Raw genomic sequence first — 144,179 nt, 5'->3', positions numbered from 1 at the left:
AACAAAGTTAAAATTAAGTTTACAAATTAAATAACCATCTAATAATTCCTTCTTCAGATGAATCTGCCATTAGTTTTATTGCCAGGCCAAAATTTCAGTAGACACCTTGTTTATGATACCTTAGGCTGTACATAACTTCCATAAAACCAATTTTTTTTTCTTTTCCCTAAATAGAGTACTTTTCTTAAAAATCCCAACAAAATTTTTACAGACATCATTATAAATATTGGGTAGAATCTTCTTCTTTGGGAAGATCACATAAGACACAGGCTGTTCCTTCCAGACAAGCAGATGATATGAACTGAGTAAAACAGGGCTGTCAAATTCGAGGTGTCATGGCAGCATCATATGATGTATTAGAACTTTTTCCCCCTTCACTAAACCAGGCAGGGGCGGGACCAGCATGTGATATATCCAGCCCGGGGGCTGTGAGTTTGACACCCCTGGAGTAAAAGGATCTTAGTTTGTCTTCTTCAAAGAGACAAAGAATTCTTTAAAAGTGTCTTATAGTCTGAGAGGAGACTAAGCAATGGAATCAATCGAACGTTTATTGTCAATGCACAACATGTGTATAATGAAATTGAAAATTTAATGGGACTACAACACACACATATACACAAAATGTTGCCAGGACGTGTTTGTAACATGGTAGGTATAATCTCAAAATATCAATACAGGTTGATCTATAGAGAAAAGTGCTTCTCAATCTGTCCCAGTTAATCTCCTTCTTTATTTATATTTCCTATTACAGTAATGTCCTTTAGTCATTCTCTGGGCCTTTTCCTACTGCTGAGTTTAAATGCAACCATTCATGAATCAGCAAAAAACATTGGAGTGGCATTTGCTGTTACCACTGCTGATCCCCAGCCTGCTTTTCTTGCAATTTTGTAACGCACTGCTCTCTTGATCAGGTACCTGCAGGACGTGTTAAATAAAACAACTGGTTTAACATTCTTGCTCTGCTACCCTCCCCCCTCCAGATATTGCCAGCTAGTGGGAAAATATCCATAAGTTCCAATAGAAGAGAACGTCTACATTTTCAAAGAAAAATAAAGTCCGGTTGCCTTCTGAAAGAGCACCTTTGGGACAACCATGACCTGGATGACTGAGGATCTTCATAGATGTTTAGCTATGCACTTTGGGATGAACACCCCTCGAATGGTGCAGGAGTATGAACGGATTTCCAGGAAAAAAATGGAGATTTGGAACAGGAACCATTTGAACTTCCGTTTGAGGTGCAGACAACACAGACTCATCCCCAACAGCCTACACCTGTCTTCAACAGTGAAAGGACACAGGGCAGAAAACATCCTGTAGCTAAGAAGGCTCCACATAGATTTGCACTACTCAGGTGACCCTGAGGACACAGATAAACCTCCAATGGCTTCAATGACTCTTCAAAAGAAGGGTGTCAAACTTGCAGCATCATGTGATGTATCACATCATTTTGCCCTTCACTAAACCTGGTATGGGCATGGGCGACACATGAAGCGTCTAGCCATGAGTTTGACAGCCCTGCTCTAAAAGAATGCAAATGACCAGCTATCCGCAAAGAATATTAATCCTTCCATTCACCACCATTCAGTCAGAGCTGAAGACGCTTCTTGGATGAGAAGCGAAACGTCTTTAAAGAAAAACAAGAAAGTTCAATTGCCTCCTGAAAAAGCACCTTTGGGAATGGGACAACCGTGACCTGGATGACTGAGGATCTCCATAGACAATAGAAGAGAGCATTTGTAGCTCAGGGTTAACAATAACAGTAAGCTACAGCCTAATTGAGGATCCACTAAGATCATTCCCACCAACACCGACAGGGCAAGCCACTTGTATATAAACAGAGAGTAAACATCATTCCCTTCTACCATTGTTGATGTTACCTAGTGGAGTAATGAAATGTCTGCAAGAAAACAACCAAGCTCAGAGAGTACTAAGGACCCCACATATCCATAAACCACTACAATGAAATAAGAATGAGTCAGGCCTAACATCTCTAAACTTCTGTGATATATCTCCCAATCAATAAAGTTTATGCCCTGGGAAGTGACAACAAAAGGAAGTAAGTCTTATGCTCAAGCACAGAGTCCCATGAAAATGCTTACACATGTCAGCTCCCCCTATTTGTGTGTGGGGCGGGAGACAAGAACTGGATGGCCTTAATATCATTTTACTGTTGCTCATCTGATTTGTGAATGACATACTTTTCAGCTTCCTGCAAAACTTCCATTTTCCATCCACTGCTATTATAGTGGCCCAACGAAGGTTGGATGATATATATAATTATAAGTTCTTACATTGAAGAAAAGCCTCTTTCAGAAGAAAATAACTAATCTAGGGAGTTCATTTTTTGTTCTTCTTGGCTCTTTCATGTCTGGGTGGAGAAGAAGTGAAATGAAAGTGACTTGATTTTTCTTAGCTTCTTTTTAGTGCAGACAAGGGTGACGCGATAAACCTCAAAGATAATCCTTCCCTCTTTTTTAGATACCACCCCATACACAATTTTAGGCAACAAAGTACTTTCTCCCTTCAAGATACAGATGAAGGGCTGTGTTAACCTCTTTCCATGTAGAAGTTCCAAAAGGAAGAGGAGCAACAGAAAGAAGAAAAGACTTGGCCAATAGGTCTTGTTGAAAATATTCACTAATTGCAGACTCAAAAGAGCAGCAAAATGCTTTGCTGTGGTCAATGAGCTAGAATATTGCATATTCAAGGTAAACGTATGCAGTTTGGCCTGGCTAATTACTTTGACGCTGCTATAAGTAGTATTTTTAGTTTTGATTCCTATTCAGGAACTAGCTGTTCCCAACTTAGAAATTTTTTACTAAGGCTACACTGGTCAGAGGTGATATTCAGCAGGTTCTGACCAGTTCTGGAGAAACGGTAGCAGAAATTTGGAGAACTGGCAAATACCTCCTCTGACTGGCCTCGCCCCCATCTCTTCACTGCCTCCCAAGTCCCAGCTGATCGGTTGAGTCTTCTTTTGTTGCCCTGCACAGGAGAATGGAGCTGGAAAGCAGGTTAGTGGGGTGGGGAGGGAATGGGATTTTGCGGTATCCTTCCCCTGCCATGCCCACCAAGCCATGCCCACAGAACCCATAGTAAAAAAACAATTGCATCCCACCACTGACTCTGGTGCACTAAGACATAGCATGGATTTTATTTTACTAGAGGAGTCAAGGGAGAGGAAAGGGTGACGCTTCTTTGGAGAACATCCCTTTTTTTTTACTGACAGAGGTACATGTTAAGAAGTTAAAATACAGAATAATTGAAGGAGATTGTATTTGCTTCGTGCAGAACGATGTTCTTAACAGCAAATAGTAAATTTACAACTTAGGTGAGGGATAACTTTTATTTATTAAAAATGAAATGTAATAAAAAGAAGGGGTGGAAAAACACACAGTATTCATTTAGGATCCTGTCTTTCATGCTTTATGAAAAGATAAAGCTGACCAAGTATACCCAGCAGAAACAAAGGGCGTAGAATCAGAGGTCTTTTCTGAATAGGGAATAGTAGGATTCCAGAACAAAAATGAACTTCCTTGTTTAGTGATTTTCTTCTGAAAGAGGCCTTTCCTCAATGTAAGAACTTATAATTACTTATATTATCCAACCTTCATTGGGCCACTATAATAGCAGTGAGAACTTCATATCATCATGACAATAGATGTGGAACAATTAGAAAATGCTATCATTCTTTAGTAAGGGAATGACCTAATGCTGTTTCTGTTTGTTTTTTTCTGACAAAATCAGGATTCCATAGGTATAGGGAAATTGATTAACATTATCTTTTCTCATTTTTAAAATTTTAGTTTTCTTCTCATGGTAACAGGTGCTATTTCTCCTCTACGGCTGAGACCTGGAAACCCCTTCTCTCTAAGGCTGCTATGGCTTGGGCTTTCACACAGAAATGAAGGAAAGATCAGGAAGCAATCATTTAGTGCTATATATCAATATTAAGCAGGAGTATAATGAATCCACATGCCAGAAGGCCAAGGAGAATGAATCATCCACTTGTTCAGGAGATGGTACCTATGAGTTGGGTGAGGAGGGGTCATCTCCCATCAGAATATATGTTTTTGATTTTTAATTTTAATCAAAATACTCTACAACCTGGCTTTTCACAACAGCCTAATTAAAAGACAGGGAGGGCTAAAAATAATGCTTAAAAAAACTCAAAAGGGAAGTGGGGATGGAGAAATTACAAATCCATTTTGTCTTTATTTCAAGCTTTTTGGGGGGGATGCCTCTCCTAGCTGACTCCAAACCAAATAGTGTTAAATTTCTCTATGAAGTCTGGTTTGGAGATTCAGGAAATTTGATATGAATTAAAATCTTAATTTTGTTGTATACAAAATTATCTGGGTTGTGGTGCCTTTCTAGAGCAGTCACTGAAATGAATTCTCCAAATGTGAATGATTTCTTTTGTTTTCAGTTTGCTCTATGGCTTTCAGCTCTTATTATTTCCTTACCTTGATATCCATAATAAATATTTGCATTTCTTAGTGAATCAACTTCAGTCTACAAGGATTTTAACAGTAGTTCACACATTCCTAGTCAGTTCATGGGGGGGGGGGAATGGATAAAGTTAGGAATCTATGTAATAAAAATATATAGTGGCAGCATTAGTAAGCTATTCCCCAGAGATTAAAGGAAAGGTATATAAATGAGGAGAGGATCCAGAGTTGTTTTTTTTTAAAGATGGGCAGCCATCTACATCTTTTAAATTACTTACAAAATTGGTCATTATCCTCAGTATTTGGAACAGAATGGACAAGTGGCTTGTAATGTAGCAAGGAATAAAGGGATACAGCTACAGAAAGGAAGACACAATAAATGGGACACTGATGTGTATTTCAATTATACTTATGGAAGCTTAGTTGCAGAATGACTGAAGTTGAGGGACCTGCAGCCCTCCAGTATAGGAAATCCTCGAATTATGACAACTGAGCCCCAAATTTATGTTACTAAATGATTCATTTTGACAAGATTCCAGCAGTTACCCCAATTAAATCACAAGTCTTGAGCCACATTTGTTTAGCGAGTTTTGTCCCATTTTATGACTTTTCTTGCCACAGTTATTAAGTGACTCATTGCAGTTATTAAGTTAGTAACCCGGTTATTAAGTGAATCTGACTTCTCCATTGACTTTACTGGTCAGAATGTCGCAAAAGGGGATCTTGTTACCTTGGGATACTGCAACCATCATAAATACGAACCAGTTGCTAAGCATCCAAATTTTGATCATGTGACCATGGGGATGTTTAGTTTATTTTACTTTCTTGTCATTGAACCTTGTACAACAAAATTAAATTCCCTCTTCAGTGTACATCATACAAAAGAAAACTATAAAAAATAAAACAAAAACACATATCCTTCACATTCTATACAATTGAATTGAAAACCTCTGATATTGCATCAAGATTACACTATACAGTAGAATTCAGTATAGTTACTGCTCTGGGATAGAAGCTGTTTTTCAGCCTATTTGTCCTTGTTTTTATTGTCCTGTACCGTCTGTCAGATGATAATAGTTCAAAAATAGGGTGCCCAGGATGAGATGGATCTTTAAGAATGTTTTGAACTTTTTAAAGTTCAAATGTTGTTGTAACAGTTGTGTTACAACCGTTGTAATGTTGTAACAATGTTGTAACAGTCATGTGAAAAACAATTGTAAGTCACTTTTTTCAGAACCATTCTAACTTTGAATAGTCACTAGATGAACTGCTGTAAACTGAGGACTATCTGTACTATTGTAATATATTTGAAGAGCACCGGGTAAGAACTACTGAGTTGATGAACCCCAGAAGCAAGACTGCCTCTATGTTTTGAGGTCACCTTAGAAAAGGAAAGTTCTATATACTTTGGAATAATAAATGACCAGGCCATGGAAATTAACACAAAGAAACCTTTGGGTGAATAGTATTTACTGGAATAAGTATGAGACCTTTTGCATTTTCACGGTCCAATATGGCCTTTTTCACTTGTCATCTGGCATTAGGATCCAGCCCTAGAAACTAGCACGTGCCAGAAACATTTGCGTTAAGTGATAAACGTTTATGTAATTTCATGTAGATGTCCTGTCAAGCTTTCCAGTTGAGAAGAGAGTAAACTGAAGAATGCTACTGTCCAGAGAAGTCATTCCTTGGAAGACAAGGAATATTTATTTATATGCCACTTTATTACGTTTACAAATAACTGAAGGTGCTGAACACACACAACACTTTCTTCCTCCTTGTTTTCCTCATATCAACAACCCTGTGAGGTGGACTTGGCGAAGAGAGAAGTCACTCAACTGGTTCTCATGCTTGAGGATGGACTAAAACTAAAAGTAAAACCAACTCCTGGTTTCCAGCCTGGTACCTTGACCACTAGCCCAAATCAAGATGAATATACTTAGTAAAATGCTATTAAGGTGCTGTCAATAATATGTCATCCAGGCTGAAAAATTGAAAAGAAATCCATCTTTTTAGAAAAAGATGATCTCAGGACTGAACCTCCATCTCCTGTGTGTATCTTGCTCCCTTTCCTGCCGACTTTGTTAACTTTTTAAGGTGAATTCGAAAGTGAATATGTATTAATATTGTATTGTTTTATCCGTTTGCTTTTACTTAGTTGTAAGAGTCAGCGTTTTAGGTGAAAGAGCAGCATATAAATTTTAATAAAAAATATGTAGCCAAAAAGAAGAATCCTCTTCGGAAGCGTACGTACAAGGCAGGAGAGGACCGCAACAGTCTTTGGACCGTTTCCCCCCCGCCCTTTCGAAAAGCAGCCGGCCTCTCCGCCGTCACCTCCAGGATCTGATAAGCCCCGCCCCCCCAGAAAGAACCCACTTTGCCAAGAGGGCGGGGCGAGGAGGACTGGGGCGGAAACCGGAAGGAGCTTCCTCACCGACTGGGGCTCGGCTGCAAAAAGTGCTGCAAGTTAGTGAGGCCGTCTCTTGTCTTCTCTGGTGCGCCTAGACTGCTCTGCAGGGGTGTAGCGGAAGAGCCGCCTCCGTCGCTGCTCGGAGTCGGCTGGAAAAAGAGCTGAGGAGGGGCGAGACGAGAGAGATGGGAGCGGTGCTCAAAATATTAGTCGCCGCCTTTCTGCGTCTCGAGACTCTCCTCTCCTTTCTCCCTACCTTCGACGGGGAGAGGAACTAATCATTTCCAAAGGACTAAATAGAGCCAAGGATCTTCAAACTTGGCAAGTTTAAGATTTGTGGACTTCAACTCCCAGAATTCCTGAGCTAACATGACTTGGAGTAGGAATTCTGGGAGTTGAAGTCCACAAATCTTAGAGCTGTCAAGTTTGAAGACCCCAGAAAAAGACCCATAGCTTTCAGGGAGAAATTGAAGTCAGGATTTATCAAGCTGAAATAAAGGGTCTGTTTGGGAGGGGAGACTCTTGGAACATATGAACTCTTAATGCAGTTTGCTCCCCTTTTAGAATGGAATAGATGGGTCGCTGTCATATAATAAAATTATTCCCTAAAGCAGGGGTCTCCAACCTTGGCAACTTTAAGCCTGGTGGACTTCAACTCCCAGAATTCCCCAGGCAGCTTTGCAAAGTTGTCAAGGTTGGAGACCCCTGCCGTACCCTTCCAAAACAGAAAATGCAGTTGTTTAACTTAGGGTAATTTTGCTTGAAAAAAGCTGTTACTGCAATCCTCGGCTCAGAATGGCAACTTAAAACAGGAAAAGGCTATTTAAACTTGTAAAGAAAGACAGATGTTTTCTTGTCCTGGTAGAGTACTCCTTGGAGAGCTTGCTTGCATAAAATGACCATGAGCCTATCACTGCCGCCAGTTGGATGATTTTTATACACCCTGACCATAAATTAGCTGGAGACCTCATTTGTATTTTTCTAACCAGAACTGATAGAATGTGCTCAGAGGGAAAAAAGCAGCAATTAATTACTTGATACACTTGATAATAGTGCACTTAAATAAATATCTATTAATGGATGGAGGTTGATATCATAAATCCTGCAAAGCCAATGGGAAGCCTACCCCTCTCCCACCCTCTTATCACTTGAGCTTTGTACCTGTTTTCTGTATCTTTAACTTGCCTATTTTTTTGCTGAAACCTCTTTCTTTAATGATGGACATTAAATAACAGGGCATTTGGGGCAAATCATTAAAATGTGATATGCTTTTCTCAGAAAGGAACAGGCCAGCAATACCCGCCCCCCCCCAAGCAAAACAACCCTGAGCCTAAATTTGCTATCTTGCCATCTCACTATGAGGTTTGCTAATGGAGTTCTTTTTTAAACTAACAGTTGTTTAACTTTACCTGAATTTCAGTTAATCTTGCTATATTACATAAAGTTGTTACAATGAGAAAATGAGCTTTTGGAATAAGCTGTGACATTTACATATGTATTAATAATCAGCCTCACAAACTTTATAACTTGCAATCATGTATGCTATTGTAAAAGCCTTATTTTTAACACTTCTGTGACTGCCCATATATCATAATCCTGGGCAGTTCACAAAACAATGAAAACATCAAAAAATAATAAAAAGCTGTAAAAGAACTTTACAAAAAGGGAATAATACTGATGTAATAAATACATCTACTTGGATATGGCATTAATAGGAGTTACTTGGTGAAGTATGGAGAAACACTATATAAAATATAATTGTTATAATTAAATCTGCCTTTTTATTTTCCAAGACTTACAAACTTAAACTTTATTGTAAAATAACTTTCAAATGTAGGTTGCTGGGAAAACCAGGGTATAACAATCTGTTTATGTGAATTATTACTTGAAATTGTCTAAAGTTTAGTGCAGGGTTTTTTTTTTACTAATTCTTATCATCATCATGCAAAGGCCTATACTAGATTGGAATCAGCTCTGCAATCAAATAACATAGCTATTTTGGAAAGTTAAGTCATTTTTTAAAACTCAAGTTTATTTGAAACAGGAGTAAAGTTGGTCTTTTTTCAAAGTTGCTTGTGGAACTGGTTCTAGAGTCTTTCATAAGCATTGTTTAAAATACGGGTAGTCCTAAACTTACAACCACAATTGAGCCCCAAATTTATGTTGCTAAGTGAGAAATTTGTTAAGTGAGTTTTGCCCTGTTTTACAACTTTTCTCGCCACATTTCCTAAGTGAATCATTGCAGTTCTTAAATTAGTCAAATGGTTACTAAGTGAATCTGATTTCCTCATTGACTTTGCTTGTCAGGAGATCGCAAAAGGTGATCACATGACTCTGGGACATTGCAACCGTCATAAATGTGACTCAATTGTCAAGCACCCAAATGTAAATCACGTGACCATGGGGATGCTGCAGTGGTCATAAGTATGAACAATTGTCATAAGTCACTTTTTTTCAGTACCATTCAGTAACTTCAAATGGTCACCAAGTGAACTGTTGTAAGTCGAGGACCACCCATATCTGCTCTGCTCTAGACATTGCAGAAAAAGCTAAAATAGGAGGGAACATAACTTTGCAGCCAGAAGCTTCTATTGCTCAGGTTTTCTTTTTTGGAAATGGCTTCAAAATGCTTACAAAACAAATTAAAAATGTAAGGGGGAGGAGGTTTACAGTTATTTTGTTACTCTTGTGAGAAGTGGGATAAGAGAATCATATATTACTATGACCAAAGCCAAAAATGCTGATGTACCAGAAAATCCTTCCGTTTGTATGGAATAGAAGTAAACTTATTGCACCAACACATACATTCCATCTACATCCATCTTTTTTCCTTTAAAAGACATAAAACCCCTGATGGAAGCATATGGAGGATGGGACTCTGCACAAATTTACTGTGTTTCAAATGTATCACATCTAAGTCAAAATAAATTGATTCAACTCTCCCACCTCTGCAACAGGATCACAGAAATGGAATTGCTTTCACGCTGGTTCTGTCGTTCTGTGGAAGCACCTATTCTGATCTCAGCAAATGCTTAGTGGTTGCTGATCCGATGAGATGAACATCAGTTTCAAATAGTTTTGGAGGGACTGGGGAATGAAAACAGTGCTGAAATTATTTACATGCTGACAAATATTTTACTTCTTTTCACTTGTAGGTACTACATTCTCTACTAGTTGTGATTCAGAGGATTGATTTGAACCTTCAGAATATTGTCCACCTGCTTAAAACTGCTCATTTCGACTTGGAATCGTGCTTCCCATTCATTAGCATGGAAAAACCACAAAATTACTAACTTTTTAATCCTTCAACCACATGAAATAACATTTTCAGGAAAAGTTTTTTTTAAGTAAGGTTTTTTTTTTAATTATTTACTTTCTTACAATGAACTGAGGACCATAAAACTTCCAAATCTATAATTTGGATTTTAAAAATTATAATACAGTTAAAACCATAGCCACAAATGTTGAAAACCATAAATACTAAAATCAGATACTTTATTTTAAATTTAAAATTATCACTTGAGAGATAGAGAGAGTTGTAGCAACTTTGCCCCTATTGAAATAACCCAGTCTTCACAAACTTTCTAATTACGCGAGAGAGGAGCATTTGAATGTCTGGAGATGATATTCCAGAGGATATCTGGAGATGTCTGGAGATGATATTCCAGAGGAGGAAGGCAATAATTTAAAACAATCTCCAACAGAGGGAATGTGTACTCTGCTAAATATTGAAGGTAGGACAGATGTTCTCAGGAGAAACTACTATCATAGATAATCCAGGCCCTGATACATTAAGGTCTTTAAAATTGATAACCAGCATCTTGAATTCCACCTAAAAATCAATTGGCAACCAATGCACCTTTCATCATGAGTTCTGTGAACAAGTAAATTCCATTTTACTATGTCCTTTATACGTTATAGACAAAGGTCTCTTGTAAAGCACTATAACTAAAACACTCTTGATGAATATTGCATATAAGTGAGAAGATAAGGAAGTTATTGTTTGACTCCATATTTCTTCATATTCTTTCCATTCTAACATTTTAAAAAAAAACCAGAAGGTGTAGCAGTTTCTATAGGACATCAAGCAATCAAGTACTTCATTCAGTCTCCCAGTTCAATTTGAGTCATGTAGACAAACCATTTTGTGATTTGGGACCTGTCTGCCCCTTTCCAATTATACCAATAGAGGAGAATATTTATAGATCAGAGTTGAAATGAAGGATCCTTGGTGTTCTCTGAGCTTGGTTGTTTTCTTGCAGATGTCCCAAAGGTGCTTTTTCAAGAGGCAACTAGACTTGTTTATTTTTCTTTGAAGATGTCTCACTTCTCATCCAAGAAGCTTCTTCAGACCAACTAACAGTCAAAAGACATGATGAAAACTCTTTAATCTCACATGAAGAGACATGATCATAGTTTCAACTGAGAAATTGTGATCACTCTAGACCAAGCCAAATCCAAAAATGTTAAAGAATTCTTGAAAGCCTGGCACTCTGACAAAATGGCCATCAATAGGCCCACAGACATAAACAACATTTACATGCTGTGCAAAAGAGACAATCAACAACTCCAAAAGAAAACAAGGCCAAAACACCTTCCCTCCAGCAATCAACACCCAGATGAGCATAGTCTAACATTAACATCAGACCAACAATCAAGAAGTAAACAGTATACTAATCAAGGAACTGCTAAATATGCTAACAATAAACAGTCTAACCAAAGAACATCCAAGATCACTCCTGCCAACACTGACAGGGCAAGCCACTAAGAATATAAATTGAGAGCAAACCTCAATCCTTACCAGCACTGATGATCTTACACAGTTTGGGTAATGAAATATCTGCAAAAAAAAACAAGCTCAGAGAGCACCAAGGATTCCACATACCCCTTTTCCATTTATGTTTGGCTGAATCCAATATAAACTGTAGCCCTGGTTTTTTTGTTTTTTTTGTTTTTTTTGTTTTGAAACAGAAAGCTTCCAAAGCAGTATGTAAAATTTTATGTCAGAGACTAGAATATACTATCAATATTATGTATTTCTTTTTCTCATATGCCACTTTGGCAACTTAGACAAATCTTGAATCCAACATAGATCAGGAATTACTGATAATCTTGAAATTGTCTTCTTTCAAAAGCGTTTGGCTGGCATTTGGTAACCGCTTGTTTTTTGTTTGTACTTTTGAGTCAAGTGTTGACTCCTGGCAATTACCTGGACAAGTCCCTGCAGTTTTCTTGGCAAGATTTCAGAAGTGGTTTGTCATTGTCTGCTTCTTAGGGCTGAGAAAAAAGGACTGGCCCTAAGAGAAAAAGGATGACTCTGCTTTAGGCAAGTCTAGAACTCACAGGCTCTTGTTTTCTAACCACTATACCAAGATGACTCTCAACTGATTGAAGTCATAATTGTAAATAAATGCTTATTTTGTTTCCCTAATCAAAATGTTTGAAAATTAACTTGTACAGAGTCATTTAAGTTTAAGATACTAAATAAATGCAAATTGTATGCTTTAAAAGTACTAATGCCACATTTTAAACTCAATCTGATAACAAAAACAAACAATCCAAACAAGTTGGAGGTTCTGCAAGTATGTTGCAGCAGGGGGGGAACAGCTTCTGTTCAGAATTCTAGCCATTCTTTTCTTCTACTCTTCTGTCTCCATGTCCATTTTTAATAATTTTAACTGCAGATCTTGGAATTACCGGAGCATGCCAATACCTCTCTTTTGTGCATCAGTGGTGTAACTTCAGTTAAAATTGCAAGGGCACGAAAAAGACATTAGCAGAAATACAGAATTTTAGGACGGAACTTTCACAAAATAAGAACTCCAGGAGAGTATAAGAGCCAAGATAAATCCCAAGTCCTCTTTTTGGTGGGGGAGGAATGGAGAGGGTATAGAAGTAGGGTATAGGATCTTCTGATGCCTGAAGTGCCTTAATATGTAATATGCCATAGATATTATAAGCCCGGCAGCTTTAGGTCTCCATTGGGAGGCTATTAATTTTGCATTTTTCTAAGAATAGTCATTAAGTCTGTAGTTGGAACATGATTAATTATTTCTTTTCTCTCATCGTTGACATTTCTGCTTAAAAGTTGTTTTCACCTTCTAATCTGACCTGTCTCTTTTCTTCCTTTTCTCTCATCCAGCAATCTTCAGCCCACATCTTCTAGGCATCATGCTGGCGCTTAGCTAAGCTGGCTAGGTGTCACCACTTTTCCTCCTGGCCTGATCATCTGTCTCACCTTTCAAACCTGTTTTCATTGTAACTTCCAGAGGAGTTTTAGTTTTAAATATCCCTGACTTTAGCCCAGGCACACATTCACCTATTGTTGGATATACACTTTGGTGAAGTTATATTGAAAACTAGGGGAGGGTGATTAATAATCAACATTAGGAGGATTGTATTATGTGAAGATTTGCTCTGATCAATTGAAGACAATGGAAGCATGGACAGCAGTCAAAAGGATAGGATGACAAATGCAGTGAAAAACAGATACCAGATTTGTATTTTCAGCAATGCAGCTTGTGTGCCAAATGGGCTTGAGCTGTTACTGCAGTCACAGCTTGCTTGGAGAAAAGCCCACTAGAACTTTTAAAATGCAAAAATAAGCACAGCGGGAGTGGCTTGCAGCAGAAATTGGCCTAGCAGTTGGCTTGTCTTTACATTTGCTATTGTACTTTACAAATAAAGAATTCGTTTTTGACCTAATCTCATACCCAAATTCTGTGTTAAAAGAATGCTATTTATATAATCATTGAAATTGGGGGTTAGCAAATGTATTTTCAGAAATTGCCTTTTCATTTGAAGGTGTTTGACGAGCTAATTTATGGATGGCATGAGCTTCCTTGAAAATGTTGCCCTGACTGGGTGGAAAAACAAACACGAATTGTTTTAAAAGTTTGCTACTAGGGGTATTTAAGTCACAAAAATGGAAAATTCTTTTAATCTATCAGGCCTAACAGCATTATTTCACAGAAGATATAGTGAGTGGAATAAAGTTGTTACCCAGGCTGCCAGTGCTTTCATGACTCATGGGATTCTATTGGTTGCTATTGAAAAAAAACTCCACAAGGAAAGAGTGATTCAGAACGATTCTTGTATAGCTGCTATTGCCAGTTTGAGCATCATTGGATCCCATCTTCAAATTGCTCTACAATTTCGTTTCAGTGATTTGGATTTGGAAATGTTGGTGAGATCAATATTTGCCTAGCCAGTTGACCCAGCCATCTTAAGAAACGATACTTGGCTTGAACAAAATTCATTCATATTTGGTCCAGATGTAACCCTGATTGTGCTTAATGCTCATGGCCATTTTGTTTTCAATGCTGAACGATTTGATGCTTGGATGGGACAAGTTTTTGATGCCAACAATCCTGTGCGCTCCCAAAATAATTGTCCTCAGGGTGCACCTGCGGTGGCTAAACCTGCACTGGTAACTGGGAAATTCATCCTTGGTTGTTTGGAGGGCTTTTTAATATGAACCTTGCTGATGGAACTGACAAAACAGCTATTCTTCAAGACAATCCTCTGTGGTCTTTTGAACTAGTGGCTCGGGTTATGATAATGTCACCCCAGGGAAACCGGTTTAGAGAAAAAAATCTTAGCAAATTTGACCACAGCTTTATTAATAGTAACCAGTGGGGGAAGTATTACTCCAGCTAGACTGAACAAAACTCTTAGACAAATCCATCAAGAGACAGGATCTCAGGATATTGAAGAAGATCGAGATACTGTGATTGAGAGTTTCCATTGTCATCGTGCCATCTGGAATGAGCAGACCACTGGACAAAACTTTGAAGAGATGTTTACTAATCTTAAAGCAGAAGTTACTAAAATCTCACTGATACTTGGGATTATGGTTGAACAAACAAGAAACAAAATGTTGACTGGAATAGTAACTGTTAATCAAGCAATTAGAACATATGAAGATTTTCCCTGGACAGATTAAATGAACATATAAAGAGAGATACTGGAAAAGACAAGATGGCACTGGCAACTACATTTGGAGATACTATTAACAATTTCCACTTGATTGGATGGACTTGTGCCCAGCCAGGACATAATGCAAATGCACAATTTCCAAACATTCTTTAAACTACTATTCACCTTCAAATTTTGGCAGGAGAAGTTCAGTCTCTTAAACAATACCAGGGATTGAAAAATGTGACTATATCAGAAAGGCATATTGTTGATGCCTGGGTTACTCAATATGTTCAAAATTGCCAGACTGGTGTTAATAATTCTGTTCAACAAGGTGCAGCATCCAGTGTGGTTGATCATATGAGGCAACTTGACTTGAATTGAACATGACCTCATACGCAGTTCTGTTTACAGAGGGATAACCTGTTGCATGGAAATCCTGAAAAACTTTGTGCCTAAGGTGGAATTAGAATTCATTATCTCCTTGTTTTTAGCTTGCTGCTTTTAGCCACTAAACCAAACTGACTCTTGTTACAATTACTAGCATCTTGGATCCAAATGTCAGAGTAAAAATAGCCATTTTTCAGGAAAGCTGGACTCTTTGGGATTCCTATGGCATATCCATGAAAAGCCTACTTTTTATGGGCAGAGGATAGAAGTGATTTGCTATGGCCTTCTTGGATGATTCTCCAGTCACAGATGGTCCACCATTCAGCTGCTAATCCTGACTCTGTTTGGCTTTCTAGATGAGCCAAGACAAAAACATTGAACATATATTTAGAGATATGTTATCCAAAAGAGTTGTCAGAAATTAATTTATTTATGTATGCCACTCATCTCCCTTTCCATAGAGACTTTGAGTGGCTTACAATATCATAAATGCATAAAATAATAGGACATAGATAAGAACTATACACCAAGAGTACAACAGTATGATGATTGAATCGCCTCTATCACTCCAGCAGCCATCTCAAGCATGGAGTGCCTCCATTGGAGCCCCAAGCCAATTGGCAGAGGCAAGTTTTAAGGCTCTTGAGTAAGGCCAAAGAGTGGGAGCAGATCTCACCTCCAGAGGCAAAGTCCTCAAAGCATTGGGGCCACAGCAGAAAATGTTCTACTAGACCACACCAGCTGAAATTCCTTGACTGAGGGGATCTTCGGAATACTGAAATCTATGGTTTTAGAGAAATGTAATTGTTCAAACTTCTTTCACTATCTTGAAATGGGCTTACCTGATAGAACTACAAGCAATAGAAATATATAATGACGAATTATAATAATGCTTTGGAAAATCAAAATGGCTTCTTCCTCGAATAAGCCTCTGAAATTGCATCTGTTTAAAAGCAAATATGAAACTGGCTGATGTTGAAGTTGGACAATACCACTGAATTTTTAAATGTTCACCTCAAGACATTTAAAATTCCACAACCACAATTTATGTTATAGTAAACAGTTGTGCAATTTCAAGATGATATCCAAAAGCAGTAAAGAACAGTTGGAGTCAATTTGCAGTCTGAAGAATTGGAATCCGATCTGTTGCTGTTAAGATATGAAGAAGGAAGTGTTTGGTTTGAAAAATATAGATCTGCCAGAAAAGTTTGAAAATATGAATATAAAAAATTCTGAGACAATGGATATAATGAAGGATGGAGTAGACTCTTGACAAGAGGAATGTTGTGTTCTCAAAGAGAATTCTTCAACAATATATGTTGCAGAGATATTTAAAACAGAGTCTTATGAACTTTGGAAATGAGATGCAATTGTTGGGAAAGTTCCCAATTAAAAATCTAAGGAAAGGTTTCATTATTAAAAACCAAATGAGGGTATTTGACCCTGGACTCAGAGATAATGATCAGAGTGATTCATGGTAAATAAGAAAACGTGCAGATGTTCTACAAGTAAATTACAGTAACAGACTGTAAACAGAATGCTTTGAGCTTCAACTTCGCTGTTTTTTGACCTGTTAACTAGTTTTCCCTTCATATATGTAATGTTGACAGGTCATTTGGGTTGCAAATAGATTACAAGCTTATAAATTTTAGACCTGCTTTGCAATAGGGGGAAACTATTATTGTTATAATTTGATTTGTCAATGTTCAACTGGGGACATAATTATTGTTTTTGTCCTTTTTTATTCACATTTTTATGTTTTGTCTAGGTTTGTCTGTATTTAATTTTTTTTTCTTTTGGATTTTGTGTTTCAATTTCTTGACTAAAATAAAATTGGACAATAAAAAGAGAGGTCTTTGGCGTTCTGAACATAGTTGTTTTCTTGCAGATACCCAATCCTAGGTTACATTATTAGTGCTAGTATGAGTAATGAAACGCCTGCAGGACTGCTCATTTCAATCTGAGCTACAAATATTCTATTCTGTTGGTACAATAAAAAGACATTTAAAATTCCAGATCAAAATGTGTTTCTGGGATTCCACAGAAACTCGTAAGTTGTTGATCAATAACAATATTAATTAATACACAGATAACTTTAATTATAGTTTATATATTTATAATTCATTATTAAAAAGATTGATTTTAAAAAGAGCATGGTATTCCAAACACATTTTCCAAAGAACTATAAATGTGGTATTCCAATCCAACCACATTTATTATTCTTTGGGGGAAAAAAGCTTGACAAGGCATATACTGTAATATTTAATGGTGTTTTCTTTCTCTCCTCTTTATTGAGGCAATCGTAGCTAACATTAAATCAAGCTATTAAACTATTTCAATGTGTCCAGCTTTCTATTCAATAAAATTGATTTTTCACTTAAATTAATTTGATTCAACTCATGAAAAACTCTTCAATTCCTTCTTTTCATGCTTTGGCACCAGGAGAATTTTAATTCTGTAATTCCATATATGCATGCTTACAGAGGAGCGGATTGACTTAAGCACTGGGTAGGATTGCACAGTTCATCTATGAAGCAAACCCCGGTCATCTCCTTAGACTTAATGTTATTTTTCAGTGAAAAACAATATCAATTAAATAATGTACACAAATTTCAAACTTGCTGCAACATTATTAAAAGAGATATGTTGGGAGTTTATTGGCTTATATTTTTCATTAAGTCAGTGCTTTCTAAACATTTGAATAATCAGGATATTAAGAATTGGAAAAACATGCACCCTTGTTTCTCTACTGATAGAAACCTATATTTAAGAGCACCCCATTTGTCATAAAAGATTACCAGGAGTCAGGCTGTATCTAAGCTTTTCCTTTAAGTGTCTTGCAATCCACACAATTCTAGGCAAAAAAAAGTGAAAAGAAAGCTCTTAGATATTCTTGTCCAAATCCCAGTAATTTGGAACTTAAGACATAAAAACCTTATCATTATTCTAAAAACATTACAGGTTCTAAAAACATAAGGGGTTCAACACAAAAATTGTGGCAAATTCTCTTTTAAAGCAAAACAAGCAAGTATTGAGATACAAAGCATTTATTTAGAAGAAGAACAAAAAGAAAAGAACAAGGGCAAGCAACAATTATGCAAGCTAATTGTTACCTGCCTAAATAGATTTGGGGGCTTCAGACCATTTACAAAATAGTCTGTGCAGAGGATACCTGAGGGAATGTGTTGGCCTCTTTTGATTAGATGTTGTACAAAGGACCCCCAATTGAAAGTTCATGTCACATTTTTATGAAACTCTTTAAGATGAGTGAAAGATATCTTCTTAGCGGAAATTACAGTATATTGTATCTTACCTGTACAGCTTGTTTCTTGTGTGTAGGAACTAGGGTAGCAGGAAATTCGTAACTAATACCAGTTTCTTAACACTATACAAAAATGTCATTTACATAAAGGGATAACCGGATCTGAAATATAGAAATGGTTGTGCTGAAGAGTTGAAGTACTAAATACTTAAGGCGAGGCTTAAATTACTCTATGTTCTAGGCTTGATGTTAATGTAGTAATGGTATTCTTGTTTGTTTGTTTTTGGTAGTCCTCAATAATATATAGGTAGTGCTCGACTTAACAGTTTAGTGACTGTTTGAAGTTACAAACAGGCATTGAAAAAAGTGACTTACGACTGTTTTTCATACAATTGTTGCAGCATCCTGATAGTTAATATGATTAAAATTCAGGTGTTTGACAACTGATTCATTTATGGTTGTAGTAGGCCAGAGTCTTGTGATCACCTTTTGGATATTTCTAACAAGCAAAGTTAATGGGGAAGTCAGATTCACTTAATAACAATTGCAGTGATTCACTAAACAACTGTGCTAAGAAAAGTCATAAAATGGGACAACATTATCTTAACTGTCTTATTTAGCAAGAAAAATTTTGGGCTCAATTTGGGTCGTAAGTCAAGAACTACCTCCAATGTAGCCAGATGATGTCCACAGGATTCCATAAATAAAACTTGGTTTTATTTGATTCCAGAGTCCTATAAAACAATGGCTTTTGAGAATCTTGTTAAGGTCATTTTTAGGAAATACCTAAGTTTCATCAGAATATAAATATCCTGCAAAAAAGAGAAGCCAACATTGAACTTTGTTATGTTTTAATGTGAATTCAGTGTGGGATTATGTACTGTTATCCACTACTGTTTTATTATTACTATATTGGGATAAGAACCAAAAGACTTCACATAGGAATCTTATCACTGGCTTCAGAAATAGGCTAACATTGTATTTCTCAACTGCAAGAAAAAAAAAAGCTTTTATTGGTTTCTGTCATTGCTTTGCATGAAGATCTCTTAAAATGATAAGGGAGCACATCATTTTACCATCAGAGTGATCCAGAGTTAAAAGACAACAGTGGCCTGAAGTGATTTCGTAGCTTAGGTATATCCCAAACTGTGGATAAGAAAAAGTCATGCAGCTGAATGGTATAAGATTTTTTTAAAAATCCTTCCATAGAAGCGGACATTATCTGGCCCATCTTCAAGCAGTAAACAATTTAGGATTGGCATTTGCTGTACTTTATTTTCTTTTGAATAATTATTTCCAACAGCAATGTGAAATAATTATTAAATAGTTCTAGTGACAATACTAATACCATTCCTAATTGTGCTATGAAAATTCTTTCTCCAGGGCTATTTTTAACATTAGCATTATATTTGGCAGCTACCAGCATTCTAGCTTCCTCATAACGCACAGCTACAAATGGCCAGTCAAAGTTCTTCTTGTGCATTTTAGGGCTCTTAATAGCTGCTTGGTGGCTTCATATGGTTGCCTTTTCCATTTCCCTTAGTCTCCTAGCTTTAATAGTCAATGCTGCTCTTCTAACTTGCAGTCCTTCCCTTACCCAAAAGGTATGCTGCACGAACTCAAAGCTTAGCCATGTTAACAGTTGGATATATAATGTCTTCCCTCATCATCTGAGGCATATAAAATAGTGATATTTTGGGTGCCTTTTTATGATACACGCCCCCCGACAAATGTGTGATGAACACACACAATACTCCTTCCTCCTCCTGTTTCCTCACACCAGGCCTGTGAGGTGAGTTGAGTTTCGGAGAGATCAACTGGCCCAAAGTCACCCAGGTGGCTTTCATGGCTAAGGTGGAATAGTCTCATAGTCTCCTGGTTTCTAACCTGGTGCCTTAACCACTAGAAGATCAAACTGACTGACAATTGCCATTGTTAAAAATCTAAGCATTTCTTCAAAGCATTGCGTGGTTTACCTCAGTGTTGGGATTCAATTTTTTTTACTACCCGGTTCTGTGGACGTGGCTTGGTGGGCATGGTGTGGCTTGGTGGGCGTGGCAGGGGAAGGGTACTGCAAAATCTCCATTCCCTCCCACCCCACTAACCTGCTTTCCAGCTCCGTTCTTCTGTGCAGGGCAACAAAAGAAGACCCAGCCAATCAGCTGGGACTTGGGAGGCAGAGAATAGATGGGGGCGAGGCCAGTCAGAGGTGGTATTTGCCAGTTCTCCGAACTACTCAAAATTTCCACTACCAGTTCTCCAGAACTGGTCAGACCCTGCAGAATACTACCTCTGGTTTACCTGTTTGGGCTGATCTGTAAGCTTACAAATATATGATAAAGATTTATTGAAATGCTACTCTACTTTATTGAAAAACTGGGCAGTTCCTTAATGCATTTCATTAGACAGACAAAATGGTCTAAAAAGCTCAACAAATTAGCCACTAATCATTGGCCATGTCATCCCTCAACATCTTGTATACGCGCAATAAGAAATATCCAATATTCATAATTTATACATGCATTTCTGTTAATATTTACCCATAAACATAAGAAACATGACAGCTTAGGCAATAGTCTCCAGGCTGAAATCAGATGATATGCATAATTGCATTTAACCACCCCCCTGATGGGTTATTGTTTATTAAATGAAAAGCAGCCCTGGGAAGCTATAATCAGAAATAAGTCAGTAGCAAAAGGAAAAGGTTCTTAATTCTGTTTACCTCCAGCCACTCAAAATGATCTTTCCCAAGCTGTTTCGTTTCTAAGCAGAAAAGTGACAGTATTTTTTTTCCACTTGGAAAGAAAAGCAGTCGGTGAAAGGCAATTTCAAAGGCAAAAATAAATAAATAAATAAACAAACAAACAAACAGCCAGTAGGGAAAAGCTCCAGCACTACCTGAGCTCTCCTCTTCCTACTGCAGTCTCTGGAAACTGCTGCTTTTTAATAATACAAAGCATTAGCAGAATGGTACAAATAACCCTCCAGATAATGAAAACACAAGTGTTGATTTTCAGACATCAAAACGAGTGGAAACGGTATGTAGAATCCTGTCTTGTTTGTTGATCTCAGCATACACTATTGCAGCCATCATTTCATTTCTAGTAGGACTATTTTGTATCAGATAGCTCATTAATCTGTTGTGATTTCTCTAGTCATCTCCACGACCTCACAAAGACAATAGGTTGCCAGATCACTTCCCTTCAAACAGAACTGCACCATTTAGTTTGAAAATTATACAGGTAGTCAGTCCTTCCTTACTACCATTCATTTAGCGATCATTTGAAATTATGATGGCACTGAAAAAAGTGATTTATGACCGGTCCTCACATTTATGTCCATTCCCACAATCATGTGCTCAAACTGTGGAAATTTACTGCTGTTGAGCGTTGGAGGGGCAGTATGTGATCTCCATTTATGACCTTTCCACTGGCTTGCAACATGGGGGAACTGGATTTGTTTCAACAACCGTATGAGTCACTTAACAACTGCAGTAATTTGCTTCACAACTATGGCAAAAAAAGATTGTAAAATTAGACATGCATCACTTAACAACTGACTTGCTTAGCAACAGAAATTCTGGCCCCAATTGTGGTTATAAGTCAAGGACCACTTGTAGAAGTGAGGTTTAAATTCTCATAAAACCATAATAATTTGAATATGATCAACAGTTTACTTAACCACATAGACTTGCAGAAGACAGTGCCTAAAATATAGGACCATTACCTGACAACGGGAACCAGAAATGGTCCTGATTGAAAGAGTCCAGAGTCCAATGTAGAAGAATGAATCTTTGTGAAACTTGTTGCGCCTGTGCAGCCTCTTGGAGCAGGATGCCTTGCAGTGTCCCAAAGACTCATTTTTGGCAAAGTTTGGGGGAGAGAAAAAAAGACTTTTGCTGCTTTCCTTGCATGCAGCCAAAAGCAGAAGAAAGAAGCAGAAAGAAGCAGCCTGGCAGCCAGGCCAGGCGCATGGGGTGAGTGTGGCAAGTTCCCCCCCTCCGCCCTTCCCCCCCCTCGTGTTGTTTTCAATGTAAGCAATGCAAGTCTTGTTCCCACGGGCCATGTGGGCAGCGCAGCCTTGTGTTCCCGCACAGCCTGGATTAATTGCTTTGGGAGTGACAATCCTCTGCAGACCACCAAAATTTTCTTGCGGTCACCAATGGTCCCTCACCCACTGGTTGGTGACCACTGATATGCAGAATATAAACAAATGGGAATGACCTTCATTTTCTGTTTCTGTCATCTGAGAGATATATAACAGATCAAAATGTTGGACAAATCTGAATCTGTCATACCTCTTGACTATGCTACAATTAAAAGTCTCTATGGGACCTCAAGTGTGATCTATAACCAAGACTTCATATTGTATTCCAGGTCAGGATTCCAGCTTGCTAACTCCACCCTTTTCCAAATACTGAAATTACTTTATTGTATTATTTCCACTCAATAGACATTTGATGTTCCAAATTCAGTTCTCATTGGGCACTTTGGAGTGTTTTTCTTACTTAAAAAAAATTATTTCATTTAATGTTTCTGTTCTTGTGCTTCACTGCTGTGCATGATTGTATATTATAGTTAGATTTGGCACTTGTGAAATGAGTTCATTCATTATTGGTCTATATGATTCTTATCAGGGTTAAGATTCGGTGTCAATACAATTTGATTGATCTTTCATATTCATGTAACTTGTTTTTAACAATCTAAACATCTTGTTCAATTCCTTCACAAGGAATTGAATTCCTTCACAACACCAGCATTTTTCATGCTAATTTTTGGTAGTTGCAAGCATTTATGAAATAAGCATGAGGCAATCAGGCTGGAATGGAATTGCTGAGAAAATCAAGAGTGAATATAGATAATAACTTGCATTAACAACACATTATGTCACTAAAATTCAGAAACTATAAATTTGACTTAAAATTGAAAGTCTTCCATTAACATAATGGGTCAGAGATTGAAAATCCATGAAATGTATTAGATCATACATGTCTATACACAAGTTTCAGGTCAAATCTTTGGTTTTAAAAATTATCATCTCATGCAGAGGCTTATAGTTTATCCTTTTATTTAATCAAGAAATACATTTTGACATTGCATTATTTAAAACAAAAGGAGTATAAGGCCTGCTCGAATCTGTTTAATTTGCATACAGTATGTATCTGAGACTCCATTTGGCTTGGGGAAGTCTACATATGTGATACATACATACATACTTACATTGTATGTACAATTCCATTCTTTTTGCATTTCCTTTTAGTACTTAGCAAATGCATGGAGCAGGATTAGAGCTATGCTAATATTCTCTCTTTGCTGATTCTGAACTCTAAGTTTATTGGACGCTAAAAGATTCCCCCCATGGTGTCTAGCATAAGAAGAAAAAAAGCAGTTCAATGAATCTTCAGTAACTTTTGGCTCAACTTGTACAATTTAGTTCTAGGCAGCAGATGACTCTGTGAATTATTCCTTCTGCTATGAAAGTAAATGACTTTACTTTCTTCTTTATATACAAGGTAAGTAACAGAAATATTCTTTTTGCATTTTACATATTATATTTATGTCTTCATATAGTCTTTACCTAACGATGCTACAGAGCACTGCACACCAGAACAACTAGACACAAGAAGTTTTCCCCCCGAAAGCCATCACTCTGCTAAACAAATAATTCCCTCAACACTGTTCATCTATTACAAAGTCTGCACTATTACTATTAATCTTCTCAACACTCATTACCCATCGCCTCCCACTTGTGACTTTATGACTAACTTTGTCGCTTGTATCCTTACGATTTATACTGACTGTTTCCTCGTATGATTTGATTGCTTATTGTATCCTATGACTGTTGTACCTTATGATTCTTGACTCTTGATGAATGTATCTTTTCTTTTATGTATACTGAGAGTATTTGCACCAAGACAAATTCCTTGTGTGTCCAATCACACTTGGCCAATAAAGAATTCTATTCTATGCTATGCTATGCTATGCTATGCTCTGCTATGCTATGCTATGCTATGCTATGCTCTGCTCTACTCTACTCTACTCTACTCTACTCTATTTATGCTCATTTTGTGAACAAAACACTGATCACCTTTGTCCCATTCTGGTGCATTATTTTATTCAAGTGGATTGTTCCTCTACAGGGCTGTCAAACTCCTGGCCTGTGGGCTGGATGTGTCATGCACTGGTCACACCCATGCCTGGTTTAGTGAAGGGGAAAAAAGTCCTTAAACGTCATGTGATACCGCTGTGATGAAGTGACACCCCCGCTCTATCGATATGGAACTAGTCCCCTGACCAATGAAGAGATTGAAATACCATATACCACACTGTAATCCACCAATGAACTAAGAAAGCTACCTATGACGAATACATTTTCAGATCCCACTGGCCTAAAACCTAAAACAAAATCTGCTGGGTGATTTATAGTGAAGAAAGTTTAATTTGTGCATTGACTCTTGCATTGTTGTATTTTTTCCACAGAGATTAATATGTTTCCTATATCTTTCTGTTTGGAAAAAAAAGTGACATTTGGTTTATCTCTTGCATGGAAGTTTGCTTCTTAGCTATGTTCCCCTTATAGCAGGACTGTCAAACTCGCGGCCTGGATGTGTCACACACTGGCCACGCCCACCCCAGGTTTAGCAGCGGGGAAAGTCCCGATGTCATGTGATGCCGCCATGATGACACAAGTTTGACACCCCTGCCTTATAGCAAAGATAAAAGTCAAAAGGAGCATGAGTCACTTTCATACAAAAAAGGGTAATAGTATATTGATCTATATTGTTAAGCTCAGGTGGTGCTTGGTTAAAAAACAAAATGTCTCCTCTACTTACACTATGCACTATAATCAGAATTTTGACTCTAAGTTGTTACGATCATAAGTTGGGTCACCATGTGACTGGATCAAATTTTGACCATTTTTACACTGGTTGTTAAGCAAATTGTATAGTTATTTATCAAATCACATGTCTAAATTCCCCAATACAGAACATGCCAGCTTAAATGCCAGCCGGTTGCCAAGCATCTGAAATGTGATCATGTGATAGGCAGGGGAAGCAATTATAAATTTGAGGATGGGTTGTAAGATTTTTTGAAGATTGTCATAACTTTGAACAGTTATTAAATGACTGGTCATTAATAGAGAACTCCATTTGGCCCCTCTCCTCAGATGGTTTGTGTATTGAAGAATGCTTTATTTATTCTGTTTCCTCCACCATCGTTGTTCTCCTAATCAAATCCTGTCTGTCAGCCAAAGGAAAATTTCCCACCCTTGTTTTAAGTTATAGAAGCAGGCCTGTAATTTATTAGAGATTAAGAATCTTCCAAAGTAATCCACCTCCCAAGTTATATTGGCTGTTATCATTGCATGAAATAATACAATAAACAATAGACACTCTTTTTGGGGGGCCTGAAGGTTATTGAAGTCATGGGATTGTTTTCTGTTGCCTCATGTATACTTGGCATACGTCTTGCTATATGACAGGACCTTGCAATGATTGAACTCAAAAATCCAAGCAGAGTTGGATCCAGTAGTATAGATTTTACTTTGTATGTTTTAATTTATGCGTGTTTAGCAAAGAAAAAAGAGACTTATTTTTTAAAAAAATTACAACAGTAACCACCTATGCAGTGGAGTAGATTGAAATTATGAAAGGGTTGAAGAGGATCACATGCATGTTGTAAAAAAAAAAGGGGATTTGGGTTTTCTGTTTTCAATGCTAGCAATTCTTAGAATCATCAATTCTGCTGCCAGCAATTCTCTGAAAGTGTATGAGTTAATTCGCTGGGTCTCCTTCAGTCTTTTTCACCTTTTGCCCTTTTATAAGTGTTCTGCCATACTTGTATATGCCAATGATGGAGGCAATCATCAAGAAAATTTGCACTCTTGGCAAATAAAGCCTCCAATCCAGACTGTGTGTCAGACTTCATCTATTGGTGCATTAAGTCTAAACCCGCCTGCCCCACAACCCTAAAATTTTCTCTTCCCAAATTTAAGTGTTTGTTATCTAAATCCTTCGCCTGGCCATTGTCAAAAAGTCCTTGGGCAACATGAATTGAGAGACTATCAAAAGGGTTTAAGTCACAAATGTTCTAGCCAAAAGGGAATGACCATCTTTGACTTGAATGAGAGAGAAGTTGAATCACACAAGTGTCTCAGGATTTGTATAGATATGCCTGCTGATGTGGAGGATCTTCTATTAATGATCCTGAACTGAAGAGGATTCCCAGATAAGTATTGTTTAACCTTCAGAGAATTTGCTAACTTTTATCTTTGCTTTGAAGCTTGCATTACTTAGGGACATAGGTAGTCAGATGTAGCTCTCCTATTGTCCAGCTGCTTTGCTAAGCCAAGGAAACATTCAAATGTATTGGGAATAACAATGAGAGCAACACCAGAAGGAATTTACAAAATTGTACTCCTTACTTATGCTAGCCCTAAGCACTGGATGCCCCCACCACCACCAAAGAAATTCTGTTTACAGCTATCTAGCAACTATTTTGATTATGCCTTATATTTCTATGACAGCTTTACAATCTTCTACATCCTCCTTGCTGAGAGTATGTTTTTGAAGGTCTGCTTGGTAAAATGTTATACTCTCTGACTGAAGTTGAAAGATTTGGCAGACAAGGCTGGTAGACAAATTGACTTGAAATGTTGTCTGTACTTCACTCATTTTTAGCATAAGGGAAAATACCAGGTTTGCAGATAAAAGTTTTATTATTCATTACAATTATCTTTTTTTTTCCAATAAAAGAGAATACATGCAGCTCAGGGTTGAACTGTGGAGTCATTGGTGCAGAGCTAGGCTATTTGCTTATTTTTTCTTTATCTGACTAGGTAACTTCATCTTGGTAGCTGTGACTACAAATTGTGTTGCATCTACAACTCATCTACAACCGACAGGACAGGCAGATTATTACAGCACATCCATGAAATACCAACTAGCAGTCAGAAGACACCATGAAAACTTCTTAATCTCACAACAGATGGACAGACATAACCATATTTTAATGGGGAAACTGAACATCCTAGACCAAGCTGAATCCAGAAACACTGATTCCTGGAAGCTTGGCATTCGGACAAATCAGTCCTCAACAGACGCATGAGGATAAACCACATTTACAAACCATTCAAAAGAGGCAATAAAAAGAATCTAAGAAGGAAACAAAAAGAACAGAATACAACCTCTCCAACAACAAAATAATCAGGGATTAACTTTTATTATTTATTTGATTTGTATAGCCACCCATCTCAAGTTGTTAACTCTGAATGGCAAACAATCATAAAACCAGTTAAAACACAATACAGTACAGAAAAGAAATTAAAGACAACTAGCAGCCAAGAGATCCATTGGTGTTAACATAATTAATACCAGACAAGCAGAAAATATCCTAATCAAGAAATTACCAAGGAAAAAAACACTCCCACTAATACTGGCTGGGCATGCTACTACAGGTAGTCCTCAATTTACAACAGTTCAATTAATGACCATTCAAATTTACAACAGCACTGGAAAACATGAGTTATGACCTTTTTCCCACACTCAAATTATGGTCATAAATTGAGGACTACCTGCATGTATAAACAGGGAGCAAAATCCACATCACAATGTTGATGTTACCTACCGTGATAATGAAAAGCCAAGCTAAGCAGCAAGGATTCCACAGTTCAACCCTCAGCTGCCTATATTCTCTTTGTTTGGAAGAAAAGATAACTGTACTGAATACTAAAACTTCCTGCCCCCTCATTTTATTTGCAAACCTGGCATTTTCCCTTATGCCAAGAATGAATAAGTACAGACAACATTCAGGGACCCAACTCCACACTCACTAGCACTGATGAGGTTACCTTATCAGGTAATGTCTATGGACATTCTCAGTCATCCAGGTCACGGTTGTCCCCCAAAGTGCTTTTTTAAGAGGTAAATTCCTGGTTTTTCTTTGAAGACGTTTCGCTTCTCATCCAAGAAGCTTCTTCCGCTCTGACCAGATGGTGCAGTCCATTCACCACCCTCCAGTCAGAGCTGAAGAAGCCTCTTGGAGAAGCGAAACATCTTTAAAAGAAAAACAAAAACAAAAACCAGAAAGTCCAATTGCCTCTTGAAAAAGCTTCTCTGGAGCTTTTCAGGTAATGAAAAGTCTGCAAGCAAAAAGAAAAAAAAACAAGCTCAAGAGAGCACCAAGAACTCCACGATGACCTTCCTTATTAAACCTTGCCCCTGTCCCAAACCACAGGTTCATCTCTACAAAACCAGCCCTGGGTTGAAGTCAGCTTGTTTCTCCCAGTCGCCTTGGCCTCGCGCCTCCCGTCCCCTTCCTTCCTTCCTTCCTCCCCCGACAAGCTTGCACCTGTCCTGCAGGCACGGTTAAATTCCAGCACCTTCTTCACCCGACCCCTCCCTGAACTCCTGGGCTTCTGTTCTCTCTTTTTCCTCTCTCTCTCTTTCGAAGGGGGCCACCCCGTCCCAAAGATTCCCCTCTGGATCCAAACAGCTGAACCGAGAAAGGGTTTGTGGGGGGAATGAAACCCAGAAGCGTTCACACGCGCGCACGCGTCTACCCTGAGGCGAGAGAGGGGGGAATAAAAAGGGCAGCCGCGCTCGCGCGCTCCGACCAGGCTAGCTTGCCCTCTCCACAGTTTGGAGCAGCGCTAAGCTCCGCCTTCCCTCCCAGCTGCGGCTTGAGTGACAGCGCGCCGCAGCGAATCCGCCTTTCCGTTTCCTCTTCCGGACGGGAGCTCGAGAGTCGGGTCGCTCCAGTCAGGCGGAGCTTCTCGTACTCTCTAGTACGGAGCGTCGGAATGGGAGAAAGCGGCCGAGCCGAGAGACGGGGCGGGAGTTTAGGAAGAGGAGGGAATGGCTGTCATCAATGAAGTCATGTTCATAATCTAGTTCCCCCTGGCTGGCTGGCTCTGTACTCTTGAGTGACTCATAAGAGAGGGAGAGATCTAGCCCGCCACTCTTCCCCCAGCAAGGTAAAGATCGCTTGCAACTCCTCCCCTCCCTCCCTTTCCTAATCACCATCCGTCGTTTTGATGTAGTTGTTGGTTGGGGTGGGGAGGGTTAGGGAAGAGAGGGGAAGGGGAGAATTTAGCTCGTGCAGCCTCCCTCCACCCGTCCTCCCCCCCCAAAAAATATATATATAACATCCTAACAGACAACCCCCCCCCCCCTCTTTCATTTCATTTCCTCCGACCACAAACAAGTCTCGCCTCGATCTCCTTTGCGTCTCCTTTGCAGATCGAAAAAGCGAACGGAAGAAAGTTTTTCCTGATCCTTCTAATAATAATCTCATAATCCTCATTTGAAAAAGCGGCTGGGTGAAGAACATTTCCTTGGGGAGGGGGGAGGAAGGAGAAGGCGGTGGGGGGTGAGAGAGAGGATGCTTAGACGCTGAGTTTGTGAGTCAGCTGAACCTGGGGAGAAAGTCGGGCGAGGGAGGAGGGCTGGCTCTTTGCCCGTTGCAAGCCCGGGTTCCTGGCGACGGCAGGCGGCGGGAGAAGCCAGAAGCCTCCGGCGTGGAATCAGCTGCTGGCGGGCTTTGAGCTCCTTAAACAGGGAGGGGAGGAAGAGAGAGAGAGAGAGAGTGAAAGAGGGACAGAAGAGACGAGGAGAGAAAGACCAAGAGAAAAGCCAGAAACGGATCGCGAGCAGGTATATGCAGGTCCTGCGCGATGGAGCCGGTAGGTTAGCTTTGCCTCCTCTTAAATGCGCTGAGCCTTTGGGGAGTAGAAGCAAGGCTGGCGGGGGAAAAGTCCGTCTTTGGTCTCCCCACGACCACCACCACACACACACCGGTCTTCTCCAGAAACTGCATTAAGGCTGTGGCTGAGGGAAATGGAGGCATGTGGCCGGCTGGGGGAGGGAGTGCTGGAAGTTGGCGCCGCGTCCTGCCCCGGGGAAGCCGAAAAGGCGGAGGTGCTTTTTTTTTTTTTTGCCCGGATCGCCTCGCTGCAGAAGATCCCGACCGCCTAATCTTCTCCCAGCCAAGCTCCGCCGCAGAGTTTTCCCCACTGCGGTCGAGAGAGCAGGAGAAGAAGAGGTGGGAAAATGCGATGGGTTCACGAAAAGGAAGCGGGGTAGAAGCGTCAAAGCCGGGCAGGCCCAAGTCCGGACCGATCTCGCCTTGCCTTGCCTGGCCGCCGAGAGTGCAACGACGCGAGATCCGAGAGCCTCGGGGTGGGTGGGTGGGTGGGGAGGAGGAGGGGTGTTGTTGTTGAGAAACCGGGAGAAGTGGAGTGAAAACCAGAGAGATCGGTGCGCTTTTCGCCTCCCAGTTCGGGCCTCTTCAAAATAATCCGGCGCTTATTCGCGTCTGAAAAGTCCCCGTTTTGCTTTCTTCTGCACCGCAGCCGCCGTCGCGGTGTGTGTGTGTGTCCCATTCCCCGAAGATACCTCGCATTGCCCGTGTTTGCGCCCTTCTTTCGCTCTTGCCCGAAAGCGGCCTCTCTCCCTCTCAGTGGTGCAGATGCCTGACGCGGGTTTCCTCTCCCCCCGCCACACACACTTTTTTACACCCTTTATTTTCTCCGAGGGGTGGGAGAGAAACCCCCGAGCATGTATTGATTTCGAAAGTTGCTGAGGGGGTCAGTCTCAATCCTTTGGGGGCCTGAGGGGGAAGCAGGCGTCGTCCCGCACCCCGTGGTCGGCGCGAAGGAAGTCTTTTTAACCCTCGGGCGTGAATTGGGTGAAGATTCGGCCGAGAAAGAGGGGGGGAAAAGTTGTGGGGTCTAAAAGGGGGGAGGGGGGGTTGATGATTAAATGCCTGGAAGAGGAGGAGAGGAGGAAGAGGATTCTGCCCGACTGGTGCTGCTCGCTACTGGTGGCTGAGCAGGCGAGCCAGGCTGGAGAAGTAGGAGGGTAGCTGGAGCCAGCCTCTCTCGCTGCTGGGAGAGAGAGGAAGAGGCGAGGTTTCGCGCTGGTTGGGGTGGATTTTTTTTTTCTTTCTTTTTTTCTTTTCCTGTCTGTGCTCAGCAATGCAGAGAATCAGGAAGTCACCGCAGCCAAATAGGACTCACACAGACATGTTTGATCAGGGTGACATGATGACGGGGGAGAGATAGGCCCCGGTCTGCCATGAAAGCTCGCGATCGGCGCATTTGGCATCTCACCCACGGCGGGCGTGCCTAGAGCTTCTTCGGGTGTCACTCCAGAAAGGTAAAGGTCTCCGCAGCCGTTGCTGTGGGAACCGGGTGTGGGAGGAAAGGAGAGAGAGAGAGAAAAACGGCGTGGGTGTGGGTGGAAGGCTCTTTTCAACATGGACTCGGGATCGCCCACCGGGGAGGGTCGCAAACTTTCAAATCGGCTTGGCTAGATGGGCGCCCCCGCCACTCGTGACTCGGGTTGGAGGCGGCCGGGCGTGTTGGCAAACGGAAACTTGAGGCCTATAGAGTCTAATCAAACTCCAGCAAAATCGCTGGCCGCGATCGCGTTTTTGTATGGGGGGGAGGGGGGTGGAATCGGGGGCGACAGGCTTCTCGGTTCCGACTTTTAAATCCGAAGTTTCACAAAAACACATGGCGCCTTTTGCCTGCTCTCTTCCTCCTCCTCCGAGTACGGAGCGGGCCAGCCAGAAGGCCCGAATCCTGTATTGGTTCCAGGCGCGATTCAGAGCGTCGGTTGCAAACTGCTTCAACTCCGTCAGATTATCGGCAATTTGCAACAGACAAGAGGAACTGATTAACTCCGCTGGGTAGTTGGTTTTTTTTAAACCAAACTGATTTCCGTACTTGCATTTTAATGTGATTGGGACGATTATGTTTTCTTCTTAAAAAAAAAACCGACAACTATTTGAAAGTTGGGAAATGTTGCTGATTTGAAAGGTGGGCCATTTGCATCAGTAACTGCAGCCGCTGAAGTTTGTGAGCCGTTGCCCCCCCCCTCCCCAGGTTACTTTGTGTGTGTTGAGAAGGTGGAGACGGCACGAGGGCTCTGCAGCTAACATGGCATTTGACATCTGCAGTCTTGTTCTCTGGCCTTTTTTCTTTTGTGTACTGTGTGCTTTAATTCCTTCCCTTCAGTCTCCTTTAGTTCCAGCCACTAACTCCTGAGGTCTGCAAATGAATGGAGAAGCCAGCCTTTAGTTCTATAACAACTACATGTTTGGAGGTGGGGCAGCCTTTGCTTTAGGAGGCCACCTATTGTCATGCTAATTTAGGCACACTTTCTTTTGTGAATCTAATTGCCCTATTATTACCATTTGCCTATCCCCCTCTTTCCCCCTTCTTCTAGAATCCCTTTGTTACTGCAGAGAGAGAAAAATAATGTAACAGAAGGACTGAATTGGATACAGATTTTTATGTCCATCTGCAATTCATCAAATTCTGAAACCTAATAATATTAATAACTATCCAGTTCTATCAGTTATGGGCATTTTAAAGCAAATTTGTAGTTAAGTGTATCAGTTGGCAAAGAAAGGTAAGTATAACAGAGTTTAAGATAATGCTTCCTTAAATAATTTACGTTTTCTGAGTTTTGATTGAACTTCAGGGCTGGTTATTTTAATAGGCTTCATGGAAAGCTTGTACCACAGCAGCATTTTCAAAATGACCTCAAATTTTTTTCTTCTGTTAACTTCTAAAATGGTTGCTCAGCATTCCCTGTTAGTCAGTGCTTTGACCAACACTTGATGCTGGCAACTGAGAAGAAAAGAAATATTGTAGCTAACATTTTTAACATAGCTAGAGGGGTTGGAAATATATATGCTATTTTCTTTCCAAAAATGGAATGAAAATTAATACTCCCTTGACACAAAAATAGACTTCTATGGTTGATGTACTTCAGATAACACAATAAATAGGTGTGGGTGGATGTTTTGTCTGTACTTTTAATTTTTCTCTTGAACAATGTTTCTGAACATAGCTGCTGTAATCTCAGTGATTCAAGGACACTTTGCAGACTGGAATTTTTTTGTATACACTTGACATTCAATAAAGCAGCTTTTCCCAGCTTGATAATGACTCCCAATTGGGTTGCAATTCCTCAGATTCCCAGCCTATCTAGCCATTACAAACAAGAATTAGTGGAAGGAATCCAGACAGGAATAGATTGTACTGTCATATATCTATTATATTCCTGTGGGATTTTTTATTCTGTGTTAGGCAAACTTCAGGTTTATATTAGAAACAAAAAATAATATACTGTAAATAATGTAAGTTCTAATATCATGGGCCACATCTAATGTAATGTGAGCAGACTGTTCGTCCCCAAATCCCCCTGTACCTCCTAAGGGATTTGATAGGCCTGGCAACAGATGAGCTTATACGATAATAACTGGTTAAGTCTTTAAGGTGTCAAAACATGCTTTGTTGTTTTGCTGCAGGACACTGGAAACTATAGTATAAATATTGCTTATGTTCTGGAAACTGTAGATTGTAAATATAGCCTGTGTGTTTCTGAATAAAAGCAGAAGGGAGCAAAATTTTAATTCCTTAATGGGGTATTGAGCATTATTCAGATGCACTCATCTTTTAAAGTTATTTTGCCTTTCTCTGACCATCTTAACCAAAAATCTTTACTAACCATATTTACCAGATACCTGTGCTGTTTCTTATGCACCTGTCCACACTGTTTTGCACCTCTAGTTTTTGTGAGCCAGTTGTTTTGCTTCCTGTTCTTACAGATACACATGAGCCATAATATAGTGCTTAAGTAATTGGCCTTATAGTTGAGCGGAGAAGTATAATTCATTCCTTTTGGCAATTCCCAAGATAGATTATAGCCCACGTATGTTGGAAATTTGAATCTTGTCTACTGCCAATAACATGTGCAAAATGTTGTACCTTAGTTCGTGGGGTTTCAAGCTCCCCCTAGGGGCCTTGTCTACAATTCAGGAAAAAAAAATACATGGATTGCTTTCAGAAACAATGATTATTATATTCCTTTTGTGACTTAAAATTGGCAGTGTTCTCTTAGTGGATATTCCACCAGTTTGCTATTAAAGTTCAGATAGATACCTGGAATGCCTTTCAATTCAGAATTAAAGAAGTGTAGGAACAGTTAATATGATAGCTTCCCGTGTGTTTTTTCTTGGTTTTTCACATAACTTTACTAGAAAGCTTTGGGACTGGGTGCATAGTTTTGCAGCAAGATGTCCTTGCCTTGGTCAAGAGATTGCTTTGTTTCCTGAGATTGCTTGTACAACGGATCTTGCCAACTATTCACTTGGAAATATGTTTTCCTCTCCTCCAATGAGTGGTTAACTTCTTGTAGCATAAGTTTGCTCTTAGTGGCTGGTCTTTATGCAGCTAGGGAAATGAACAAACTCTTGAATATAATTTAACTGTATTTCTCTGGACTCTATTGAGAGCACCTTCACCCATGTTCTTCAGCAATATACTGTAACAACCTACATATTCAATGTTGACACAGGTCTTCAAAATCCTGTGTCAGGCTACACAAAAGTATACCTATTGATTAGGCTGCTTGATGTGTTCACTGAAGAATAAGAAGACAAAGACCATTAGAAGTCTGCTATTCAATTTGACTGCAAACAATTTGAAAGAGAACATTTCAAGTAAGAAAATGGAAAACTCTTTCTGATGTCAACCCCCTGTGTTTCAATATGTATTGATATCAGGATGTAGATGAGGGGACAGCAGAAAGGAAAATACTTGGAGAAACTTTGAATTATAGCTTCAAGTGATTGTTTTTAGAGCTCAGTTTTCAAAAGTGAATTAAAATCTGAAACATTATTGACAGAAATCAATGATACAAGTTGCTATCACATCATAATTGGCTGGAAGTACTTTTCGTTATCTAAAGGTTACAGAATTTAAGGCTAATTCTTGACTAGTGGAAATTTGTAGCAAACTACTAACTTTCCAGGTTTGGCAGAGAAATAATGTACAAGAATTGCAATTCTAGTGACATAATTGGAGTGGAATTCTACATGGAATGGAATCTATATTATAAATGACCTATCTTGTTATAAATATACATCTGCTTCAGGAGCATGCCTTAGATTTCTGTGTTGTCCCCTCTTTCATTCCTTCAAGCCAGCAGTAATTACAACATTAATCCCCCATCCCTTCTTCCATTCTCCATTTTTTAATTATAACCCAGTCCTTAATTACGTTTGAAACTTATAAACCAGTGTTCCCAATTGTGTCACTTTCCATATTATGTTGGGTTTTAACTCTCAGACCATAGAGTTTATCTGTCTGAATGTTGTAGATTTCCCCAAACTGGGAAATGTTCTCCTAGCCTGTAATCCCCAAGGCCGAGAGCCTGCTTCTCCCCCTTGTATTGCTGAACTGTAGAGAGTAGAGAGTCACAACATCCTGTCTCCTGCCTTAGAGCTAATTTCTGTTGAATCCTTTGCCAGTTACACTACTTATTTTTCCTCAATAGAGGATGCCACGAGGGCTTTATTTTGGAAAATGGCAAAGGGACTTTGTAGGACAAGAAGGAAAAAGGAAACTGCATCTGGACTCTTTTGCTATGTCCTAGCATTGAAACTGCTTCTCTTGACCATATCATGTAACAAAGGGTTATTTAAAGGAAGTGGGAAAATCCTGGTGGCTCATTGCCTACTTTTCTTGTATTAGAGGCTATTTTACATGCAATGGCTACAAAAGTACTTGACTAGGATTGTACGTAGGAGAAAGGGAGGGAATGGGATTGGGCTACCAAAAAGAAAAGCCAATACAGGTAGTCCTTGACCTATGACCATAATTAGGCCAAAATTTTCTGTTGCTAAGTGAGACAGTTATGAAGTGAGTTTTGCCCCATTTTATGACCTTGCTGTAGTTAAGTTAGTAACATGGTTGTATGGTGAATCGGGCTTCCCCAGTGACTTTGTGTGTCAGAAGGTCACAAAAGGTAAACACATGACCCCGGGATACTACAACCATCTTAAATACATGTCAGTTGCCAAGCATTTGAATTTTGATCATGTGACATGGGGATGTCGTAACAGTTGTAAAAGTGAAAAAAATAGTCAAAAGTCACTTTTTTCAGTGCCGTTGTAAGTTTGAACGGTCACTAAACAAATGGTTGATAAATCAAGGACTGATTGTATAGTAAGCTAATAAGTTATATGATGTCTTTGGCATTCTGGATTTGGTGTGTGTGTGAGAGAGAGGGGGGTGAGGGGGAGAGTTCAGTTTACCTTATTGTCATTGTACCTCGTCCAATGAAATTAAATACCATCTTTAGTGTACATTATGACTGAAAATAAACACAAACACACATCCTTCACATTCTATACGTTGAATTGAAACCCCTGATACTGCATTAATATTGCACTATACAGTAGAATTCAATAAAGGTATACTACCCTGGGATAGAAGCTGTTTTTCAGCCTGTTCGTCCTTGTTTTTATTATCCTGTACCGTCTGCCAGATGGTAATAGTTCAAAAAAAGGGTTCCCAGGATGAGATGGATCTTTGAGGATCTTTTGAACTTTCTTAAGGCAGCAGGAGCTATAAAGCTCTTCCAAAGAAGGGAGAGGGCAACCAATGATCTTCTGGACAATGATGTTAACCCTCTGGAGTGCTGTCCTATCTGCCACTGTGCAATTGGCAAACCATGCAGAGGTACAGTAAGTTAAGATACTCTCTATGGTGCAGCAGTAGAAGGTCATCAGCAGTTTTTCATTGAGTTGTTGTTTTCTGAGAAGTCTCAGGTAGTATAAGAGAGAGAGAAACCCTAACAAGAAAGCTGTTAAAAAGAAAACCATTTTATTACATTGCTATCTCCATTCTCGTTACAACTACTTACTACAGTATCTCTTGTTTTTCAAAATCTAGTGGGTGAGATTTTTGGAATAGGCTTAAGTGTACATAATAGGGTTAATAATGGGGAACAGTCCTTTCACAGAATGCTTTTTGGTCCTCCAAAAGGGCCAAATCTAATACATGTTTTTTTTCAATCTTCTCCTGTGATACAACTTCTATATACAATTTAAAAAGTCAGTCTGAAAGTTGTACTAATGTGGCATTGTTAAATGCCGATTTATGAATGTAGGATTCCATAAGTAATAACATAGTACAGGTGGTCTTCGGTTAACTATGGCAATTTCCATTGCTTAGCAATGTGGTTGTGAAGTGTGGTGATGTTGATCATGTTGCTTAGTGATAGCAGTTCCTGCACTCCTCAGTAGTAATTGTTAAACAAATTGCATGTTGTTAAACGAGGACTTCACATCATTGCCATTTGCAACTTCCTGTTGATTTCCCTGTTGACTTTGCTTGCAAGAAGCCAACAAAGAAGGTCACAGATGGTGACCATGTGACTACAGGGATGCTGCGATGGTTGGAACTTCAAGGACTGATGATAAATATCACTCGTTCAACACTGGTGCAAGCTCAGTGCTGAATGATTTGTCATTAAACAAGGACCACATTGTAATGCTTAATAGTGACGCTCTGGTTAGTATACCCAAACATCATGAATACAGGTAGCCATCGACTTAAAAACAATTTGTCAAAGTTACAATGGCAGTGAGACAAGTGACTTATGATCATTTTTCTCACTTATGGCCATTGCAGAATCCCCATGGTCACATGATCAAAATTTGGCCGTTTGGCAACTAGCATGTATTTATGACAGTTGCAGTGTCCCAGAGTCATGTGATCACCTTTTGGGACCTTCTGACGAGGGAAGTCAAGGAGGAAGCCAGATTCACTGTACCACTAATGTTACTAACATAACAACTGCAGAGAAGCACCTGTATAGGTATATGTCTGTTTTGTTTTAGGTAGCCCTTTTGGTCTTTTCTTGTTAAGTGGATCGGTTTTATTTTATAATTCTGGCAGCATATCAGTAATACAAATTATACTGGCATTTTGGCATTGATAGGCCTCCTCACGTGTACCAGAGCTTTCTCATGAATGGTTCATAGCTTGAAACATTCTATTTTGCATCTTCTATTTCAGAGGGAGACATGCCACTGTAGGCTAAATGTGTGCAAGAAAAAAAGTATCTTAATTTAAAATGTATTTAAAAGAAAAGCCACAAAGTGATTCTGGCCATTACATTTATCTCTTCATTTTCTTTTTTATCTGGTTTCTTTTTTTTTTTCTCATCTGCACTTGCAATAATAGCTTGTCTGATGAAACTTGGGAGATTTTCACAAGTGGGAGCAATTGCTATATTTGTATAGGTATTTTTTTACTAGTCCTCTAGGTCTGTATTAGGAGGGTTTCTGGAACATAATGAAAACCATCCAAATCTCACTGTCCCTGAGAGATGGGCCAATTTCCCCAGAATAATCTAACAGATGTGGTTATAACATGTGCTGGGAACACTAGAAAGAGCACATGGTGAGATATAAGTGCTGGGAGCAATGCCGGCTGGCACTGCATGAAAGTAATGTAACTTATATTGTAGGCATGGTTTGTGGGAAGAGACTGAAGCTCAGAATTCAGTCCCTCCATTAAAAGGATTACAGCAGTTCTGACTGCAGTGGTGCCATTTTATGTAAATGCAGGCAAATTTTGCACTTCCTGATACTGAATCAGTGTGTTGTGGATGCCCATTTGTGCGATGAATGCCACTTTTCACAAGAAAAATGCATTTCATGTAAGATATATGTGCAACTCAGACCTGTCCCCAAGCATGACACTGGATCAACGGATCCAATTTGGGAAGAAAAAAGAACAAAACTCTGTGTATAGAACACAGAGCAGTATTATGTCTCCAAGCTTGCAGTTGATGGTCCCCAATATCTTTTATGGATAATCTTGCATGTGGTGGAGCAGTGGTTAGATTGCAGTATTGCAGACTAATTCTGCCCACAGCCAAGAGTTCGATCCTAACCAGCTCAAGGTGGACTCATCCTTCCAAGGACCCAGATTGTTGGAGTCAATATGCTGACCTTGTAAACTGCTCTGAGAGTGTGGTAAAGCACTATGGAGTGATATATGAATCTAAGCGTTTCTGCTATTGCTGTAGTCTTAGAGGCATCTCCAGAATCCAGTGCGTTCATCCAAATGACAGAAACAGTGTTGTGCTTTCATTGTACAAACTTCTTTCCTGCCCTATATTGTGTGGGATGGCATCGTATCTGTATAAATACTGTGTTTCCCTGAAAATAAGACTCTGTCTTATAATTTTTTGCCACCAAAAAAAAGGCATCAGGTCTTATTTTTAGGGGGTGTCATCCACTGACTAACCTCTCTTTCATGCGTCGCCCCTGGCCTCCTTTTCACTGTCAGGCCTTCAAGAACTTCTTCTTCTGCGGCCAGCAAGGCTTTCCTGAAGGCCTTTGCAGCCAATAGTAGAGCTCCAGATCGTTCTGGGGCTCTGTTATCAGCTATAGAGGCCTTTAGGAAATCTTTGCTGGCTGCAGAAGAAATGGGCCAGCAAGGCAGGTGTCGGGATGCGCGAGGCTGGCTTCAACTGTCCAAAGGTAAGTAGTAGGGCAGCTCCACCACCCCATCCCCACCCTAGTTTAATTTTTACCCGTGCACCCTGGAGTGGGTGGGATCTTAATTAGGGCTTATTTGGGGGGGTAGGGCTTATATTGGGTGCCCATGTAAAAATCAAGCTAGGACTTACTTTCAGGGTAGGTCGTATTTTCGGGGAAACAGGGTAGGAAGGGACCTGTGCCGCAATAATATGACCCTGTATTGGTTATTTGCCCTCCCCTGCTCCCCTCTGGAATAGTTTTTTCAAATAAAGTAAGAGTAGGTTGTGTACCTCACAGAAACAATGTTATCCAGTGAGGATGAACAAAAAGAATATTGAAACAATTATACAAGGAATTCCAATCAAGGGGCTCATGTGACAGGACAGATTGAAGAGTTGCCTCCAGAATACAATTCTACCACAATTCTAACAGTTGGAAAGACGTTCACACTTTTTGGCAATCTAAGGTGGTAGTTTTAGCTGCTATGCTGAAGCAGTTTTCAACTGTGGTTAACATTTACCAAAACAATAGAGTAAGTTTGCAGCAGCATACTGTTTGCCAAGAATTCAAAGCCGATTGCTGCTTTAGTTCAAACATTGCATGCTGCTTCTCTGGACAGTACTATGAAGGGATTGTTTAAATTTAAACTGATAGCAGTGCCATTTTTTGCTTTACTTTTTTCCCCAGAATGTGGGCATTTTGATACACAGAAAAGGAAACCTGCTAGCTCTCCAGAAGTTACTGTACAATAATTTCCAGCAACCCTCACCCCACTGCCTAGGCTGGGTGGGTGGGATTGCTAGGAGGTGTTCTTTTGTGAGCCAAAGAACATGGTTGTTTTAGAGTGCCCCTCCCCACCAAAATTACATGGTAGGTACCATGTAAATGATCCAATAGCTACAGTTATATGCATATAAAGCAGATCCCTTTGTGACACTGGTTGGTATTGGGTAGCACAGATTAGTCCCTTGGGTGTTCTGTATCTTTGTTTAACACTTCAGAGGTATTTCCGTATCTTTCCCTGAAAGGAATGAGCTCCCAAGGCCATTTATTTCAAGTGAGTTTCTCTTGAATGTGAAGTGAATGATCACTGTCTTATCAGAGAAAAGCATAGTATTAAGGCATAAGAATATGAAGTTTTAGAACAATTTTATAAAACTGTTGAGTATTGTTGCATATTCAGGTGCTCTCTTAAGACATTAATCTCAATTTTAAAAATCAAATAGTGAGTCCGTATCTTGTTAGTTTGGGGGGAATTAGTTCCTAAATAGTGAAGACCCTTTTAACTAGGTCAGAGGTCACTTCTGAAAATAGCAATGGGGTGGCTTAGTCTGACAGGGTGCTTGAAAAGAACCTATTGCTAGATTAGACTTTATTAAGTAGCCTTCAACCTGAAACTTTGGGGCAAAAAAACCTCTTTGCACTTAGCAGTTGTAGGAACTTCCAGCTATTTCCCTTTCCATAACTTGTACGATATGTTATAAATTTGCTTGCTTCTCACTTCAGGGTTAGAGCAAAGGGGGCAACCTTTAGGCTGCATGCAGCTTCTGAAAATGTCATTTTCCATTTCCTCCCGTAAAGCCCTTGAAATATCATCACCTTTCAGTGATGCCACCTGCAAATAAATAAATAAACACACACACACACACACACGAAAAATGTAAAACAAAAAAAAATAGAAACATACATCCAACACTAACAACTGCAAAAAAAAGCGGGGAGGGAATGTGTACAAAAAAAAAATAACCCAAATATCAAATAAATTTAACATTAAATATATAGAATCCACCCAGGCTGGATGCTGAGAAAGGAAAAAAAACCCAACAAAACCAATAAATTCTCCTCCTCTTTACATAATGGGTTTACAAATAATTACAACAAAAATACTATATTAAATTAAAAAATGTTCCAAGTGAGGGGATCTCTGTCGGATAATCAAATCGACCCAACATCTGATCATAGTATATATGTTTTTTAAAAAAACTCAGTCAACAAGTTAACCCAAACATTACACTAATCTTCAAATCCCTTTGGTAACCATCTGTTATTGTATTTGACATGGCCATCAATGGCTTCCAGTCTCTTATAATATTATCTAGCCTGTTGTCTCTAATCAAAGCCTCTCTGCTAATTCAGTCATTAACTTGCATGACTTTTGAAAATCAACACATCAGGAGGGCTCCAAAATGGAGGATGCTAATTTTACACGATGGACATACAAGTAGCAGAATATTTGTAGGATGAGTTATTCTGAGCAAAAAAATGCCCCATGGAGAGAAGAGAGGGTCTGCTTAGCTTTTAGGAGAGTGGGCTCTCAGTTGAAATTCAGCTTAGTAGGAGAAGGAAGGAGTATTTGGTATGTTCACTGCCTTGAATTATTTTTAAAAATAATTAAGATGGGATGAAACTAACTAAATAAATAAATGGTATACAATTGCAGTCTGGGAATGTATAACACAAGGCATATAAAATATTCATTAAGTTTGTAGCATGCCTTTATATTGCTTGACGTAAAAAAGCAATAGCATGTGCTTTGGGATTAATTTGTTTTTGTCTAGACAATCACTTTTTCTGACAGACACAAATATACACTCTGAATGACACTGTTATTGTTTATTTATCCTTGTATTTATTATCCTGTATAGTTAATTGTTAATAGAGAGATGGGGAATTTGAGAATCATGGTATTTGTAATAGGTACCTTAAATAAAAAGGAATTTAGTGACTTACTTTTGAAAACCTGATAATTCTTATTTATTTGGATATATACTTTATATAATCTTCCTTTCAGTGCAAGACTCCCAAGGTAATACTCAATTTAAAAAGCAAACAAACCATGCATTATAATTTTCTTCCAAAAGACTCCAATTTATTTTAGCCATGTTTCATAGTGAACTCCTGATAAAGATGAGTAACTTCACTGACATGTATTTTATTTTGATATAGAAGCACTTGAAGTTCTTATCCTTCAAGATGAATCATGCACAAATTATTTCTTTAATGTCATATTCTTTCCTAATGGCAAACAACTTAAATTTAGATGTGTTGTTCTTTTTTCCCTTCACTACAGCTCAATCACTGATTCCAAGAGAGACAGAGTAGATGTCTACACCAACTGATCCTACTACAATGCCTCATCCAGGCCCTTCACCAGGGCCAGGGCCATCTCCAGGACCAATCCTAGGTCCAAGCCCAGGACCTGGGCCATCACCAAGCTCAGTACATAGCATGATGGGACCAAGTCCTGGACCTCCAAGTGTGCCACATCCAATGCCATCTATGGGACCGGGTGATTATTCACAGGAAGGCATGCATCAAATGCACAAAGTAAGTATTACTACCAAATGTTTTCTGCCAAATGTTTTCTATGTGCAAAACAGTGGTGATGGAAAACTAAAACGATCATTTTGTCAGCCTAAATATCGCTATCAGTTTTATATATGCAAGTCATTCATTAGGACTATGATATTGAGGTGTGAATTCCAGAGCATAAATTAAGATTTGCTTGTGGCAGTTGTGGTTAATGTTCCTCAGTGAGATAATTTAGCATACATTGGAGTACATACGTTTAAATTCAGTAGAGCATTCTTTGAAGTGAACATGTGTATGATTCACCATAATTTATTTTTGGAAGAAGGATAATATTTTAGAAGATAAAAGCAGAATATTTCATTTTTAAGACTTGCCTCATTCAAATAGGCACTAGCTTCTTAGTACCCTATGGGATTTTAGAGTAACAATATTTAAGATCCAGGAATTAGAACAGTACAGTATTCTGCTCATAATGTAGGTTTATGAATGCCGTACTGCCTTAGGAAAATAAGACTGCATCTAATAATGTAGAATGGTATCATAATTAAATTGGAGATTTTCTTTCTTTTTCTTTTTTATTTGATGTTCTCTCTTGTTCCAGTATAAATTTTTATTATAGTTATATCATATTTTATTTATTTATTTATTTAAAACATTTATATAGTCATCCATCTTTCAATCAACTCTGGGTGGTTCCCAGTCAAAAGTTAAAAGACATATCAACTTATATTAAAGCAGGGGTGTCAGAGGCATATCATCACAGTGACGTCACGTGACATATTGGGACTTTTTTCCCCTTCGCTAAACCAGGTGTGGGTGTGACCAGCATGTGACACATCAGGCCCATAGGCCACAAGTTTGACAGCCCTGTATTAAAGCTATACACCTCAAAAGTCCAGTTAGACTTAACATAACTAAATGTTCAGATGGTCAAGATCAAACAAAAATTAGCTTTCTGTGATACTAAATTGTCACTATAAGATTTTCATTCATATACCAGGCTTAACTGCCAATAGGTCAACTAAAAGTATACATTGGATTGTATATCGTATTTGAAAGCTAGAATGGTAGAGCCAGTCAGAATCAATGGAACAAAGACAATAATCGTTATATGTGGACAGCCTTGAAATCTATATGATACCTTCAGTTACCATCAAGGAAAATGAGACCATGATAGATATTATGGATCTTGATGAGGCTATAAACTTTGAGTTGGAATTGAACTGTCAGGGAAACTGTATCTGGAGCAAAGTCTGGAGCAGAAAAATGGCCTTGAGGAAGACTACAACGGCCTAGGAAGAAAATGGTCTTTAGTCTGATTTTTGTTCTCTAGTACAGATAGAAATCTTTTCATAAATATTCGCTTGTGACAAGCAAAGTTCATCCTTCTTGAGATGTAATGTAATAAAAAAATGTAATGAAACTATTGTTATAATGTAAAGAATAACTTATAATTCCAACACAGTAGTGGGCATTTTTTAAAAAAAAAATTACTATATTTTTTCTTCTTTCTTGCTGAGGTGGTGCACAAGTGTCATAGCTAGCGTCATGGTGGGCTGAACTGAAAATTTCAAATCCACTTTTTCCCATAGAGGAGCTTGAGGTGACAGTTAAAGTTTAAAATGTTGCCCTTCCAAAATAAAAGAATGCTTTATATGGAGTACAGTTGGAGTTTTAAATGGCATTGGTATTCATTTGCTTCTCAAAATCCTCATTCCTAAATTTAAAGTAAAGCCTGCAAGTTTGGCTTGTCAGCCTGGACTACAAATAGAGTATATCTGAAGGGGGTATCTGCTCTGTATGGACCACCCAGTGCATTTTTTTTCTTCAATAGCCAGAGAGCATGCTTACAAACTATAGTTAGCAGGCATCTTTTACTGTGGCTTCTCACTCATCTCTCTTGCCTGGAGAACCAATTTTTTTTTTGTTAAGAATCAACAAGACATTAATTAGCAAACTCAGTGGCTCATTATGGTAATGAGAAAAGCAACAGAAAATACTATATGGAAGTCATCCTGAAAAGACAGTAGCAATAAAAACAGTTTACCACAAGGCCTTACCAGTCACTTTCAGTCCATTTTCAGTTTCTTCCTTTTCTTGCCTCCAAATTTGTAGAATCTTTGATGGCTAGAGATCTACACACCCCTACTTTTCTTGCTATGGAGGCACTTAATAATAAGGTACTACCAGATGACAGGAGCATTGAATGAATAATTACTGTCTCAGCAACAGAAATACTCTAATGAAGGACATAATAAATGTTCTGGTCACTGGAACGTCCTATTAATTTGGTTATGGTCAGGATACTCCTTGTGTATCATTTCTTTTGCTGAGACAATAACAGTTGTTTCTCTTCCATTTTCTCTCCTGTGAAGGCTTTGGCAGGTCTGCATTTCGACAGACGGGTGCCTACTTCATCAACACTCAACAGCCTCAAGGGAAGTGTCTGCATTCAAGAACTGAACATATTGATCAGTGTGGAACCTTTTTCTTTTTTTTCCTTTGATAAGTTTGTAAAGATAAACAGGCAGCTCTCCTGAAAGACCAATAAAGCATAAGTGTTGCTCAGAAGTTTTGTTTCTAAACACAGCAGGATATGGAGGATTTAATAGTGTAGATGCCCTACTTTGTAGATTCATTGTCCCAAATGAATGCCAGCATAGTAGCATTGATGTCTTTCCTGCCTATTCAGTTTTTGCCAACCCATCCCTCTCTGGTTTGAGGGACTTTTAAATGGAGCCTCTTCTGACCATGATTGCTGAACCCTTGACAGCACAATTTCTTGCTAATTTAAATGGGGAAAAACACAAAAACTTTATTATAAAAGCTGAAACCAGCATTATAAAATTAGTAATTTTTAAATGGCTTTATTCTGGGTTGCAACTCTTTTGTTACTTCTCCCAAAAATATTAAATACAGCCTATATGTCTCTGGGAAAGATGAAGGACAAAAATAATCTTTCAAAATTCTTATAATCACCAAAATTGTTTCAGGATTTAGCTATCTCTTGGAAACTGTCTGTTTATCATTTGCATTTAGCAGACAGTTCATTTATAATTTTAAAGATCTATTCGCTGTGTCTCAAACTGCTTTTATAATCTCTGATTTGGTATTTTTTTCCTGCATTAGAAGGATGAGATGGGTAAAATATGACCTTGATTGGCGATAGAATTTTTCTTCCTTAATACTTCTATCAACTCTGCAGATAATTAATATGTGTTTTGCAGACACTATCCAATCAGAATGAAGTATCAAAAAAAAATCAATGAGATTTTAATTAAAAAAAACACCTCTTGTTGAAATCAATGGAACTTTTAATTTGCTTAATTTTAGATGGATTATCCCTAATACAATGTTCATGATCTTATGAACTTTCTGAAGCACTTTTTCATTTCCTTTATATCAATTGTTTTCCGGGATGACTTTTGAATTAAATTATTTTGAGATGTCTCATGCACAACAGGCATCGTTATAATTTAGAGAACAATAGTAAATATCGATAGAGGGGAACACTGATTATTGGTGACAGCTTTTCTTCATGGTTGTTGAAGTTGATTAAACCTGAAATCTTAAATAGGCAGGAATTATTGTTTTGTATTTCTGTGCTATGCGGTGCCACGTGCTCAAATATACTGCAGCTTTAATTCATTAATTTGGCACTAGGGTATTGGATTAAGTAACAGCCTGCTTGTCTCTTGATTTTTTGATATATTAATCCTGTTTTTGTAACTGCTGAAGACTATTAAGAGATGATTAATATGCATCAGTTTCTCTCCTGTAATTAATCTCTGAGGGCTTCCTCATCCCACCTTCTGGCTTACTTTCAGTTCTTAACTGATCTACTTAACTGTCACGGAACTTTCTGGATCTTTAAGAGCCCATATTAAACAAGGGAATAAAACTCCTTGCCTTAGAGAATAATATATGGTTGAGTGTACAGATACAGATAATTTTCTTTGTATTTCAGCTCAACTTTGAAACAGGAAATAGACATTTGGTAACTTTAGAATATCTTGTCCCAGATTCCCCTTTGATAGGTCTCCATTGTAACTAGCTAAGTGGACTTCCTGAAAGAGTCCCTCTGTTATTTTCTTGATAACTATGAGTACTTTCCTCAGTCTGTTTTAAAGATCAAAGCTTATCCAGTTTTTGTACATTACTAGCGCTGTAGCTTTAACTACATGTGGGGAGGGTTTTTTGAAAAAAAAAATACTCTGCCATTCTAAGTGAAAAAAAAGGTATTGAATAACCCACTGTTAGAGGAACAGATAAATTGAAAAACAGTGTGAAGAGTGTTTGTGGCAGAGCAAAAACGAGCAAATCCCGAGTTATACTCCAGAAATCTGGAAATGTTGTGTTTTTTTTCTCTTTACTAAGCTTTTAATTTTCCTCAATTTTTATTCCTTTAAATCTCTATCTTTTCCTACCCTTCCCTTTTCCACTCCTCAGTTTCTTCCCTAGCAGTCAAACTGTATGTGTGTGCCTGTGTGCACGCTTGTGCTCACGTGTATACACACACACACACACACCACACACTTTGGGATCTAAAACCTGCTAGTGATGTGGGCTTGCCTGAGAGTTGTTGTTGTGAGAAACCTGAGCCCTTCAGCTTTGCATGTGTGAAGAGGAGACAGTCTTTGGAGAGCTGCACATAATGTTTGTTTAGACACTCTCAGAGCAACTATTAAACGTTTCTTCCCCTGAAATAGCAATTCCCCTGGGCTCTCCCCTCACAAGTGAGGAAAATCTTTTTCATTTTACCCTCTGTTGATTATTCAATTCAGAAACCTTCATGTTTCTTTCCTGCCTCCCTCCTCCTCCTCTTTCTCTTTGAATGCAGGGTGGACTTCACCTTGTCCTCACATGGCAGCTTCGTCTGCCTCATGCAGGTGACCTTTCTTTCTTTTCCTCTGATGGCTCAACTTCTTCCTCATCTTTTTTCCTTCACTGATACCTGATTCTTGAATACAGCCTTGCTTTGCTGGTAAAGAATGAATTTTGCTGGAGTTAGGTGAAAAATGCCCTGGGAAGTTAACTACAGGTAGTCCTCGACTTACAACCACAATTGAGCCCAACACTTCCATTGCCAAGCAAGACAGTTGTCAAGTGAGCTTTCCCCCATTTTATGACCTCTCTTGTTGAGTGAATCACTGCAGTTCTTAGGTTAGTCACACAGTTGTTAAGTGAATCCAGCTTACCCATTGACTTTGCTTGTCAGAAGGTCGTGAAAGGCGATCACATGACCCTGGGATAATATAACTGGCATAAATACATGCCGGTTGCCAAGCATCTAAATTTTGATCATGTGACCATAGGGATGCTGCACTGGTTGTAAGTGTGAAAAATGATCATAGGTCACAGGTCACTTTTTTTCAGTGCTCCTGTTACTTTGAACTGTTACTAAAATTAAATGAATGGTCGTAAGTCGAGCATTATCTGTAATTTCTTTTGGTCCCTTGGGTATCTGAAAATAGATTGACTGTTGTAACGAGAGAAAATACATTTTTTCCAGCATGGTAGTAATTATTATATATAAGCATTAAGCCCAATTCCCAGATTCATCCAGACAAACACAACCATTGCTGTAAATTCTGGAAACGGGACATGGAGGATAGTAAAGTTGGGGAAGGGTAACATTTCTTTTTTAAAAATCTGTTTAGTAATGCTTGTCTCTAGATTCCTCTGCAGTTCAAAATGCAGATTATTGTTGATATTGCTGCCAAAATATAGCTCACTACAAGTGTCTACATATAATAAATGATTGGGGGAAGAGAAACAGAAGAATGTTAGGGCATGGATTTAAAATATCAATAACTCAGCCTTCGCTTGTCACTTCCAGAAGTGTGGGGGTTATAACTCTCATAGATCCCAGCTAGCATAAAAAAAACATAAAATTATGTAATTTCAGAAAATATTGCTGCTTTGACATATTAAGGTCACGTTTGAGGCTGACTGGGTTTTCTGTTTTCTTTGATGTTTTCATGCACATTTTGGTCTGATTTTAATACTATTTTGTGCTTGTTTATTTGTATGAATATGTTTTAAGTATTGTAATTTACTATAAAACTTCATGACGGTGCAAGCCAAAGCAGCACATTGCTTAAGCATTGTTAAAGGCAGGAATGAGACGGGAGGAAGGCAAGATCTAAATCTAAGAAACACAGTAAGAATTTTTAAAAAATTGTTTTGCTCTTACAGCCTATTGATGGTTTGCATGAAAAAGGGATAGTTGAAGACCTACACAACAGTTCCATGAAGGCTGCAAACATGCGACCACCTCTTCCTGGCATGGGACCACCTCAGAGTCCAATGGATCAACACAGTCAAGGTTTATAGTTTTGTCCCATTTTAAATTATTCTTAAAATTGTGACATTATATATCTTTTTTTGATATGAGAACTGATGGCTTTTAAGCCTTGTTGCAGTTGTGTTACAGATAAATCTTTAAGGGTATAAATAATACCTGGTAGAGAATGTTTGAAGTGAAAAGTTCAAAGTGATGCAGAAAATGAACAATTGAGACTTTTGTTTTTCTAAGATATTCATCAGTGTCAAGTACTTTAAGATCTAGAGAAAATAATACGTGGTTTGTTCATTGCTTTGAATAAGAAAAGCCATATGCTTATGTTGGAGTAGGGCTGGCTATGACTGTAGGCTTGACTGGAAAATTGAAAAACACTGTATATTAATAGCACTAGCATTTAGGCTTATGTACCGCCCCATAGTGCTTTATAGCAGTGATCCCAACCTTTGTGGCTTGGCAGCCCAGTGGAGGAAGAGAGGAACCAGCAGCTCAATTTGCACAAGTTGAGTTGTGTACACGTGCTGGCCCTCCACATGCACAAAGAGAGCTGCACGCTAGCCAGGTTCCAAATAGACCATTGCCCGGTAGTGGGCTGCAACCCAAGGGTTAGGGACCCCTGCTTTATAGCCCCCTCTAAGCAGTTTACAGTATCAACATATGGTCCCAACAATCTGAATCCTCATTTTATTGACCTCAGAAGGATGGAAGGCTGAGTCAACCTTGAGTTCCATCAGGCTCAAACTCCAGCATGTAGATGAATTTGCCTGCAATACTGCACTAACCACTGTGCCACCAGGGCTCCTTACAGCTGAGAAGAAAGTGGCTTTTGGTGGGTTTTTTTTTTTTCTTTCTAAAAACTGCACATGATTGAGTTTGATTTGAAGGAGACTTTATCTTTTATCGAAATACTACTATCCACAAGTACTTGTATCTAATAATACCATGTTTCTCCAACAATACGGCCTCCACCAATAGGAAGGCCTAGCATGATTTCTAGGCATGAGGTGAAATTAAGCCCCACCCCCAAAATTTAGGCCTATTTAAACCGTGCGTTTCCCTATTATTTCTCACATCGTTCATTAGAACTACACGAGATGAAGAGAAATGGGGGGAAGGGAAGGGGGGGAGAAAACTTTTCTTTAGGAGCGCCATGCAGGTAGCCCAGGCTATTCTGATCTACTACCGATAGAACATCGGCCGATAGAGGCTCCCCGAAGGCAGAGTCACTTGCCGCTTCTATTGGCTGGTAGAAGCGGCCTCAGGGTGAGCGCCCATGCGCACTTCCCTCGCCACGAGGCCATTTCTATCGGCCAATGGAAGCTCCCCAAAGGCAGAGTCACCAGCTGCTTCTATCGGCCGGTAGAAGCGGCTTCAGGGTAAGGGCTTGTGCGCACTCCCCTCGCCACGAGGCCATTTCTATCAGCCGATAGAAGGCTCCCCAAAGGCAGAGTCACCAGCTGCTTCTATCGGCCGGTAGAAGCGGCTGGTGACTCTGCCTTTGGGGAGCTTCCATCAGCCGATAGAAACTGCCTCAAGGAGTTTCTATCTACCTCAACCCAAAGTGGCTGGTGACTGCCTTTCGGGAGCTTCCATCGGCTGATAGAAACAGCTTCATGGCAAGGTGAGTGTGCGTGGGTGCTCACCCCAAGGTCACTTCTACCAGCTGATAGAAGCGGCTGGTGACTCTACCTTTGGGGAGCTTCCAGTGGCGGCCTCATGGAGAGGTGAGTACGCAGGGGGAAGAAATTAAGTCATCCCTGAAAAGATGTCCTAGCCATTTTTTCGGGCTCAAGGAAAAAAAAAAAAAAGACCCGGCCTTATTTTATGAGAAACACGGTAATTGTTCCGACGTAGGCTTCTCCAACGGCACGAAGCCGACTCCTCATCCTGATAAACCCCTTTTATTTAGTTTACAGTGAATTCCTCTCCAGCAAAGTCCCGGCCAACAGTCTTTCAAGATACTTCACAATTACAGACTTTTATCAGGCTTAGAGAGTTGCCAGGCCAATATCTTTCAGATGCCACACTGTAGCAGACAATACTTGGCAAGAATGCAGGAACAGATCTTCACCCAAATGAACTAATCATCTCCTGCAAACCCCCACTCCCCTTTTGCTCCTCTTTTATTCCTTATGGGAGGGGCCATTTACTGCCGACCTGTGGCTTTACTCCCAAGTCAACCCTTGTTTCTTAGTGTTTCCCTTCTTCTGGCAGCTCTGTGCATGTGCACACTGGGAACAGGCTCCAGCTGTTCTTCTGCCTCATTGATGTCCGACTCCAAAGGCAGCTGATAACTGTCCGACAGCCTGGTCCCATCTCTGCCTCCAACGCAGAGCACTTATCAGAGCCTTCCCCAGACTCCAGGACTGGCCCATGTTCCTTCCCAACCTCCTCACTCTCTGAATCTGCTGCCAGTTCTGCTGGTGAGCCACAACAATAATAAGGGGACGAAAGGCAAAGGTAGTACCAATAATAATGAGATGCCTTGGGTGGCATGCCAAATAATGTGGAGGATCACTTGAACACCAAGGGCATTGACAAATTCATCATCAGTCAATTGCAAAATGGCAGCTTTACTCAGCAGCTTACATTCTTCAAGCATACCTCATTACACCATGAAACATTAAACATTTGCCTATCCAAGGCTCTTTGGAAGGACTCAGTAGGTGGGTAAAAATGCCAGATCCAGTCAACATCTCACCGACTCTGTAGCCAACAATAATAAAACCAACCATTGTAGCTGAACGTGTACATTTTCCAGTTTGTCAGAGGTGAATGTGATACCAAAAATATTAAAAGAAAAATGAATTATATACAAACGAATTTTTAAAAAGGAAATTCAAAAGGCAGTTACACATGTAAGATGGAAAGATAATAATGTACAGCTTCCTTGAGGGGGGAGATATGAAGTAAACAATGGGTAAAACAGCTATGCAATGTAAGAATTAGAAATACGCTTTCAGTTATTACATGATCTAGGTCTGCCAGTGTATATATATTTTTCTTTTCTCCTCATTCATGTCCTTCAGGATAACTGTCTTCTTTGGCATCTCTCAGTCCCAGCAGCAAAAGCTTTTTGCTTTGAGATCAATCCTGCATTTCAGAGAAAAAATTACCTCCTTTCCACAGTCATAAAGAAGCTGAAATACACACACACAAACATCCACACAACACCTTCCCTGGGAGTTAAGGAACAGCTCTTCCTAGTCCTGAACTTCTCGCAAATTAGTTCTGAAAGGGATTGAAGCAAGGCCTGAGCTGTAGCTCCCTGGGCTCACCTTCTCAACTTACCAAGGGTGGCTTTGGAGTCGTATTTATAGTTAACAGCCTGAACTCTGCCAAAAGTGTATTATAAGACTGCCATGGGCTCTTTCCAGTTTGGATTTAATATCAATACTACATCATATCACATTGGTAATCCTTAGAGATGAAGCTTTGGAGACGGACTTTACTGTGAGATTCAGCTGGGTTAGAATGCATTTTTTATGGTGGGCGGGGAAATGAAACTTGGCCAATTTAAAAATGTTAGAAATTATCAGTAATGTTGAAATACTTTGAAAGTTGATTTCCAGATTAAAGGTTATTTGTCTCCCTACACCCCAGTCCCCATTTCTGGAGATTAAAAAAAGTAAAGAAGTTGCTTTGAAAATTTTCTTATTCCAGTATCAAAGTGAAAAATATAAAGGAAAAAACTTGGTTTTTATCCTGGCTGACTTTTTACAAACATAATACTGTTGGTGCTCTGGACCCCCATCTGAAGTTCAGACCTAAGCTTACAGTATATATTCATTACTCATTTACCTTGGGTTTTCAGGAGGATCATTTTCTCCCATCTATTTTCCACTTCAAGCATTTTTATTTTCGTAATTCTTTAAAATTTATTTAAATAAGTTATATGGCTGCTAATCTCACAAGACTGACCCTGGGTGGCGTACAATGCTTAAAACCCAACAACTGAAACTAAAATCCAATAACCTATAGCACTTGGAGTAAATAACACCTCCCAATCTTAAAACTGCATCAACAACAGAATTCCAGTGCTTCACTAGGGATCATGTATTTGGCTGATTTCAGTCATACAGATGGACTTTGCACAGATCTGGGCCACAAAATATTTTTTTTTTGTTAGCAGGGTAGAAGCTGATTCTGATTTACTTCATAATCTGCATTCCAGTGGGTAGTGGGAGGACATTTTACTTATGTCAGTGAATAACTCCCAAGCTCTGTTATTGCTTCTTTGTTCTAAATCAAATGGTCTAGTGTAACACTAAATATTCAGGGATGCTTAAGCTGGGTTGATGATATGGAAATAAAATTAAAACCAAGATGAATAGATTTTAGCAATTGACTGTCCTTAGATTCTTCAAGGATGTGGTTTATCATGTCTTGGTGGTGTATTGACGGTGCCAAGAGGAAGAGGATGAAAACAGTAAACATCTCTGCTCAAGGAACAGGGAAAATAAGAAGTGCAGTTCCTAAGGAAAATGTGATCTCCACAGCCAAATAATGATGGTGTAATTAAATACCATTACTGTTATTTGGTCCTGAATGCTAATTAAGTGTTGTTATTTCTGGCAAGTTGAAACTATGGTTGAGTCTGTCCATGTATTTTGAGATTAAGGAGGTTTCATCATGTCTTCATAAATACACTCCGCTACATAGTTTCAAAGTAGTACAAGATCAGAAGCTGTGAAGAAACCTGGCCCATCGAATTGCTTTGAGTTGGACATAACTGAATGCATGACATCATTGGCATCATCACCTATTTTCAACTTAGAAACTGAGCATCAAGATCATGCTAAATCCAAAAACTGCTAGGGAACTCCTAGAAACTTCAGATAAATCAGTCATCAATAGACACAGAGAGATAAACTATGCCATTCAAAAGAGACAATTAAAAAGCTAAGAAGGAAATTAAAAAGACTAGAACACATCCTCTCTACCAATCAGCACCCAGATAAGCAGGAATTATCACCAAACATACAAGCAGAAAGCAGTTCCTTTGCTTGTTCATTCATTCATTCATTCATTCATTATTTAATTCATTCATTTTCTATGCCCTAAACAAGAAGTACGAAGGAGAAAACCACACCCTTATCAATATAGGCAGGGCAGGTTACTGTATATGAACAGGAAGAAAATTCCACACTCATTAGCATTGATGATGTTATCTAGTTTGGTAAAGAAATGTCTGCAAGCAAACAACCAGGTTCAGAGAGTACCAAGGATTCCCCGGTTCAACCCTGAGCTACTTATGTTTTCTTCCATTGTAATTTTATTGCACCCATGTTTTTTTTCTGACTAAAATTTATTTTCCCAGCTCTATTTCAGAGTTGTTTTTGCAAATTAAGTAATTGTTGGCAATTATTAACATTTGATCAATATTTGGCATTATAATTTGTCACCTATTAAGGAAATGGTGAGTAATTTGGTTATTATTTAGTGGTGCTCTAATAACTGAAATACTTTCTCCAATTGGGTATGTGCAAATTATAGTTCACTAAATATAATATAAACATAAATAAATAATACAAATCATTTGTGGCTTATTCAAGTGTCCGATTTTGGGTTTGGCTCTTCAGAAACTTTAATGGGATTCTATCAAGCATCTGGCAGTTTGAAGGGCGTAGTTAGAGGCCTTTGTTTTCCTTTCTCAAAGCAACAATGCAGGTGTTAACTTCTCTAAAAGCGGTGTGGCTGTGGCAGACTTAAAAATGCATTTCAAGCTAGATATATGCAACCTTTTCCACAGTTCCTTTCTTTGGGCCATATGTTAATAATGCTGCCTGCCTTTTCCAAAGCTTTCTGTCGCAATCCCCTAGTCAGTGCCTCTGCAGATGTTTGTTTTCAGATGCTTATGGAAGACAAGGAAGGCCCCCGAAAGGTCAGATTTTCTTGTAGCGGCATATGCTGCCTGGTTAAGCTTTCAGAACAGAAGGTTAGTATAAAATAATCTCTGGCAATTAAAAAAAAAAAGAGCTCTTACAGGAGCACATCCTTCCTGGCCCTTTCCCCGAGGAATCCATAGTTGAAACCATGCATTTGCAATGCACTTTGGATATTTATATAATATTCACAAATGTTCCATGATTTAAACAGCTGTCTAGCATTCCAGAAGCTCCACAGAACAGGGTGACAGACATTTATTTTAAAATATGACAATCTTGCTGGGCTCCATAAGGAGATTTATTTGGATCTGTTGTAATGCTCCTTTTTGTTCTCAAAAAAACAACAACAACAAATGGGGGTGATTTTGAGAACTGGTAGATTAGTTGCAGTCACATACATAGTCAAAACAATGTGTTTTATGTGGCTAGCACCTAAAACACAAATCCCATAACCTTTGACCTATAGTTACCTCGAGTTGCACATTGATTATTCGGAGTTGTGCAAACTGGAATGGTGTAATAATTGTGCAGTACAATTGTTGTAGTACGAACAACACAAGACAGTTTGATCCAGAAGCAGAAAATCCAAATGACTCATTACTGTGGAATACAATTCATCTGGGATTTCTCTTCTTCTCAGCTCATTGTGATAAGTTATCTCGTTCTTCCCACATCTGAGAAAAGCTCAGCTTGTATTTAGAGTGATTCAAATTTATTTTACTTTCATCTCTCTTAATAGAGCTATTTTTGGCGGTGTGCTGGATGTGTGAAAGATAGGGGATAACAGACCAAATTTGACCTACTTGCCATCTGCATGCCCCCCCACCCCACCCAGTAGTTCCAAAAGTAAAAGGGTTTGAGAAATTAAGGCTGGTGATTGAAGAGAAGTTTTGGATTAATCGTCAGGAATTTAGAATAAAGTACTTCCCATACTGTTGAAATAGGCATCATGATCACTCACCTCCCCATCCAAAAACATGAGCTGAGCAATATCGCCAGTTGTTGTCAATGGGGATTATGTGAAAGCGAACTGGTTTTGCATTATTGATACCGTTTGTTTCAAAGGCTTGGGTGACAGACCTTTTCCAACAGATTCCAATGTCTGGAGCAGCGTTATCTAATTCTATTGCCTTTGATGAAACAGACACTGTGGTAGACTCTGGCATGAGCTGTGGTGGCGCAGTGGTTAGAATGGAGTATTGCAGACTAATGCTGCCAACTGCCAGCACTTCGATTCTCGCCAGCTCAAAGTTGACTCAGCCTTCCATCCTTTGGAGGTCGGTAAAATGAGGACCCAGATTGTTGTGGGCAATATGTGATTCTATAAACCGCTTAGAGAGGGCTGTAAAGTGGTATGTAAGTCTGAGTGCTATTGCTATTTGCCTTTCTTAAATGGAAGATAATTGTGCTATTTAGACAATTTAGAGTACTGCAGCATGTACAAGTGTTTCTTGCAGTTATCATGAAAACCTCTTTGTATCAAAACTTCTGTTGCCTTTAGTTATGTAATAGAGCATTTTAAGTACAGAGAGTATTGTGACGATTCTCTGAAGGGGTGACATTATTAGAGTAAGCGATGCAGGATAAAGATTCTGGGTTTTTTTTTTTGGTCAGCTGTTTTTCAGTCTTTCATCCTTCTGTTCTATCTGAATTAACTCTTTATTTCTTAAAATATTAAATACATATGGTATATATAGAGGGACCTGATTAAACTGATAGTGCTTCTTTTCAGAAGGCTTGAATAGTTAAAAATGTAAACTGAGTGCAGCTGAATGTATTTTTTTACTAATTAACCATTGTTATTTTATATATTTAATTTTACCTTTGCACTTAGCAGTAGTGTTTTTCATGCATTGCCGGTTTAATACTGTATTAATTCCAGCTTGTGCTCAGAAGATTGCTGTTTAGAAGCAATTAAGCTGTAAGGAATTTTGGCAACTTATTGTGTTTAGGAAGGAAAGGAATAACAGAGGGCTCTGAGTTAGTGTTGATCCTGAATGTAAATAAAATGTGGAAGAGAGTATATAAAAATGTCAGGCAATAACTGGTTTAATAACAGATCTTAAGATTCCAGGACAAAAGTGAACATTTAAGATCAGCATTTTCCAATTTGATGTCTTCTAGGTTGGCTAAGTATTTTTAGACTTGAAGTCTACTGCCCATAGAAGGCACTGGTTAAACGAAAGCTAATGGAGATTATTGCAGTTGTAGAAGTAGAACTTGTATCCATTTGTAGAATAGATGTATGGGTGGATTATTGTACTTTCTGGAAGTTCAAAACAGAGTATATACTGTTTGTGGATTAAATGTTAAAATATTGTATTTTGTTTCAGTTTCTATGTTGCTATATAACCCATAATTATTCTGCTCAGTAGAAAGAATTGCATTTATACAGTGTATGCCTATTATAGATAATTGCTTGCATGGCTGAAGAACTAAACAGTTCATCACAGTTGCCAGTGTTCGTACATCAATAACAACTTTGTGGCTCTGCATAACCCTGGTGCATGTAAATGTTCTGTTCATTTCAATGCAACATGTATGCCTGGTTATAGGATTGTGCTATGTATGGTCATAATTTCTGAGGCATGGAATGGCTCTTCATTTTGCAACAACCATAGGAGACAAACATAGCAATTGTCTTTCAACTTCTCATCCGGAAATCTAGAATAAAATGGTTTAAGTGGAAACTTTCTTGGGGAACGTTATGGACTGGCTGCTTGGAAAATTCTATAATATGGGAAGGTTGAGGTAGAATGGGAATTCTTGGAAACTGAGGCAGATACACATGGAAGAAGTGAGAACCTTTGCCCACATTGTTCTGTCATTGGATAGGCACAGCTGAGTACAGCCTGCCATTTTCTATAGTACACATTTTTTGTTCTTGCACCTGTTGGATCTAGTGGATAAGGCACAAGGCTAGGAGTTCTAATTTCACTTTTTAGACATGAAAACCAGTCTGCTAACTTTGGGCTAGTTGTTCTTTCCTCAACTCACCTCACCTCGCGGGGTTGTCGTTGTGGGAAAAATAGCAGGAGGAAGGAGCATTGAGAGTATGTTTGTTGAGTTATATATAAAAGTAATAAAGGTGGGATAAAAATACATTTTTAAAAATGCATCCTAGTAACATTTCAAGCAGTGACTAAAAGGTGAAGCTGGAATCTAGCAGAATAAAAAGATTGGTGGATTTATTTGTGGAAGCATGTATTGTACAAGGCAGGGTGGGAAATTATGGACCCTTTATGACCTTTGGACTTCAACTCCCAGAATTCCTGAGCTAGCATGGCTGGTTTAGGAATTCTGGGAGTTGAAGTCCATAGGTCACAAAAGGGCCATAATTGTCTGCTCTGGGGTAAGGCATGTTGTATCATTTCACTTATATTGTAAACACTCATTGTAGGAGCAGAGATAACCAGTTCTCCTCACAGGCTGTTTTGCACTGCTGGTTGAATGGCCAGGAACGGATGTCTTGAGTTTTATTTTATTAGCCCAGGGCAGCAGTCTGGCATTTTATCTGGGGGCCAGACTCACATATCTTTTGGCCAGATAATCATCTCAGATTGAATTAAGTTAGCAAAGGGCAAGCCTGTTTACAAAGGATCCCAACTGTATTGAGCGCCCTGTAGTCAGGTTTTGCTTAAATACATTCATGCAGATCCATCCACTTTCACTCAGAGACCCACTGAATCCTTGTCAAACTGATCAAGGAGTATCTGGTGGGTAAATATGTGTACATGGGTAGTTTTCTTTCAGTCAGCTTCCTGTGTGCTCCTGCTTTTTATAGCAGTGCATTACTTTTCCACCTCAGCTGTTTCTCATGAGTTGCTGCTGTTATTACTGAGATCCCTAAGTCTTGCATCATGTGCAGTTTCACCCAGTGGCCAGCTTCCAGATCTCTCTCGTTTCAAATTAGGTCATTCACTGCTCATCACACGTCCAAGGCTCCATTTCTTAGAGTGCTTTAGACAGTCTGTTTGTTGGGGGTTTTGTTCCCCTCCCTCAAGCCCAGATACATTCCATAATATTTACAACATGCATTTGTCAGTTTCCATACCTAGAGCATTTTTCACTCTCACTCACTGTCAAGAATCCCTTTATTTTAAGATTTATGTTCTGGTTGTTTCCCTTATTTTCTTGTTTTTAAGCTTTGGTTTTCTCAGAGACAAAATTCTCTAAATCACCTGCAGCTTCAATTTTTGTGCAATCAATCATTTCCAAACTTGGTGGTTCATGAATCTCACTTTGTCCATTCTGTTTGCGCCATATTTAAGCTCCTAGCTCACATACCATAGAGCTATGTTATGGAAAACATTGCTATCTTTGCTCTTCCGAAAGGGTCATTGATGCCCAGTCTGTACTTTGTGTAGTTCCAGCTTCTGTTCTTCCGTGGTAAATGCTTAGCATGTGTGAGAGAAAAGTGCGTGTGCGTGTGGTGCATTTAGTTTAAAATTTCAATTACGTACATTTAGAATTGGTAAGTTTCACAAGACATCAAAAGTTCTTCCTAATTTTATTATTCACTTGATGACTAGAAGAGTGATCACTACTAACTAACTACATGTTAACGTATGCGCATATGTATATGCTTGAATATGTTATGTCCCTTAGATGGGTAATAAGGCCTTATGCAAGCAGCATTAAAAGTGTTTTTATTTGATTTGGTAGGTTTTTCATTTGGTTTTATTTAGTAATTAGTCCTAAAAGGTCACTTATAAAAAAGACAGGATATAGACCCTGAAACAAAATCAAACTGGCTATATCTGTAAGGGTGACATTTCCAACTGAATCTCAGTGGGACGAAATCATGTGACATGGATTAACTCTTCATTCTTCTTTCTATTGTTTTTACCACTCTTTGGTTTAATAGGTGGGTTTTTTTTAACACAGAGAACAGTTATTTGTGATAAGAGCTCTATTTAAATGTGCCTAAAGGAAATGTGCCTAATAACTCCTTTTTTCCCTTGAGAATCAGGAATCTTTTGGAAGAATAGTTTTTCATACAAAAATATGATTATTGCAGATAATGGAAGCACTCATTTGTTAAGGTTTATTAACTGGAAACCAAACAATCATGAATTTTCTGGTTCTTTTGTTTTTGGCTACAGGCTATTTGTCTCCTCATCCATCTCCTCTGGGAGCTCCTGAGCACGTGTCTAGTCCAATGTCTGGAGGAGGTCCAACTCCACCCCAAATGCAACCGAGTCAGCCAGGGCCCATGATGCCTGGAGACCCACAAGTGATGAGCCAACCCAGTAGAGGCCCTTCACCTTTCAGTCCTGTTCAGTTGCACCAGCTCCGAGCTCAGATTTTAGCATACAAAATGCTGGCTAGAGGACAACCAATCCCTGATAACATTCAGCTTGCTGTACAAGGGAAAAGGTCTCTGCCTGGGATTCAGCAGCAGCAGGCTCTTTACAAATCATCCGGTAAAATGGCTACCTCCTGTATTGTAATACCTACTCAAGAAAGACTGAGGACAAAATTGTGGCTTTCCTTTGATTACGTGTAAATGGGAACTCAAAGAGTGATTTGTGAGGAAAGGAGTAAAAGGGAACCCTGTTCTTTTTCCCCCTTTTGCTTCAGTGCACAGATGCATGCAGAAGCAATGTGGCTGAGTAGCGCAGACAACAGAGGCATTATGGGGTCCCGAGTAATTTGGACACTAGAAAAACCAACTTCTATGTGGGGTGGTGGAATATGCATTTCCTGTAATGTCCTGGGGAGAGATTTTCTATAAGTTTACCTCAGAACAGAGAAAGAAGGGAACAGAGTTGAATTGAATTCCATAGGGATCCTTGAAGTGAAATAAAGAGTCTGCCCTCAAATAAAAATTTCTATTTTTATTTCCTTGTCTATTTCTTTCTACGTGTTTAATTTTAGTATGAACTAGGTAAATGGAGCAAAAAAAAAGGAGGGACATCACTACATTTTGATTTAAAAACCTCTACTGAAATGTAAATGTTTAATTAACAACACAGAGAGGGTGGGGAGAGGGAGAGTTCATATGAAGGAATTTCCTGAAACTCACCCCTAAGGCACAGAAGCTGTTTTGCAGAAACGTTCTTGCTACCTTCCAATAAGAGATCATGTGCATTCTTCCTTGCAGGAGTTGTTCCCATGCCTGGACACGGAGTTGCTTCAGGAATGCCAGGACATACAGCTGCCATGGCTCCAAAAACTTGGCCAGAAGGTAAAACTACAATACTATAACCCAAAACTACACATAGCTCATGTGCAATTAACCATGATAGTTATGGTGTGAGAAGAGGAAGGGAAAAAAAGAAGCAAAAAGAGTCTTTTCAAATCCTTTCTTTTCTATATTGTCTTAATGGCACATCTCCACAATAGCAGGTAATGAATGCTTTTTCCTCCCCAAATATAAGAGAACTGAGGTAACCATGATGGGGTTTAGTGCTCTTTTCCCCTTTTTTTCTCCTCCCAAAGCTCCTTTTGTAGAATATCTCCAACAGACCAAAATTTCTTCTTAGGAAGACCTGTTTAACACTGGCTGTCACAGAGAAGAAGGAGTTAACATATTCTCCAAAGCACCTGAGGGGAAATTAAGAAGTAAAGAGTGGGAGATGATTAAAGAGCGATCCAACCTAGAACTAAGCAGAAATGTTCTGAAGTGAGAATAATTCATCAACGGGATGATCTACCTCTGAAGGTTGTAGGTGCTCCATCACCGGAGATAATCAAGAAGAGACTGGAGAGCCATTTGTCCAGAATAGCATACGGTCTGCTGGTTGAGCAGAGACTTGGACTAGGAAACCTCCGAGGTCCTTTCCAATCCTGTTATTCAATGTTCTATGCTATGCCCACATGGGAAGCTGAACGATCGTTCTAGTGGAAAAAAACAAACTTTCATTTCAAGGAGACATCGCAATATTTTGCTTCTAGAGATACTGATCTAAGATTTTGACAAGACTTTAAAGGTGGCAATAATCTCTGAAAAATATTTTTCTTACATTGTTTTTCTTCCTAGCTTGGTTTTAATTAGCTTCCAGTTACCTACTCTACTGTTACCTTTCTTTTTGGAATATGAAAGAGTCTTCACTGCTTTCTTGCTGCATAACATTTAGAAAATCACACTTGCTCGGTTTCTAGAATGCCAGGCAAAAATATTTGTATTGTCTATCGGATGTGTGAATAACAGCTAGAAAGTTTCAAAGCCTATTCACCTTTTTCTGCTGCGTTTCCAGGTTCTTGACTGAAAAATAATTTAATTGTCTGCAATGGATAGAAGCTGTTCCCCCCACTTTTTTTGTTTTGCATCTGAAATCCCTTTAAAATTATTCCTTTGACACCCTCCCTTTCTCCCCCCTCCATAATGCAATTTTTTAACAAACATCATTACAAGGATAATTAAGAGACCAAAACCGTAACTTGAGAATCAGAGCAAATTGAAAATAATTAATGTGATCATAGATTAGGGCAGAGATGTTACTTTCACGTGGGATGTTTATTTTAGGCATAAAACTAAACATAAAACCCTCCCTAAACATCATGTTATTCATGTTTCTGTTAGTGTGAATGTCTGCAACTGTACTGTAGAAGTTTCAAACTTGATATCATTTCATCTAGATCAGGGATGTCAAACCCTACTGTAGAAGTTTCAAACTTGATATCATTTCATCTAGATCAGGGATGTCAAACCCAATTGCATCGCGGGCCATATTCATGACGTATCGGGATTGTTTTGGCCCTTGTGGAGCCAGGGTGGGCGTGACCTACGCAGGCTGTATCCAGCCGGTGGGCTGCGTGTTTGACACCCCTGATCTAGATGTTCAACAAAATTAATTCTATATTAAGATACTTAGATTTTAACCAGTATTTCTTCTATCCCACTTTTTATTTTCCAGGGCAAGGAGTGGATATGAATGTCTCAAGTACACCCCAAAAGCTGGCTGTTCCGCCTCCAAGTGGAAGACCATCACCTGCCCCTGCTGCTACCCAGCCTACAGCTGTAATGCCAGGTCCTTCTGTGCCACAGCCTGCAGCTGGTCAGCCTTCGCCTATTGTTCAGCTGCAGCAAAAACAGAACCGTATCAGCCCCATCCAAAAGCCTCAGGGGCTGGATCCTGTTGAAATTCTTCAGGAACGGGAATATAGGTAATAGCCAAACTGGGGGATTTCAGATTAGCTTGCTTTGTGACTTACGATTCTTATTGTCATTTCAAATTTTTTAAATTACTATAAACTTCATAGCAGTTATTATATTTTCTGGAAAAGGACTGAAAATCAGCTGGGAAGTAGGGCTGGGGAAATAAGGGCATGGGAAGGCTGAATCAAATTTTTAATTGCTAATCTTTGGCATCCTATTGTCAACGTTTCAGAACTAGAGAAAATTTTGTGGGCATAACCAAAAACGATTGCTACAGGAAATTCTTCCAGTCCTGGATGAAAATTGGTGGGATCCGACCGGTGTAACTACTGGTTCGGTGATTTACGATTTGCACGCATGTGTAAATCATCGTCAGCTTGCTGCCTGGACAGCTGAGCAGCACTGTGCGCGGGTGCGCAGTGGTTGAAATAGCACTTTTTTTCCTGCTTTTCAACCGCAGCTGTGCCACACAAAGCAGCTGCGGTTGAAAATACAGGAAATGAAGGTCAGGTTAGAGCCCAGGTAGGTGGGCGGGCAAAAACATCAGCAGACATAGAACCGGTTCTATGTCTGCTGCTCTTCAGGGCTACCAGTTCTACAGAGCCAGACAGAACCGTTAGAATCCCACCCCTGGTTGTGCGGGTTTGATTTACATGCATGTTGTATAAATATTTACATTTCCCTCTTTAATTTATTTCCTTAAATCTGAGTATATATATAGTATGTGTGTGTTTATGATTCAGTAGAGGGCCTTTTTTATTTGCCAAGCTTTATACTGAAAATAATTTTATTCTAAAGCAAAAACAAAACAAAACCCACCTCTAAAGGAAAAATAATAATTCTGAAACTTTGTATTTCAGTAACGGGAGAAAGCAACTCCATTTAAGTGAGATTAAAATTGGAATAAGTCCCAGTAAGAAGTGTCTCTAGTTAATACGTTTGACTTTGCTTGGGCCAGCTTTGATATTTTAAGAATATCTTAAAATCATATAGGCAAAAGGAGGCATTTGGCCTATTGAATCCAGTGGGGGAATCCAAACTTCAGTATCCCAGATACCTTCTACTTACAGCCATGCAATAAAGACAAGGCCATTACTTCTCTGGATACTGTATTTGGTTCCACTGTCAAAGTCAGAAAGTTTTTTTTCTAAGCCACCATTAGAATCCACTTTCCTGTAACTTTAAGTCCATTATTCCCTGTCCTGCATTTCTAAACAAGAGAAAACAGGTCTTGACCTTCTTCAAGTGTGACATTCTTTCAGGTATTTGAAGAATGCTATTATATCACCCCAACCCCAGATTTTCCCCCAGAGCTAAATATACCCAACTCCTTTAGTCTCTTTTCACAGAATTTAATTTCTAGTCCCTGATCATCCTTGCTGCCATTCTCTATGTCTAATTTGAATAATTCTATTCTAATTTCTATTCATCCTTTGTAAATCTGATGAAAACAGAAAAATGAAGAAAAGTAGATTCTCATATTCTAAAAGTAACACTGTGTATTTGATGTTGCTTAATATTCCACATGCTTTTTTTGCAGCCATTTCCCACAGGTCAAAGTGCAGTTTCATTGTGCTTAACATACACAGGTTTACAATGTCTTAAGTGTTATCCCTTTATGGGAACAGCAACAGATATTGTGAAAAAAAAATACCTATAAAGCCTTCACATATTTAACATGTTGATAACAAGTCGATTTATTTTGCTGTTTAAAGCTGGGCCAGTTTGATAAATGTATGCACAAGTTCTTAAACAGCCCTCCCAACACTTAACAAAACAAAGTACTTGTTCTTCTCTAATCTTAATGGATTCTTGTGAAATGAATAATGTACAGTGTAAATTAATGTCATTCCACTATAAGCAAAGCTTCTTTTCTTTGTACTACTCATTAAAAAAATTGCATATGTTATTGTGCTGAAATGATGAGCAGAGTGAATTATATCAAATGGATCTCTTTCATTGCCTTGCCTTGCTCCTTGGACTGTCATTCTGCAGTTGTGGCACCTACCCTAGAATCCAATAACATCTGTAGTTGCACTCAGTTGGTTCAAGGGGATGGTGCCCTTTTGCAAGAAGATCTTTATAATCCCTTTAAGAATTCTCATTCTGCTTAGAAAAAGACAAATAACTACACTGTGGAGATTAATTAAACAAATTTTGGACAGGGTTAGCTTAAATCCCCAAAGCCCGGCGGCTTCAGAAAACTGCTTTCCTCTTTGTCTTCATTTTAGGACTTAATGGTTTTTAATATTTCCCCCAGAAGATAAAAATAGCCTTTCCCCCCATCTGTTTTAAAGATTAGGCAGTGAAGATGATTTAAGTATTTGATAGCTACATTTTAGGACAAAATAAAGTATTCCAAGATGCCACATAATTATAATTCTGTGTCTGATACAATGGCATAGTAATTAAATAAAAGCAACTCCGAGCATCTTCCTTTTAAATGTCATAATGAAGACCATTTCACTTCTATTTATTTTTTATTTTGGAAATGCTAAATAAGGACTACAGATTTTAAAGTTGGTTTCAAATTAATGACAATGGTGATAATTTGGTATTGTTGGTAGCTTCTTCCAATGCACATGCTTCAGCTAGTTTAAAAACATATCCTTTATATTGATATCACTTATTAAAACAAATGAGACATTGTAGCTGTAACACCATTTTAGCAGCCTAGAAATTACACTGAAAGATGTGTACTTCCTCACTATAGCTACTTGTCAATTTTGCCTCTTCGCTGCTAACACAGTTAAAGAATCTTTTAGCAAGGATCTTAACCACAGTTGAGGGTTAGTTGCTTCCCATTTAATTAGAATCTCAATACACCATTTAAAACAGCTTTCAGATTGTAGGCTGAACAGTACATTTAGCCAAGAATGATGGTCTTGAACTGCTGTCAAGGATAGCTGGGGGAAAAAAAGGACTCTGTGAATAGGGAAAACTTTTTCTGGAGGCTGTATGCTTGGTTTATCAATGCTAGATAACAGGTGAACACTTCATCTGCACTAGCCTGTTGTTAGATGTGTGTGTCATCTCTGAAACGAACCTGGCTAAAGCCATCTTGTGCTGCCTCATAGTTGCCACGAAGCCTGAGAGGGGGAAGGGAGGGAGGAAGCAGATAGCCTGGCTACAGTCAAAACAAAGTTTTCCTGTGGGAACCAAGGTCATTGAAACAGGTGGCTGTTGAAGGAAGAGAGGAGCCTGCCATCCATCTTCATTGGATAATGTGACTGGTGACACCTGGGAGGGGGATTTTTACTCTTTTAATTAAGTAAAAGCCATGGGAACTGTTAGAGTTGGTTTTTACCGGCTGTGCCAATAAACTGTTCTTTGAGGAATCTACCTGCCTCAGAGTCCTGCTTTCAATGGGTGCATTATTCAGAACTCTGACATTAAACCAACTCTCCTAACTCTGCTCCGGGGGGAACCTCTTTCCGGGGTCCTGAGCCCCGGACGCTCACCTGATCTTTTGAGGGGAGCAGAGAAGACTCAGGGAAGACCTCAGAGATGGAGAAGCAGGGGGAAGAAGCTGCCGGCACTGGCATAATCCCCACAGAGAGCCTGCAGACCCCTATGGAGGTCCTGCAGACTGCGGCAACACTGATAGAGGTTGCCCTTCTGGAGGTGACTCGGCCCAAGGTCCGAGCGGAGGCGACGATCACCGGGGACTTGTACTGGGCCGAGGAAGACCTCAGACACCAGGGCTCCATTTAGAGGCTTGGGATGTAACCGGTCACACTTGAGAGGACACGCTTTTAATTAGGTGAAAACAGCCGGAAGCGTTACAAGTTTTCACCAGCTGTGCTGATATGATGTATCCAATAAACCTGTTCTTTGAGGAATCTACCTGCCTCAGAGTTCTGCTTTCAATGGGTGCATTACTCAGAACACTGACAGTGTGATCATATAGACCAGCTGTTCTAACATTTCTTAATATAAGGTCTTTGTGAAGCAACAAAGGCCCGGAGACCCAGTTTTGAATTTCTTCATGTTTACATCAAATCCATTTTCATTCTTTGATTATATATATATTATATATATTGATATTAGGCGCTGCATGGTCCAGTAGCCTTAAAATAGTCATTATGGTAGTTCAAGTTGTTCTTGCATTTCACACAGACGTTAAAAAGAGAACTTTTGCAACTGCTCCAGCCACCACTGATCTAGACATGATATCCTTTTCCCGGGAATTCTGGCCATTGGTAATGGGCTAGGCTGCCTGCCTTGATACTGAAGGAGGAGAGAGAGATTCAAGGGTATTAGGGTAGGGGCATGGGAAGGGAGTGTTTGAAAGAGATTCCACCCTTTTTCTTTATAAAAGATTTTTATTTTAAACAAACATAGACAAACAAAACATAAAACCATCTTCCAGTTATATACAGCGTATCGGTTGGTTACAAATCTTTTGCGCTTCGTCTCCATAGTCCTCACTTATAGTTTGTATAAATTCTCATATTATCCATCTAGTGTGTGTGTGTATGTATGTATGTGTGTATGTATGTATGTATGTATGTATTATTATTATTGTTGTTGTTAATCATAGATTGAGACTCCACCTTAAGTGGTTTGTTATAAGTCTACCTGAGACCATTCACAGTTTTTAACCAGCCAAGGAAGTTTTTTTTTAAAAAAAAAACAAAATCTGAATGGTTCTCTGCTCTTTAATTGACCAGCTTTGTGGAGCTTGGCAACAGCAGCATTTTAAAACTCCAGATTCCTTTGCACAAAATTTTTGAACACCTGTGTGTGGGGTTGGGGGTTATTCAGTAGTAAAAACAACTATGGCTCATTTCACTTTATTTACTTTAAAACACAGAGTCTGCTGAGCTCAAAAAGATAATCCATGCATAAAGCAAACTAAAGAGGCCAAGAAATAGTGAAAGAGACTTGGAACTGACAAGTTCATTTATTTTTTGTTTTAATTCTCTGTCTTGTGTTCTTACCTACATAGGCTTCAGGCTCGAATTGCACACAGAATTCAGGAATTAGAAAATTTGCCTGGTTCTTTACCTCCAGATCTGAGGACTAAAGCCACAGTGGAGCTGAAAGCGCTTAGGCTACTGAATTTTCAGCGCCAGGTAATGCATTATACTGGGGGTGGGGGGGGAGTATATTTATTTGTGATTAGATACTTAGGGCCTTTATATGTCAGTCATTCTATTTTAAAGCTAAAGAGTAACTGATGTACCAATGAATTTCATGTGCCTCGTGTGAGCTCAACCTATAGAAAAGAAGCACAGCAGCTGCAGTTGAGCCAATGTGGTGCAATGGTTAGAATGCCCTATTGCAAGTAACTCTGCCCACAGCCAGGAGTTTGATCCTGACTACCTCAAGGTTGACTCAGCCTTCTGTCCTTCAGAGGTCGGTAAAATGAGGACCCAAATTGTTGGGGGCAATATACTGACACTGTAAATCAGAGAGTGCTGTAAAGCGCTAGGGAGCAAATATAAATCTTAAGTGCTAAGCTTAAGTGTTTATTGCAGTTCCTATTTTGTCTCTTACATAATTCCCTGTCCTGCAAGGGTATAGAAACAAATGAGTTTTCATTTCCGTGGAAGAAAAACATTGTCCTGAACATTCCTGACGATCTTGGGGTGGTTTTCCCATGCAGTTTGCATGGAACAGAATATGATACCAAACTATGTTAGCGTACAGAAAGCATTACTATATGTAAAAGGATGCAAAAATAAATTCATTAGGCTAAAAGGGAATATACAATCATATATTAAGAAATGTACATTAATGTTTGTTAAGGTGTGTGTGTGTGTGTTTGTGTGTGTGTGTGTATCAAACAAAACTTATATTTTATAAAAAAGTTGCAAACTGATAATGAAACAAGAAAAAATTTGTGGATTAGAAACCAAGTGATAGTTTTATCATTACAGAAGTTACAGAATCTCCCTAGGTCAGAAGTTTTATTTTTTTCTTTGTATATATTTCTGTGCATGCTTGTCTTAACACCAACAGCACTTTCTCTAATATTTGGCACAATTTATTTTACTGTCTAAAACCTTTCATAAAACAGGTTAAGCTTAAGGAGAATTCCCAAGTTTGCTACAGTATTTTTATTTTTTAATTATTATATTTTAATGACTTTGCATTCCACCTGCTATGCAATATGGGCCTCGGGCTGAGAATCATTTTATTAACTTTTCTTTTTTTTAACAAAGCAACCCGATCATCTCAACAAACAACACTGCAGCTAAAACTAAAACAGAAAAAAAACAAAAAACAGAACAATAAATACAGACCTAATATATGAAACTAAAATCGGGAAAGAAATTAATTTGACACTGCAGCACCACTTTTCATATAAATGCCAGGACTGAATTGATAAAATCTGTTTTCTTTTAAAACTAAGCACTGCCTGGTAGATTTCTCAATTTCAAACTGACTTGCTTTATTTGATCAGCAAACTTGTTTTAGAATCTTGAAGTCCCATCGCATTTATATTAGACATCCAGAACAAAATGGAAAGAACCCTTTGAAATGCTCTTTCTTTCTTTCTTTCTTTCTTTCTTTCTTTCTTTCTTTCTTTCTTTCTTTCTTTCTTTCTTTCTTTCTTTCTTTCTTTCTTTCTTTCTGTTTTTTATCAGTGCAATTTCTCTGCTGAGACCCAATTTCCTTTTAAAATGCCGTCTCTTCTGGTTCACAGCTGCGACAAGAAGTAGTGGCGTGCATGCGCCGGGACACAACTTTGGAGACTGCTCTGAACTCTAAGGCATACAAACGCAGCAAGCGGCAGACCCTGAGGGAAGCCCGAATGACCGAGAAACTTGAGAAACAACAGAAAATAGAGCAGGAGAGAAAACGTAGACAGAAGCACCAGGTATTATATTCTTCAACGACTTTGGGACCGTTCAGTTTGTATGTTTCCCCACCACCACCACCAATGGATAGAATAATCTATCCAGGGCCCTCTCATTGCTTTTGCATCCTGCTAGATATGCTGGCTTGGCTTTCATTACTCTGCAGTCCATTTGTCAGCGAAATGCCCATGCAGAGCTTGGAGGAAGATCCAGCTGCTTCTTTTGTGTTTCATGTATTAACATAATGAGAAGGAGCCACAATGAATTGACAGCTCACTACATAAGTTGAAAAAATCTGAAAGAGTTGGAATTTGCTGATACAGAGGCGTCCACAGGATCCAGTGCTTTCATCCAAATGAAACTGTTGTGCCATTGTGAGGCGAGCTTGGTCCCATTCACCCTTGTGTGTAAAAACACAATGCACGTACCAAAGGGGTGGAGCTTGCGTAGCATTGGCACAACACTGTTTTTGTCATTTTGCCAGAGTGCCCCCCCCAATATGCTGCTGCGCAGAAACCGATTCCTGGTTGTTGAAAAATCTGTCAGCTTTTTTTGTGAAAATTCACGTTTGTTCCTACCATCACACTTCACTGATATAAATCGTGTTAAAGTATATTCTTCCTTGGATGCAAATGGCAGAGTGGGTCATTCTGTGTTTTTTTGGTTATTGATATGTAATAAACTGATAGATGCAGAAGCTCAGTACTTCTGAACTGGCAGGAAGTGAATGTCTAAGACAGGGGTGTCAAACTCGATTTCATTGAGGGCTGCATCAGGGTTGTTTTTGACCTTGGGGGGCCTAGGGTGGGTGTGGCTAGGATGGGAGTGGCCAGGTTGACATCACTTGTATTGGGGTGCCTGTGGTAGCCCAAGCACTTTGCCAGTGAAATTGAGCTCCTGAGCTCCATTTTTGGCTGCCACGGCATCCTGCAACCCCTCTGCCAGCTCCATTTTCACTGGCAGAGGGTTGCAGGAGGCTATGGCAGCCAAAAACAGAGCTCGGGAGCCAGTGTTCACTGCAGAGGCACTGCGGTCTTTTGCTTTTTCCAAGGCAGCCCTATGGGCCAGGTCTAAGTACCCCGCAGGCGAGATCCAGCCCCCGGGCCTTGAGTTTGACACCCCTGCTCTAGGATTTTAGTCACTCCTGAATCTACTAGGAAGTATCAGAGATTGGATTGGAAATATTCTTCAGGTAAAGCAGGTATTCTGCTGCCAAGTTGAAGCTTGTCCTGATATATATATTTCAAGAAATGAGGCTGTTTTATACCTCTGGTTCTTTTTGGTGGATTCTATATTTGGCAGTCTTTGTAATGAGAAATTATGATGTAGAAATATGTCTAATGCAATTAATTCTATTTCTATTGATTGGCATGTTAGCAGACATTACTTGCTGCATGACTTTTAAAAAAATGGAAATATCAGGAACTGAACTTTGGATATTTTACACAAGCTGAGTCCTCTTTCTGAAATAATCTATAGTCGATCTCACAAATGCTAAATAGCTTGTGTCCATTAGAAGATTTTAACTCTTCTGCATTTTAGATATATCTGAATTTAACGTTGAGATCTTCATTGGGAATTATAATTTCAGAAACAATGACTAAAAATAGTTCGTAACAATGTTTTTTTTAGCTGGAGTAGAAACCATTTCCTTGGATGCAGCCCTTAGAGAATGGAGGTTCAGATACTCACCAGGCTGGATAAGCTTTGAGCCAAACAGGTGCAGGAGGTGCTGAATGGTAGATATGAGCCACATAAGCAGATGTATTTAGATCCACCTAGAGCCATGATGGCGAACCTATGGCACGTGTGACACAGGTGGCACACAGAGCCATTTGTGCCGGCACGTGAGCTGTAGGCAAACTTACCTCACTGTGCATGTGCGCACCTCACAGCTGATTTTTTGGCTGGTTTGAGGCCTTTTTCGGCCTCCCAAAGGCTTGAGGAAGGCTTCTGCAAGCTTTATAAGCCGAAATCTAGCCCGGTTTCATCACTTCCAGTTTCTTCGGAAAATCAGAAAGTGACGAAACGGGGTTAGATTTCAGCCTACAAAGCTTGTAGAAGTCTGCAGAAGTCTTCCTCAAGCCTTTGGGAGGCCGAAAAAGGCCTCAAACCGGCCAAAAATCAGCTGTGAAGTGCGCACACGCACAGTGAGGTAAGTTTGCCTAGAGCTCGCGGGCTGTGAGGCGCAGTGCAGTTAAGAGGGTGGGTGGGTGGGGATTGCGTGCACATGCGTAGGGGACATGGGGGGCGCACATTGCCTTTTGGGTGCTGGCACGCAAGTGCGCGCAGGCAAACACATGCACAATTTTTGGCACAGGAGCCCAAAAAAGGTTAGCCACCACTGACCTAGAGCCTAAAGAACATCTCTCCTCATGGTTACAGCCTATTAACTACTATCTGGGAAACACTGAATCCAATTGCAGAATATCATAGCTTGTAACTTTTGTATTGAAAAGATTCAAAAGCCACTGGCACTTGAAGAAAGATACTATTTTTTAAAGTCCTGTTTGTCTCAAGAAATTGTTACCACAGATTCCTGTTGGTACAGAAGCCAGAGGGTCAGATACTTTAGCTTCTATAGTAAGAAAAATCTGTAGTATCTCTACTTTCAAGAAATTGCTTTTCAAGAAATTGGCAGCTACTGAAATAACTATATATCAAGAGAGGCAGGAAAATAGGGAGGAAAGGTTGCATTCAGGATGCCATAATTGGGCTACATAAATCCCAATGACTACTAAATGCCAGCAAAGAATTAGAGTTTGCTGCATCTCTTTGCTGGCATGTGATGATTATCTGGATTTTTGCAAACTTAATATGGCAATCCTAAAAGACTGCATCAAAAACCCAAAGAGTGCCATGAGCCAGGTTTCACCTCCCAATATGAATGTACATATATGCCTATATATTCATCAAGTCTTTCAAGTTAGTCTTGACTTCTGGCAACTGATTGGATGAGTTGCTGGAGTTTAAAATCTTCTTGGCAAGACTTTTGGAAGTGATTTGGCATGTCTGCATCCTAGGGGCTAAGAGAGAGAGAGATTGGTTCAGAAATAACCTAGCAGGCTTTGCACCTAAGACAGGAATAGAACTCAGTTTTCCAGTTTTTAGTTCACTGCTTTTAGCCACTAAACCAAACTGGTTTTCGAACGAATCAAATAGCAGACTTTTGTCTTCGACAGTCCTGTTAAAATATAAACTACAGCGAGCTTTTAATAGGCAATTATAAGCAATTCAGCAGTTACTGTAGATTTACTTAAACTGCAAAAAGAGGACTTTTTTGAATAGATGTGTAATTTAGCCTTCATATCTTTGAGTATCCACCCTAACTTCATCCATCCATCTACCTAAACGTGCCTTTTCTTTTTTTTTTGCAACAGGCATCTTCAAGATTATATGTGCAACCCCCTATCTTCAAATCCATTCCAAATTATGTTACTAAAAGGGAAAGGAGAATATTACTAAATACATGAGTTGTAATCCTATTAATAGAGCTTGATTAAAATAAATTTAGTTTTATTCCCCCTACTTTTTATTAGTTCTATGTTCAGTAATGTTTGGGGTACAACCAGTCGTGTACCTCTGAAAAACCATACATAGCCATTTGTCTTTCAGTTCTCAAGATAGAAACAACATAGTACTTCAGATCCCATGAGAAATAACTAGTATAGCTGATATTGAAGACTAAGTTTCAGTTCATCCTCATATAGAATACTGCTTGCTATTTACTGCTGTTCTGCATTAAATAAAAATATACTGTTTTCATGTACTTGAGTCAAGTGCTTTTGCTAAGTTTGTTGATTCCCTGCTCTTGACTGACAGTTATTACTATTATTTTAACAGGAATATCTCAATAGCATTTTACAGCATGCTAAAGACTTTAAAGAATACCACCGGTCAGTGGCTGGAAAAATTCAGAAGCTTTCCAAAGCTGTGGCTACTTGGCATGCCAACACAGAACGGGAACAGAAGAAAGAAACAGAGAGGATTGAGAAAGAACGAATGAGAAGGCTGATGGTAAGGTGTGATGTAACCAATCATGGAGACTGGCAAAATTCGTTCTTGTTTTAGGGATCAGAGGAGAATTTTAAAGGAAAAAATTATATTAAGTCTGTTACTTCAGAATTCCTTAAAATATTCAATCAAAATTACAGCGGTTAAACGGGTCATATACCTGGATTTAGAGCAGGGGGTCAAACTGGTGGGCCACAGGCTGGATGCGTCACGCACAGGCTGTGCCCACTCCAGCTCTGCAAAGGGGAAAAACGTTACATGACGGCAATGTGACACCACGATTTTGACACCCGTGATTTAGAGGCAAGTTAATTTTTGAAGAAGATGCCCTCAAAAAAATAAAATGAACATTGGTGCAGTAATTCATGACAGTTCCAATATGCTTTATGTTTTAAAAATCCTGGCAGTAAAAATATGTATTCTGGTGCCTTCCGGTTATCAAAGAAAGATTCAAGGGAGTGTACCCCCAGGACAGCTTTGTCAGTGGGATCCTATGCCTCCTTAACACATTTCCATCTTGATGTTGGATTACGTGAAGAAAATAAATGCGGAAAAGTTTATTATACAGTTATCTGAACCTGGTTCCCAAATATACGAAGATGATAATCTGATATTTTATATATTTCATTTTTAGAGATTGATTGTTGCTCAGTAGAAATTTTTGTCATACCATAGCCTTTCAAATTCTTCAAACTATATTATTTTCCTCCCTTTTCAGATATATTTGAATCATACTAAAAATTAAATGTTTCAGCTATTTGCTATTCTCAGGCGTGTTTAAAAATGAGTAGAATACCAAAACAGTAGTTTGATCATGATAAACATTGGAATGTCATTGTTATCAGTGATGTGTATTTAATTGAATTTTCAACCCAAATCAAGATTTTCCAAGAGCATTTACTGTAAACTCCACATGGTGAAGGGAAAGTATATTGATAGTTTCACCTGGTATGCTTATTCTCTCCAAATATTATTGAACTTCAAATCCCAAATCAAAGCTTGGTTTGGCTACTGCTAGGAATTATGGAAGATGAAGTTCATAAACATTTGGACGCCCTCATATTACCCATCTCTTCTCTAAAAAGCAGTAGAAAAGAAATGTCTCACTAGACTCTCCCCTGGTGCTTCGATAATCATCGCCATGTTGTATGTCTTAAATAACAATAAAGTGATCGGTTGATATATCACCCCTAGATTAGGAATTACAGTCTAATTTGTAGACCTGATTTGTAACTAGATTTCCCACCACCGTTGAAACCATTGGGGTCCAATCTTCTGGCTTGCCTGGGCCACTTCGAGTGAAGATCAATTATCTTGGACCACATATAAAATATATGCGCCTCGGTGGCACAGTGGTTAGAGGGCAGTACTGCAGGCTACTTCTGCTGCAGCCAGCTGCCTGTAATTTAGCGGATCGAATCCCACCAGGCTGAAGGTTGACTTTCCGAGGTGGGTAAAATGAGGACCCAGATTGTTGGGAGCAATAGGCTGATTCTGTAAACCGCTTGGAGAGGGCTCTAAAGCACTATAAAGCAGTATATAAGTCTAAGTGGTATTGCTATTGCTGTATAATTAATGTGTATAAATAACAAACTGACTTTTAAAAAATATTTTTATACAACCTTGTTGGGCTGCAACATTAGCTATCCAGGACCACATGCAGCCCATAGGCCACAGGTTGGACCTGCCTGATTGCAACTAAAACATACAAATTGCTCCTCTCCCTTTGAGCTGTTTTATGGTGGTCAGGCAGTAAGCTTTGACGTTACGTGAATTTTCATTTGCTCATGCCACTAGGCTGAAGATGAAGAAGGCTACCGCAAACTCATTGATCAGAAGAAAGACAGACGTCTAGCCTATCTGCTGCAGCAAACCGATGAATATGTGGCCAATCTGACAAATTTGGTGTGGGAACACAAGCAAGCACAAGCCGCCAAAGAAAAAAAGAAGAGGAGAAGAAGGAAGAAGGCAAGTATAGAGTTCAGTTGTTGCCGAAAAGACTTTCAAAGAAATCTCTCTTTATGCACTTGCTTTCTTCCAAGCCATTTTTATAGAAGGTTTTCTCAGGTTTTTTTTTAAAAGAGACATTTGGCAGAGAATAATAAGTATAAAAAGCATCTGATCTGTTCCACCAAATCCCTCTCTACAGCTCATTCCAAAACATATGGGACATGTTACAAACAGCATTTAAGTAGTGAATTAGAAAAGTGGGCCTACTTTTTTCCCCCTCCAAACCTTGCCACCTGGTGGAACAAGTTTGGGGACCGGAAAGGATCAGACTATAAAGTTAATTCATTATACATATTTAAATTCTATCTGACCCTGCATCTCTATAGATTAGTTATTGCTAACTTCATTTTGTTTCTTTCTCAAGCAGGACGATGACAGAATTGTTTTAACATCTTTTAAGATGTAATCTCCAAAGTTTCTAATTATAAGCTGAATTTTGCTCAGGCCATAACAAGATACTTTGCCTCCAATAGTTCATGTGCAGAGCCCAGTGTTTCTCAACCTCAGCAGGTTTGAGGTGTGTCAACCTAAGTACAGGATAGTCCTCAACTTAGGGCCCACAATTGAGACCAACATTTATGTTGCTAAGAAGTTTGTTAAGTGAATTTTGCCCCATTTTATGACTTTTCCTGCCATGGTTGTTAAGTGAATCATTGCAGTTGTTAAATTAGTAATGCGGTTGTTAAGTGAATCTGCTTTCCCCATTGACTTCTGCTTGCTTGTCAGAAGATCACAAAAGGGGATTATATGACTCCTGGACACTGCAACTGTCATAAATGTGAGTCAATTGTCAAGCATCCAAATGGAAATCATGTGACCATGGGGATGCTGCAATGGTCATAAGTATGAAAAATGGTCATAAATCACTTTTTTCAGTGCCGTTGTAACTTTGAATGGTCACTAAGTTAACTGTTGTAAGTAGAGGATTGCCTGTATACGGGCCTGAGAATTCTGGGAGTTGAAATCTGCACATCTTAAAGTTGCTGTGGTTGAAAAACATTGACAAGAAAGAAAGAAAAGGACACTCAAGGGAGGTATGTACTCTATACTTTCCAAACAGTCTTCTGAAAATAGTAGTAAAATAGTCAGAACCTGTTAATAAATGTTTGTTATTGAATCCAAATTAGAGGCTTTTGCTTTTATCTTCTTGGTAGATAGATTTTTGGAGTCTCCTACTTCTGAATGCTGCTTGTTATATCCCTGTACCTTGGGGAAAGGACCTTAATAAGCTGGGCAATTCTAATGGCAGGGGAAAAATCGAAATGAAATGACCTACATTTCGGTATATTGTACACGCTCATGTTTCATTGAAATCTGACCCTGGCTCATTTTATAAATTACATATTTTTAAATGGACTCGTGAAAGAAGCATTTTACTAGGTTTTCAATATTTAAAATGGATTAATATGTAAAAATGACTCCTTTTTAAATTAGCCCTTATCCTTTCATACCATAAATGTTGATTTTTCTTCAGTAAAAGGACATGTAAGGTATACTTACAATTGTTTTTACATTCTTTAGGGTAACATAATTGATTGAACTCAGGATCATTAAACGTTAACACTTACTACTGTCTAATAACTAATGAAATGTTTTTATCAGGACAAATCACTCTTGCTAAGTAGAAATATATTTAGGAATATCTCTGATAAGGAACTTGATAATATCAAGTGTTCTAACCCATTGATATGCAAGTATAACACAATGCCTAAAACATAATCCTTACTATGTGTGGGTAATCGACCAATCTACCCAGTTAGATTCACAGTCTAACTCTGATAGAAACTTCATAATTCCGGTCCTAACCAAGGTAAGGTAGCATCTTAAGAATTGTAAGTATTTCAGAGCAGGGTGTTTCTTTTTCTTTTTGTAAAATTACAGTGTTCTGGTCTCGTAAACCTTTGAAGAATTGTAAATATGTTGTCTAGCCCTTCTGTTACAAATATTTCCTCATCTAGTTTGTTTTCACTTTTTCTGTGCTATTTCTGCATCAAAGGCTTAATGGTCTTCTGTTGCAATTTTATAGGCTTGGACATTATTCATATGCAGGATAACATGTGGCTGCTTTGCGCATAACATCAGTACTCTCTGCATGTGAAGTCCTGTTTAAACTCTCCGTTCTGAGAAGCTCTTTAACAGAGCTAATTAAGAAGAGGAGGTGTGACAGGCCCTTTTTAATATATAGAAGGCCACCTCTTAGTTGCTGAGGCTGCTTGCTGTTAAAATAAGCTTTTAGGGCAATGCAAGAGCTATCTGCTGTCTGCACCTGCCTGCCACCAGGATTTGCTTAGTGTTGGCTTTCTGCCAGGATTTGTGTAAATAGTTTCCTATATTCTGTACTACTACCAGGAAAAGAAGAAAACAAGGTAAATAAAAGCCAGAACAGGGTTTTAGCCGTTAGGCTAGAGACACACACCTGCCATCTTTCAGATGTCTACAGTTCTCTAAGGTCTTTGATGCAGCACAAATGCCCACAAATCTCCTTCCTATTTGCCTGTCACTGCCCAGCTAACTAGTATTGTGGCCATTGCTACCCCTACCAACTTCTTGATGGGGTCTGCTTCAGTGAGGTCCAGCAAACCATTAGACTTCTCTCTGTGCCAGAGTGGGTTCCTGAGCAGGATCTTTGGTTAGAATTTCCGCAAGAAGAAGGAAAATGCTTATTCAGGTGTTTGCCTGAATGCAGGAAGAGCTCAGTGGGAGGGGAAACAGTGGGATGGGAAGACACTTTCATCTTGTTTCAAACCTCCATACCTTTAGGAGGTATGAATTGGAGCTTCTACTCTCATTCACCAAGATAGTATCAGCAATTGGCATCCTCCTCCAAAGAAGCTTAAGAGCCATAGTTGTGATAGGCAGCACTGCATTCCCAAAAAAGGGGGTAGAGCCAGCTGAAAATTAATTCAGTGTTGTTACGATGATTATTTGAGGATTGCTTACAAATTTAAATCATTGGCCCCACCTCTTTTTTTAAAAATCAATTGTTTTTCATTCCACAGGAAATATTTCGTCTCCATCCACTGCTAAAAGCAACTCATTTGCAGAGTATGCGTCAACATGTGCCCACCTCTCAATCTTTAAAATCCAATGATAATCTTTTTCCAACTCAGCAGAAAGATTTCCTGACACTTATCATCCCTTTTTCTGTACATTTTATTAGGAATTAAGTCCCGCTCACCGATGAGTAGAGAGGTAGGGAGCATTAGGAACATTCTTCCTCCCATCCTGGCTTCTTCACTTCCCAACATGGGCACATCTAGAAATGAAATTGAGTAGAAGGGAAACACATCCCACAGCAGGGATGACAGCAGGAATTGCTGCATAAAGCTTTCAGAGCTAGAAGCCCGGGCTGATAATGTTTGCATTACTGGAGTGCTCTCTCTACTTGGAGACATCTCAGAAGCTTCCATTGGTACAGAGTGTGTTACTCTGAAGGTGGGGGGGATCCATTTTAGCAATGAGACATCTAGATTATGGCTGCTGCACAGGTTGGCATTTTATTTTCAGCTATAATTCAGAGTGTGTTTAAATCTGTATGGCTTGGGTCCTTGTGTCATAAAATGGAGCCATATTCTTCAAATGGAGGTCGGCATATTTTGTGTGATTGGCTTGCAAGTGCAGTTTCCTTTCAGAAAGTAGCTTGAAAGCAGGCCTTTTTCGTGTTGGCCCTAACTTTCTGGAATTGCCTATCCCTGAGATGTTGTCAGGGTCCTGCTGTCTTGGTGTTCGGAAAGGGAACGGTCCATTTGGAACTTAAAGAGGTTTTTTTTAAGCCTTTTTAAAACTACTCCTAAATATATTTGTTTAAAACATACAGGCAGTCCTCAACTTAACAACAGTTTGTTTAGTGACCATTGAAAGTTACAGTGGCATTTTAAAAAGTGATTTATGACCATTTTTCACATGTACAACTGTTGGCAGCAGCTCCATGGCCATGCGATCAAAATTTGGATGCTTGGCAACTGACTCACATTTATGACGGTTGCAGTGCCCCAGGGTCACGTGACCATCTTTTTTCGGATAAACAAAGTCAATGGGGAAGCCAGATTCACTTAACAACCGTGTTATTAATTTAACAACTGCAGTGATCCACTCAACAAATGGGGCAAGAAAAGTTGTAAAGTGGGACAAAACTCACTTAACAAATTTCTCACTTAGCAACATAAATTCTGGGCTCAGTTGTGGTTGTAAATCGAGGACTTCCTGTATATTGTGTGTGACTATCCAGGGTCTGTTGAATTAGAAGTGGGATGTAAGTGATGAAATAAATGATAAACTGGATCCATTTCTGGACATAATTAAATTATGAACAAGTTCCAGGTTCTACGGCAGGATGTAATTATAGCATTTCATTTGCTGCTTTAAATAAGGGGACTAGTCTAGAGACAGTATGAAGTTGGAAAACGTATCATTTTGTTTATACTTGAATATGAAATCAGTGTGACTCTGAAAGGACCTGTGTAATTGCACAAAATTCAATGAAGTGTTGAGTGTGAATAACCAGATCCACATACGTAGAGTTCAAACTAGCTACTTTATTTTTCCGTGATCATTTCACAGGAATCTACTCAGACTGGCATCTTTCAGCTGGAAAGACTAGATAAGGGTCAATATTTTGGGGTAGGAGTGGGGGAAGAGTTAGACTTTGCCCTCTTCAATTTGTGTAGCAAAAGTCAAAGCTAATCGCCCGCTTGAGCCATCTTCTTAACTTGCTTTCCACCATCATCTAAGAAAATCACAATTTAAACATTTTTAAACAGAACTTCTGCTGAAATATTAACTAGCCATGTGTTTTTATTTCAGAAGGTAGAAGACAACACGGAAGGAATAGGATCTGGACTTGGTCCTGATGGAGAAGTAAGAATTCTATTTTCTTCTGAGGAAGCATTTAAAATGTATCTATTACTATAATGGTAAAAAAATGTCACATTTTATATTTCAATAAATTTGGGAGCAGTGGGGCAACAAGGTTAACACAAAGAGCTATTTTCCACAGCATGAATTATAGATATTTTTAAAAAGCAATAATACTATTTATAAATAATGTTACAGATAATGAAGCCTCTTTGTATAACATATTTTGTCAATACTAGTAAAATCAATTATACAAAATAAGATCCTAAATTTTAAAAATTCTTCAACAAAGGAACTTTAATCCCTTAGCCCTGGAATCACTTTGTCATCTAACATGTTCTATATTGGATTTGCAAGGGGAGGTAAGAACTGAGAGCACTAACTTTCCTTTAATTTCTCATCAGTAGAAACATCTTGTATGTTCAGTTTTACTTACTAGGTCTAGGCTTGTATATTTTTGCTGTATTTATTTTAAAATTGCATGTGTTTTTGGTATCATTATTTCTTCCCCTCATCATATTGAAAGGAGGTTGTAAATACAAGGTTAGAATGTAGAAAAAGATGGATGTAAATTAGCATTAGCTTAATTGCATAGATGTTGCCTCCTATTGATTGTAAATGATAGATTGAAGTGTGAGGTTACCATTTATGTAGATGCAGCATAAATAAGAAAAACTTAAAGGAATATCCTAATGATCATGATTTCTTAATATATAATTTGGAGGTTACAGTTGTATAGGCTAGAAAATAGTATATTTCATATTAACATCCATAGAGTTGGCATCATTTAAAATTATATTTTGGAATCAGCTACAAAATATTTTGTTTTTGCAACATGAAAAAATAGTTTTAGCTTTTCCCTTCATCAGTAAATTGGATTATTACAGTCTATCTAATCAGGCACATTTACATTAGTAGATTTACCATATGCTTTCTTTTGTCATATGCAATAAGATGTCTAGTAAATTGGTTTAATGCAAGACACTTTGTCCAACACATCTAATTGAAGTTTTTAATGAGTACACTTCTACTTAATGAGCTATCTCACTAATGAGCATGCTAGAATGCACTATAATAACCATAATGTTTCTATGCTGATGTCTTATGCTAGAAATATGACACACATTATTATTTGAAACTTTGCTCCAAGATTACTTAAGATGACTGAGATGTTTTTATAAGCCATTGAGATAATCTGGTATACAGTTATATCTGAAAGTAATGCCACTGCAGTCAAAGAGGCTTATTCCATAATATGTGTCTCTGCATGTTTCCTTAGAAAGGAAGTCTCACTGAAATCAGTGAGACTAACTTAAAGGTCAGTACGTAAGCGCATAGTGTTGAATTGATGAAGTGCCATCAAGTTAAGATAGACTCTTAGCAACTGCATAGATAAACTTTCTTCAACATGATCTGCCTTTTATATCTCTCAATGTCGCATTCATATTGCTGTTGTAATTCAATCCATCCACCATGCTGCTGATTATCTTCTTTTTCCTTCCACTTTCCTAGCGTTATTAACATTATTAATGTTCCTAAGGAAGCTTATTCTTTGCATGTTTCCAAAACGTGACAGTTTGAGCCTGTCATATTTTGAAAACATTATTTCCAAAACAATATTCTCCCAGGTGAGAATTTTGGATAGATTTATTCTACGATCCATTTGTTTGTTTTCCTGATATGCTCAAGAGTCTTCTCCAACCACCAACATTCAAAAATGTCTTGCTTTCAGAATCCAATTTGTACTTCCATAGAATGTGCACAGGGAAAGCCTTACCAAATCCTAGCATATGGCATATTTTTGTTTGTTTGTTAATGTTAATAGTTGATCCTAAAAGGCAGAAGCAGTCCACTAGTTTACTGTCTTGTCATTTCTCAGGTTGATTATTCTATTAGTGTAGTCTTCCTTATTTTAAGGAAGACAACATGTAGAGTCATGTTTTTTCCTTGATTTTGTAGATCACTTGCATTTTCAGTTATCAAAGTAGTGTCATCAATGTAGGGCAGGTTATTGATGTTATCTGATTTCCCTGATTATATATTTAGCATATAGATTGAATAAAGAATAAAAGGAGAAGGGAAGGAAAGAAGGAAGGAAGGAAGGAAGGAAGGAAGGAAGGAAGGAAGGAGCAAGCTAGCTGAATACCTTCTCACTCTCTTGCCAACCTGGAGCCACTCTTCTGTTTGGCTGATGTGTCCCTATCCCTTGTTTCATATGAAGACAATAATATATTCTAAGAATCTGAGTTTCTTGAAGACATTCCACAATTTGGATCGATTCATTCAAGGCCTTTCTAGAGTAGATGAATTACATGCTGGTTTCTTTTGCGCATTCCTTGGTGTTCTCAGTTATCCAGGGTGCATCAGCAATAGTGATTCTTGTCCTCTGCCTTTTCTAAAACCAGGTTGAACATCTGACATTCCCTTTCTGAGCAATACTGCATTAGATGATACTAAACAGTACTTTGCTAACATGTGAAATAGAGAATTTTATGCAACTGCATAAATCTCCTTTCTTTGCTACTGGTACCTCTTCTAATTTATTGGCCAATGTTGTCCAGATTTGTTGGCATAGTTTGGTTACAACCATTATTGATTCTTCTGTTGCTTGCAGTTTTTCTGTAGATATTCCACCAGTTCCTGTAGCTTTCCAGCTTGGTGATTGCTGTAGTGCTAATGTCATCTTCTGCCATTAGAAGTTTTTATAAATTCAGAATATCTTCCAAAGTATCTTAGATGTTGACATCTGGTTACACTCACTTTCATTGTACTGCTTCCATCTGTTTGTTCCTCTTTGGATTAGTCACTATCTATCCATTGGTGTCCAATTTAAGGTTGGAAGTTCCTAAGTTCCTTCAGAGATCTTTCAAAGGACTTCCCTTGTTTTAGGTCTATCTCCACTAAAGGATTTCTCTACCAAAATTGTAATACAGCTCCTTGTCTCTTTTAACAATTCTCTGAAATTCTTTGTTAAGTTCCTTCCTGAGATCTTTGTCTTTCTTGGCTTCTCTTCTCTTCCTGGCAGTGTTCACCATCTGTTCTGATATCCAGGTTGATGTCTTCTGTTTCTTGGTATTTGGCAGTCTCTTTTCACATTCATTCTTGACATCTTAGATTTCATTCCTTGGCTCCCTATAAATGTCTTCATTGCAGTTCCTGATGTTGTTCTTGAAAATGATGCATCTGCGGTCAAGCTCATGTCTTGGAAACTGGCTGGCCTTGTTCTTTGGCTTTACTTTGATTTGGAACTTGCACATAAGCAGTTCGTCTGATCTATTCCACAGCCTTTGACGCTGTCTTTGCAGTTATAACTGAGCTCTTTTATTTCCTTTTACCTTGATTTCTGTGTGCCCCTTCTAGCGATAACCATGTGCATAAGTGTTGTTTTGTTGTCTGAAGAATTTGTTAAAAATAAAAGCATAATTAAATTGGCAAAAATTGATAATTCACTTCCCTTCTTTATTTCTGTTTCCTAGGCTGAACAGGCCAACTATGTTTTCCTCCTTACTGTTTTAACTTTGGCATTACAATCTCCAAACTGCAGACTGTTTCCAGATCTTGCTTGCATATTCTGTCCTTTTCAGATTGAACTTGATCATAAAACGTCTACACTTTTTTTCTTTGTCTGCATCATTGTGACTTAAACCTGAATAACTGTAATATTAAAGGATTGACTGAAAACTTACAGATGTTACATGGTCTATCCAAGCACTATTTTTGCTATATCCTTCGTGGCTATGAAACTGCTTTTTATTGGAGTTTTTTTGTCTTGAGTAGTAAACAGTATGATCTTCTGATTTAAAGTGTCAATTCCTATTCATGTCAATTTGCAGATGTCCAAGATGTCAATGTGTAGTTTGTTCATTTCATTTTTTACCGGATTGAGCTTTCCCATCTTCATGCTTTCTACATTCCAAGTTTAAACTATAATTCCATTTGCAGTTTCAGGTTTTTTTTTTTAACTTTTATAGTATTAGCAGCAACTAGACAGTGCAAAAGCTTTAATGTAGCCATACCCTATGAACATTATTACAGGTAGTCCTGGCAATTACGATCAAAACCCATGATGCTCGCTCATAAAACAGGTCACCACGCAACTGGGCCTCTATTTTTCTGTAGTGGTTGTTAAGTAAACTCAGTATTCACTGTGTGCCTGTGTTTTGCCAGAAACTGTAAATCATGCGTCAGGGCTCCGACAAACCACTCCCATTCAAATCATAAGTCTCTAGCCACATCTCTCAGAGAAAAAAAAAATGATTTATTAGGAGTGACCATGTCAGCGTTACCTGGGTGCAGCCGACTCTAAGACACATCATTCATTTCACCCTTGACTCTGGTCTTCCCCCCACCCTCTGGATGTATATTCTCCAATGGGACACATCCATAGCCAAGAGTCATCAATCATGCTCTCCAGTAATAATCTTGCACGCCAACAGCTTCGGCTGCCTAGCAATTATCTGAAACATTTAAGGAATACACTACTTTCCCCACTCCCTTTCTGCTGGAAACTAAAAAGATCAAATAAGTATTTTTTTTTATTTCCTTTTACCTTAGTTGACATCATGGTCATGTGAGTGCAGGCACTGCAAATGGTGATCACTCGCCAAGCACCCAACATGCGGTCACATGAGTACAGGAGAGGTCTGATGTCAGAATTTGGAAACCAGGTTTTACGTCCCTTTTTAGGAGGTTTCTTATAACTTTAAACTTTTACTAAACAGTCGTAAGTCAAGGACGATCTGTAATATTCTAAAAGGCCTTTAGTGACATCCAGTCTGAGGGCCCATAATCTGCTGTTTATCAGCACCATTGTCTTCTTCCAAGCAGTCCTTGATATAGGTGCCTGCTTCCTTTATCTGAACAGCTGGGATGAGTTCACACTTTGAGTTCATACTACTGGGAGTATAACTCCTGGCATCCAGTCCTAATGTTCTTCACTCACCTCTTCCAGGAACACTCCTTTCCACAACAAGGCAGCAAAGAAGATCTTAGGATCATAACCTTTAAACTTATCTCCTTTATCATTATAGCAAAGACGTTTAAAGTTACGACAGTATTTTCACCAAAATATAAACTGTTTAATTTCTTTATCTAACTATGTTAGTATATGACCTGGCATACTTTCTCCCTCATCAACCTACCTACATTATGAAGATTCAGGATTGCACCCTGGGTACTTCCAATCAGGTTGCATCAAGTGATAACATAACTTAATACGGGGTTTGGTTTGAAAGGGATTAAGTCCCAAGTCTTCTTTGAGTAAGCACATTTTATTTTATTTTATTTAGTTTAGTTTGTCAAGTACGTATGAGAAAACAAGTATAAGTATGAACATAACATATAAACTTATAAGTATACATGGTACAAATATATACATAATAAATGAGTACGAATAAATGGGAACAGTAGGGGAGGTGCGCTTATGCATGCCCCCTTACAGACCTCTTAGGAATGGAGTGAGGTCCACAGTAGACAGTTTAAGGTTAAAGTTTTTGAGGTTTGAGTATGTAACAGTAGAGTCAGGTAGTGAGTTCCAGGCGTTGACCACTTTGTTGCTGAAGTCGTATTTTCTGCAATCAAGTTTGGAGCGGTTTACTTTGAAGGGAGCAAGTTTTTTTGAGTAAGCACATTTTTGTGCTCTTAAATCCTTTCTAATTCTGGGTTCTCAGTGTTAGGGCTTTAGATAAATCAATTGTGTGATATTAAGAACTTTGGATGTATTAGAACCTGCTTTCATACTTCCTCTCACAGAATCCTATTCTCTACACAAATTCCAATATATGCTTCTCCTTAATATTTAGCCCATAGATGAAAGCAGTCAGATGAGTGATCTCCCGGTTAAGGTAACTCATACAGAAACGGGCAAAGTTCTCCTTGGACCAGAAGCTCCTAAAGCGAGTCAGTTGGATGCTTGGTTAGAAATGAACCCTGGGTAAGTAATCAGTTTATCTCCTAACCTATAACCCAATACTTTTGCACTAATCATGCAGCCTAAATATTTGCAGATTTTTTTTTAGTTTACGCATAAGTAAATGGTTCTAAACCCCATCCATATTAGTATTGGTTTTTTTTTATGTATTGTGTTTGGTCACTGTTTGCTCAAAAATTTGCAGTTTTTGTTATCTGCACCATTCTTTAATATGCAGCTTTACTACTATATGTTTATTAAAATCTAGTTATTTCTAAATGTCCAAGCTTCTATAGATCTTTCTTAAATGTTTAATTATGTAGGGGTGCATTTTTTTGAGAAGGTCAACTCAGAGCACATTTTTGAGCAGAACATGATGGATGTAAGGAAACTCTGCTCATTGTGCCTAGTTGTTGTGGAGCAATAATTTTAGCACTCTAAGACAATTTCTTTCCTCTGGAAGTCAATGAATGATTTCCCCCATAATTGATTTCTTTGATATCTTTAATGTTATACTTGTACTTCTCTGAAATACTTTTTTCTTATAAATATTTTTAAAAGCTTGCTATTTTGAAGGAGTTCCCTTATTCATACTGTTTCACCTGTTCCTTCCTGACCAGCTATGAAGTGGCTCCCAGGTCAGACAGTGAAGATGAAAGTGGCTCAGAATATGAAGAAGATGTAAGTGAACACTCTCTCTTGATGTAGCTCTTTATCTAGAAGAATATTTTTGAGAGTAAGAATAAGTATGTGAAAAATAAATCTTAACTATTGCAGTTATACGAACTACTCCGTAATACTGCAAGATAAATACCTGAATAGACTACCACAGTATATTGTGCATGAGATTACCTTTGCAAACCACTAAAAAGCTACAATTGGTTGAATAGTCAGCTGCCTGCATGTTGAGGGATGAAAGCATGTTCATCCAGTTTCATCGATAGTGGCCGCTCTCTTGGTTGCCAGAGGGCTTCAGGGTACCATTCAGATTGCTAACTTTTACATCTCTTCATTGGCCTGGATCCAAGGTATCTTCAAGACTACCTTTTCCAGGTAGAGCCATCCTGTGTGGTGTGGTGTGGTAGCTGTGTTTTGTATCAGTGGTAACTACGAAATAATATTCAAAAGTAGCCTTAGGTAGTACACATTGCATTAGTTTATCCTGGTTACCTATCCCCAATATCAGCAAGGTTGAGGCTGCATGGTCCAAGGGTAATATTTCTTAGTCATGAACTCCAGCTTACACAATCAGCCTACCGAGGCTAAACAGCGCAAACGTAATTGAGGGTGGAGGTTCGTTCTCTGAGCTTGTTGGTTGGTTTCTGAATGTTTCGTTACCAGGCTAGGTAACATCTTCAATGGAATTTAGGGGATATTAGTGTCAGTGTTCTGCTTATATGTGGTCAGTAGGTGTTATAAGCAGAAAAACACGGACACTGACATTCCCTCAATTTTGCTGATGATGTTAGCTGGCTTAGTAACGAAATGTTCAGAAACTAGCCTACAAGCTCAGAAAACGAATTTTCATCCTCATCTTACCCTCAAGCTACAGATATTCGCCACTATCACAAAGAAACACAATTCTTCTTGAAAGCAGCTGTTCCATAGGGAATTTACTAGTTGTAGTTACCCAAGTTGATAGTGTCCATGGTTAGTTTATTTAGGCACCATATTGTTTCTTTGGCTTTATGAATGGTCAGGGTTATTTATTTTACTATTGTGTTACATATTATTTTAATTTACTGTTTTAATTTGCCACGAGGTTGTGTAATTTAGAGCAGGAATAGAAATTCCAATAAATAAAGAAGCAAAGAACCTAATTAAAATAGAATCCACTGTGTATCATTCCAGTCTCTTAGTTTCCTTGTACCATAACAATAATAAGCCATAATAATACTAATTTGTGTGACTTTTCTTGTCAAAATAAAATGTTTCAATCGGGTCATAAATTACAATGCTATAACCTAATTAACTAACTGGAAAAATAGCTAGTTATAAATCTTTAAGCAATGAAGGATGCCAGATTTCTTTTTGATTACTGATGGTTGTTAATCACAGTAAGTAATGGGGGTTTAGTTTTAAAGATATTGCAGTTCATCAAAATGGGAATAGATTGTTAATTTTTAATATAATTGGTAATAATTCTTTTTGGATATTTTTTCCTGTACAGCTTGTCTGAAAACTATTATTTTTTAATCAGTTTCTCATTAAATGGTTCAGAAGAGGAAAGGTAGTGTGTGAGGGGTTTTTTCGGGGGGTTCGGGGAGGGGTCTGTTAGCAGCCAAGGATGTATTCAGTAAGTTTTAAAACTACTGTGAAAACTACTGCCAGTAATAGCTAGGGAAGGAGATATGCATTGCTATAGAGCAATGCAAGGAAAAGTGCTCTGAGTTTTTATATCTATGAGATTTATTTACTGTACCCTTTTTCTGTTTTTTTGCCTTTGCTTTGGGATCTCAAGGTCCCAGTCTTATATTTGCTAACCCTTCCTTTCTATTACAGAGGTTTATGGTTCTAACCCAGCAGAATAATGTTTTTAGGGACTAAGGAGACTGGAAGAGCAATAGATGATCTCTATCCCACCCACAAAGCTCTGAATTCATCCCAATTATGGTTAAAAGTAGAAAATGTTTAAATCACCTGATATGGTAAAAAAAAAAAACTAGGTGAGAAATACCACATATGTCAGATATTCTTATGAGGCAAAATATTCCCTATACTGTATCACTCTTCTCAGGTGTTCAGAAGTTGAGTAATATGAAAGTGCTTACTAATAGGATTGCATTTTTTTGCATTTAACAAAAATAGTTTGGAATCCTAAAACTTCTGCTGGTGTCATGCACAGTGATTTGGACTAGTTTTAAGTTCTAGTCCTGCCTTTAGCATGAAAAAGTGGCTAGGTGACTTAGGGCCAGACACTCTCTCTCAGGCCAGTCTACTTCACACAGTTATTGTTTCCCAGTAGGAGGAGGAAAGATTGTTAGATATATTTGCCACCTTACATTATTTATAAAATTAATAAAGTCAGGATTTAAAAAATCTTAAAAAAAACACCTAAAACAGAATATTTGCATCCACTGGTTATTTTAAAAGCATCAAAGATTATATGTTGCAAACTTATTTATTCCTATTGCAAAATTATAAAACCAATTTCCTACAATCAGGCTAAGTTTCTGTTTTTTCTTTTTTCTTTAACTATAACAAAAGCTACTTCTCTATAAATCTCAATGGGGCAGTTTCTTGTTTTACGAGAGAGGAAATTGGGGAGGGAAGCAAAACACAATGGAAAATTGTGGCCAGCCTTTGGAGTTCTTGCTGATCAGCTTTTCATGTGGGATTGACTTCAAGGGTTGTTGTTATTTTTTTCCCCTGCAGGAAGATGAAGATGAATCAAGTAGACAAGAAATAGATGAAAAGATACATCTGGATCCCAACACGGAAGATGTTTCAGAAAAAGACGCTAAACAAATCATTGAGTGAGTAATTTGGGAGAGCGGAGACAGCAAAGTATTTTCCACACTACCCTTTCTATATCAGATTTCTGCACATTTTAAGAAATAAAATGGCAAACGAGTCATCAATGTGAAATTAAAAATGCTTTATAGGACAGCCAAACAAGATGTCGATGACGAATACAGCATGCAGTACAGTGCCAGAGGATCACAGTCTTACTACACAGTGGCTCACGCAATTGCTGAGAGAGTGGATAAGCAGTCCTCTCTTCTTATCAACGGCACCCTGAAACATTACCAGGCAAGCATACTAGTTGGAAATTGCTCTTACGTATTTGGGGTTTTTTAAATGTTATTTCATTATCTGGTGTTCAGACTTGATGTGGCATTTTTATCTACCAAATGAGTCCTACCCTATGACCTGGGATAGCATCATCTATCTATCTATCTATCTATCTATCTATCTATCTATCTATCTACCTACCTACCTACCTACCTACCTACCTATCTACCTATCTACCTGATTGTCCCCTTTTGGAGTGCAGCTTCTACCACACTATTCAAATAGCAAGTGCAGCTCCTGTTTTGAAAATTGCTTAGCTCTTCTGGGAAACATGAATGGAAAATCAAACTAGGGAAGGGAAGTATGAGAGTCCAACTTTATATTGGACTAATTGTTATTTTTTAAATTCCACTTCATTTAGCTGCAGTGTTTTTCTGACTACTTCTACCAGTTAAAATGTTAAATTAACTGTTTTATTGCAACACAGCAATATTGAATAAATTTATCATTCATAATTTATTTTCAACCAATATTCAGGACAGTTTCATTGTAATGTTCAAGTTGGTGATTAGGAACTGTACTTTATTGCTCTAAATGCTATGAAATAAATCTATAACACCATGAAAATAGAAATTTGAAGCCTGTACTGATTAGTAAAAACTTGAACTACGTCACAACATCAGCAGTATTAATATTTAATACTGTCTAAAACAGATTGGTTTTCAGAGCAAAAGAATGCTACTATTACTATACTTGCAGTTTTTCTTGTTTGGGACATTTTTGATGTTTTCTTTATCATTATGCTACTTATGGTCAGCACCAAGGCAAAGCAGAGATGTTAAAATAAGAAAAATATAACTGTTATGAATAATTGAGGGGGTTTTATTGTATTTCAGGTCCAGGGTCTGGAATGGATGGTTTCCTTGTATAATAACAATTTGAATGGAATTTTAGCTGATGAAATGGGGCTAGGAAAGACCATACAGACGATAGCACTCATCACTTACCTGATGGATCACAAAAGGCTTAATGGACCCTATCTCATCATTGTTCCCCTCTCGTAAGTAGGCAGATTCTTCCTAATGATATTTTCCTGTGATTGGTTCATTAACAATATGTACTGTTTTTCTTTCTCTTTAATGACTGGATAAAGCACACCCCAGGAGTATGCTGCCTGCATGTTAACGATTTAATCTTAAAATTCCTTACGTATGGATTCTGTGAGGTTGGAAACCAGATGACTTAGAGGTCTAAAAGGATGCAAATGACTAGCTGTCTACAAGGAATATAAATCCTTCCATTTCCCACTGTCCTGTCAAAGCTGAAGAAGCTTATTGGATGAGAAGCGAAATGTCTTGAAAGAAAAAACAAGAAAGTCCAGTTGCCTCCTTAAAAAAAGCACCTTTGGGACAGATGGCTTAGAGAAGTTGAAATTTAGTACATCTTTTAGTCACCCTAGCTAGCGCCTAATTGTGATTCACAAGAAGGAAAATGTATTTCTTACCTGAGATTGGCTGCATAGGATGCCCTTTTAGATTCCATTATTCCTTTTAGATCCTTCTTTGAGGATCCTCACATTCTTCTGGAGAGTCCACCAGCCACAATTTTTGGATCTGCTGGAATCCAACTCTACAAATTCCCAGCTAATTTAGGTTGAATGAGAATTGTGGAATTGCAGTGCTGCTCATTTGGTGATTGTGAAGATTATTGTTTTTCTTCCTTAACTAATCCATCTTTGTGGTTAATCCAGTGTTAGTATAAAATTGGTTTTGGAAGAAATGCTGTAAACCCCGTTTTGCTTGGTTATCTTTGCCTGCAGTTAACTTAGACAAGATTCTTGTTAAGGCTGGTGATTTTAATTAAAATCAGTTACGCCACTTTAAAGTCAGATATCTGTTTATACATGTGCTGCGATATTTCTGCAGGTTTTGTGTTATAGTCTTCCCTGCCTCCCAAATCAAACGTATCACTTCAGATTCTGCATCAGAGTAAATAACTGTCAGTGAACCATAATATGGTTTATTGAGGCTGCAGCAATTATATTATTGAACAGTTAGGCATATGTTTGTTGTATCCATTGGTGGAGAGAAAGTAGAATAGCAGATTATGTGTTTTTGAAATAAAGAAATGGGAATATCAAGAAAGGTTAAAAAAAATGTCTTCCCTGGGACTGACTCTGTTGGGTATTTTTTAACCTACACAGTATGTCCTAATACATTTTCAAATTTCTTCATTTGTCAAAATACTTTTGATCTTTGCATTAAATATGTACTGATCTATTCCATGCACTTAGGAATACTACTGGTAGTGTTAGTATATGTATTTAGACACCCAACTCATCCACTTTGCTTTATTCATATGCTGACTATATAGGACGAATGTGCACATTTTCTGTATGCGTGAGTTGGGGTTTCTGCCTTTTAAAGAAAACTGGGAAGCAAGGATCTCAGTGTAAAAATACAATAGGAATATATGTTGTCATTGCTTCTTTCAGTTTTGTAAACAGGTCCTTAAAATGAAGTTGAAATTCATAAAATCCACTAAAAATCAGTTTGCTGAATACAGATTGGACAAGTTTATGTAAGCATATAATAATTTTTCAGAAACCTCGTCTGAAACCCAGGCAGCACTTTTGACATGATGAGAGAGCTATCTACTGTTACAGTGAGGTGGTGCAACATGGTTTACAGGTTACACTTTGTTAAACATCTTGCATCTTAGCGAGTAAAAAACAGGTTGCAGAATTTTACGTTTGATGCAGTTTTAATATACATTGCATTCTTAATTTTTTATATAGGACTTTATCCAACTGGACATACGAATTTGACAAGTGGGCCCCATCTGTGGTGAAAATTTCTTACAAGGTTTGGATATTTTATATATGAATGTATTGACGTAACTTTAGATTCACTGAGCAGTTTTATTCGATCGTAAAGTGTCCCCTGATTTGTAACATCTCACAAGTACTTTCAGGAATTGAAATGCATAAGAAAATTGCGAATACTAATTCCAATATGCTCTGTTCCAAGTAATCACAATCATAATTACAATACATTAGTATATTCTTTTTTAAATATAAATAATGTAGATATCAGATTGTAGCATGGCAATTTACCTATAATGAATTAGTCTACACCGAAGTACTTTAGTTACAGTTGCTGTTATAAAGCAGGCTGGAGAGACAGACCTGAGGTTGACTGCAGCATAAGATCGTTATCTGAGCAATGCTTTTCCAGTTGCTGCTTAACAGGGTATCACTTGCTGATGAAAAGATTCATCAAGATTTCGTTGATTCACTGTCAACGAAAGACAGGAGGAAGTTAGTTTTTCCTCCTCACAGCAGACCTATTGAATACATTTGTAAAGATTCAGTCCACGTTTCTTTTTGTCTTTAGCTTCCTCTTGAATTGACTGGAAATATTAATAATATATTAGGCACGCTCTGCTGCCCTTTTTTATCCACCTCACAACTATCTTTTTAGTGAATAACATCTTGATGCATTTTTTTTTCTTTTCCTTTTTTTCAGGGTACACCTGCTATGCGCCGATCGCTTGTACCTCAGCTACGTAGTGGGAAATTTAACGTTCTTTTGACTACATATGAATACATCATAAAGGACAAACACATTCTTGCTAAGGTACTATTATATTTGGGAATTTTCTTGATGGCTATCTCCTCCCGCCCCCTTTTTTTTTGGCTTCCTCCACTCTCAATTAGCAAAAATTATACCAAACCTGAAGGGTCCAGGTACAATATCCATAATCGCTGTTGTCTTTAAAAGTGCGTTTTTTTGAATTGCTTTTGCCTTTTCTCATCCCATTCACTGTCTCTGTTCCTGCTGAGTCCTTTCAGGATTGCTGGTGAGGGGAAAGGTTTTGCTACCTGTGGATCCCATAAATTCCACACCGTTGCTCTTTGTCAAGCAGAATAGCCACCTCCTCATCCCTCTGCTGAATCCCATTTACCTGGGAACCCTGCTATTCCATTTTTATCTGCAGCTCTTCTTTGTTTCTGAGCAGAGATTAATAGAGTGAAAGGGGGAAAAAGAGAATCAGGCTTTGTTAACATTTTCCAGATGTGGAAAGATAACAGAGACCAGACTGAAATTTGTACCATTCATTTCGTTTATGCATTAAGATACAGTATCTGAAAATCTTATGTCAGTACTTCCCAGAATTATTTTGTTAAATTAAAGGTAATTAAACAATGGAGTCCACCGTAATTTGTCATATCTCTCTTCAATCGCTTTGCTACATTTCGGAATATGTACATTTTTTTAACAAGAGGTGTTTGCTTTAGTAAGCTTCCAAAAATTTCAAGATATTTTTCCCCTCCCTTTCTGGAACCCAGTATTGGCACTTTGCAAATAAACTGTCAATGCATCCCACAAAATACAGACACTCCTCAACTTACAAAAGTTTATTTAGTGAAAAGCTACGGCATCACTGAAAAAAGTGACATGACCGTTTTTCACAAACCTCATGGTCACATGATCAAAATTTGAATGCTTGGGAAGTGGTTCATATTTATGATGGTTACAGTGTCCCAGGATCATGTGATCGCCTTTTGTGACCTTCTGACAAGCAGAGTCAGTGGAGAAGCCAGATTCATTTAATAACCATGTCACTAACCTAACAACTGCGGTGATTCACTTAACAAGTCTGGCAAGAAAAGTTGTAAATGGAGCAAAATTCGCTTAACAACTGTCTCACTTAGTAACAGAAATATCGAGAGCTACCTGTAATCCTCTTTTTGCACTTCTTCTCTTCATACATTTGCATTGGGAGAAAAGTGGGAGGCTCCCAATCTCCTCAAATCAGTTTTAAGAAATATTTTTCCTGCCAGTTCAATCGATTGAATTTACTGTGGAGGGTGTTAGTGCTGATGAAGGGAGGGCTAAAAAGGTTGTCCTGAATTAAATATGTATGTCACTGGATGCTTAAAGCCCCTGATAATGATTTTCAAGATTCCTCAATAAAATATTAAGGAGTATTGGTCATCCATTCATTGACTCTGTTTCTCACTTCCTTACGTTGTTCCTTCTCCCTTGCAAAGTGACAGTAAGAATAAATGGGCCAAGTTTCAAACCACTGTTCTATGAGGCTATACTGGGAACTAAAGTTTACTGGGTTGATACTTATTATATAGTTTAATGCATTAAATTGTATCAATTCACCTTCTGGAATTTTCTTTGAGTCATGAACCTACTCTGCATTTTGTGTTTATATAAAAATGTTTAATTAAAGGATGCAAAGCCAGTATTTTTATTTTCTTTCATTATGCGTTTCTCTTACTGCACATATCCCTGTGGAATAGCATTTCCCTCCTACAAATTTGTATTGGAGCATTCTTTTAAATCCTGTTTTTTCTCTTAGCCTTTAGTTAAAGGATTTAACCCTTAAGGGTTAACCTGGTTTAGGATGGATGGATAGGCTCCTATGAGCTGTAACCAAGATTCTTGTTCTCCTGATTTGTCATTTTATGCATGTTGTTCATTTTTATTGAACTTTTGTTCTTTTAACTTTGTGAAGCTACTCAAAGTTGGAGTTGGAAAGCCTAGAAATTTACAAATAAATGAATAAAATAAAATCACACAATTCAGTCTAGGTTTTATTGACTATTGTCTATTATATATGATTATATTAATCCAATATGCCCTTTGAAGATGAACGTTATGATGTACGTTATGAGATACACTTGATGAAGTCCAATTTTGGTGGCTGTTCATTCATATTGTACAAAATATGTACTAATTATTGCATACTTTGAAATGAAGTATGAGTTTTGAAAGCTTCAGTTGTGTTTAATCCTAATTACTTCATAGGTTAGAATCTCAATATAGTTTCCTACCAATTATTTCTGTATTTCCATAGATTCGGTGGAAATATATGATTGTAGATGAAGGTCATCGAATGAAGAATCATCACTGTAAGCTGACTCAGGTGCTAAATACTCATTATGTGGCACCAAGAAGGATTCTCTTGACTGGAACGCCATTGCAGAACAAATTACCTGAACTTTGGGCTCTCCTTAATTTTCTTCTCCCAACAATTTTCAAGAGTTGCAGTACTTTTGAACAATGGTTCAATGCTCCTTTTGCCATGACTGGAGAAAGGGTACTGGGCAATTTATTTTAAAGTGCTATAGTAACATGTTATATTAAATGGGCAGTCTGTTTTACAGCAACTGGTATAGTATATTGATAATAGTGAACATTCTAATGAATGCACTCTTAATCTATTAAGTTGTATTAGCATTTAAGGAAAGAGTTAAAGAGTTTGTTAGCATTGAAAAATAATGAAATATGAGGGTAGGGGCGAAGGTTTATTCTCTGAGCTAGTGGGTTGGTTTCCGAATGTTGCATTACCAGGCTAGGTAACATCTTCAGCAGAGTTTAGGAGATGTCAGCGTTCTTATTTATAAGAGCTTCAAGTATGGGTGTATCAAGTATGGGTCTTGTGATGGGTCAGCTGTGAGTAATCAGTGAGAATCTTGTGATGGGGAAGTTATATCATATGAGGATCATTGGGAGATGAAGTGCTGTTTGTGTGGGGGCTTGCGTGGGTTGGTTGAGGGTTGATGCTGTGCAATTGATTTGGATTCTGAGGGCTTCATGGGCTGGTTGTAGGTCAGCGTGTCTGTTGATGGAATTGCTTGTAGAGTGCCAGGCTTCAATGAACTCATGAGAATGATGGGTGGTAGCGTGACTGATTATTTTTGTGTTGCTCCAATCGAACTGGTGTTGTTTGGTGCTGGTGTGGGTAGAGATTAAGGATTTGGGATCATGGCGTTTGGCTGCCAGCCAGCATTCGTGGATCCTGGTTTTTAATTGACATGATGCTTATCCCACATTGAATTGGTTGCAATGATTACAGTTGATTTTGTAGTACTATTGCAAATAATGAAAAATGTAAGTGTTGTTTTTAAAGTACTTTTTTCCTCTTTTTAATCTTTTCATTTAGGTGGATTTAAATGAGGAGGAAACTATTCTGATTATTCGGCGTCTCCATAAAGTGCTAAGACCTTTCTTGTTAAGAAGGTTGAAGAAAGAGGTTGAATCTCAGTTACCAGAAAAGGTTTGTGAAGAGGAAGCTCTCCGTTGAATTACCTCTAGTAATAAATCCAGACACCATATGATCCCAAATATACCTCTGTCAGAACTTAATCAATTCTGCCGGAAACTTCAGAAGGTTGAGCTTGGTTGTGAATCTTGCTTTACCTAACTATCAGTAATATCAGTAATGTAAAATAGGAAATAATTTAGAGCTAGATCTATCCATCCATTTAAAAACAATATAGGTAGTTCCTCCATTAACAACCACTTGTTCAGTCACCCTTTGAATTTATGAGGCTGCTGAATGAGGAGACTTACAGCTGGTCTTCAGAGGCGGAGCAAAATCAATATGATGTCACTCCTAAGGGTCACATGGGAATTATTTTACAGCTGTGCCATTGGTGATGGTATTCCTGGTCCCAATTTTTGTCATTTTTCAGTTCTTTGCTGGTTCAATTTACCACGTCATAATGTGTGTATATCTGTGCGTGCATGTGCATGTGTGTCTCTTTAGTGTATTACGCATTTTCTAGCAAACTTTACTGCTGCCCTTTTAGCGGAGATCCAGTATATGTGAATATAGAATAGTATTATTGATTATAATCATCTCAAGGATTAATAATCTTCCAAATATCATCAATCACTATTCCATTGACCATATAGAAAGTAATACACATTTTAAATTAAATATAAACATTAACCTTTGGAATAAGTATTGGTAAAACAGATAGGATAGATCAGGTGATATGTTTGTGATGTAACAAAAGAATTAACCTTTTCAGTATTATTCCCCCCCTCCCCCCCCAAGTCAGTTGTTGAGAACCAGCGTAATTTGTTAGCATTCTTTATAACTTTGGGTAGGTTGTTCTGTAAATCCTTACCTAAATATAATTTTTTTATATTGAATAGCGCAGACATTTTAATACAGGGCTATCAATCTCGCAGCCCATGGATTGGATGTGTCATGCGTTGGCCATGCCCACGCCCGGTTTGGGTGAAGGGGAAAAAGTCACGATATGTCACTTGACGTTGTGATGATGCAAGTTTGACACCCCAGTTTTAATACTTTTTAAATTTTATTTAAAAGTTTTGAAAAAGCTGCATTATTTAATATTTATTGTCTGGTTTTTTTTTAACAAGGTTGAATATGTGATAAAGTGTGATATGTCAGCCCTGCAGAAGATTCTGTATCGCCACATGCAAGCCAAGGGAATCCTTCTTACTGATGGCTCGGAGAAGGACAAGAAGGTGAGAAGACTCCTGGGATCTTGTTTTTTGTAGCACAAAACTCCCCTATGCAAAAAAGTAATTCTAACAAATAAATGATTTGAGCCTTCTTGAGTATAACTAGGAGAAAAAACAAATATTACTAAAGAAAAAGTAGAATTCATTATATATGAGACTTAGATTGTTGCAAACAGATGGTGGATTAAAACAGAAAAAGGAGGGAATCTGTAGTGCTTTAAACCAGTAGACGCAAACCAATGGGCTGGGGACCACTGGTGGTCCACGAGAAAATTTTGGTGGTCCGCAGAGAAAGCACACACCCCCCCTCAGCAATTAATCCAGTCTGCGCCGGAACACAAGGCTCCGCCACCCATATGGCCCACAGGCACACAAGGCTTGCGTTGCTTGCATTGCGAACAACACGAGGTAGTGAGGGGAGGGGGGAAAGGGCAGAGGGGGGGAACTTGCCCCATTCGCACCTCGCCTGGCCACCGGGCTGCTTCTCTCCGCTTCTTTCTTCTTATGCTTTTGGCTGCATGCAAGGAAAGCAGAAAAAGTATTTCTTTCTCTCCCCCAAACTCTGCCAGAAATGGGTCTTTGGGACCCTGCAAGGCCTCCTGCTCCAAGAGGCTGCGCCAGCATGACAAGTCTCACAAAGACTCATTTCTGGCAGAGTTTAGGGGAGAGAAAGAAAGATTTCTGCTGCTTCCATAGCTTTCCTTGCCAAAAGAGAGAGAGAGAGCCAAAAGTCTCTCTCTCTCTTTCTTTCTCTTTCCCCCTGAGAACGAGCAGGAGATGGTGTCCTGCAATCCCAAATAAAGAATGATCGATCAGTGGGAAAATAGGGTGGGGAATTTTCCTGCAGACTTTTGGGGGATTTTCCGAGTGTGTCTGGTCCGCGAGATTTAAAATTAAGAGTTTAGTGGTCCCTGAGATCCAAAAGGTTGGCGACCCCTGCTTTAAACTGAGGGCAACCACCACTGTGAATTAACAGGAACAGATGGCTAGTTACAAAAGGTACTTTAGAATTTGGATAAAAAATATCAAGCCTAAGTAATTGTCTGAGAAACATGTTTTAGAATGTATTCCAAAACAACCATCAGATTTTGGAAGAAGACACAGCTGCTTTAAAAGATTCACAAAAAGGTCCCTACTACTGGCTGCTGCTATCACAAATACAGCATCTGTAAAATTCCCCAATTTGGGAATATCACAGAGTTATGTTTATATATTTATATATTTATGAGTTTGTGTGTGTGTATTACTACATTTTTGTGGCAAAGCAGCTTTCAAAGAACTGCACAGCTCTAGATAATATATTAGAATAAGCATATATACTATGCTGTGAATATGGTAATATGGTAAATATGCCATATATTAAGTGAACAATGTTTCTTCAGATTATATTAATTCATAACTACCTTTGTGTCACTTCCTCAGGGAAAAGGTGGAGCCAAAACACTCATGAATACCATCATGCAGCTGAGGAAAATATGCAATCACCCATATATGTTCCAACATATTGAGGTAAATTAATTTTATCATTTCATTCTAGAGGGATTCACGCAGCTGTTATTCTCTCTTAAAGTATCATTTTTCTATTCTTTAAGTGTGATCTTTTGAAAACAGTTTCATTATAGATCAACTAAACGTTGACATTTCTGAAAAGTTACTTGACATCAGAAAGTTTGTTTTTGATGATGACTAATTAAGTTCCCTGCCTGACTTTTTCATATAATCAAGAGACTTTTATTGTCCTGACTGACATGAAATATTTTACACCTTTTTTAATCACATGAATATGAAAATACCTTCATTGTGCTTTCAAATTCCACTGAGCAAGAATTGCTGCTTATCCTAATTTACCATTGGTGAGCTGCTGGTTGGATTTGCACAGAGGTATACAATGAACTAGTAATTGCACATGGGACTTCTGGTTTTCTTCTTGCTTTCCTGAAAGCTAGGATGTGGTAATTCAATATGTTTTGATTTATTCCAGTTTTGAACCATGGCTCATTGGGGAGTAAGGAATTGGAAATCAAGGTTCAGTTATCGTACACAACTTGACACCTAACCAAAAAAAGAGCAGAAGTGAACAAGCTGCATGTCCACACGCATTCACTTGCAGCAATATGAGACAACCCAACAATTGTAGCTTAAAGTTGTGTTAGTACAATCGTTATAGTAGTTGGCAGCCATGGAAATAGAAGTTATAAATAAATAATTGTAAATACACGAATAATCAAGCAAATACATGTTCAGTTATAAATCATTATTTTCTATGAATCATACACATAGTGCATATGTTGTAAAATTGTTCATAGATTACCAAGGAAATTATTAGTTGCAATCATTTAATCAATTACAGAACTGAAAAAGCTTCTTGGATGAGAAAGGAAAAACAAAGGAAGTCCAGTTGCGTCTTGAAAAAAGCACCTTTGGGATTTAATCAATTAGTTGTCCATTATTTATTTAACCCACCACTTTAATAATTGCATGTAGCTTGCCAGCTAATTTATGCATCTTAAGTATGCCTTTATACTTTTAAGAAAAATATAATTTCTGAAATCCATTGTTTTTAAATAACATTGAAAATAGAAAGCTGAACTTATGCTTTTTAAGTGATTTACTTCTAGAGCTATGCAAAGCATTCAAGTGGTATTTCTCAAAGTGAAAAATAAGCACAAGTAGGTTCATTTCAAAAGCTTGGGTTTTTTTGCAGCTGATGTTGCTGCTTTGTAAGCTGATTCCCATTGTCCCTGTGTGTTTATATACTTCACTTTGATTTACTGTCCATGTTTTTCATCAGGTATCAAAGTGGAGGCCCAGAACGTGGCTGTTTGTGGCTGTTTCAGTTATTGGAAGAGAGATGTTTTATACATGGTCCTATACGTTGTAAAGCATTTCTTCTGATGAATTTTAGGCAACCTTTAATATGAAAAAGTAAATAATCCATTGTTATCATTTTGCAGGAATCCTTTGCTGAACATTTGGGTTATTCCAGTGGTGTTATCAATGGGTAATTTTTTTCATTTATTTATGGCCAATGTATTAATAGATGGGGTTATATCAAATTAAAACAAAAAACATTCAGAAAATACATTGACATAAAAATTAGAATAAGATATGATCTAGGCACAATAAAGCACTTATAAAGCACCAAGTTAATATTATATTGATAAAAGGAATTGAACCGCCCTGAGTTGTTTAAGATGGGAGCCATATAAATCTTTAAATAAATAAATGAATAAAGTAAATAAAATTAATAAACAGTGTACTGTTAAGTGCCAAATAAATCCCAGGGTTATTGGCATTATTTATTGATGTTATAATTGGAGACCAAAATACCAAAAGAAGCATATATATATTAGAGAAAGTTATGTTATAAAACAAAAGTAAAGTGCAAATCAGCTTAAGGGAAAACAAGTTATTAGAACTCTTAGCCAATTAAATATTTAGAAGGAATAGTAATAGCAGCAAAGTATCTTTTTTGGAGATACTGGGTGATCTACCAGTTAGGTGGAGGCAAATCCCAATTTTGCATGGCTGCACATTAGACCCCTTAGTTTCTAGTGGAGACATATGTTTTCCTTACTTTCCCTGAAAGTAAGGAAAACTTTAAGGCACTAATTAACTGTTTCTGACTTTAAACATTCAAAACTGTTTACAGCAATTATATTGATAAAATTAAACTGTTTACAGCAATTAACAATAACAATTAAAAAACATAAAAATAGAATAAATAATATAATTAAAATCAAGAGAAGCTTAAAATCGGCCTCATTAAAATAAAAATACTATTCAATTCATATTTCAAAGCTGGATGAAAGAGATGGATTTTCACTCATTTCCTAAATTGTGAGACATGCAGGGAGACAAAACTACACCCTGGGGAGTACATTCCATAGTCTAGGGGTCACATAGGAGAAGCCTTCTCCCACATGCTAGAGCTTGTAGCTATGCAATATTTTCAGAAGGGTTTCTATTGCTGACCTATGCAGATTCACACAGCAGGAGAGAGATGGTCCTTCAGTTAATTATGGATATGTTTACTTAGAAATATATCACTTTGGTAACGTGAGATTAACTGCAGAGAATAAACTTAAATTAGTTTGTCATGTCACGCTCAAATTACACAAAGAAAATGGCCTTTTTTATATCTACAAATTTTAGAAAAATAAGCAATAACACAATGTGTGTAAAGCCTGAAAATAGAGGATGAAATATGTCCTCAGAAAAATCCAAACTACCAAAAAGTAATAGTTGAAGAGGTTGAAGAAGCAATCTTCTGAACACTTCAAAAGTCTGTGGATAACAAGTATAATAGAAATGTCCATTCCTTCTATTTGTACTGAATACTGAATATTTAAATATTAGAATTCTGAAGTTTTCCTCTCTTAGAAGCTCTAGACCAACTAGGTGAAAAAGACTTTCTGACAAACATGTGATTTATGGATTCGAAAATTGGAAAGTGTAGCTTAGGGAAAGAATGAAATTTTCATGCAACCTGAGAAGAGAGAGAGGATAAAATATAAATGTATTTATAATGGCTGTGAAGGAAATTATAATCTTTATCATCTTTACTTTATGTTACTTTAATATTTTCTTGTCATTATTTTTCTTTATTATATTTATTTTCTTTTATGGCTTTTATTTTGTTAAAAACTTTTTTAATAAAAATTATATATTAAAAAGATTATTTCCAGACATAAGGTATTTTTCCTTCTAAAACTAGTCCTTCGTCCCTCCTTTCCCTCCCAGACAGTATTTAGTCTGTTCGCTTTTGCTTTTTCTGGAGTTTGGATTTAATTTTGGAAAATAGATTAGGGAGAGTTAATAAGCAGCTATACAAATAAAAATAATTCTTGTGTCTTTTTTTATTATTATTTTATTACAGAGCTGAGCTTTATCGGGCTTCTGGGAAGTTTGAGCTACTTGATCGAATTCTACCAAAGTTGCGAGCCACTAATCATCGTGTGCTTCTTTTCTGTCAAATGACATCCCTTATGACTATTATGGAAGATTATTTTGCCTTTCGAAACTTTGCTTATTTGCGGCTTGATGGTAATGTCCGTGATGAATCTAGAGTTCATTTAAAGATTACAATAGGAATACCTCTAGTTAATTAATACGCTGTTAAAAAACTAAGAGGTCTATTTTGTATTATTGTAACAAAGGCTCTAAATTTTGGCTGGGAAAGCCATGTCTAACATTCTTGGCTTTTATTACTTGTTGCCATTGTCATTCAGTGATTGTGAACATTGTTTGCTGATACCTATTATTACAGTGAAACAGGCTGTCAGCTTCTGAAATGGTGTTTCAGCTTGTTAGCTTCCTATAAATGATATCGAGATACTGTACAGGGATCTTACAATCAAGACTAGGGTCACAAATGCTTCAAACATCATGTTCCTTTCATCTTTTCATTATTTTAAGGCTGTCTTTCAAAATAATAATGTGGTAGAATCTAGAAATTCCACTGAAGTTTTTACCTTCATTTCTCCAGTTCTCTATAAGACTGTATTGTCAAGTTAAAATGTCCTTGGTATTTCTGATCCAGTTTGGATTCTTCTTAGTCATTAACGTTGATTAACATTTACTTCCATCATAGGAAGTGATATTCTTAACTAAATAAAGGATTGAGGGGAGAGGTTTATTAAAAGGTTTGAAGTTAATTGCACAAACCACAGTATGTCTCTACAGATCTTCCATGTCAGAAGAGATTTTGGGGAGGTTATGTTTATATGAATATGTATAAAGATAAAATACTGTTCAATTAAATACTCTCCCTCTATTTGGTCGTTGGCCGAAAGTGAAGTTTTTTTCAAGGAAAAAAAATCATATCTGAGAAGCATGTTTAGCAAAACAAAACTATTAGAGAAATAAAAATTAACTCTTCCCTAAAAGGGAGTTATACAAACTGCCACTGACATGGAGGTAATGAGATTATTGTACAGGAGGATTCTATCAAGTCATCTCTTTGAGAAAAGATCTTAACTGCCAAAACAACCATGTCCTCCAACCTAGACCAACGTTATCTGATCCATCTGAGTCACTCCTGATTATAGACACTTGCAGGGAAGGGAAATAGCTGCTCCTACAGTGTGGTTATTCTTCAGGACAATCAGAACTTGTGTAAATAGTAAGATTTACTTGAAATCACTTGGGATTTGCTTCAAATAGATGTTCCACTTTCTTATGAGCAGAACATCTATATGAGTAACTTGTCTCTGCTGCTTACTATGCAAACATCCATAAAACTATTGTGATCCACTTTAATGTTATTTCCCAAACTATAAGCAGAGGTGACGTACAAATGGCTGAAAGTGAGTATGTAAATAAACAAGCCACTTTTGAGAACTTGTTCTTGGGAGGTGTTATCAATAATCAACACATAAATATTACATAGAGCAATCAACCAACAGAATAGTTTGCCTTCAGAAGTCATGGGAGCTTCATCACTGGAAGCTTTCAAGAAAAGACTGACTGCCATCTGTCAGAAATGGTGTAGGGTCTCCGGCTTGGGTGGGAGGTTGGACTAGGTGACCTACAAGGTCCCTTCCAACTCTGTTAATCTGTTAAAATAATCCCAAAATCAGCAATATCAAATGCTTTTAAAGTCCAGTCTTTCATTCATGAACTTGAAGCACCATCTATACTGCACCATCTATACTGCTCTCTTCTCTGTCTTTTTCTCTAAAGAACACTGTAAAATAGGTTAGAGTGAGAAAGTGATTGGTCCAAAGTCATCGAAGTTTTTAAGGCTGAAAGTAGACAGGACTCTGGTACTCCTCACCCCCAGACCAACATTTTAACCACTACTTCAGACTAGCTTTCAAATATGATGGCTTAGAAATAAACTTCGCTGATTTTATCTTCATGTAATTGGTTAACAAATTCATTAGAGTCAGCTTCTTCACCAAGAACAATTGTAATTCTTCAGTTAAGATGCCAACAGTCTTAAAAATAGTTGTTCCTGAAACAAAGCATAAGAAAAGAACTTTAGTTAGTTAGTACATTCAAAAAACATATTCTTGCTTCCAAATTCATTCTGTATTGCAAATAAAGGGGTGAGTCCCCAGTATAACTAAATCTGTGGTCAATATTGTAGATGATTGAAAGTCTGGATAATGAGCAGATATTTGCAGGCTAGGAATTCTTGAATTCTTTTTTTTTATTGATACTGGGATTTTTTTTTAGGAACAACGAAGTCAGAAGATCGAGCAACTCTGTTGAAGAAATTCAATGAGCCCAATTCCCAATACTTTATTTTTCTGCTGAGCACAAGAGCAGGAGGTCTGGGTTTGAACCTTCAGGCAGCTGATACTGTTATAATTTTTGACAGTGATTGGAATCCTCACCAGGTAATTTACAATTCATTGTTCTGTGTTGTTTTTGTAATAAAACAAAGCTTTCTGTGAACAGTTATGTATTAGAGTACATTAGAGATGCTGTGTCATTTCCTACCAAACTTATTCTGGATTCATCCGCTTTGTTTTCTTTTTCCAACCACTATCAAGTTTGCAGCGGGTTGTGAAAGAAAAGTTGCTATGATTCCCACCATTTAGGATACAGCATTTGTAGGGGCTCCATGCTAAAAGCCTTCTCAGTGATGGCTTTTCTCCTCTGGAACAGCCTATACTCAAATAGATGGACCACTCCCACCATATTACATTTTTGAAAAGCTGCAGAAGACTGAATATTGGTTATTTAAACTATAGGTAGTGCCCAATTTAAGACAATTTTGTAGTTATGACTGAATTCGGACCGTCCCAGTCCATCTACAGTCACATGATCGCAATCTGGGTGCTTGGCAACCAGCTCACATGATTGGTTGCAATGCCCTGTGATCTTGTGTCCGTCATTTCCCTGCCAGCTTCTCCAAAAGTCAACTCTTGCTGTGGCTCCCTCACATCCTTGCCTCTCACGCAGCTTCCTGTAAGCTGCCTTACTTGATTATGGGAATCTGGAAAGAAGCTGTCTCAGCAAACTCTGGGATTTGCTTAGTGGCTGCCACCCATGATAAATAGATTTAATAAATAAATAACTGGGATTGCAGGCATTGATGTTCACTAAGCAATGCAGGCATGTTTTACTATTGCATCGCTTAGTGAGGGAAAATCCTATCCTAATCACCATCATAAGTCAAAGACTATCACTAATGCCATTTGTTAGACATAAATATAATCGTTTTTATTGAAATACCTAAAAGTGCTATGCAAATCACAATATTAATATAAACTGTTGTGCAAAGTTTAAACAAGCATATATATAATGGATTTAAATTAGTGAGAAAGAATGAGCTAAATACTTACATTTTTATTAATGATATATTCAACATCAAATTTTCTCAAACGTGGGAAAGCAGAACATTTTGATGGCAAGGAAATGGAAGTTACAAAGAAGAGGTCAAGAAGAGGCAACTGGACTTTCTGTTTTTTTCTTTGAAGATGTTTTGCTTCTCATCCAAGAAGCTTCTTTGGCTGAAGAGATGAAAAAGCTTCTTGGGTGAGAAGCAAAACATCTTTAAAAAAAAAAAAACAGAAAGTCCAATTGCCTCTTGAAAAAGCACTTTTGCGACAACCATGACCTGGATGACTGAGAATCTCCACAGACATTTATGAAGGATCTGATAAATTCAGGATCTGAATTAACATTACATTTTAAGTTCTTACAGTGACCATGGATTAGGATGCTCCATTGGCAAACTATATTATGTTGCTGATAGTTGAGTATTAAAGCCAAACTCCAGAGAAAGCTTGTTTTTATATATATATATATATATTTATACGCTTATTTATATATATAAATATATATATATTTAAATTTAAATACCATAAACAATAGTTGAGGTATCTTTTTTTTGAGGTGAATAATACAACATAGGTGAGCTCTAAAATACATCAGTCATCAATCTGATATATTAACCATAAATTAATTCTAATTAAAATTGAAGAACAAGTGGAAACCAGTTATGATAGAAGAACATTCAAGTAACTGTATCACAATATGTGTGTGATTTATGCTGGCAGTTGGGAGATGTTGGTATAACAAGGCACTCATCTTCCTTTATATCATTGTATTATGGATCCAGGAATTCATTAATTGGAACTTTGAAGAGCTTAATGTATAAGAAGGTCTAAATTTAGGAATATTGATTATAATCTATAGTGCTTTTCTGAAGGTAAAATGTTGATGATGATGTTTTGCTTTGTCAGTTACTCCAATATTATAAGTGTACCAAACATATGTTCTACAGGACTTGCAGGCGCAAGACAGAGCTCATCGAATTGGGCAACAGAATGAAGTTCGAGTCTTACGATTGTGCACAGTGAACAGTGTTGAGGAGAAAATCTTGGCAGCTGCAAAATATAAACTGAATGTGGATCAGAAGGTCATTCAGGCTGGCATGTTTGATCAAAAATCTTCAAGTCATGAACGAAGAGCTTTTCTCCAAGCCATATTGGAGCATGAAGAAGAAAATGAGGTATTCTACAAAAATCTCTGTTAAAAATAGATGTGCATTGCATTCTTACTCCTCTCAATTCCAGTATCCCTACACTTATTCATTTAGTTCCTGATTCATGCTCTAGTGCAGGGGTGTCAAACTCATGGCCTGCGGGCCGAATGTGTCACACACTGGCCATGCCCGGTTTAGCGAAGGAGAAAAAAAATGCTGCACGTCACATGACAATGCCGTGACGGCGTGAGTTTGACACCCCGCTCTAGTTCATAAGAGAACACTGAATCATGCCCTGACCATCAATCTTAGCCAGAGCTGAAGAAGCACCAGAAGTGGAAAAGTGAGGCTTTACCAACAGAAACAGAAGGGGTAGACTCTGAACTGGCAGAACCCCCAGACCCCTATAAACCCAGAAGTGGCTGTTGCTCTGCTAGCTACTGTCAGGAGTGGAAGGAAATCTGAGGTTTGTTAAGTGATGCAGCAGCTCTTAAGCCATATGACTAATCCAAGCTTGTAGAAAGAGTTGTGTCCCAGGTCCTCCCCCATAGCCCTGCAACATCCCCATGCTCCTTAGGTGGTTCTCTGGCCACTTCCCACATACTGGCCCGTGTATTTTGGAGTTACCCCAGCAGTCCCATGGCATTGCCCTTTATGACAACAGGTAGTCCTCAACTTACGACAGTTCATTTAGTGACTGAAGTTACAGCAGCACTGAAAAAAGTGACTTATGACCATTTTTCATACTTACGACCAGGGATGGGATTCTACCAGTTCACACCTATTCTCTAGAACCGGTTGTTAACATTCTAAGCAGTTTGGAGAACCGGTTGTTAGAAGAAATTACTGGCCTAATCCTGTAAGGAAGGCAGGAAGGAAACATTCTGGTGTTGCTTACAGAAACTGCCTCTCCGTTAACCCTTATTACATTCTTGGCAGGACTAGACTTCCAGTCTCAGGAACTTCTCTGGAGTTTTTTTCCCCTCCTTTGCTGGTACTTTGCTTGTGTGGAGTGACCATTCAAAGTTACAATGGCACTGAAAAAAGGGACTTACGACCATTTTTCACACTTACGACTGTTGCAGCATCCCCACAGTCATGAGAGGCCAGGCGAGGAGATATGTGCCTTGATGTGGGTGATATTGAGTTGGCCACACCCAGCCAATAACAGGACCACCAAGCCATGTCCACCCAGTCACATGACCACCAAGCCACACCTACCACCTAAGCCACACCCACATAACCTGTTGTTAAAAAATTTGAATCCCATCCCTGCTTATGACCATGGCAGCATCCCCACAGTCACTTGATCAAAATTCAGATGCTTGACAACTGACTTTGCAACCTCCTGACAAGCAACATCAGTGGGGAAGCCAGTGATTCACCTTACAACTGTGGCAGGAAAGGTCATACAATGGGGCAAAATTCCCTTAAGAACTCTTTCACTTAGCAACGAACGTGTTGAGTTCCATTGTGGTCGTAAGTCGAGGACTACCTGTACATCACTGAGCGAGAGTTGTCCCAGTCCCAATTGCCATTGTAACTTGAGGGCTATCCGTATATGCACATACTTATATTTTCTAATATAATTGACTCTTATGTCTAATGTTTTTTTCTAATAGAGGGTCAATTTGGTGTAATGGTTAAGGCATAGGACTAGAAAGTGGGAGACTGTGAGTTCTAATCCCTTCTTAGGCACAAAACCAGCTTGATGACCTTGGGCCAGTCACTTTCTCTCAAACATAGGAAGGAGACAATGGCAAACCACTTTTGCAAACCCTGCCAAGAAAACTGCACAGGCTTGTCCAGTCAGCCTCTTTGAGAATCAGACATGATTGAACGAAAGAGAACAAAATTGTAAACATTTTTGTTTCCATCTTTAGGAAGAAGATGAAGTTCCTGATGATGAGACTCTGAATCAGATGATTGCACGGCGTGAAGAGGAATTTGACCTTTTCATGGTAGTGATGCATGTTTCTAATTGTGAATAGAAATTGTTGCCTTGTTAACCTTTATAGCTCACTTTTTAGCCTAGGGATGAAGTCATTAAGGTAGAAAATTGTGAAATCCCTAACACACAGGAATGTATGAAACAGAAGGACACTCTTAACAAATGGCATCTTTATCTCCTTTTGAAGATGTCCATTTCCATAATTAAACGTTATAACTGCTTCTCTATGTTAAATAATAAGCGTGGACGCCATTTCTAGCGTTTCAACATAGAATAGATTGGAACACCGTTTTAACTAGCAAAATTATTATTCATCCTTCTGTGAATTTTGGACCTATATATATTAACCAAGTTGAAAAGAAACAAATGAATAGATCATGCTATTTTTCAATATACAGTATATCAGTCAGGCTAAACTAAATTAATTATTTTTATGTATTTCTACAAAACCTGAGTGAAATACAACACTTATCTATTTATTGGATTAAAAAACACTAATCTCTCTATTAGATTAATAACTAGTCTTGCATTTCTCTATGTGTGCCACAAGAGGCTGCTATGATCCTTGCTGCTAATCCAACTGGTCCCTCTTCTTCACCTGTTCTGTTTGTTGGCTGCCTTTGAGTCTTTCTCATAGATCTTAGTGACAGATCTTGATCAGAATAAATGAAAGCAAGAGGGAGCAACAGTAGAGAAGCAATGAGACTTCTTTGAAGAATGTTTGTTTTCTATGTACTTTTTTCTTTACCAAATTTATACAGCACTATTAAAAACATGCAGATTAAAAGAACGTTCCAACATAACATTAGACCATAGAGAATAATAAAAAAAATATTTTTAAAAATGAAGGCTCTATCATGATTAGAGATCTAATGTTTATGGATTTTTTTTATTAGTTGTAAATACAGGAAATACTTTAAGACTGATAGATTAGTCAGAAGTCAAGAACATATTCAGTTTCTCTAAAGCCAATAAATTTTTAGGGTTAATTAAAGATAGGCGTGGGATCAGAGGTGGTATTCAGCAGATTCTGACTAGTTCTGGAGAACTGGTAGTGGAAATTTTGAGTAGTTCAGAGAACCGGCAAATGCCACCTCTGACTGGAGATTTTACAGTATCCTTCCCCTGCCACGCCCACCAAGCCACACCCACAGAACCGGTAGTAAAAAAAAATTGAATCCCACCATTGCGTGGGATGTATGTAGAATTCTGAATAGACTAATCATATCACAGACTGTAGCCGTACTGGGAGTTTTGGCCCATTTTCACATTAAGCTAGAGTCTTCTTTTTCTCAAAAATTATTGGAGATGTCCTCCTCTTTCATGTCCTACTGTGAACTCTTGTAATCAGACAACCCCTGACAACCCCTGCTCCCAAAGTCCCCTCTGTTTCCTTTTAAGAAGCCAATATTTTTATTTATTTGTTTGTTTGTTTATTAGATTTGTATTGCCGCCTATTCGCCATGGCAACTCAAGGCAGCTTACAACATATAAAACCACAATTTAAAACAATAAAACTCATAAAATCAAATAAATTAATATAGTAAAATCACCCCCCACCTTCCCCCTCCCCCAAGTGACAGCAGATTACGTGAGCCATTTAATGGGCTCCATCCCGCTCTGGGTTCCCCAGGCCTGCTGCCAGAACCAGGTCTTCAATGCCTTCCGGAAGAGAATCAGAGTGGGGGCTAGTCTAATCTCTGGGGGAATGTTCCAGAGCAGGGGTCGCCAACCTTTTGGACCTTAGGGACCACCAAACTCATAATTTTAAATCCCGTGGACCTGGGAAAATCCCCCAAAAAGTGTGCAAGAAAATTCCCCACCCAGTTTTCCTACTGATCAATCATTCTTTATTTGGGATCACAGGATGTCTCCAGCTCCGTTCTCAGGAGGAGGGGGGAGAGAGAGAGGGAGGGAGGGAGACTGACTGACTTTTGGCTTCATGCAAGGAAAGCAGCAAAAGTAGCAGAAGCTGCAGAAGTCTTTTTTCTCTCCCCCAAAGTCTGCCAGAAATGAGTCTTTGCTGGCGCAGCCTCTTGGAGCAGGATGCCTTGCAGGGTCCCAAAGACTCATTTCTGGCAAAGTTTGGGAGAGAGAAAGAAAGAATTTTGCTGCTTTCCTTGCGTGCACCCAAAAGCAGAAAAAGAAAAAAGCGGAAAGAAGCAGCCCAGTGGCCTGGCAAGTTCCTCTCCTCCGCCCTTTCCCCCTTCCCCTCACTACCCCATGTTCGCAATGCAAGAGACACAAGCCTTGTGTTTCCACGGGCCATGTGGGCAGCGCAGCCTTGTGTTCCCACGCAGCCTGGATTAATTGTTCCAGAGGGAGGGAGCCACCACAGAGAAGGGTCTCACCAGGTATACCCCACTGGTGTATCTACACCAGGAGTATTATGGTAGTAGGAACTGGATAAAATTTTAGAATAGTAATATTATCCCAGTGAGTTAGGAGTATATTGACCCATGCACATACATGGAACATGCATTTTAACATACATGGGTTAAAAAGTCTTATCTTTAATAGAAAAGATTAGTATGTGTAATATTATCATAGAGTGCTTTGGGTAAATATTTTTCATTAAAACAAAAGAGTCTCTCACCTTCATTATTAATGAAAATGTCAAGATTTAATTGACCAATATCTTAGGCTGGGTGATTGATATTGTAAACATTTCTTCAGGAATGGATGTGATTAAAACGTTTAAAACTAAGCTCATCATTTGTGGTATTGCTATAGAAATGTCAATAGAAGAATAACACTCTGTAGTTTTACTTATGTGTATCTCTTATGACAATGACGCTCATTAGGAGTTTGTGTGCAGTGTGGCCTCTGTACTGATTAAAAGGAATTGAAATCAAAATTCTTTGTAAAATCTGCTGTAGGAAATACACAAAGTCTTGAAAGTATAATTCCATTATCTGGGCTGAAATTCTGTGGCTATAGTTATTTCACAGTGGTTAGAATGGAATATATCTATATGGTTTTTCATATGGTGTTGGGGTAGTTACTATGTAACACTAATTTGTACATAGGCAGAAATGTGTGCACCCAAAACCCCTCTGCCTTGCACCTAACTTCAAGAACAGAATTTACTGTAGTTAAACTTTAATTTACTATTGTACGGAAACAGAAATTGTAGGAAATAAATCAGATTAAATAATTGTTGCTCTGAGATTTTGTGGTTAATAAGCTTATATTTCTTTTTTAAATGGTAATTCGCAATGTTCATTTATTGCCAAATTGAGCATCAGCTAAATTGATGAATCAGGAAAAGGAAGGCTGAGGAGTACAATTGGTGTCCTACTAAATTGTAGCCTAATTTACTTGGAAATCAAGTAATAGAACAGATTGCTGAAAAGCTCAGTGTTGTGACACCTGCATGATAGCAAAAGCTGTAGTAGTTCTTAGTTTTGATATTACTTTAAAAGAAGATTATTGTGGAAGAACTAATGCTTAAAACTTAATATATGCAAATAAGTGAAATTTGTTGTTGAAGGGTATTTGTACTTCTGCAAACTATTTCTCAGTCATCCTGATAATTCCCTCTTGTTTCTTGGTACTTGCAATTTGGCTAAGTTCCAATATTAGAACAGCTGATGTATATAGCTTACTATATTTAAGATATGCTTCTTAGAGTGGATGTTTAATTGCATTTCCTGTTCAACAGATATTTCTAGTTCGTGGTGGTGTTGCAGAATCCAGGTTGGCAGATAATTTTTATTGAGAAAATAGAAAGCCAGCGTTTATTTTGCCATCACCTTCCTTAAATATTACATTTATCACTTCTCTAGCGAATGGACCTGGATAGGCGCAGGGAGGATGCTCGAAACCCAAAACGCAAACCACGCTTGATGGAGGAAGACGATTTGCCATCTTGGATCATCAAAGATGATGCTGAAGTGGAAAGACTTACATGTGAAGAGGAGGAGGAAAAAATATTTGGGAGAGGGTCCCGTCAGCGTCGGGATGTGGACTACAGTGATGCTTTGACAGAGAAACAGTGGTTAAGGGTATGTAAAACTTATTCTTTTCAGTATTAATTATAAGATACAAAAATACAAGAATAAGAGCCTTGGTGGCACAGAACTGCAAACTACTACTGCCGACAGCCAGCTGCCTGCAATTTGGCAGATTGAATCCCACCAGACTCAAGGTTGACTCAGCCTTCCATCCTTCTGTGGTGGGTAAAATGAGGACCCAGATTGTTGGGGACCATATGCGCTTAGAGAGGGCTGTAAAGCTCTATAAAGTGATATATAAGTCTAAGTGCTATTGCTGTGCAACCTGGAGAATAAAGTGAAATTCCCCCTCTGAGGTGAACGAGTAATTTGGAGTACCTCCCTATCAGATACTACTAAAATTGTTGACCTTTGAGGTTTTGGATTTGGAATAGTAGACACTTGCTCGTCTGACTTTAAATTGAATGGAAGAACTTAAAATTGAGTGGTGTTGAAGAATTGTACAGGATGATTGAGAAGGAAACATTTGAGCCGGTGGAGTACGAGTTTACCTTTACTTCAACATACTCATTCTGTGAGGGACTTGGCCCCTTCAGTAATCTAAATGATGAATGGTGATTTAGGATTGGAAGAATGTTTTCCCATTTCTTTTGTTCAGCACTAGAATGTGGAGCACGAGAGTGACCAGAGGATGTAAATGTGCCTCACATCTTCTTTAGGCAGGGAGCGTCAGGCAGGTGTGTTTCCAAATGCAAATATTTTCATATTATTTCCCTTCCTTTATCTGTGTTTGTTTGTGTGCGTGTGTGTGTGTGTGTGTGGATGCAGATATAAAGAAACCTTTTGCTTGCCTTTGGATATGATCCATTTGCTGAGTATTGCTGATGGGAAGACAATTTAGTTAGCTGTAATACTTAGTCACGATTATGCTGATGAATAAATAGCTTGATTCAGGAAGAAGTTTCCTTACTAGAGTTCAGTAGTCTTGAAATAGTTCACATAGTTTCTCAGATGTGAACAAAAAGCTTTTAGGCAAAGATACAGAACAATATTTGTATTGTCTGCATTGCAAATGTTTCTGCTTCGATTATGTACCATATGTGTAATAAGTTACATTTCTTAAGTGGATGCAATTTCTTGTGATATAAAAAACATTATTACAATATCACTTATTGGAGAAATGAATAAATACAGATAGTCCTCAATTTATAACAGTTTAGTGACTGTTTGAAGTTAAAATGATGCTGAAAAAGTGTCATTTTTCACACTTATGACCACTGCAGGATTACTGTAGTCACATGATCAAAATTCAGATGCTTGGCAACTGACTCATATTTATGACAGTTGTAGTGTTCTGAGGTCAGGTTACCTTTTGTGACCTTTTGACAAGCAAACTCAATGGGGAAGCCAGACTCACTTAACAACCGTGTTAATAACTTGACAACTGCAGTGACTCATTTAACAACTGTGATGAGAAAAGTCATAAAATGTAGCAAAATTTCACAATGGCTGTCTCATGTAGCCACACAACCCCTTGGGCTTAATTTTGATCATAAATCAAGGACTATCTGTACATGCCTAGAAGTTGGAAAATGCATTCTTTCCGTATTTCCATTTTCTTAGCCCTACTAAGCAATCCTGAAATCCAAAAATATGACCATTTGCAATGAGCCATGAAGGTTTATGTCCTTGTCTCACCAGATGTTTTAATTTTTCTGAGAATCTTTGTTGTTTGGAATATGCCTAAATGCTCTTGCCTGTCAGTTGCATTTTGTAATGGAACATCTGGGACTTGCTTGCTTGGGGTCGATCAGGTACTTGATGTGGATTGTATGATTGATTTGGGCAGAATTTCAAACAAATTACAACCTTGTCTTAAAAAGTTGGTTTTATCAGAAGCTCAGTAAAAGATAAAGAAATGCTAGCTATTAAAATAAAATAGAACTTGGGATATATGTTTAGAAGCACAAAAAGCACTGCTTTTGTTTGCCTTATAAACAGAACTGACCTACATGGCAGCATTCCAGAAGTGGTGAATCCAAAATGATTTGAAAAATAGCTGCTTGCAAGCTCAGCTAATACTTCTGATTTCTCTCATCCCTTAGGCACATAGGAAGCTGCCTTTAAAACAAAATTGTGGTCTTTCTACTTCAGGGTTATCCCTCCCTTCTTTGCTGGACTATATATCACCATCCACTAAGATTTCTTGCAGTTTGTTTTGAAGAACTCAGTCTTTCTTGCCCTTACTCTGGAGAAATGAGGGATTGTACTTGAGAGATTTATGTGAAAAGTGTGTGCTTCGCCTCAGAACAACACAGTAAAACTCTTTTTAATGCTGTACATCACCCAGAGTCCTTCTGGAATTGGGCTGTTTTAGAAATTTGATATACAAGTAAACAGATGCAAAATTTCTTCACCTGATGATACCTGTATATGCTTGTGGAATCAAAACAACTTGAATATGTCTTATGATACATTAACTATGAGAAAGATAGCATGCTGCTGGTGCTAATAATAAATACTACAGGTGGATAAAAATGCCCAGTCCAATCTAAACATCTGGCTGACTGTGCGACCAACAATGCAAGAATCTGGATTATTATTATTGTTGTTGTTGTTGTTGTTGTTGTTGTTGTTGTTGTTGTTAGACAGTGTACACAGCAAATGAGATAACTATGCTGGGTTTCGTATCACTAATGACTAGTCGAACACTTCCCAAGCATTTAGGACTGTGTGATGTATCGGCGGATTATGTGAGCAGATCCCAGTAAGGTGGCCTTCTGCAGCTGACCAATGGTGATTTTGTCAGCCCCAATTGTTTTTAAGTGCTTGCCTAGATCTTTAGCCACAGCACCCAGTGTGCTGAGTACCACTGGAACCACCTGTACTGGTTTGGCATAACTGAGTCTCTGCAGTTCTATTTCCAAGTCTTGATATATGTGATTTTTTCAAGTTGTTTCTCGTTAATTCTGCTGTCACCAGGTATGGCAATGTCAACGATCCACATGATATCTTGGGTATTGTGTGTTCCAAAACTTTTGTCAGTCTGTATTCGGAAATCCCACAGTAATTTTGCATGCTCATTTTCGACCACTTTTTCAGGCTTACGATCCCACCAGTTCTTTGCTACAGGCAGATGGTAGTTGCCACACAAGTTCCAATGGACCATCTGAGCGACTGTGTTGTGACGTTGTCTCTAGTCAGTCTGAGCAATTGTCTTGCAACAGCTCAGTATGTGATTGATGGTTTTGTCTGCTTCTTTGCAGAGTCTGCATTTGGCGTCATCAGCAGATTTTTCTATTCTGGCTTTGATTGCATTCATTCTAATGGCTTGTTCTTGGGCTGAAAGAGTCAGGCCTTCTGTCTCTTTCTTCAGTGTTCCGTTGGTCAGCCATAACTAGGTCTTTTCCTTATCTACATTATTATTATTATTATTATTATTATTATTATTATTATTATTATTATTATTATTATCATCAACAACAACAACAACAAAAAGAACAACAACATCATAATCTAATCACAAATCATGTATACTTTCAGGAAAATGTTTTGCAGTTTTACTAACTAGACTATCAATTGACTATACTCTCCTACAGGAGTACTACCATCTAATAAATATTTTTAGAAGGTGACAAAATGATTAAAATGCATACTCTACATAGATATATCATCATCCTTATCATTTTAGTCATTGTCTGTCCACTGCAAGATGAAGGCTTCTGCACATGTTTCCAACCTATATGATTCTGAGCTTTCTTTTACCAGTTGGGTCCACAATCCAATTTTGTGGACACTTTTTATCAAGTGGGATCCATTCTGTGACTGCCTTGGTCTACCTGCCATCAATTCTTTTTGCTATGTGACCAGCCCATTTCCATTTCAATTTACTATCTTGATGATATCAAGTGTATAAAATACACATAGACTACTACCATGTTGCAAAATTAGGTTAAAACACATAGATTGGGAACTATATTCAGATTACAAGGGAACATATTCCATATTTTTGGAAGTGTCTTTTGCATATCTAACATAAGTAAGTTGTGATATTGTAGAGTAAGCAAGATGGGGAGTGATTTAATCACTTGAAAGGTTATAGAAGGTTTAAGAAAAAAGAAACTCAAGATTTATCCTGATTTTTTTTTTGCTAAATAGTTGGGGAAAGAAAGAGAGAGAAAAACTTTACCGGGCATCCAAGGCTCTCTTATTGTACTCGGCAGCAATACAGTAGAGTTTGGGTAGTCTTTGGGGAATTTGTTTTTGACCTGGTCTACCTGAAAGAGCTGATAGGCTCCTAGCAGTTCATAAATGTGAAAGATTGTGGATTTTTGACTTTTGATTACTTTGGGGTTTTTTTTTTTAAACGAGTTAATCTAATTATATTAAAAACCAATGTAGAATTAGGCAAAGGAGACTCGGATTCAAGTTTCAACATAGTGCTATATGGTTTGGATTCCCTTAACTTTCTGTGAATTAACCAACCAACTTCGTGAGATTGGTGTTGGGGGAATAAAGTTAGGTAAACGGAGAGATGAATTTAGCAATATGTGTTTGTGCTATGAAGCAACCAAGGTATCATTTTTGCCTCCCCCATTTTAACAAAAATATTGCTGATACAAAAGAAAAGGGGTATAGGGAAGGGTTAGTGCTTGCAAACAATTGCTTTTTATAACTAGAGATATTTTTGAGTTCAAGTGAAAAAAAATCAAATGGCAGTTTCCATCTCTTTCCAATCAAAAGTAAATAAGTGATTATTTGCTGCCTTTTACTGTTTTGTGTGAGATATATTATCTCAGCCTGGTAGGATTCTGTCATACTTAAATTGCTTTGTGTTACATTGAAACAGTAGAACTGGGAAGTGTGTTGCAACTGTGTTGTTACTGATGGTGGTTACATATCATTGTATTAGATATAAGTAGTTCTAGGACTGGTTTCATTAATATTAGTGAAGTCCAGCATTGTCAGTCTTATATATCATTAGAGTCTGCTTTGGAGAACTATTAAATGATCTGGGAAAGATTTTGAGAAAAAAGTGTTACTGTAGTATAGACACATGCTCATAGTGTGCTGGATGGAAAGCTAATGTTATTAAAATTTGTAATTGAGTACTATAGTATCTATTTCATAGAAATTTGTAATCAGGTACAATGGCATCTATTTCAGAAAAATAGTGTAGATTCTGCTGAGGTTCATAAAATATAGGGTTTGCAGGCTATGAAATATATGAAATGGTGTCACATATGTAGAAGACTACATATGCTCATTTACATTTTGTCAGTTTCAAAAGGTTTAAATTGACTGTTCACATAATTAATACAAATCACAAATTAAAATTGGGTGCCACCTCATCTGATTAAAATTCTACACTTGGTATATCAGCATTTTAATTTGATGAACACTAATATATAAATTTTCACAAATCTTTTACAAAATACAGAGAATATATTTTATTCAAATTGTTGGATTTTTAAAAGAAAACATGTTTCATAATTTAGCAGCATTTGTCTGCTATTCACAAAATTATAAAATACACAAAAATTGATATATTTATGAAAATCTGTAATTTTCATTGCAATATCATTTTTTCAAAAATATATATTAAAAGACGCAAATTAAACCAGGTGCGGCATGTGCAAATTAATAGACCAATGGTGTGCTTATCTGTGAGCAGAGAGAGAAAAAAAATAGATCATTTGATTTGTTTAATTTTAAAAAAAATCATTCCTAAAAGCATGTTAAACTAGAAAGATTAGAAAAATTAGTGTGGGGGGGAAGGGAATTGGTATTTAAAGCAATCCAAGTAAATTAACATTATCTTTGAATAATGAACTAGCTTTGGGTGCTGCACAGTCTTAAAATACAGACTTCACTGTTTTTGCTTTTTGAAAATATATATACATTTATATATCTGGGTTTTTAAAATATTGATACTATAATTAAAATGCTTCCAGAAATCAGTAACTAGTCTGCTGAGCAATAATTTTTATTTGTATTCTTGGAATAATAATGGGAAAATATGATAAGTAGTTGTCAATATTAAAGAGGCTTGAAGGGAGAAGGCTTTGGGCCTTGTGGTAGGTAGTAGAATGAAACGGCAGATTTGAGAATCTACATTCCTTTCAGTGTTGCCTTTTCAGTAAAATAAAATTACTTGTATATGAAAACATAGCCTTTCCCCAGCTCTCTTTTTTTTCCTGATCAGCTGATGAAGAGACTAGCAGCTCGCTGCTTTGCTGGCTTGTTAATTTTATCCCCACTAACTGTGATTTCCGATAGCCGGCCTGCTGATAGTGGTAAGGTAAATATCCTTTTTCATTGCCGTCTTGAAGATTCAGTAGAACTACATCGCAGGCATGTGTAGGTGTGTAACACATCAAAAGCTGATGTTCTCTGTGTTTTTCTGTGTACAAATGAGTGCTTAAGGAGAAGCGATAACATTAACTGTTGACAGCCCTGCATGCTGTATTTATTATTAGAATTTCTAGCTTCCAAGATTTGCAGAACAGTTTCTTTTGCATAATCTTCGGGAGCTGCTGTGATGTGTAGTGAGTGTCCTGCTTTAGCCAAATGAATATTAATGAATGTGTGTGCAGATATATACATACATGTATATATGTGTATAGATATATTCATATTCTCTTTTCTCCCACCTAACTCATCAGGTCTTAAGCTTCTTCCTAGTGGTTTGCTGAATGCTGTGGAAGCATGGTAGAAATTGTCTTTTGATTATTAAGGCCTGGGTTAGCGTCTCTCCCTCAGGATTCTGTGTTCATGTTTGTTCGTTGGATTTGCACATCGAAGGATGAATAAGAAACAGACTGAAATCTCCCTGGCATTTTTAACATGCCAGCCTGTTTTGTCTGATGTACCAGGTTTATTCACAAAATGTTTTGCAAGCAACATAACCCAGAGAAAGGAATTGTGTCTGGGATGTAATCACTCTTTGTATATTGATCGTTACACTCACATGATCATAAATATTAGCCATGTTTGGTGCTGTGGAAAAATGAAGGTAATTGCCTTACGATTAGAGCTGTTTCAGAAAAAGATTGATTCACATTTGCATGTATTTTAGGTATTAAAGGGGAGCAGAGAGGACAGTGTCAACATTTATGATTTGAGAAAGCATCACAAAGGTTGATGTAATTTATTTTTAAAAAGCAGGATTGTATTTTTCTTTTCTTTTTCTCCAACACATTGTTAATTTTAAGCTGCTTGTAAAACAGAACTACTTACATCTCTGGCTTTTTTTCTTCTATTTATTTTTTTTTAAGTTCAGGTTCTCTGATTGTCAAATATATTTCTCAGAGTGTGAACAATTTCTTTTAAATCAGATCTGGTTTTGCAGCATTTTTCATTCTGTCATTGTATAGTGTTGTTGGCTGTGATTTAAGGTTCATATTTGCAGGTAAATTTTAAACTAGTATATGTTGCCTGAATGTGTTTGAATTGTGTTGTTTCTTCCTTATCCCATAACACTACTATTCTTTAGATATCAAACAATGCATTGTTTGCTACTTCTGCATTGTGAGTAGGCATTGTCTTAAGGAAAATCACATTGTTTTAGATGTATAATACTGAGACATTTTTTGAAATTCTGTTTATAAATTTGTTTGCAAAAAGAGGTATATGTGTGAATATATTTGAAGGAATTTTTGTTTTGCTTTGTTAAAATTGTTCTGTGTATAAAGATACCTTAAAAATGATATCTGAGTGTAATTGTTTTAAAGAATACAATGGATCATTACTTAATTGAGTGTATATGGTTGCATCAACAAACGCCTTTTGAGGTTGACCTTCCTTTCTACAATCAGACTACTTATGAACAATGGTATTGCTGTGTTTCTAAAAATGATTGATGGTCCCTAAATTTCTTTTGTTCAACTTGAACGTATAAACTGTTCAGTTCATAAACGTTACAAAGTTTGTTTAGACTTCATTTAATATATATTTACGCTTCTTTACATATCTATATATATTTTCCTGTTTTCCTAATTAATAGGCAATTGAAGACGGCAACTTGGAAGAAATGGAAGAGGAGGTTCGGCTTAAAAAACGTAAAAGGAGAAGAAATGTGGACAAGGATTCAGGCAAAGAAGATGGCGACAAGGCAAAAAAGAGGAGAGGAAGGCCTCCAGCTGAAAAATTGTCACCCAATCCTCCTAAACTTACAAAACAAATGAATGCCATAATTGATACTGTGATCAACTATAAGGATAGGTAAGGTACTGTTTTTCCTAATCAGCACTTTAGTTTCTTCGGAACAAATTGCATTTTTCATCCTGCCATAGTTTGACGTTAATGTGCCCTTGCATAGAATTCTAGAAATTTGTTTCATATAAAACTTTCATCAAATTTGAAATCTATGTGTATACACAGAGAGAAAGAGACAAAAAACCCACATGCATAAACTGACACACACACAAACATCTTTGGAAAGACAAACGTTTGTGTATATTCTTGTATTTCTGCTTATGAATTCAAGATAAATATTTGTAGTATTATCCTAAAATGAGAATATAAATAGGTGCATGTGTGCAGGTGTGTGCAGGTGTGTGCAGGTGTGCATATATACTTGTGGATGGATAGATAGAGAAGAAAGTTTGTTTGTTTCAATCAAAGTAAGCAGTCTGCCATCTATATAAAGTTATAGAGAAAAGGTGTACTACTTAAGTAATAGTTTCATATTTCATCCACATAAAAACTTTTCATAAAAGAATAAGATTTTCTCTGTCTCATAATAGTGTTTCAGAAAGTGAACAGTGAAGCTTCTTCTAGGGACTTCATAAAGAAAAACTTGGAATTTTTGCATAGCTAGCAGTAGATTTAGTAGGTTTCTTGAAACACCAGTGGGATGATTATTCTGTATTGGAAACTGCAAGTAAGCAGAGTTCAAATAAATAAATAAACTAAAAACTGCAACCAAGAACACAGTGAAAGGATTGCCCTTTGGGGTTATATTACTGTATCTTGAACACAGTAGTCAGTTTCTCAATTTATTTACACTAGCAAGATATCAAGACTTCCGTGGGCTCTGGGTTTGCTCACACAAAAGGATGTAATTTAAAAGTGCAAAACAGGTAGCCCAAATGTCACCATCAGACTCACACAAAAGGATGATGCTTTTCTTTTTCCTTTATTTTTGCAAGGCAGGCAGTCAGGTCAACCATTTCACCCTTAACTCCTCCTCATAGACTTTTTGGATGTGGCCTTCAATAAACCTTCCACCAAGTTTGAGTCAACAGTTGTGTACTCTTGGTCCAAATAGTGAATTATAAAACTTATTTCTATCCCCACTCAAGAAAAGTAGACTAGCCCAACATGTTTTACAGTGATTTGGGGATCGCCTAACAAAGTTTGTTTGTTTACTTTTAAAAACAAATTATCTCAGAATTATTTAGAGACATATTTTTAGTCTTTTAATTGTGGGTCTAGTTCAGAAGATTCTGAAACATTGTCACTTGGCTGGGAAAAGAATTGGCCCTTCTCCCATTCTTCAAGAGCTGGTACATTTTGGTAATCATTGCATATCTGCAAATAGTTCCTCAGTACTGAAGAATGATACTTTGCATAGAATTGCATTATTTTCCTCTGAGCATTGACTTAGGAATTCTCTCATAACTGAAGAAACTGCTGCAATACTTTAGCCAACTGAATGGTATCTTGGAGTAGCATGGAATGGACACCAAATAGTTATTTAGAGGGGGCATCGTCCAGAGCTGTTTTACATACATACATTACAGTTGTTCTGACCCTGCTTCAAAACATGACAAACCCTCTGTAGTTACCAATTGTTCCCTTTATTAGGAGCGCCAGCATCCCCAGTCAGTCTCTGTCTGGCTGTCCCTCCCTCCCTCCCCCCCCGCCTCTTATTTTGTTCAAGTTTACTTCTGTAAGAACCCTTTCTAACTAATGCAGAAATAATGGCATGGTTCAGTGTTTTAAATGACATATTTGCTAAACCTTCTGTTTACCTACAGGACTCTTGCCTGTAGGTTTATGCAGTGGATTTTGAACCTTTCACATTATTTTTTTCAGAAAATCAAAAATAAAGTCTATTCTGGTGGCAAAGCAAGTTGCAGGCATTTCTGGGTTATGTTTAAGGCTATACAAACTATACTGAAGACTGTGCAGATCTGTTGGACATCACAACCTAATTTAAACCCAAGGAAACATACTGTACGTTTTTATGTGTGTGTGATGTCACAAAACACAAAAATTGTAAAAGTTTATTTTATGCAAAGCATTATCATGCCATGTATTTAAAACATTCTTATTAGTATAGGTATTTTCCAGAGTGAACCAGCTGCATTTATTTAACTTGGCTTTTATTTGAGATTCTCCAAAAATCTCCCTTTGAGACAATATTATAAAGGTTATATATATATGAAATGAATATTCTTGGATTTAGCAGTTTGTTGTGTTGAATTAGTACGCTATCTCCAGGGGATTTCTGCTAGTTTTTGTGAGAACAAAACTTTACTAACTGGGCTAATTCTTGCAAATGTATCGTAGAGCAGAGTAAAGTTTCTAAATGAAAGCTTTTGGCAAAACTTTTCAATAATTCTGGATGAGAAATGAAACTAGTGAAATGACTTGAATAAATGTTTAAAGGTGCCTGATATTATAATCAATACTTTCCATAATATAAAATAATAAATCAGTACATTGAACTCTTAGTTTTCACAAGTTGAAGAATGACTCAGTGTGAAATCATTAAACCAATTTTAGCTGCAATCCTAAAGAAAATCAACAGGGATGGAAAATCAGCATATTTTTGGCATGTGACCATTTCATATTTATTTAGTTACAAATTTGCTTTGTCTGATTTCCATCTGTGTCAGTCTGCATGTGGCAATAAATAACAAAATAATATATGTATTTTGTATCTATTTTATGCATAGTTTAATAATTTATGTAAATTACACACACACATACACATATATATATTTGCTAGAATTATAACACAAGTTGTTTGCCTAAGAACTGCATTGCAGAATTCAGAACATGCAGTCTCTCAGTGATGTTCCAGTCTGTCTTTGAAAAATTAAAAGGGAGCAATATAATATATATGAATAAAAGTAATATGAACCAATGAAGAGGAATAGATGAATTCATTGAGAGAAATATAACTGGAGTTTTAGTTATGAATAGAGGACCTAAAATGCAAATCAGAAAGTTCGAATTGTTGTAATATAGGTTGTTGTGCCTATATACAAAACTAGTAATTTGTAGGTTAATGATAGTTGCATGTTAAGCTCCAGTAGAAAAATCAAATATGAATTTAGGGAAAATTGTTCAACGTTTGAACAAGTGTAAAAATCCAAAGGAAAAATTCTCTGGATTAACTTAAATGAAATGGATGGGTAGGAACAAGATAAGATATTACAGAAAAAGTTACGACCATTCAGAAGTCCAAGTGTGAATGAGAATGATTAGTGAATATCTGGTTAAGAAACACTCTTGTTTGAAATACATGATTTAAAAGAATGAAAATAAATAAGGAAGCATGATGGATTTGATTATGCTGTAAAATTTAGAAAGTGAGTGAAATCTCTTAACTCTTATGAGAGGTTTAAAATGTGAAAAACGAAGAGTCCTTGGTGTTCTCAGAGCTTGCTTGTTTTCTTGCAGATGTTTCATCACCCAAACTAGGTAACATCATCAGTGTTAGTAAGGAATGGAGTTTGCTGTCAGTTTATATTCTGGTGGCTTGCCCTGTCAGTGTTGGTGGTTTGGTCTAGCTGTTTACTGTTTGCTTCTTTGCCAGTTTCTTGATTGAGGTTTGGTTTATTTGATTGTTGGTCTGATGTTAACCTTGGAGTTAATCTATGTTGATCTAGGTGCTGATTGCTGGTAGAGAGGTGCTTGAGTCTTTTTGTTCCTTTTTGGGTAATAGTCTCTTTTGCAGAGTATATAGATGTTGTTATGTGTCTATTGATGGTTGATTTGTTATATTGCCAAGTTAGAAATTCCCTGACATTTTTGCGCTTGGCTTGGTCTAGGATGATCAATTTTTCCCAATTGAAACTATGGTTAAATCTGTCTATATGTTGTGAAATTAAAGAGTTTTCATCATGTCTGACTGCTAGTTGGTATTCGTGGATGCATTCTGCCATTCTTCTGCCTATCTGTCCTACATAGTGGTTGTTGTAGTCCTTACATTGTATGTTGTAGATGACTCCTGTTTTTTTCTTCTTGGATTGTTGGGTCTTTTGGTCTGCTTAGGGTGTTTTGAAGGGCTTTAGTTGGCTTGTGTGCTATGCTGATTCCATGTGATTGTAGCGCTGTTGGTAGTTTCTGAGATATTCTTGATGTGTATAGTAGTGTAATTCTTTTTAGGGCTTGTGTTAGTTGTGCTGTATTGGGTCGAGTGGTCAGTGACTTTTTGATAAAGTTATGGAGCCAAGAAAAACAGGTTGTGAAATCTGCTTGCCACACAGTGAAAAGAATTCTATTACAAAAGCCACAGAATAATCTTCTAGAATTATACTAATGGAAAATATAAAATATATGTTTTGTGCTGAAGAGAACGAAAATAGGCTGCGGATGAAGAAAAAAGTACACAAAAAAGACTCTGCTGTGAAAAATGTAAGAATATGGTTGAAAAGAGCAAGGAACAGTTAAGAGAAACTAAAAAAAGAAATAAAACTATTGTTTTGGAACTGAGTGAAGAGAGTTAAACAAGGAGCTTTCAGAAGAGTGAATGGAATTAAAAATAAAAATGATGAAACACAATTGAGGGAAAGCTGGGTAGACTGTTTTAGAGATTTATAATATGAAAGATAAAGATTTCAAGTGTAGAAATGAAGCAGATGCTTTAAATATTAGTGCTCAAGAAAAAAATTCTAAAAAGACAATTATAAATATGTGATTATCATAAATGGTGATGCTGCCGGTGTAGCTAGTATAACTGAAGAAACATTAAATGTGGAAATAGTTTTCTTATGGAGTGATTTACAACTTGTTAATGTGTGCATGACGATTTCACCTATGCCTGATGAATGAAATAATGCTTGTTCCTCTATACAAAGGGAATGTCAGGAAGAGTAAATGGAAATACTGTTTGTTAAGTGCCCTAGGAAAGTACTTGGACAGAATTTTGTTTAAAATTCTGTTGGATGTGATAAGTAATCTATGGTTGAAATAAAGTATGCTTTAAAAAATGGATGAAATTTCTAGCACAGGGGTGTCACACGCAGATGCCCACCCCAAGTCCGTGAAGGGGAGAAACATCACGAAACGTCATGTGACGGCAACATGACGCTGTAAGTTTGTCACCTGTGGTCTGCAAATGGGAACATATAGTAAGACAATCTCCTTGGTTGTCTAATGTATTTATGTATAAATTTATAAGGAGCAGCTGTCTTAATCGTATGTTAGTTGGTAATGGAGAAATATGTGTACATTATATACCTATGATGTATATAATAATAATGTGCAGAAAATGTTAGACCCAAAGGTGCTTTTTCAAAAAAGCAACTGGACTAAGTTTTTCCTTGAAGATGTTTCACTTCTCATCCAAGAAGCTTCTTCAGTTCTGAACTGACCTCTTGGATGAAAAGCAAAATGCCTTCAGGGAAAAACATGGTCCAGTTGCCTTTTGAACAAACATGATCTGGATGACTGAGAATCTCCGTAGACGGAGGAAAAGAGTTTTTCAGGCAATACAGCCACATAACTGGCTTTTGTCTTAATCTTCCTTTGCAGAGAATATGTACACACAGCCCAGATTCTCAAAGGGAAATGATCTCATTGTGGTTTAGGAACTTTGTAAAACTGCCTACTTGCCAGCCAATAATTCTGCTCAAATTTAGAATATTCAAGTTCATGAGCTAGGTGGGACAGCTTACAGTAGTTGTCATAGTGCCAAGTAATTTTCAGGTGTAATGGACACAAAATTTAAGCATAAAGATTGAGATGTCACAGAAAAACTTATTCAGCCTTGCAAATCCCATAAATTGTCACTTTCAAGCAGTTGCTCAGACATGGTGCATAAAGTCTTTGACAATTCGCCATGGTCACCTCGCCGCGGCCAACTTGCCATGGCCAACTTGTCGCAGGACAAGTTACACTAATATCGAAGAAATAGTCAAATAGAACCCTTAAAGAAAGGATGCCAAAGGAGAGACAAAATAAAATGTGAATGATGAAAATTAAAATATTTTTAATTTTTTAAAAAATAATTAAGTTGAATTGTTGAATTGTCCTGCAGCGAGTTGTCCCGTGGGATCTTGGCCATGGCAAGTTGTCCCATGGTGAGTTGGCTGCAGAGATTTAGTTGTGTTGATTGTGGCAAATTGGCTGTGGCAAGTAGGTTGAGGCAAGTTGTCTCCTTCTGTTGTGGATCTCTACTTATTTTAGAAGGCTATTGCTATTTCTCTTTTTATTCCCACAACAGCAATCTGAGAGTCAGGTTGGGTGGAAGTGGATTGACTAGTCCAAAGTTACCCAGTGAACATTAATGTCTGAGGATATGATACTTATACACATAAATACATTTTCACAAGTGCTTTAAAGAGGACAAATGTCACAGCATTTTGAACAAAAATACTGTCTTGGTAGCTAATGCTCTCTAATCTTTGAACAGTGTAAACTAAATTTCAGGCTAAAGCAACTTCATCAAGATAGGGATCGACCCTTTCCCCATTTCTTTTTTCTCATTCCACTTAGCACAATGAGTAGGTCACATTTCATACATCAAAGCATTCCTTTTTATTATGGGATGTCCATTGGCATTAATGGTGCCTGATTGCACCTCACGCTTCACTGCATTTAATTCTTTGTTAAGCATGCCTTTCCTAGGAATAAGACTCAGATGTAAAAGATTCCTGTTCTATTATCCATCGATTGTAAAATTCAGGTCTCTGTCTGACTTTGCCTTTCAAATTCTGGTTACAAGAATATGAATCCTGTGTTAATACAGAGTCTTAAGCCAAAATTATTAAATGTATATTGTATGTAATTTGATTTTTTTTATGATTGCTCATCTGTCTCATGAGGCAAATAACTTTGCAATACCATAATTACATTAATGAGGACAGATCATACAATAAGTTGTTACTTAGTAAAAAAAAAATCCTATCTTAATAGCTTGGATCCATGTAGGTTTTTTTCTAGAGATTGCAGAATCAGGTGGTTCTAAGTGTTGGTGCTTGTTTTTTATTTGAGTATTATTCACAGTGTATTCTCTGCATCTAGATATCCTATGCTGACAATTATGCTCCCTAATTGTTGACATATGTTGACATATGTTGATAGATTTTGATGGGTTGGCTTAGGAATTAATTTAATTCCAGACTGAGGATATCTGTGTGGACAGTTATTCCACATCTCGGCATGTACCATGTTTCCCGGAAAATACAACCTACCCTAAAAGTAAGTTCTAGCTTGATTTTTACATGTGTGCCCAATATAAGCCCTATCCCCAAATAAGCCCTAATTAAGATCCCGCCCACTTCAGGGTTCAAGGGCCTTGCACAGCCCAATATTTACCTTGCAGGTCCATTTCTTCTGCGGCCACCAAGGCTTTCCTGAAGGCCTCAGCAGCCGATAACAGAGTTCCAGATCAATCCGGAGCTCTGTTATCAGCTGCAGAGGCCTTCAGGAAAGCCTTGCCAGCTGCAGAAAAAGTTCCTGAAGGCCTCTGACAGTGAAAAAGAGTTCAGGAGTGATGCGTGCAAGTGAGGCAAGTCAGTGGACAACATCCCCCCACTGAAAATAAGACCTGGTGCCTTTTTTGGTGGCAAAAAAAAATACAAGACAGGGTCTTATTTTCAGAAAAACACAGGTATTAAGAAAATCAGAGAAAGATAGTTTCGGGAATCCTCAGATCTCAGGCAGAGATGCCATTTGTTGAAGCCATTCCTTTGTTGAACTTAGGAGATAAGAAATGTGCATCGATTCACACTTTGCTTCAGAATTTTGCTTCTACACTTGCTTATTGCCAGTTCTGTAGAAACCTAGAAAGTTAATGATGCATTGATCACAATTAACGAAATTGAACATATCATTCAACATCAGTGTAACTTAACCTGAAAATCGGTCGTTGATGAGGTACAGGTAGTTCTTGACTTAACAACCACAATTGAGCTCAAAAGTTCTGTTGCTAAGTGAGACATTTGTTGAGTTTTCCCCCATTTTACCACCTTTCTTGTCACAGTTGTTAAGTGAATCACCGCAGTTGTTCAGTTAGTCAAATGGCTGTTAGGTCAATCAGTTTCCCCCATTGATTTTGCTTGCCAGAAGGTCACAAAAAGGGATATCATGACCTAGGGACTCAGCAACTGTCATAATATGAACCAATTGCCAAGCATCTGAATTTTGATCGTGGTGATGCTGCAGCGGTCATAAGTGTGAAAAATGTCATAAGTCACTTTTTTCAGTGCCGTTATAACTTCTAACGGTCACTAAATGAACTGTGTTAAATTGGGGACTACCTGTATCGAGATAGTGTTATGGGACTATTCTCTACAAAGCCATAATCACTTCATATTCATTTGAATTTGTTTTCTTTTAAATTTTGAATTGATACTGAATTGTTAATAATGGAATGTTGTCAGAGTTTCCAGTAAAAAAAAATCTGATAGGTCCTTTGAGTGCGCAGTTGTGAGAGGCGTCTCCATGTTAACTTCAAATTTATTCCTGTTTATCCCAAAGGCATAGGGGTGTTTTTGAAATAAGAGAATTGCCTTCCAGAATGGCAAGACATTTGTATAGTGTATAAATACACATAAATATATAAGTTACAGTCTCTGTTTGTTTGCTTATTTGTGTGGAAAAATAGTGGGACCCACTGCAATTATAACACTGAAATGCCACTCATATTTCTGTATGTTCCATTAATTTATGCAGGTCCTATTGCTCTTCAGCATATAATCTGGTAGTTGCTAGGCAACCAAAAGAGAAATAGTGAATGTGATTTTTATGTTTGGTAGATCTCTCTCTCCCTCTTTCATGTATACGTGTGTGTGTGTGTGTGTGTGTCTAAAAGATGTTATTTGAAACAGAAATGTACATATTAAAATAGGATTAGCTTGTATATTAATCATAATTTACTTAACATATCCTTGATTGCACCATTACATTTTTTTTCTCAGAAGAATGCCTAATAGATTTTTTTTCAACCTTTATATACATTTACATACAAAGACAGATACAACATCTTTTTTGTGAAGCACAGAAATCAATGGATGGGGTTCTTTCTCTCCCCCTTTTAGGGGGCATAATTGAATATTCTGATGCTGGTGTAAGAACATACATTAAGCAAGGCACTACTATATCTTTATTCAGTGCTTTTGAAAACATTATTAAACAAAGCTAGCCTATGGCAAATCCAGGCTCCTTGCAAAAGAATTGCATTGATAATATATTTCTTGAATATTAAAACACAAGAACTATCCTTTTTTCCTTGTCTTTTAAAGCAAACTGGTTCGTAGAATTCCCTTTTTAGCAAGCATAAAGAGCTCACAAAGTAACACCACACCTTTCTCTCTCTATATAAACATCCAGCTGATTCTGGTTCTTTTGCATCAGCTTTATCTGTTGTAATAGTTCATCCACGGTATTTTTTTTTTTTAATTGAAGTTCAAAACTTGACTGAATGAAGACTGTCCCAAATTGACTTCATTAGGAATAGCTAGACTATAATTGTTTCATGCACAGATCTGGCTTATTGGCAAAGTGTGTTATGTAAATAAGCAAAGGAATTGGAGATAAAATATCCCAGACTGGCACTGTAGTCTGCAGTTACAGCTCGTTGCCACAATAATGAAGATGTACAGCTGTGCTGTACTTGCATTGAAATTCATTAAAACATGCAGTTTCTGGATAGTTTGGATGTGATTTTAGATGCTAAAAATGATTATTTGTTTCTTCTGGGATACAAATCCATGAGGTAAGTTATGAATATTATGACTGAAAAACTACCATGCTTCTGAAATACCAAACAACAGGATCTTTTCTTTATGATAATAGCATTGGAAATGTTTTTAAAAAGATATTTTGCATATTAAATGCCAAGTCTGGCAATTTCCCGGGGAAAATTACTTTTGAGTGGGGCCCTACTAATTGGTAGTTTAAATTTCCAGTATTTGTCTTGGCTCTCATCCCTATCAGGACACAATTAGAATAAGTGCATTGCTTCTCGTCTGTATTGATGTTTTGCTTCTTTCCTTTCCACAGTTCAGGACGGCAGTTAAGTGAAGTCTTCATTCAGCTGCCTTCTCGAAAAGAATACCCAGAATATTATGAGTTAATTAGAAAACCAGTGGACTTCAAAAAAATTAAGGTTAGTATAATTTTGATTGCCTTTGAATGTGTTTTGGACATTAATTAAAATTATAATGTAATTATTTGCACACAATGAACATAAAAATATTGCTTGCTGTGAATCTTCACATGTAATATTAAATTGTGAATAAGTTATTGAAAACAACTTCTTGATCTATTACCAGCCACCCCAGATGGGAGTAGGGCTCAAGCAAAGAATCAGCCTAGACTCATTATGTAAACACAAGAGGTTATCGGATCAGTATGAAGTAGTTTCTCTGAATGTGGCCAAATTCTGTTATTAGGCAAATTTTAACTGCCCACTGTTAATCCACCACCAATTGTAATACATTATTCTGTTTGTCTTTTATTTGTATTTTTTATTATTATTGTTTTAATGTTTTTATTTGCTAGTCTTTGTTGGTAATACAGATTGATTGATTGATTGACACAAGAGGTCTAGGTCTGACATGCCACCCTCAAATGCCTTAGGCCTTACCTGGTCTTTCCCAGGCAAAAGCTGCCAGCCTGGGGAGATTCCTATACTATAGGCAGAGAACAATAAAGTAAATATCTTGAATTCTACATGTGTGGCTCTGGTTGTTTGTGCCTGACAGCATCTGCACAAACTCTAGAAGTTTGATTTTTTTAAATGGCCAGGTTATTAATTAAAAATGAAATTAAAAACCTTTATTGAGATGCATGATGGAGCATAAAACAAAAGAATATTTCAGCTCTCTTAAACATAAATATCCAGCACAAGCCTTCCTGGAAGCAGGTGGTCCTTCTGAAGTTTCTACTCAATCGGGAAAATTACACCGACAGAAAAGAGTGGTGTTATCTTCAATGGTTTATCACTTTTCCCCGTTTCTGAAAAGCCCCTGAAATCTATATTGGAGAGACCTTCTACAATTGAAAGGAAAGTAGTACTTGCACCGCTGAAGTATGTGAGATGGAAAACAACCAACAAAACTCAGATACCGCTCTTACTGATGGAATAAACATTGCATTTAACTCGTGGATTTCATTATAGCTGCATTTAGGTTTAGTGAATTTGAATGTTGTACTTTCTCTCATTGTGATGTATATGTAAATAGTAACAACATAAATATCATCCTCGTAGTACATAGCAGGTTTAGGTACACCAATAGGGTATGCATCACTAAAGTTTCTGGTATTTCTATTTTTCTGGCATGTATAAATGTTTACCTGAATTAGACACACAGCTTCTTGAAGTATCATTTGTAATTCTTCTTTTCATTCAGTGTTGTTACCTGTTCTTCATCCTATATGTGGAGAGGTTTGGCTTTTTCTGAATAAGGGCTACTATGTTTGTGCTATTTAATTAATTGATAGGGGGTAGAGTGCTTGAATCATTTTGAACAAAGCTACATCTGTTTTATTCCGAGTTACATTGTTCATTAATTTTATGTGTGATTTCCTCCCCTTTCAATCTTTCCCTCTGCCCTTCCTTTTTAAAAATCTACTCTTTCTAGGAAAGAATTCGTAATCATAAATACCGGAGTCTCGGTGACTTGGAGAAGGATGTCATGTTGTTATGTCACAACGCCCAAACTTTCAACTTAGAAGGATCACAGGTCTGATTCAAACAATTTCTGATTCTAAAGCCATCGATGTATGTGTTTGCATTGAATACTATGTATGATCTGGCTCTCTTCGTCTGTCTGGGCCGTTCGATTTAGAATTTCAGCTTCCCATTCTTAGTGGGAACTGAAATCAGCACACTTGAAGGGTGCTGGATTGTTGTACTCTGCTATTCAGTGGGCATGTGAGTTGGAAATACTGGCGCTGAACATTTTATTTTAGGTCTATATTTTGCATAATAATTGTGCATAATAATTTTATATAAAATAATTTTAGATGTGGGGTTTTTTTCTGCTTCAACTTAGAGGTAGTGCTCATTTAATGGCCATTCATTGAGTAGCTGTTCAAAGTTACAATGTGCTGAATGAACGATTCTTATGCCCAGTCCTCAAAATTACAGCCATTGTAGCATCCAATCAAAATTAAAGACTGGGCAACTCGTCTGCACTTACCACTGCAGGGGATACTTCAACTCTCCTCATCTCTGCCCTTTTGGCCACTTTGTACAATGGCACTCCTCAGTGGCAGCAACGGCCCTCAGCAGTCTCAGATGGCTTCCATGGCCTCTGCCAAAGGCAGCTGCCAAAACACAAAGCCCCTGCCACCCTGTATTTTACAGGCCACAGCCATACCTAGTTAACCTTTGCCATCTTCCTCCCACTGCTGACAAGGCCAGACCAGCCTTGGTCCTATGAGAGGCAGTTATTGACTACAAATCTTCTTTCCAAGACTCTTTTTGCGATTCTCAAAACAACACACACCATTCTCACAATGCTCTGGAAGGCTTCTATGGCCTTCGAACTTTCCACAGGTCTTCCGAAACATCGCAAGAATGGCACGTACAGTTTGGAGAATGAAGGTCAGGGCCTTCTCACAAGGTTTTTAGAAGCCCCCAGAATCCTTGTGAAGTGGCATTGCAGATCATCAGTTGAGCAATGGATGCCAGGAAGAGGACACAATCCTAGAGGATAAAGAAGATTAAAGGGGAACCTAAAGCTGGCAGGGCTGAGAACTGCATCTATGCATGCTGCTTTCATTTTGCATTTATACTCTAGCAAAATTAAGAGCAAGATATTTTTTAAAAAGCCCCCAGTCTCCCCCCAAAATCAAGCATCTTATAGCTTGCTTCTGTTTAGTTGAAAAACAGCGTGGAGGGCGTGGATTTTTTCCTTTAATTTTTTAAATTATAGTCAAAAGTTTGGTAATTTTGGGGGGTTTAAGGATGCAACTCAACTTCCTGGACTGATTGGAGAGCTACAAGAGTTCTCCAACACCAGACACAATGAACACTTTTGGAAGATTTATGTTCAGAAAACACCAAATAATCCCTTGAAGTGATCAGTGTGAGAATCCCTGGAACACTGTTTTATATGCAACTACCCAACATGCATTACAAAAGGGACATTTAGAATAGCCAGTTCTGAACCTGCCATTGCTTTTCTTTGGGAATAATGCTGAATTCCAAAGAGAAATCTTACAAATCTTCAGAGAAGACCATTGTCCAGTGCTAGTGACAGAGGGGACACTATATCATTCCTAATGAATGCTCTATAGTCTTAACACCATACCTTGCACGTTTATTGCACAAGGAAGCCTAAAAGTAATAAGAATCCCAAACTAGTTTTAAAAGCAATAAACCATGCAGTTTACACCTATTATCTGTGATAATCTGAAATCCAAGTTAAATGTCTTCATATCCATAAAATGGTTTTGAGTTATTGTAGTTGTACTAATAGTACCAGTTCATTTAAGAAGGAAGATTAAGTTTCAAATTTTCTTTTGCAAATACAGTTATACAAAAAAGCAATCTAATCCAGAACTCAGGGGTTTTTTTTTCCCCAAAGGTGATCTTCAAGTCATTTAGTGATATGAACTGATAAAGTAAAATAATCATTTTTAAAAATCCTTTGAAAAATTTGAGAGATCAAGAACTAACTGTAAGATTGAGTGCTTGTTCCCTCTAGTCCCACAGGTTCTGTGCATAAAAATCATGTTCCCCTTGTATCATGGCCTAGATTAGGGGTGTCCAGTGTTGGCAACTTTAAGATCTGTGGACTTAAATTCCCAGAATTCCCCAGCCAGCAAATGGCATTAACTAGGCTGAAATCATTATAGAGATATAAATCTTAAATAGTGATTCAGGCTCTTGATGGATAAACCAAAAGAATTTTCAGGAGGGGACCTGGAGTTAGGAAACTGCAATACTTTATAACCTTTTACAGCAACTATGGCTGAGCACTTTAGATACTTATAGTTTATATCATAAAAATTCTGTTACCAGCAAATATGAGGCATTTTATTTTTCTGCCATAATTAATGCCCAAGGATTGTGCTTATTTCATGTTGAATATACAGTTAGACTATAATCTAAATCTTAATTAGAGCTTTCAATGGAAGACTTTAATAGCATTAGTACTGCACGATTAAATAACTTAGGCATAAAAATAGGTTTGGAAATGTGAAAAGCAATATAATATGGAAGCTTGCTTAATTTAGTGCATATAAAATTAACCCTGCTATTTCCTATAAAATGCATGTAAGAAGAACGATGTCTTGTTCAGGGAGAGAAGAGGCCATGCTCTTTGTGATTTTTGAATAGAAAATAACCTTCCATGGTGTGGATTTTTGATGAAGCGCAGCTTGCATTTCTGACACACCTTTGCTTTCATGCTCCAGATCTATGAGGACTCCATTGTTCTTCAGTCAGTCTTCAAAAGTGCGCGGCAGAAGCTTGCCAAAGAAGATGAAAGTGAGGAAGACAGCAACGAGGAAGAAGATGACGAGGAAGACGAGTCAGAATCTGAATGTAAGTCTTTTCATTCAAAAGCAGGAACAAGCAATCAGCCTTTTTGGCAAACTGACCGTTTTTGCCATTCAAGACGTAACTAGAGAAAGTTCCATCTGGGCCAGTAAAATAACAATAAAAAGAATAATTCTTACCATTCAGATGATTTCAAGCTAAGTAATATATATATATTTATGGCTTAGCTGTGTTTTTTATAAATCTATGGATCAGAAAAAGGAATAGGGAGGAAATCCCTTATAGAGGTGGACGTACATGTTTGTTTTAAGAGAATCCATTTTGGCATTCAAGTTCTCAACCATTTTTTCCGCTTTCTCAGCAAAATCTGTGAAAGTGAAAATTAAGCTAAACAAGAAAGAGGACAAAAACCGAGATAAAGGGAAAGGCAAGAAACGGCAGGTGCGGGTCAAAGCCAAACCGGTTGTGAGTGATGATGATACTGATGAGGATCAAGATGAAAATGTAAGTATGGCCTTATTGAATCACTGATTGCTTTGCTTTGCTTTGCTCTTCACTGCAATCTGTTTTACATGTACTAATCTTTGTACATTAATAATATGGGGGAGATCGAAAAATTTTTGAAAGAAGTAAGCAGGGAAGTTTGCAGTCTGCTTTCTATCAATTTATGGCATATTTGGACAAAATATCAAAAGTGATGTGCAGCTTGTCCTGAACATCAAAATAGATTGTAGTTCTCAATCCCACAGCAAATCATCCAAGGGATTATAGCTCAATGTATTTTTCAAAAATCTTATGGTATGACCAAGCCTTGAGTTTATAAGCTATTTAAAATAGCTCTCTAATCTCAGTCTGTCAGTACAAAAGCTAAGTATTAAGAATTCACTGGTATAAGAAACAGAGGTAAGAGGGAGGTTATATTTTTACTATGCTTTATTAGATTACGGTTTATTAGTGTATGACGCTCAGAATTGGAGTCAAGTGTATTCTAAATCTAATTAATCTATTCCAATATATATATATATATATATATATATATATATACAGTATATTTTATTTTAGAATTAAGAAATCAGGTTGCCGTTAAATACAAGCTCATTTACGTACAATTCTAGAACTGAAAATACACCAAGTCATAGTAGGAACTATTCTTAGCTTTTCCTCCAAAATTGATTCTGTGTTGGCATCCCATTTTATAAGGGGAAGGGAAATCAAACTGTCTTGTTGCTGTTAATGAATGGGAGCCAGGAATATTTGGTGCTCCACTAGAGATCCTGTTTTATGTTCAGCCAACTCCGGCTGTTTGAAAGTTGGAGGCGGAGTAGCAGCCCCTGCTCTGAATCCTGCAGGCGTGTTGCTTCTTGAATCCCCCAATCTCTAACAGAAACAAGATTCCTTCTTGCGGATCAGCTCCGAGCATAAGTTTGTGTTTGGTTTAACCACAGACTTAGTGACAACATATAACCTTCAACTGCTCCCTTAGCTCTCTGGCTTGAGACGGTTCTGAGGACCTAAGAAAATCCTTCTGAAGGAGTCAAACGCATTTAGTTCAGGATTTATGTCCACTTAGTTCTAGATTTCCAGCTTGTTTCTTTATTGCCATTCCTTTGCTCATTTTTATTTTGAGAATATTCTAACTTTTTCCCTGTACCACTTATATTTAGGACCAGTCGGAAGTAAGTGGAAGTGACGACGAGTGATCCACACAGTTAAATATTCGTAAAGACAAGTTTTCTTCTCTCAGTTTACACCCAGTGAATTCACTTGGTCAGACAGGCATCGGGGTGCTTCTGTATTTATATCATCTATAAATTAATTTTAGGGTTAGAACCAGACAAACATATTTCATGGTGTAAAAAAAAATGTAACATACTGTGACCAAAAAGGCCTCAAAGGAAAAAAAAAAACCTTTGGATGGGAAAAACATGGGTGGATACTATATTTCTATGGGTTGGATTTAGCTAACTAATGATTTGACAATTCCTGGGTTCGATATTTGATTACTGGCATCAAGAACGTTTTAAAAAAAAGTCTTTTGTAGCATTGCTAACCAGGAGCCATTAAAAGCAACTGGTGATTTTATTTTTCATCAGGCAATTTTCCAAGTTTTATTAGTTCTGTATCTGTTTTACATTGTGCTACATAATATGCAGTTTTGTTTTTAATAGCTTCTAAATGTACAGTAGCTAGTCTCTTGCCCGCCCTATACCATTTGTTGCTTCAGTTTATGCTCCATGATCTCTTGAAAAAGAAATGCTTTTTGAATTGTATACATGACATTTATGTCTACTGTAAACTTTACTTTTTCCCCCCTTCCTCTTTTTTTCCCCCTTGATTATAAAAAGTTGGGTTTAAAATGCTGTTAAATATTGCGATTATAGTATAATGAATGGCTTTTTTCATCCAATTCTTTTGTGCTATCATTTATGGTTTGTTACCTTTCCTCAAAGTGTACTTAATCTTTGCTTTCTTTGCACAATGTCTTTGGTTGCAATTCATAAGCCTGAGGCAAATAAAATTCCAGTAATTTTGAAGCAAAGAGTCCTTCCTTTTCTTTACCAGGGCAGGGGCGGGGAGGAAGAGGTTGGTGCTGGTGATCCCCACCTCCATTTGGAAGTACTGAGAGATAACCAAGGTGCTGAGTTTGGGTCAACCTCACAGACATTCATTATTGCTACTGCACTGTTCCAGAAGATGTGTCCCTATGGATTACGCTTACTACACGTTACATAGTTTCAACATGACAATTTTATGTTTTCGATATTCTGGGGATTTTTCACAAATACCTTGTCAGTGGTAAGTGAACTAAAATAAAAATATATTTTGAAACAAATCAAATGATTTTTATAACAGCAAGAATAGCTGTTAAGAAACCACATCCAAGGGGTGATCATTTGGGACCTATTGCTTCTAGTAATGATGGGTCAACTTTAAAAAAAAATCCAATGACGAAAGCAACAAACACTCAATGGGAATTCATCATTTCTCCAATTAGACAATTAGGCCAGGTTATTTGAAGGACCCTGTTTTCCCAGGTAAATCTACCAGCCCACCAGAGTGGAAAGGCAGGGTATGTTACAGGTTCACTCTTTTAAGGAGGTCCATTGATGGGAATAAGAAAAAGGGCCTTCTCCATGGTGGCTCCTTCCCTATGAAATATCCCTGCAGAAATAAAATATAAATGTAAAATGCCCCAAACCACCCACGTGCATCCGGCTTACCTTGCATCCTCCCCTATGCCACAGGATTTGTATGAGGATTACAAAGGAGCTTTATTTCTATTTGTTTCACATTAGTTTTGCCACAGGCCCTCTCTTTAAAAGGAAGACCCTGTGAATCTTATTAAATATTAATGTATCAGATGTGTATGACCATATGTCCAGGCAGGATAAAAATAAAGCAAATAGGGGAAAAAGAAGTAGCACTTTGAAATCTGGTAGCTACCAGTGCAGCAGTGGTGAGACAGTGTCCATGCTCAAATCTATGCATGCTGCTGCACTCTGGACCAGCTGTGTTTTCCAAGTGGTCTTCAAGGGAAACCCCATGTAGAATGCATTACAATAGTCCATTTATAAGGCAACTAGGGTGTGGAGAACCAGACGGCCTACCAATCAGATGCAACCATTCCACCAGATGGATCTATGCAAAAGTCTTAGAACAGGAACTATGAATTCAGCTCTTTGTGCATCAATAAAATAACTGGATTTGACTAGATCACTCTTCTGGATAAGTCTAGCACACATCTCTAGCCTGCATTGATAATGATAGAGTCCTCTACTGTTACCTTAGGATTGGAAAAGAAGTCCTAGAGAACATTATATTTTAACTGATTTTTAAAAGACAAGTAAAGTTGCCTCACATTTTATACAAAGAAAATCATTAAATGTCCCAAAGGCCTTTTTTCAAGAGGCAACTGGACTTCCTGGTTTTTCTTCGAATATATTTTTCTTCTCATCCAAGAAGCTTCTTCCGCTCTGACTGGATGGTGGGGAATGGAAGGATTTGTATTCCATGAAGACAGCTGGTCATTTGCATTCTTTTAGCGAGTCATTAAGGCCACCTGGAGGGTTATCTGTGTCGTCAGAATCACCTGAGTGGTGCAAACGGGAGTGAAACTGCTGAAAGGACTGGGTTGTAGACTGGAAATAGATGATGTTGTATCCCTCACCCTCTGTTGGGAGTGGGCCTCACGCTGTTGTACTGTGTCTTAAGTTCTAAATGTAGTAGCACTCTCACGCAGCGTCACAAGTCTTCTATTCCTCTCCTCGGGAGTTTCTTGCCTACGCTAGTGTTTCATTTTTGTAGTGTTTGATTGCACTTGGCCAATCACCTGACGTTTCCTTGGAGGGCTTAGGGCCCCTTACCAGAGGGAGCCCCCTTGTGGAGTACTGTGAAGCCGTTACCATGGCAACTCCTCTGCTGGTGTACAGTAGAAGCCATTTTAAGGCACATACTCTCCCCCCCCCCAACGGGTATTTGGGGTGTCTTACCCCCACAGTACTTTTTTCCAGAGAATAAGTCACCTATCTACCATGTTTGGTTGAAATTGCTCAAGGTATTCCAGAGTGATGCTGGAACATACAAATACACATACACATACACACGTACACAGTCATTTTTATATATATAGGAGATTTTGTACTATAGAAAATTTTGTACTAAGCCGCTGTTACCTAATCTATACTCAGTCTATGTTACAAGATGCAGGGGAACTAGTTGAATTTGATTGATTTCTGAAAGACATGGGCATTTTATGGGCCCCAAGCCATATTCTGGCCCTTTGTCTATTCCAGTCCAGTCCACATGAGGTCAATTGGAAATTAAAGATCAAATGTAAATAAGCATGCTTTTATTGTGAAGACGACTGCTTTTTTTCCTTAGCAATCTCATTGTACACATGTATTCTGACAATAGTGGTAATAATAATAACAATGGAAATTTTGGGCTCAATTGTGGTCATGTTGAAGACAAGGCTGTAGACAGGGTTCCTGGATAACCTTTATCAGGTCTGCATGCGGTACAACTACATTTTATTTTTGAAAACAACTAGTTTCTTTTTTTAATTTACAAATGTATGCATACGCCTATGCACCTTCACCGCTCTATTGGTTTAGCCCTCTGCAACAGTACCAATTTCTCATGTGTCGTGACCCCTTGGAAAAATTAATTGTCCACCCTTGTTCTCTATTTAATTAACCACAATTCACAAATTTCATGACAGCTTTTGCCACCTTTTTTCCATTAGGTGGAGTTATAACACTTTCTAGTTTCCTGTTGAGTTCATGGAAGATAATATCGATAAAATTCAGTTTCTCTTGCATCCCTTTTTTTCCTCCCACATTATCTTTTTGTGCTTTGTTTCAATATGTTCCATTTGTTTATCATCTAAACTAAGAGAGAAAAACCAGATTTGGGGAGAGATTTGGATATTTTTTATTGAGGAATAACCTCTGAAATTGACTGTTAGGTATACGTAAAACTGGTAAAAGATAATATTCTCGGACTCTGCATAGTTTTTGATAGGAATTACAGGATTGTAATTTAATTGCCTCAACTCACAGAAACAATAGTTTATTGGTATTGATCATTTATTGGCTCTAATAAAAGTTTAGGGAGTGTTTTATGTGAATGCTATTTGGGAAATAATTTCTTTTGTTTTCACAATGTCATTTATGCTAGAAAACAAACAATTGCGGCTTCTCTAAGTATTCAGTAAGATTTTCCTGATTCATCTACACTGAACAGTTCCTATATTTAAAACTGCTTTTAATAGCATTTAATTTTGCATTCAAAGGCATAAATCCTGGGTACTTCTGCACTAGCTAGGAGAAAGGCTGTTCTTTTTAATGCTACTTCTGCAATTTTGTTCTGTTTGCAAACAACATTTTTGTCCTTATGTTATAAAAGTTAATTACCTCAATTCTGCACAGATACAATCCACTAATCTTTGGGATAATGCTGAATGTGGGTGTTTTTTTTTTAAATAAGAACATAAGGGAGCAATGATAGCTCAGTTAAATCAAAAATCAATAAACCATGAATGAATAGAAGCTATAAAAATGGATGAAATAGCTCATCAGTTTCTGGGACTGATTATATTTGTTGGAATTTAAACTGCAATTTTTCTCCATATCCTCAGCAGATGCCATTTCAAATAAATAAAAAAATACATAATCCTTTTAAATCCATAACAGATTGAAGCTCATTTTTATTACACTTTATAGTCTTTTCCCTCATGCTTAGTCCATCATTTAAACAAGGAGAAAAAGATCAGCTTCCCACAAGGTAAAATGCGAGATGTAAGAATGTGTAAGACCAATATAAATTCACAGAAAAAAAAAAGACTTATGGCCATTTTTCGCACTTACAACTATTGCAAATCTCCATGGTCATGTGATCAAAATCCAGACACTTGTCAACTGACCTATATTTAGGACGGTTATTGTGGTTTGCCAGCAGCCTGTGCAGACGGCAGCAGAATCGGACAGTGGGGAAGAACAGAGACCAGTCTGGGTGTCTGGGGAGGACTCAGACAAGGGTCCTGCGTCTGACACAGAGATGGGGCCAGGACCATCTGGGAGTTATGTGCTGACTCCGGAGCCTCCAGAATCTGGCAGCAGTGAGGCAGAGGAACAAGGGGAGCCTGTTCCCAGTGCACGTGTGCGCAGAGCTGCCACAAGGCAAGAGCAGCTAAGACAAAAGGGGTGACTCGGGAGTAAGGCTGGGAGGTGATTGCCCCTCCCATAAGGTATAAAGGAAGTGCAAAGGTAGGAAAACCTTTGCAGGAAGCAACGTCATTCACTCTGATCGGTTTGGACTCTGAAAGCTCTGTGGTGAATTTGTTCTCTGTTTGGTTTTAAAAAACTAATTGGGACTTTAGTCATTAACAGCACTTCAAGTCAAATAAGGTGCGTTCTTATCAGAATTCTTCCAAAGAACTTTGGCAGATGTTCCTGGGACTATTTATAACCGGTTAAAACTCATTCCAGGTTGCGAATGATGATAATTCACAGCCACTGAACTAAAATAAAAGGGTTTGGGATTTTATGTGTGTTTGTTGGTGTCTCAGGAAGCCTTGGTCAGAGCAGGGGTCATGTGATCACCGTTTGTGACCTCCTGACAAGCAGAGTCATTGGAGAGGTCACATTCCCTTAGCAACCATATTACTAA

General features: G+C 37.9%; 1 protein-coding gene across 4 annotated transcripts; it reads left to right on the top strand.

Annotated features, from left to right (window-relative positions):
• The first annotated feature begins 29,138 nt into the window (after window positions 1–29,138).
• Window positions 29,139–139,543, top strand: SMARCA2 (SWI/SNF related BAF chromatin remodeling complex subunit ATPase 2). Of its 4 annotated transcripts, none has more exons than XM_026703759.2 (34): window positions 29,139–29,404; window positions 42,854–43,110; window positions 49,294–49,423; window positions 60,393–60,713; window positions 61,394–61,477; window positions 63,150–63,399; window positions 68,343–68,469; window positions 70,047–70,220; window positions 74,044–74,217; window positions 76,012–76,182; window positions 81,028–81,081; window positions 86,880–87,010; window positions 87,607–87,667; window positions 90,362–90,462; window positions 90,592–90,739; window positions 91,618–91,781; window positions 93,519–93,585; window positions 94,249–94,359; window positions 96,596–96,838; window positions 97,685–97,798; window positions 98,917–99,024; window positions 100,444–100,530; window positions 101,976–102,022; window positions 103,901–104,067; window positions 106,204–106,367; window positions 108,263–108,490; window positions 110,347–110,424; window positions 114,203–114,421; window positions 122,376–122,593; window positions 132,557–132,662; window positions 134,140–134,241; window positions 136,925–137,054; window positions 137,371–137,513; window positions 138,674–139,543. In XM_026703759.2, the coding sequence occupies exons 2-34, from the start codon at window positions 42,886–42,888 to the stop codon at window positions 138,707–138,709; spliced, it is 4,683 nt and encodes a 1,560-aa protein (XP_026559544.1). In that variant the 5' UTR covers window positions 29,139–29,404; window positions 42,854–42,885; the 3' UTR covers window positions 138,710–139,543. The 4 variants fall into 4 exon arrangements, with proteins under 4 accessions (XP_026559544.1, XP_026559542.1, XP_026559543.1 ...); XM_026703757.2 differs by lacking the exon at window positions 29,139–29,404 and adding an exon at window positions 29,833–30,112; XM_026703758.2 differs by lacking the exon at window positions 29,139–29,404 and adding an exon at window positions 29,886–30,083.
• Window positions 139,544–144,179: the final 4,636 nt, after the last annotated feature.

The sequence above is a fragment of the Pseudonaja textilis genome, chromosome 2 (genome assembly GCF_049901715.1).
Source record: "Pseudonaja textilis isolate UNSWEBS1 chromosome 2, rPseTex1.2, whole genome shotgun sequence".
NCBI classification, from domain to species: Eukaryota; Metazoa; Chordata; class Lepidosauria; order Squamata; family Elapidae; genus Pseudonaja; species Pseudonaja textilis.
This window is presented reverse-complemented; position numbering and strand designations above follow the sequence as displayed.

Coding starts and splice junctions, on each gene's coding strand:
- SMARCA2 (XM_026703759.2), top strand. CDS start 42,886: ATGTCTACACCAACTGATCCTACTACAATGCCTCATCCAGGCCCTTCA. Junction 114,422..122,375: donor CAGAGAAACAGTGGTTAAGG/GTATGTAAAACT, acceptor CCTAATTAATAG/GCAATTGAAGACGGCAACTT. Junction 132,663..134,139: donor TGGACTTCAAAAAAATTAAG/GTTAGTATAATT, acceptor TACTCTTTCTAG/GAAAGAATTCGTAATCATAA.